The sequence below is a fragment of the Callospermophilus lateralis genome, unplaced genomic scaffold (genome assembly GCF_048772815.1).
Source record: "Callospermophilus lateralis isolate mCalLat2 unplaced genomic scaffold, mCalLat2.hap1 Scaffold_148, whole genome shotgun sequence".
NCBI lineage: Eukaryota > Metazoa > Chordata > Mammalia > Rodentia > Sciuridae > Callospermophilus > Callospermophilus lateralis.
This window is the reverse complement of record NW_027512614.1, coordinates 203,510-347,688: the sequence shown is the minus strand read 5'-3', so window position 1 is coordinate 347,688 and position 144,179 is coordinate 203,510. Positions and strand designations below refer to the sequence as shown.

The window sequence follows — 144,179 nt, the reverse complement described above, 5'->3', positions numbered from 1 at the left end:
AGTGTGTTGCAGCTGCTCTCAAACTCAAGCCAAGCTGCATTATGAACACTTCTGCCATCTATTCAGGAGCATTATGTAATCTATGATTCAGTTTCTCCCTTCTTAAATTATCCCCATATCACCCTTCTCCAGATTCTGGATTTCTGCTAAACTTCACAAGAGGATTACCAATATTCCTGATCCTAAATCCCCATTCGTATAACTTTGCAGAGTTCAATTGCATTGCTGCTTTCATGACTCAACCAAAACAGCTGCATCCATTACTAAACTGAAAAAGCTAGTCACCTTATTTTCTCTATCCTAGACATCATTTCTTGACTAAGACAACTAAACACAATCTGGCAGACATTTTTTTCTTAATACACACACACACACACACACACACACACACACATATATATATATATATATATATATATATATATATATATATATATATATATTGATTTTCATGTGCTACAGTCTGGTTTTCCTAGGGAAGAGACTGTCAGATGCAGATTAGCAGAAAAAAGATTAGTTTTATAAAATCCCCTTGGAATCAATGCCCAGGAGAGAAGGAGCACAACAAGGAAATGGAATAAAGTCAATAAAATGGGCAATCTTCAACCTACAGAGGTAGCTGGAGATGGGAAGACACTTCAGAATTTTTTTACAGCTCATTCCAAATTGGTGCAAAGGGCCTGGGCCTTATATCCCCACATCAGTCAGCCAGGATTCCCCACTTTACAGAGGTCAGTGTTTTTGAGATAAGGTCATCCTCGCAAGGAGCTGTTATCATAGCATCAAACAAACAGTGGAATTATATTCTCAAAATAGTTCTCTCATTTCTGTAAGCATGCTTCCAGATTATACATCACACTAGATCCACATTTCTACCCAAATTTTAAATGTTGGATTTTTTTTATAATTCCTTCTTTATCCTTATTCTTATATTCTTAAGACAATCACATCTACTCCCAGGTATTCTATTAAAATTACAAACTAATATAACCCAAATTTATATCTACATTAGCTATTTCTGCTAAATTCTTTTCATAATGTATTCTAATTTGTTATATAGGACAGCACAATGCAATTCGATTCATATTACACAAATAGAGCACGATTTTTCATGTCTCTGTTTGTATACAAAGTAGAGGCACACTATTCATGTTTTCATTAATGTACTTTGGGTAATGCTATCTGTCTCATTCTGCCATTTTTCTGATCCTCCTTCTCATCCCTTCCTCACCTCTCCTTTGCCCTATTTAAAGCTCGTCTATTTCTCCCATGCTTCCCCCATCCCCATTATGAATCAGCATCCTTATATCAGAGAAAACATTCAGCATTTGGTTTTGGGGGATTGGCTTATTTCACTTAGCATTATATTCTCCAACTTTCTTCATTTTCCTGCAAATGCCATGGTTTTATTTTCTTTTAATGTAGATATTTCATTGTGTATATATATCACAGATTCTTTATCCATTCATCTACTGAAGGGTATCTAGTTTGGTTCCAGTTTAGCTATTGCGAATTATGCTGCTATACACATTGATGTGGCTGTGTCCCTGTAGTATGTTGTTTATAAGTCTTTTGGGTATAAATCAAGTAGTGGTATAGCTGGGCCCAATGGTGGTTTCATTCTCAGTTTTCCAAGTAATCTCCCTACTGCTTTCCATATTGGCTGCACTAGTTTACACTCCCACCAGTAATGTATGAGTGTGCCTTTTCCCCACATCCTTGCCAACACTTATTGTTGTTTGTATTCTTAATAGTTGACATTCTGACTGGAGTGAGATGAAATCTTAGAGTAGTTTTGATTTGCATTTCTCTAATTGCTAAATATGTTGACCGTTTATTCATAAATTTGTTGATTAATTGGTTCTCCTCTGTGAGAAATGTCTGTTTAGTTCCTTAGACCATTTATTGATTGATTGATTTGGTTTTATGGTGTTCAGATTTTTGAGACAGAGATGTCCTCTTTCACCACTTCTATTTAATATAGTTCTTGAAACACTAGCCAGAAAAAATTAGACAGATGAAAGAAATTAAAGGGATATGGACAGGAAAAGAAGAACTCAAATTAGCACTATTTGTCAACAATATGATTCTATATCTAGAAAAGCCAAAAAATTACAACAGAAAACTTTTAGAACTAATAAATGAATTCAGCAAAGTCACAGAATATAAAATCAACACCTCTAAATCAAAGATATTTCTGTATATCAGGGACAAATCATCAAAGAGAAATGAGGAAAACTACCCCATTTACAATATCATCAAAAATAAAAAATAAAATACTTGGGAATCAATTTAATGAAAGAGGTGAAAGACATATACAATGAAAAGTACAGAATGCTAAAGAAAGAAATTAAAGAAGACCTTAGAATATAGAAAGATCTACTTTATTCTTGTATACGCAAAATAAATATTGTCAAAATGACCATACTACCAAACACTATACAGATTTAATGCAATTTCAATCAAAATCCCAATGACATTGTCATAGAAATAGAAAAAGCAGTCATGAAATTCATCTGGAAAAATAAGAGACCCAGAATAGCTAAAGTAATCCTTAGCAAGAAGAGTGAAACAGTTGGCATCACTATACCAGACCTTAAACTAATAACTACAGAGCAATAGTAATAAAAATGGCATGGTATTGGCACCAAAATAGACTTGTAGACCAATTGTACAGAGGACATAGAGACAAACCCACATAATTACAGTTATCCTATATTAGACATAGGCGCCAAAAAACTTATTGGAGAAAAGAGACTCTTCAACAAATGGTGCTGGGAAAAATGATAATCCATATGCAATAAAGTGAAATTAAGTCCCTATCTTTCCAATGCACAAAACTCAATTCAAAGTGGATCAAGGACCTAGGAATTAAACCAGAGATCCTGCACCTAATAGACGAAAAAGTAGGCCCAAATTTCCATTATGTCAGATTAGGCACTGACTCCCTTAATAAGACTCCTGTAGTGCAAGAATTAAAATCAAGAATCAACAAATGGGATGGATTCAAACTAAAAAGTTTCTTCTCAGCAAAAGAAACAATCAGACAAGTGAATAGAAAGCTTACAGAATGGGAGCAAATTTTTACCACAAGCACATTAGATAGCAGAAGTATATCCTAGAGATTAGTGCTCTAATTCTAGTCATTTATTAATGAAACCTATTTACAGAATTCTTTGGCTTTTCTTCCTGCACATCCTTCTCTTTCCCAAGCAACATCATTACCACATTTTATTTTTTCCTTGCTTCACACAGGAAAACTAGAATATCTTGTTTAATATTTAACAAGATTCAACTTACCCTTTTGTTGAAATCTTTCAGTGAGTTCCCAGCACCCTTCAGATAGGGAAAAATGTTATTTTGACTGACTCCCAAAGCTCTGCATATTATGATCCACAGTAGTTCCAAAAATTTATCTCTAATGTTCTTATTCAGGTTTCTTCCCTAACCCATTTCATGGGACTAATCTTTATTTTTAAATCTCAGCTTAAGGACATTTCCTAAGAAGTCTTCATTTGTCAAAAGTTTTTATTAAGAGTAGTCCAGGAATTTTGCTCAAGAATCTTATTCCATTTTGTGTTTATTTAAATGACAATTATTTACTTATTTAATATCTTTTTCTCCTTGACTGTAAGTTCCCATAGGGCAAAGAAAAAATGTATGTGTGTGTTTGTGTGTGTGTGTGAGTGTGTGTGTGTGTGTGTGTGTGTGTGTGTGTGTGAGAGAGAGAGAGAGAGAGAGAGAGAGAGAGAGAGAGAGAGAGATTTTTCTCTAAACAAAAAAGCAAGAATAAAGAATGTTCATATGGTGATTTGAAAATGTGTTTGCAATTTTAACTTAGCACTTCCTTCCTCAGAATTCAATACTGATATCATTGGAGAATAAGAATAATTTAGTCGGGAAATAAATTCTGATTTAGTCAATAGGCAAGATTTAGAATTAGGATTAGTTTCAAAGACCTATAGGGAGATCATGGGATGGATTAACCTATATTACCTGAGGGCAGGAGAAAATCTCAATGAAAAATAGAAGTCAGAAAAGTCAGAAAATAACACAAAAGGTTGTTAAATACTTTGTTTACTAAGACCCTCGGTCGTAGTAATTATATAATTATATTATCTTAGTAATTATATAAATTACTAAGCTCCAAAATAAGTATGGATAAATTTTTTATGGCAAAATATCTAAGTACTATCAAGCAAGGGGAAACAAGATTGACCTTGACCTTCTTGATAATCAGAAGTCTGAAGGGATAAATAATAGTGTGTAGATGTAAAAAGAAAATAAAAAACTTGCCCCAAAATCACTTGGCTAAAAAGTAATATGTTTAAAATTTAAACTTATTTCTTTCTGACCTCAAATGTACAATATTCTAATATGTGAATGTAATCCCAAATAAGTGTGGTTATCAACTGATTTACTTTTTTTTTTTCCAAGTAGCAATGCATTAAGCACTACCTATCCTGAATCTAGCTTTAGAAATTTAAGTGGAAGGAGAGAAAAACAAAAATATTTTCAAAGAAAGTTTTTCTTTGAAATTCTGTTCAGACAATACAATAATTCAAAGGTTTCAAAATGGGAAGCTAAATATGTAAAAGGGTGAAACAGATCAGCATTAAAAATGTGCCAACATGATGGTTTTAGAAATCACCTACAAGATGAGATGGAAATTTCTATCAAGACTGCTGCCTTCTGATGAGAGGGTGCCAATGGATAACATGCACAGGTCTCCAGATGCACATGGTAATTACACAACATATCAAGGTATAGCTATGCAAAATACTGTGCAGTATGACATAGAGATGATTCAATATCCCTTTATTTAATTGCTATTAACTAATGTGTGCTTTAGAAAGAAAAAAAACATCAAACACTACATAAACAGATTTCTTTAATAAAGTGAGGTAGGGAGTGTTTCTTGTTTCTTTTAAATAGTCTGCTGGTTCCCTTCAATGACATTAAAGAGAAAACCTACTATAGCACAGCACATCTTCAGAATAGAATTTATGCTTCAAGTCTCAAATTAAAAAACTATTATGTGAGTAATCTGTTATGAATATTATTGGGATAATCCATGCTGAGATAACACTTGTGTATTTGCCTTGGGACATTGTCTAGAATATTTGCTACTGAGAAGGCTAAATATCAAAGAGGATTTTAACACAGGTGCATGAATAAAAAATATAATTTTTTAAAATGAAAAATATGTCACACACAGTCCTAGGAAGAGAAGATACTTCAACTAGTTCAGTTCAGGAAGAAAACTAAATAATTAAATGCAATAATATAGTTTAGCTTCAAAAATAAAAGCATGTAGAAATCTAGGATTTTTTTTAAAGATTCATTTTCAAATAAAGGGGCATTATGAGAAAAGGAAGATATATGAGTCAATACCTTAGCTAGGGCTAGAAGAAACTATTATTAGGCAAGTTTTGTTTTGTTTGGAGGAGTGGGAGCAAAAGACGTCAGGGGACCAAAGAATGAAATTTTAACACAGAGAGTTGAAGTAGCAAAGTCTTACATGTTTGACCCACATTATTATTTGAGAAAAATCATAGGCAGTTTGGTTGGCTGGCACATAGCCTATGAAATGGACCATAACGAGTGATAGCTGAAAACAGGTCAGGTCTACAAATGTCACACCAAGAAATTTTCACTTTTTTTTTTTTAATGTCACAGAAAGAAATCAAAAGGAAATTGTTGCAAGTCAATGGCATATCACCAAAAAAAAAAAAATGGATTCAAGATAGTACACCAAAGGGGAAAAACAAAAGAAACAAAAACTGACCTGTATCAGATGAATTACAAACTAGACTTGCATGATTAAGCTGAAAAGTAAGTACTGTCCCCATTCTGAAAATTTCCAAGAAGCAGCACTGCTGCCAGTAATTCATTATTTAACACTGTTCCATAGAGAAACATACTTTTGCTATTGTTCTTTTGGTTTTGAGAGTACTTCTCTTCAAGAATCTATAATGTAATTTACACATCTTATCTCATAACATCAGTATAGGTGACTTGCTAATCTCAAAAGAACAGAACAAGATAATAAAGACAGAAGCAATTTAGTTCTCCAGAATAAACCAGGTAAGCTATTTGAGAAGGAGATTATATTGAAATTTCAAACCACTGTTTTAACTGACACTATAATCACAAACAAACAGGTATTTAATATTTTTTACCAGAAAATGATTTAGAGAACAACTTAAAGTTCATAATTATGCCTTATTCATAGCAAAATGTTATCAGGCACAGCCGTCCTCTTCAAAGGCCACTGAAAATCACTCATTGAAACACTTTGGTAGAGAGAGAAAAACACTCACCAATGAACATATTTATGCTGCTTTGTAAAGGGTGTGCCTCTCCCATCAAAAAGTATGGGGACAAGAAAGATAGTGGAAGGCAAAGGACATTGTCACCCCAGGTACATGTATGACTGCACATATAGTGCGATGTTACTTTGTGTACAATCAGAGAAATGAAATGTTGTGCTGTAATTATGTACAATGAATCAAAATGCATTCTTCTGTTCATAAGTACTTAATTAAAATAAATAAATATTTTTTAAAAAGTGAAGTCTTTTTCATTCTCTTTTGAATTTGGGCTGCCCACATGGTTATCTTTGACAAGTAGAATTTGGTAAACACATGTTTTTGGACTTCTGAGCTCAGGTTCCGTAGGTTCTATTTTCTCTCTTGGTACCTAGTTTCATATAAATAAATACAGGCTTTGCTGCTGGAGATGATGGACACACAGAGAAAGAGGAGAGATACAGATAAAAAGTTCACATGGGGGACCTGAATCCTATTTCCATAAATGAGGACAAAGAGATCCATCAGCTCCCATGAAAATTCTATTGGGCATAGTTGAGCAATCTGTGCTCACTCTTGCCCAAATTTAAGTCCCATGGAATGCTGAGCAATAAACAGTTATTACTGAGAGCTATTAAATCCTGGGATACCTTCTTACACAGTGAAATTCAAATAATATGCTCATTGCTACCTGTTCTGTGAAAAATCTCAGTGGCAGCACACACTGTCATGCAGGAAATATCTGGAGGCTCAATTAGCACAAAAATGTCAGACCACATAACAGAGGCAAGGACACATTATCAGACCTCACAGGATAAACAGAAAGTGAACATAGCAAGAGCAGCAGAAGATCCATAGACTTCTCAATATTTACATCAAGAAGTGAAAGCAGTAGCGCACATATCCTGGACAACAATGTGTGTATGGTACAGCTCAGTCAGACCAGATCAAGCAGCAATCATGGCATGAGAAAGATTTTAGAAAATTATTTGCGTATATCCTGATAAAATTGCTATTTTTCTTCCCTTAAGAGAACAAAGGAAAAACAAAACAATAAAAATTTCTCCCAATTATGCTGAAATAAACATTGATTGTGATTGTGTCCCTGTAGTATGCTGTTTTTAAGTCCTTTGGGTATAGATGTGTCCATCTACATCTAAAAACGGTGTGAATATACTTTGTATGCAAGTGGGATAGCTGGGTCAAAAGATGGTTTCATTCCCAGTTTTCCAAGGAATCTCCATATTGTTCTCCATATTGGCTTCACCATTTTGCAGTCCCACCAGCAATGTATGAGTGTGCCTTTTTCCCCACACCCTCGCCAACACTTATTGTTGTTTGTATTCTTAATAGCTGGCATTTTGACTGGAGTGAGATTAAATCTTAGAATAGTTTTTATTTGCATTTCTGTAATTGCTAGAGATGTTGAACATATTTTTCATATATTTTTTGATTGATTGTATATCACCTTCTGAGAAGTGTCTATTTATTGCAGCACAATTCACAATTGATAAACTGTGGAACCAACCTAGATGTCCTTCTGTAGATGAATGGATAAAGAATATGGAATATTACTCAGCAATAAACAAGATTAAAATCATGTCATTTGCAGGTAAATGGATGGAGTAGGAGAATATAATGTTAAATGAAATTAGCCAATCCCCAAAAATCAAATGTCTAATGTTTTCTCTGATTTAAGAAGGCTAATTCATACAGGGGTTGGAAGGGGGAGCATGGGAAGATTAGACAATCTCTAGATAGGGTAAAGGGGAGGGAAGAGAAGGGAGGGAGCAAGGGGGTAAAAAAAGAGATGTTGGAATGAGATGGACATTATTAAACTAAGTACATGTATGAAAAAGACACAATGGTGTGAATATACTTTGTTTACAAGCAGAGATATGAAAAATTGTGCTCTATATATGTAATAAAATTTTACTGCATTCTCTTGTCATATATAACAAATTAGAATTTTTTTTAATCTACAAAAAATAATCAAGATATCGTGTCCATCTACAACTAAAAATGTTTAAAAATTTTTCTCATAATAATTGTTATATTCCTTTTGTTATGTTCTGAAAGTACTATTTATTTCTATATTTAAAGCTAATCATAATGTATTTTGGTGTGTATTATCTTTTTAAAGTTTCAGTGCAAAAATCTGATAATTCATCATGCATTGTAATATTAAAAGAAAAGCCTATCTCCACCAACATAAACAATATCATCTTGTGTGACACCAAAACTCATTTCAATATATACACAATATGAGTTTTTCTATTGAAACATTGTGGTCCATTCGAAGATACCAATGCCTAATTATTTAAACCAGCATGTCATTGCATTTAAAATATTTATACATTGGAAATTGCAAACATGCTAATTTATAGATTTTCAAATATATGTGAGGCACCAATCAAATGTCATGTTTCTTCTGAGTATTTACTAAGCCCAGTTGACCAGAACAAATCAGAAAAAAAAATTTTTACTAATTTTCCATGATAACTTCCATTTTTATCTCAATTTTTTTCTGGCTTCAAACTATTTGGATATTTGTTTTTAATGAATAAAACTGATATATTAGTTCTTGCTAGCATTCTTTTCCTCTGAAGAAACCCTCTTCCACCACTTTTTGTGAAACTATCTTAAGAACAATCCATGTTCCTTTCCTACTCAGTTGCTTTATATTCGAGGGCTACATGCACAAACTGGATGATGAATTTCCACTGCTGACATCTAAATAAGAAATTTGATCTTTCGAAGGTCATAGCATTCATATTAGGAATGAGTTCCCAAAATATGAGCTGGGATGACACTGATATGATTAATTCCAAACACACCACCAGAATTAGACATTAAATTCAAAATATCCAAGACTTTCATGTTTAAATTTATATAATGAAAACAATTAAAAATTTTTTATCTAGCCAATTGCTTATCTTTTAAAAAGATTCTAAGATTTTGATATAGTGACCTTTGGTAAACAGGTTTTCTCCTCCTCCTCTTCTCTCCATTCCTCTGTGTTTTTGTCTTTTAAATAACCAAAGCTCCGAAGGTATTTCTGAAATTCACACCACTAAAAATTTGGAATTTTTACAATAATTAAACATTTTTGTCTGAATTTTAATGTATTGCATTTTCTTGAAGATTTCTTTAATGCATGTCCAAGTTCTTTGAAGATTTTCAAAGTCAGTTTAACAATGTTTCTTATTCATTAGCAACTTTTTTTTACAATCTACTAACAAGTCCCTTTTGACCCTGAAGTTCTTTCAATTGCAGTACTTTTTAATGTCTTCATTGCATCGTTGGGAATACTTCTGTTACTTTTTACCTCACTTAGAAGCTTAATGATTTTTCTTGCATATATGTCTGCTAAAAATGTTACATAACTCTTAAAATATATCTACATCTTTCATTGTAAGTGTTCTAGTCCCTTCACAGATTATCCAAACCTACCATTTTTCAGAGAGCAGACCTAGTTTACTTCCTGTGGAATTACTCTCCCTCAGATTTGCTGAATCGGTATATATTTGAATATAGTTTAATTCTATAGCATGTGATTTATCTCACACATGGTTTTCAATTCTGCAAATATGACATGAAATCATCACAGGTGCATTAAAATAGATTGGAAATCACAATCTAGAGTTTATAAATTTATTATCAATAATTATATCAACATTAATAATATTAATTGTTATTATCACTAATCATGTACTTATTACTTTATCAAAGAATAGGGCTTTCAAAATATAAGTATTTATTTCAGAGTTACTACATGTGGTCTGTTTGGAGTAATTCTATTTTAATCTAATAACTCTTAATTTCTGCCTTTAGCTTTTTCCAAAACTCTTGAGAATATTTTAAGAAAATCATTAGTTTCATCTTCAGGAGCAAAAACTCTTTGTCAGAGAAGGATGTGTTTCACTTTCTTTTGTTTCCTGTACTATGATAATTAGAAAGGAAATATCAGGAATGATCTCATGTAGTCACAAACAGTGTCTCTTCACTGGTTACCCCTTGGAAAGGTGTACCACAAGCTCTCCTTCTCACAGTGCAAACCCGCTCCTTGGCATTAACCTATTTATTCAAATTACAAACATTGCACATCTACTTTATGATAGCAATTATAAAGTCAAGGATTCCAAAAAGAACCAGAGAGGTCCTGTTTATTAGAAATTTTAAGGCCAGTAAATGGGGACATAAAGATATGAGAATATGCTATTTTCATTGATTTTTAGAATCTGTATCCTTTGAGCCACATTTACTTATGAATTGATGCTCTCATTATTAAAAACATTGAAGTCTATTACAGAATATATGGTGTACCTGCAAGTACTTCTTTGTAGTCAGTAAAGGGTAAATGTGTTCCTTGGAAGAAAAAATATGCTGACCAAATAAAAAATTAGTAGGAGTCTTAAAAATTATTTCTACAGAACCTTGAAATTCACTTAAACCTCCCTTCGAAGAGTTTTTTTGCATTGGAACTCCCACTGCTAGGCAGCCCTGGCTTAATCCTCAGATAGTTCCTATGTGAGAACAAGCCAGATAGCAAGGGAAATGTAATTTAGAGCTCTCTGGAAGGAGGTGAGCAAAATTTAACAGATGTTGATGACTTTCTGTCCTCACTGTACAAGCATAAATATCTTAAATATGACTGAAGGTATAATGATATCCTTGAGAAATTGTTTCTCATTGATTTTTTTATTTCCACATAAACTGCAGTATCATTGTTCTATAATTAAAAAGAAAGCATTTAAAAGTGAAAATAAATTTGTACCTTATTAACGCCTCCTTTTGTGGATGAGATCTGCAAAAGTCAACCTTTCTTTTAGAGACAAATTCAATTTAATTGGGTATATGGAGTGTGATAGTGTCCATATTTTACTCTACTTACATGGAAATATGCAATTTGCACTTCAATATCCTATTACAAATGAGTTGTCTCAAAAGCAGTTATTTGGAAGTGTTAAAATGACCTCATTAATGATCAAACAGGACTTTGACTCATTGTAATGAGATGTTCCTAAGAACCAAATTTTAAATATAAAGACAGATTTAGGCATCTTCAATTCTTGGGAAAATCAGCAGTTCTAATCAGAGTAATATTTGCAGAATGCTCTCTCAAGCATGTTTTCATTTACAATGTACTTTATCAGTTAACCGCTCAAATGTTTCTACCTAGCAGGAATAATTATTATAGTTATGTTCATTTATCTTGGGATAAATTAAACAGGTGAATTGAGAGAATTTAAGTGTCACAAGAATAAATGTTATGTTAGTAATTTCTTACCTGATGTTGTATTTGTGCACCATTTTTCACAATAAAGAAAAACATTAAGAACTAGTAAATGAATTCAGCAAAGTAGCAGGATATAAAATAAAATCAACACTGATAAATCAAAGGCATTTCTGTATATCAGTGACAAATCCTCAGAAACAGAAATAAGGGAAACTACCCTATTTACAATGACCTCAAAAAAATAAAATAAAATACTTGGGAATCAACCTAATGAAAAAGGTGAAAGATCTATACAATGAAATCTATAGAAACCTAAAGAAAAATATCAAAGAAGACCTTAGAAGATGGAAAGATCTACTTTACTCTGGGATAGGCAGAATTAATATTATTAAAAGGACCATATTTCCAAAAGCACTATAGAGATTTAATGCAATTCCAGTCAAATTCCCAATGGCATTCCTCAGAGAAATAGAAAAAGCAATTATGAAATTCATCTGGAAAAAAAAGAGAACCAGAAGAGCTAAAGCAATCGTTAGTAGGAAGAGTGAAGCAGGTGGCATCACTATACCAGATCTTACACTATACTACAGAGCAATAGTAACAAAAATGGCATGGTATTGGCACCAAAATAGACTTGTAGATGATTGGTACAGAATAAAGGATACAGAGACTAACCCACATAATTACAGCTATCTTATATTAGACAAAGGCATCAAAATGTACATTGGAGAAAAGATAGCCTCTTCAACAAATAGTGCTGGGAAAACTGGAAACCCTTATGCAATAAAATGAAATTAAAATCCTCTCTCACCATGTACAAATCTCAAGTCAAAGTAGATCAAGGACCTAGGAATAAAACCAGAGGCCCTGCATCTAATGGAAGAAAAAGTAGATCCTAATCTCCATTATGTTGGATTAGGCCCCAACTTCATTAATAAGACTCTTAGAGTACAAGAATTAAAATCAAGAATTAGTAAATGGGATGAATTCAAACTAAAAAGTTTCTCCTCAGCAAAAGAAACAATCTGTGAGGTGAATGGAAAGCCTACATCTTGGGAGCAAATTTTTACCCCTCACACATCAGATAGAGCACTAATCTCTAGAGGTATATGAAGGATTCAAAAACTAAACACCAAAAAAACAAATAACCCAATAAATGAATGGACTCTGACCTGAATAGACACTTTTAAGAAGATGATATAAAATCAATCAACAAATACATGATAAAATGTTCATCATATCTAGCAATTAGAGAAATGCAAATCAAAACTACTCTAAGATTTCATCTCACCCCAGTCAGAATGGCAGCTATTATGAATACAAACAACAACAAGTTTTAGTGAGGATGTGGGCGAAAAGGTACACTCATACATTGCTGGTGGGCCTGCAAATTGGTGTAACCAGTATGGAAAGCAATATGGAGATTCCTTGGAAAACTGGGAATGGAATCAACATTTTCCCAGCTATCCCTTTCCTCAGTTTATACTCAAAGGACTTAAAAACAGCATATTACATGGACACTGCCACATCAATGCAGCACAATTCCCAATGGTAAATTGTGGAACCAACCTAGATGCCATTAAGTAGATGAATGGATAAAAAAAATGTGGTACATATATACAATGGAATATGACTCAGCATTAAAAGAGAATAAAATCATGGCATTTGCAGGTAAATAGATGCAGTTGGAGAAGATAATGCTAAGTGGATTAGCCAATCCCCCAAAAAACAAATGCAGAATGTTGTTCTCTGATATAAGGAGGCTGATTCATAGTGGGAAAGGGAAGGGTAGCATGGGAGGAATAAATAAACTCTAGATAGGGCAAGGGGTGGGAGGGGCATGGAGGGTACATGAGGTTAGAAGTAATGGTGGAATATGATGAACATATTCATGTATGAAGACACAATGTATGAAGACACAAATTGGTGTGAATATACTTTGTATACAACCAGAGATATGAAGAATTGTGCTCTGTATGTAATAATTGTAATGCATTCTGCTGTCACATACAAATTTTAAAAATTAATAAAAAATAACGCAATAAAAAAGAAAAACATTAAGGGTTTTGATATCAAATGAAAAACATGCAAAAGGCATTATCTATAATAATATTTACATGTGTACACTAAGGCATGTATGAAACCTCTAAGTTTAAAAAGTATCTTAAAGGGAAAAAAGGAATAACAGATGATTGGGAAAGGGGTAACCAAGTAACAAAAGGATTGTCAGTACTACAATTTTTATTTAGCCATCAATATCTCATTCAAACCACCAGTAGTGTTATTAATTTTTCTCATAAAGTCTGATGAAATAGAGTTATATGGAATTTCATATGTATTTAAACCACATATTTACCAATTGTCACTTGAAGACAATTTGGAAGTTACTGCCTACAGTTTGAAATATTTGTTCTTATTCTGGAGACACTTCCCTTAGAAGAGTAGTTTGAGGCCTCATTGGAGACTTGACTATTTCAGATTTTATGTTCATTCCCTTGGAAATGACTCACAGTGGTGAAAGATCAGAAATTGTCCAACTCCCTTGGATTATCATAGATATATTATACAAAGCCATGCACATTTATCATTTTGGGTGATTATGTACCAAATTAACCCTTGTTCCTATTTCAAACTTTGGGATTACATCTGTCAGCTTGAAGAAATTTTCCAGAATAAGGGTTTGAATCATTTGGTGATAGAAACTTTCTGGTAATTTTAGATGATGTATTCTTCTACTATCTAAAGTCACTTCACAAAACTCTATTAAATGAAAATCATTAAGGTTATATGACCATTTTTCATGTTCATATACTATCACACAGAAAAAGAAATATTCATCGTGGATACCTGAAAGAAATACACAACATTTCTTAGCACATAATTCAAGTTTTAACACAATTATTAAATTACTGCTTCTCTTCTATTAAAAAAACACAGATCTTCAATCTGGGTGAACATTGATAAAGCATTCAGATAATTCTGTGAATAAAGAAATTTTGGCCCATCGTATTAAGTTTTTGTCTAAATAGTAGAAAATAACTGATAAGTTTTAAAATCCTATAAACTGGGGGAGAGTGGGTTATGGAATTTACACTTACACTGTATTTGAGGAATGCATTACTTGTTACTGGAGTAAGATAATAAACTACTGCCAGAATTTATTTCCATGAGAGTCTTAAAATATCGTTGATATAACAATTAAACAATTTATTCAGCCCCTGATATATTATATTAGTTATTAATAATAATAGTTATTATTGTCAGGCATCACAATTTTTAAACAGTATGTTCATCAAAAGATGCTCTCTCTAATTAGTAATAAAATTTCACTGATTCTGTGAAATCTTATTAACTTGAATAACAATAAATCAAAATTCCCTTGTTCTAAAAAATCTGATTCACTTTAACTGTATAAGCAAAATAAATTTTCTGTAAATTTTAGTCTCTGACAAGGGGAAACTAGTTCACAAATAAGTCATTTCCTAGACAGGGTTAAGAAAATGAAGGTTTTATTCAATATTATGGTTCTGAAATTAATTCCATATTAAAAACTTTGCAGGTGTTATTATTTGCATTGATTTTAACAATATTATTTGGGTTCTCAGCATTATTTTTTGTATATGTTTTAACTATTTTTTGGCTTCTCAGAATTATCTTTTACTACATTGCTATATTTGAAAGTGTTAGATTTTTAAAAGTATTCAGATTAGCTTGGTGTGTCAGTGATAGTTCGCCTTTTTGACAGTTTAATATTTTCTAGGAATTTTAAAATAAGTAATTATTGTCAAGAAGTTTAGTTGTTTTGTTTTGTTCTGATTTTTCAGTGATTGTAGGTTTTTACAGTGGAACTTCCTATCCAGAACCAGCCTTTTGTAATTCAATTCCATGGAAACCAATTCATATGCCACCTCCCAAAGAAGCTAAGGATCTATCAGGAAAGAAAAATACAAGACCTGTGATAGGTCAGCCACACAGGTAATCTCTGGTAATTCATAAAGCCAGAAGCAATCTCTGCCTGGGAACTCTGTGCAAAATGGAAAGATAGTATATGTGGAAAATACTATGCTTTTACCTAAAGCTACTTAATTTTGAAATCAAAAAGATTTTTTACCTCTCAATCAGCAAGTTAGTACTTGATGTGATTATTTTTGTATTTTATATAGAGTCTAAATGATTAATTGAGAAAGGTATTTTTTACATTTTGGTTTTTCTTCTAAGATTGATCTTGGCATATTGTTTTGCATGATAAATCTAACAATTTTGCTTATGTTTAGCTTATATTAAAACCACACTGTAATACCCATAAAACCAAAAATTTTTCCTATATTATTTCATACTCTATATTGTTTGCTGATGTTTATGTTCAAGAACATAACATTAAGATTAATTTGTCTAAATATGCATTTCTAAACTGCATGCTTTATTAAATGGGTTACAAACCAAGAATAATCAAAACAGTCTTTATTGATGTCTTTTAGTATACTTTTTCCATTTTTGATATTTTAAAAATAACTGAGTAAAAGTTTATTTTGTTACAGATATAAGAGTTGGGACTTCCAAAGGAAAATCTAAACACATTGTTTTATGCTCTGTGTCTTAGATTGATGTGTCATAATCTTGAGACCTTAGTAATATTGTGCTTTATTTTGTAAAAATAATTATACATTAATTGTACTTCTTTGTTAGCTTTGAAATTGGGATTGTCATTGCAATATTTTTTAATATTGAAAGGTTAATTGTCAAGTTTATGTTGCTGAGGTTAAAATCACAGATCTTATTCATAAACACATTTTAAGGATAAAAGTTGAAATGATTACTAAAATAGCACACAATTTTTATTAAATTTTATTAAATATGCTTTTTAGGAAAAGCCTGCTATCTTTTATAAGGCCTGAGAAAGAAATGAAAATTTATTCATTTGAAAGTGATTTCTATTTAGAATATATTCCATATTTTTGCCAGATTAGTCACCGGCCAAGTTTCTGGTGATCAGGTAATATGTTGAACAATGCAAGAACACAATTTTTTAAGCATATTCATGTAATCACAACTTTAGAAAAATGCAATTCTAAGCATAGAACAATTTGTTAGCAATCAGTAGTGTTTGTTTAGTCAAAATGTTGGTGAGATTTAGGTTTAGTTTGTTTGTTTGTTTTTATGCAGTACTAAAGATTGAACCTAGAGCCTCACACTCATAAACTATGCTGAGCTATGTTTTTGGCCCTTGTGACCCTTGACCATATTTCTTAGAACTCCTAAAATAGTGATACTTCCAGATAATCGTTCCATTTGTGTAAATTTGCCTTTATAGAAAAAATGTAGAATTTTTCAGGGTAGCAATATTTTTTTTCTGTTAAAAATATATGTGCATTTTCCCTATAAAAGCAATTTTGGCTTTATATAACTCTGTGTGTGTGTGTGTGTGTGTGTGTGTGTGTGTGTGTGTGTGTGAGAGAGAGAGAGAGAGAGAGAGAGAGAGAGAGAGAGAGAGAGATGTTTATCTGAAGTATCTGAATTTCTGAGGGTATCACATGTAGTTTTTATATCTAATAAACATTCTATTTCACAGCTGAGATTAACTGTTAACTATAACTATTGTAGCAAGACTTTTCATTCAGTCATTAATCATTTTAGTGTATATCCTGAGTTCAATAGATATAAGTAGTTTTAATTTAATTCTTTCTCTTTTTCTAGTAATGTGGATTGAACCTACAAGTGCTTTACTACTAAGACACATCCATAGCCCTTTTTATTTTTTTTTATTTTGAGACATTGTCTCACTAAGTTGGTTAGGGCCTCGTTAAATTGCAGAGGCTAGCCTCAAACTTGTGATGTCCTGCCTCAGCCTCCCTTGATGCTGAATTATAGCTGTCCACCACTGTGACTGGATTTAATTATAATTGCCTCTGAAGATTTTAAACAGGGAATTGATAAGGTGTGGTTTATTCTTTGAGATTACATTGGCTGCTCTGAAGAAAATTACTTAATTGGGAGGAGGGGAGAATGGGAGGAGGAAAATGTTTAGAAGATTTTTTATCATTTAGCAAAGAGATCATGATAACTTGGATTAAGATGGAAGCAGTAATAAGAAGTAGAGATGCATTTGAGGGGTTTTTTTCCAAGATGAAGCAAACAGGCCTGCTATTATTTGAATATCAGTTTGAGAAGAAGGAAGAATCAGATATGACTTCTAGTTATTTGGCCTGATAACTATGTACATAATGATAATTATGACAGATATAGAAAGATTAATAGAGCAGATTTATGGGCTAAGATGAAGAAAGAGGGAGGTCTTTAAGAATTCAGTTCTGGATTTGTTAGATTTTCAGTACCAACCTAATATCCTAGTGGAGATGGTAGTTAATTATATGTGTCTGATGCTCAGAAGAAAGCCAGGATTGGAGATATGAATTTGAGCAACATCAGCACATAGATGATATTTAAAAACATGAAACTTGATCAGAATACCTAGGAAGAGTTTAGATAGTAAGAAGGGTGGGCTGAATATTCTAATTTTTAGATGTTAAACAGACATCAAATCCTGAATCAGCAGCCAGTAGAGTAGAAGAAACCCAATAGAGTGTGATGTCACAGGATCCATGAATAGAAGTGAGTTGTGAACTCTATCTACTGCCTCTTAAGAACTAAGACAAAGAAGAGCCTTCATTATTGGATTTGGTAAGATGAAAAATGGTTCTTTGTTGAACATAATAGTGAACATGTATTGAATTATTTCTACAGTCCTGGTATTCTTCTGCTTTCATATGTGCTATTTAATCTTCACAATAATCTTATGAGATAGTTACTTTGATTATTTTCATTTTATACTTGAAGAAACCAAGATACAGAGAAGTTATATTGCATTTATTGATAGTAAATCACGGAACATTAATCAGAGCCCAAGAGGTTAAGGTTCAAGCTTAAAAATCAGATTTGTTTCCTTTCCTATATAATAAATATGAAGAAAAACTGGAATGAAACTATAATGAAATAGACTTCATAGAGAATCAGAGGTAACTTTTTGCAAAAGTTTTACAATGAAAGGAGAAGCTAAATGGGATATGAGCTGGAAGGAAACGTAAGGTCAAGGTCACTTTGTTTTGTATTAGATGAGTGATATTAAATGTGTTTCTGCTGATGGTAATGCTATAGTTGAAAGACGACTTGACGATTTAGGAGAGATTAGGGATGATTTGAGAAATGCCGTTCTTAAATAGCAAAAATGGTGGCCTATGTAGAAGTAAGGAAATTTCTTCTATTTTAATAGAAAGCACATTGTTGAGAGATTCAAATGTAGCTGGATTGAGAGTATTATAGGAAATTGATGTAGGTAATTCTTGTCATGTGGTTTCTTGTTTCTATAGAGAAATCAGAAGAGCTAATTGGCAATGGTACTTTCCATTTGATATTTTTGGTTATAGGGTAAAACCAATTAGCATTTTTCTATCATGTTTTTCTCCCTTTCTGGAGAAGAGTTTAGCTATGTGGATTTAGGCCCAGAGTAAGGTTTATTTGGGATTATACAAGTAGACAGTTGGATGGAGAGAAAGAGAAACAAAGCAGTTAAAGTGTTTTCAGGGAGTGATTATAGTTCTGGAACATGATGTTTCACAAAGGATGGGTAAAGAGGGGTTAAAAAGAAGAGGAGATCTTTAATAGAAAGTTGTTTGTTAAGATGTCACAAAGGCTGGGTGAACTGGAAGGAGACTGGAGAGGCAAGGGCTTGTGGTAGAGAGTAGCAGTGACTGTATCCAGAGTATAACCAGGGCAGTGGGTGGTCCAGATAGAAAAAAAAAAAAAAAAATATATATATATATATATATATATATATATATATATATATATATATATATATATATGAGAGAGAGAGAGAGAGAGAGTGTTGAGGAAATTAAGAATTTGAGAGGCCACAGTATGAGGAAGAGGATTATTATTTTTAAAGATGGGTACTAAAATTGCTGAGAATGTGACACAAGTAGTGGAAAAGAGGAAGACAGTAAGCCAAGTACTAGAATTTTAGTGAAATGAGGTCATGTCTTAGCCAAATGACAGTCAAGAGGAAAAGTATTGGCTACTGTGGTCAGATAAAATAATCTTCAGAATATCTGGCAGTTTTGAAGGAAGAGGGGGGTTGAAGTTGTTTTGAAATAATATTGGAAACAAGGTAGGTGGGAAAACACCTATCTACCAGTATCAAGCCTCAAAGTTTCAGAGGGAAAACAGTATTTTCAGGAGGTTACTACAGGCATGAGCAACTTTCAAAAGCATGCCTGTAGTAGGATGGTTTGGATGGGTAGAGACCAAAGGTAGAGCCACCAGTAATAAGACTGTGGAACTATTTCAGGGAGAGGTGAGGATCAGACAAAGCCAATAGGGTTGGAGAGAGATGTTTGAAAGATCCATCAGAAGCATAACTTTCAGGACTGTTTTAGAAAAAAATGGTAAGATAATTGGTAATAATATTGGCAGAGAAAGAGAACACAGAAATGAAGGACAGATTTCAGGGGAGGAAACTGAAGGTCTTTTTGGGGGAGGGTACTAGGAAAAGAACTCTCAGGAGTGCTCGGCCAATGAGGCACATCCCCAGCCCTATTTTGTATTTTATTTAGAGACAGGGTCTTGCTGAGTTGCTTAGAGCCTTGGTGTTGTTGAAGCTGGCTTTGAACTCTTGATTCTCCTGTCTGGGACCCCTCAGCTGCTGGCATTACAGGTGTGCACCACCGTGACCAGCTTTTTTTTTTTTAAGTCAAATAGTACTAAATTTTTTTTGTTAGGAAAGCAGCATTTTGTTTCACTTCTCACTATCTCTTAGTGCTTCTCTCAGGAGGATATTATATTTTTTTCTGTGGTAATTGTCTCCTATAATATTTTTTGTTCATTTCCCCCTTAGAATCCTGTTTGGCAGTTGTCGGCCTTTCTGACTTAATTCTGTATTTTAAATGTTGCTTTTCTTCTATCTTACTCCTACCACCATAAATCTCTACCTAGTGAGGAGACTATTTTCTGAGAGATTTCTTTAATATTATCTTCAAATTCTTAGATAACTTTTTATGGTACCTTATTTTTAAATTCCAAGCATTCTTTTGCTTATTCCATTTTCATAGCATCCTATAGTTATTTATGGATATAACATCTTCTCATTTCTAAAGACATTAATTACAATTTTTCTTCTATTTTCATTGGCTCTGTTTGCTCTGTATACCTTTTTCCCTTTCATTTTATCATATTCAGAAGTTTCCCTCAATTGTTTATTAATCTCTGTCTGACTTTATATTCACAATACAAATCCCTATATGTTGGTATTTAGCAACAGGTCATTAAAGAGCTGAATAGAAGCAGTGTGGGCATAGGTAGGGCTTGTCAGTGGTGGATATTTTTGTTGTTTGTGGTGCCTCCAAACTTTGAGAAGTCATTCCCCCTGCGGCTGTCAAGTTTCTTGGAGAAGCAGCTTCTAATTTTCTAGGGGGACATAGGCCTTGTTCCAGGGCCTGGTTCCAGGTTCCAGATAAACTGACAGTTAAACTGAACGAGTTCATTATACGTTATGTACTGTCAGTTTATCTGGGTTTCTGTCTTGCCAGTACATAAACTGTGCTCTCCTTGGTTCTGTAGGCCAAATTAGTTGTTGTTCTCCTCCTTCTCCTCCTCCTCCTCATCTTCCTTTCTTCTTTCCTTTAGTAATCAATGCTTAGAAAACTTTAGATGGTTAATGAGAAAAGCAAGGAAAAAAGCACCCTGTGGAAGCAACTAATTAAAAAGAAGAAAAAAAATCAACTATTGTAAAGTCCTTAAAGATGAGAAAAAAATACTGCATTCATACTGACTTCTAATTCAGACATTTCACTTATATCTGCTTTCTTACAAAAGTTTGTTGGAATTTTTAGTTAACCACTGTATTCTCTTCTGTACTCTTTGTCCTTGTAAATTTGTATATATTTCCTTCAGGATATTTCTTAGCTATCATTCTAAGGAATGGGACAGATTAATCTGTGTGTGTGATTAATCTGCTATTTTTAATTGGAAATCTTAAGTTTCATTTTGAACATATTGCTATAGATATGCTTGTGGAGATAGAGGTTTGTTGCCAGAGTTGAGAAATTTCACTTAGTGATAGATATTTAGACCTAATCAGATTAATATCATTATTGAAGCATATCCCAAGGAGTCTGAAGCATGACATTATTTCATTTATTCACTCAACATGTAACTATCAAGCGTCCACTGTGTGCTGGCAAGAAGATGACAGACTTGGATGGAACGTGAGGAAGGAGCTAGAGGTAAGGCAGAGGCAAAGAAGCCATTGAAGAGCACCAAAAGTGGTGGGAGGAGGACACGAAGAGAGATATCCTATAGTGAGAGTGGGCACATTCAGTAAGGGTGAGCAGCAGGTGTTCTGTAGCACCAAGTAAAGCTAAGGTTCAGGGAGAATGAGTGAGAACTTCTGCTATTTACTGCATCCCTAACATGGTGCTAGATTCTGGGTGAACAAGATTGTCCTAATCTGAAAACTGTAAGAGCTTAATACATGCCATCAGAGATAACAACAATTAATCTTATACTTACCCTATGAGGAGGTGGCCCTAAGAGTTATTAAACAGACTCAGGATGAGCCACCAATCTAAACAGAACTTTGAAGAATTAATAATAGACTCAGAACTCAGGTGTATTTCCACATGTAACCTTTTTTTTTTCTTTCAAAGAACAACCTCAGATGATATGTAAGCTGTTGAACAACAAAGGGATTTTCAGAGGGTTTGCACACATTGACACATTAATACAAAATTACAAAGGAAATTTGAAAATTATTAATCATTTGTAAAGAAAATTTTAAGTATTTCATGGAAAAATATACTTTGAGGCTTTTAATGTTAAAAATAGTATATTTTGTAAATTATAAATACTATATTTCTGTGACCTCAAAGACTGAGGTGACAAAAATGGGCTATTTATTTGAAAAACAAATTTCCAGTGAACTAATTGGCAATTCAGTGTTTACACTCTCATTGACTTGCTTACTATGATACCCATGGCCCAGGGGAATAACAAAAGTATGGAGTAGTTTACAACAATTAGACTTTAAAACTAAAAACTAAATTTTCTTTATTCAAACAGAAAACAATATTTGTGTTCTTACTATTGCCCATTAATATCCTAAATTAAATCAAATGTTGGCTTGAGAAAAACATGCTCCACCCCAAAGCTACTTTACCTACCTACTGTTAATAATGGCAGTATGCCTGAGAGAAAATATTTTTCAGAAAGGACAGCAGTGTCATGGATTTCCTCTTAAAATTGAGAATACATATAATTATCTGTCAACCAAAAGAAAGCTGTGCTGTATGTGCAGGGACAAAAGTTGGCAAGGAACCCTACCTTATTTTTTTCCTAGAAACTGCAGAGCCCTTCCACCCACCCTGTTTCCCTTTTCTCCTTCATGTTCTTGTAGCTGATAGAATCATCACAGAACTTAGAAAAAGGAGAAGCCTCTCCAGCCTAGCTTTTACGACCCTGTGAAACACCTGAGGGCCAGAGGGAGATGGAATCTCTCATTGTTCCTTTTTAGTGGCAACAAAGGGTGGTATGGGAGTGGAATGTTTTCTTAGTTTGATTAAATTTACCAAAACAACCACCTAACCCCTACCTGTCTACAGCTCCCACTTCCTCATCAAAAGGCTTTCCTCCCTTGGTGTAGGCTGAGATGCAAAGTGCTCACACAGATAAATCTAAAAGGTGAATCAGAGAAAGTGTCTCTCAGTAAAATGCTCACCAGTTTTATCTGTTCAATAAAGACCCTATCCTGGATGATCTCAAAACCTCTTTTGTATGCTAACACTTTATTATTCTGAGTGATTAATTTTTGTAATTTTAGGGTGCAGATGTTGGTTACTAATCTCTACTAAGGACAGAGAGAGCAGCAGCATTTCCTTTGTAGAAGGGTATGTGTGAAATAAAAACAGCTTCCTTCAGGGAGTCTTCCTATGGGCCATGCCCAGCTCCTGCTGGGAGGTAGCAGGACTCAGGAGAGCAGTAACGACTCACCAGAGTTTGAGTACATGTTTTGTGGGGACTCAGACAAGTCTTAACCCCCTTAAGCCTCAGTTAATTCTTCTAAAAAATGGGCCCAATAAAGCTTAGTCCATAGTTGGATGCAAAGATTAATTATGTAAAGTACCTAATACAATGTTTGGCACATGGAATTGCTTATTATGTCATTTGATTGTACTTATTAATAACGGAAGTAGTATATGCCCTTCTTAGTTTGAATAAATTTACCAAAACAACCACCTAACACCTACCTGTCCATAGCTCCCACTCCCTCAGCCAAAGGCTTTCCTCCTTTGGTATAGGATGAGATGCAAATGCCCACACAGCTAAATCTAAAAGGTGAATCAGAGAAAGTATCTCTCAGTAAAATGCTCACCAGACATACCCATGTACAATTTTCCCAATATTTCATGCAGTTACAGAGAATTCGCCATTTTTTCCTGATCCCAGAGTGGACCCAGCCTCAGTTTGCCATCACAAGTGCTTTTGAAATACTGTCAAGTATTTGACATTTTCTTCACTCAATTGTAGTGTCATTTTGCTGTTGTTTTGTAAAACATTGGGTCTTTGGAAGCTGCATGATCAGATATCTATCTGAAAATAGGTGATGCTTTAAGGATTGACTATCTTTTAATGATGTAGATAGAACATTTAGTATAACCAGTTTTTTTGTTTTTATTTTGTAGAACTCTTCCATTTGAATTTCATAAATTAATTCAGGAACATTTTGGTTTTCTCTGGCTGTTTTACCTCATTAAATTTGATGCTTGGTTAATATGTCTCTTGGAAACTTATGTAAGTTGTCTTTGGTGGAAATGATGGGAAATTATTCCTCACATTTCATAAGAATGAATTACAAAAAATTCTCAAAAGTTATCACTTTATTATGTCTGATTCGATACTCTAAGAAACAGACACTAAAATAATATTAATCATTCAAGAGGTTATTTGGGTCATCGCCTGGGGGTAAATGGGAATGAAGCCAATGAATCCCAAGAGATCATGATGCAAGTCTGGTCCCTGTGGAGGAGAGAAGAGAAGGATTACAGTTTGGTAGTAAGAGTCTTATTACAATGCAGTTCAAAGAAAAGTTCCACCAGTCTGATGAGTTTCCAACCAAAATTGCAGAGGTGTCCACTTGCAGTTATGGGCCTGCTTTAGAATCCCTTCTGTGCTGAACCACAAGCAAGAAGTAGGCCACTGGCAGGGTGGCCTCAGATAAAATCCTGCTTCTGCAGTAGATATGAGACTCCCATTTCCATGGCCACTACACTTTTATTGATTGCCATAGCCTATGTTACAGTCTTATGTTCTTTGTAATTAATATATTCTCAGCTATTGGTTCACAAAATTATTGAGATACTTGACAGTATTTCAAAAGCACTTGTGATTGCAAACTGAAGCTGGGTCCACTCTGGGATCAGGAAATAAAGAGACAATTTCTGTGTAAAGAATTTGAAAATAATAAAGCTGACTAAAATATTCTGGTCTTTTTTTATCACCATGTGCTGGCAATTCTAAGTGATGTCACTGATAAATACTTCAACCCATCAGGACAGACGACTCCATCCATCACACCCCCAAACTTTAATGTCACTGCCAGGCTTTCTTTTTCTCTTCTTTTTAATTCCAGCCATGAAAGTGTGCCAAAAAAAGTTGTACAGTTTTTCTCTCCAGATTCCTGATAGGAATGTACTTAAGAGCATCTTTGGGAATGCTAGATACTGAATGGCTTTAATGTTGCAGTACTATATGGGTTCAAAAAGTGAAGACATTACTTTATTTTATTTATTTATCTATTTATAGTTGTAGTTAGACACAATACCTTTATTTATTTATTTATTTATTTATTTATTTATTTATTTATTTTTATGTGGTGCTGAGAATCAAACCCAGCTAGATGAGGGCTTTCATTGCTGAGCCACAACCCCAACTCCAAAAGTTTCTTAAAGAGTGGCCAAGGAAGCCCTCAGGTGCCAGGCCTAGATTTTGAAAGATGGTAGATTTTGGCTTGGCAGAAAAAGGCACATTGTAGGCTTGTAGGGTATAGGTAGAGTATTCAGGGCTCAGAGGATAAGGAAGTATAAAATATATTTGGGAAACCATCAAAAAAATTGGTGTCATACTGGGTATGAATAGAAAGTAGGCCTACAAAAGTAAGTTAGAATCAGAATGTTAAGATGTTTGAATGCCAGTTTGAGTAGTATGTGCAGACAAGTTTAGAAACCACTGTCTTAATTTTTTTCAAATATGACTTTTCTCTCCATACCCACTACTATGACACTAGTCACAGGTCACTTGAATTACTTCCTTTTCAGTTATCCTCCCCAAGGGAAACCTGGTGATCTTCCAGCAATACAAATATGACCATGCCAAATGCTTCTGCCTTTATCTTTTCCAACATCTTCAATCCTTTTATACCTCCTTGCTCCACAACTTTTACCACTATAACACAGGCAGGTCCTTCGATGAGTATTCTACATGGTGATTTTCAGCCTATATATTCCCCTTGGAACAGTGTTTAGAATCTTGGGAAAGAAACTCTTTGTTCTCTCCACCATTTCTTTTTTCCCTGACCCCTTTTCTCCATTCTGAGACATATTCTTCTACCAAAGGGCTTGACCCTTAATATGGTATACAAAGCCACTTTATGAAGTATCCCTGTTTCTCTAATCTCGTCTTTCACCAAGCTCTATTTTGTTACTTTAACTTCTTATACTCCAAACTTCTGAAAATTTCCAGAAGAGACCAATTATTCCTAAATTGTGTGCCTATGCTTAGTTTTCTCCTGTCTTTTTAGAATGCCTCGCCATTTTACCTTCTCCAGTGCGCTCTCTCTCTCTCTCTCTCTCTCTCTCTCTCTTTCTCTCTCTCTCTCTCTCTCTCTCTCTCTCTCTCTCTCTGTTGTAAATGGACCTTTTATTTAATTTATATGTGGTGCTGAGAATTGAACCGAAGGTCTCACACATGCTAGGCCAGTGCTCTACCACTGAGCCACAACCCAGCCCACTCTAGTGCTCTCTCTTAAAAAAAAAACTTGAAGTTTTGAAAGCAATCAGCAAATCTCTCAATGTGGGGATTATCTCTTTGGAGATTACTCTGACTCCTTACTCTGCTGGGTTTGGACTCTTTTTTTATTATCAAGGTTGCTATGTATTTTTCTTACTAAGCTTGCTGTGTTATACTATAATTAATTGTTTTAATAGGTCTATAATTGTTACCTATGTCCTCTAGATTTTAAAATTTTATAATACTTTGATTTAATTTAGTTTTTTGACTTCAAGAAATTCAGAGAATTATTCTTAACAGAAGCTAAGATCAAAATACGTCAATATTGAAAAAAAATATATATTTTTAAAGAAACTTTAACTGCTACATAAAACCATATATATTTATGGGGTACCATGTGATGTTTTTGTACACACACACACACACATACACTCTTTGTGTCATGTTCAAATGGAGGTAAACATATCTATTTCTTCAAATATTTACTATTCCTTTATGGTGAAAACATTTAAATCTTCTAGCTTTTTAAAATGTATAGTACATTATTGTATAGTCACACTACTATACAGTAGCTCATGAGAATATCTTTCTCTTATCAAATGGCACTTAATATCCCCATCCTTTCTTCTCCCCTACTCTCCCTGGCCTCTGGTAACCTCAAACCTACTATGAATTTCTATGAGATTAGCTGTTTTGGGTTAGACAGACCTAAAACAAAAGTAATTTATTTTGTTTAATCACAAAAGTGTGTTTTATACTTGCTGAATTTGGGGAGGGTGCCATCTATCCAAATGGAAACATTGCAACATGTTTTAAAAATATGAAATTACACTACATGCTGGAAAACTTAATTAAAAAAAGGTAGGTGAAACTCCAAAAATAAAGTATATATAGGAAGAACAAAGGACTGAAGACCAATCATTAGGGCAACATCTGCCTTCAAAAAGCAGACATTCAGGAGTTAAGTAGACAAAAGATTTGTCGAAGGAGAGCCAGCATAATGTATAAAAACCAGAAAAAGGAGTGTTTTGAAAGCAGAGATGCGATGGAACTAGTATTCCAGGTGGCAAGGGGTCTTGTGAAGTTTCTCTCTGGTGACACCTACTCTGGGAAGCAGCATCCACAAAAAAGGAACCAACATCTCCAGGAATCAAACTGGATAAATTAATGGAGGCTCCAATCCCTTTAGCAATAATCTAAACCCAAGTAGTTCTTGGCCTTTTTGAGACACATAACTTTTTGAAAAATCTCATAAAATCTAATGACTATCTATCCTTAGGAAAATGCACCTGGGTACACATACATGTGCAACTTTACTTATAATTTCTCATGGTTCTCTCTACCACTACCCCTAAACCATCCCCACTCAAGCTTTTAAATGGACTTCCACATTACAAGTATGGTTCCACCATCAGATCACAAACAATGCTTGGTCTCTGAGGACAGGTGATATGCTTGAGGATTAAGAATTATTATCTCTCTTCAACTCTTAGTAGGTTTAAACTCATGGAGGCCTTAGGAGAAATCCTTTTTTTCCTTACCATTCTAAGGAGCAATGGACTCAGAAGAAGTATCCCTTGGTGCCTGATAGTCTTTCCAGCCTGCCAATTGAGCATTTTCTGGATTTCTACCTATTGACTAACCAAGTCACTAACTTAGGCTTCTAGCTACTGTGGTTCTACAAGCCTTGGCTTCCTAAGAGATCTCCTTTAGATTTTTAACCAGAAAATAATTTATTTCATCCATGTCTGGCTTTTGGCACCCCTTCTTTTAAAGGACTCACCTTCATTTATTCACTTTTTGAATATAAGAATTTAGGAAAGCAATGAAAACATTCTGGCTTCGAGAAAGAGTTGTTTAAATTTTTAAAGGAAAGGTGAACAGAGTGATAATCAACTTTTGTCAATATTAGCTCAAGGAAAGAGCAGTGAGAGATGTGAGAGATTCAGAGAACTGGACAATAAAAAATATTATCTTTGACTGTGATTTATATTATGAAGTTGCTTTGTATGTATTTTATGATTTTATTTTTTCTGAATTAGCATAAAAATATTTTTGCAATAACTGTTTCAAGAGAGAAATCAGATGTGTTGGGAAATTGTTTTGGGATTCTAAGTGTATTTATTTGATCTATATGTGTCATTAGTGATTAAGTCTTGATATCTCTTCAAGAGAGAATTTTAGAATTTGATAAATGGAGATTCCTTTAAGTAGAATATGATATTTTGTGGAAAAAAAAACTAAATGTAGTGAATGTGAAAGAATATTAGTCTAGAAATGATTATTATAGTCAATATTATATTTGATTTTTAAAGAGTAAAGTGTTTGCATAAAAATGCTGCCCCATTTTATAAGAAGTCTTGGGGGTGATGGGCTAGTCTGGTGCCATGCTGTTGAATTACATGACTCTGCATTTTTCAAAACACATAGAATGTATACCCCAAAAGTAATTTTTCTTGCATGCAAATTTTAAAAATTAACCAGTATGGAAAGCAGACTAACAAATGGATCGAAATATGTTACAAAAATAACCTCTCTGGAAGGGACATGGAAGAAAGGACTTAACCTAAATAACTTTGGGAAACAATGTTTCATCTAGATAGTACAAAGGATCCAGAAGTAAAGACTAAGAAACCATTGCAGATCAAAGGAGTCTTAGGAGGAAGATAAAAGCAGTATAGTAGCACAGGATAGTATAGGCCATCGATGGAAAGACTGCAGAAATTCAGATGAAGTCTGCAGTTAAGTTAACAGTGTTGTGCCATGTTAGTTTCTTAGTTTTGATAAATGTGCCTTGGTTATATAAATGTTTATACATGGTTATGTGTTAATGCACCATGGTTATAACTAAGAGGAATATGGGTGAAAGGTATAGGGAAACTCTCAATAATAGTATGTGCTCACCTGTTGTAAGACCAAATTTATTTTCATATAAAAAGTTTAAAAGTGCTGCCTCAAAATCCATAAATTTAAAAGTTAAGCTTTGTTGATTCTAGTAAATACTGGATATTTTGGTATTATTCTACTTTAATATGATAGGTTGTCATTTGGTAGAAGACCATTTAAACATAGATATAAATGGAATTTAATTAAAGAAATAACTTTATTTTTAGGTCTTAAATAGAAACTAAAACCAAACTGAATAATTTATCAAGACTAAAACAGGTTATGAATGTGCATGTGTGACTGTGTTTCATCCAGCATAATGCTTTTGCCAAACAGAACAAGTGTTTGAAATATTTCCAATAGAATATTATTCACAGAGAACAATGCATGATTTCACACTAAATGCATGAAAAGAAACTGTAATTTTATGGTGTCAGTGGGGGAAAACAGCCTATTTTTTATGTCATTGTATCTTCTATTTTAAAAACACAGGGCTGGTGATATAGTTCACTGGTAGAGTGCTGGCCTAATGTGCACAGTGCCAGAGATTCCATCCCCAGCCCCCTACACAAACACAGACACACAGTTCTTAACACTGCCTATTGCCTCCCATCCAGGCAGTGATAATTACTTTATCATCCTACCCCTCTAAGCTTATGCATTTACATTATCTGGTATGCCATTATGGTTTGGATGTGGAATGTACCCCAAAAGCTTTTGTGATAAAATCATGATCCCCCCATGCAGCAAGGTTTAGGGAAGGGTTTTAAAAGCAAAAAATAAAAAAGATTAAAAAACTGTATCTGGCCCTGGCCCCTTCCTCCTTCCCCACTCCTCCACTTCTGCCACCTTCTTGAGCTGAGCAGTTTTTCTCCAATATACTCTTCCACCTGATGTTTCTGCCTTGGAGCTGTGGACCATGGACTGAACCTCAGAAACCTTGAGCCAAAATCAATCTTTCCTCCTCCAAGTTGTTCTTTCCAGGTATTTTGATCTCGGGGATGAAAAGCTGACCAACACACCTACATAAATGGAATGGGAATAACTGTTTCCCTACAATTCCTGCAATTTTATTCAGTATAAATCTTAATAATTAAGTTTTTACTTAAATTTACTGTAACTATATTTTAACTCTACAATAGATTTGTTTTTTTTTCCTCCCTAGAAGTGGTAATTTTCTGATAAATACTGAGAACAGATGAGCTTTCTTTAAATTTTTGAATTTAAAAAGTTGTACAGTTTCAAATCTAAAACTAGAGATAGAACTTTGTCCCCTTTATACTAATCAGTGGCAGTCCAAAAGTATAATCACTCAAATACAAAATGACTCCTCCAGCTTTTTTGTAACCTGGTCTAAAGGTCTGCCATACCTCCCCCTCTCTGCCCCCATACTCCTAGTACCCCCTCTGATTTCTCATATTACTTACCATTTAATCATTTACTCTAAGTAACATGACTTAACTTCTGTATGGTTGTGTCTTACCTCCCTTTTTAGATTGTAAAGGCCTACTGAACAGATTCAACATTTTAAATTTTTTAAAAATGTTTTAGTGCAGAAAAATGGAATATGTGTAAATATTTGAATTAGTGACCCACAAAACCAAAATATTGCCCTTTACATTGTTCCTAATTTCCCTAAAGACCTAAAAAGAGCATACTACAGAGATACTGCTACATCGATGTTCATAGCAGCACAATTCACAATAGCTAGACTGTGGAACCTACATAGATGCCCTTCAATAGATGAATGGGTAAAAAAAAATGTGGCATTTATACACAATGGAGTATTACTCTGCATTTCACACTTTTAATCAAAGCTGACTCGATTGGTGTAGTGCTCAATAAAACAACAATCACCAGACTTCCCTTCCTCCTTGGTTTCTGCAATAACAAGCTCCAAGCTTGTAACACCTTGGGCACAATAAAGAACTGAATGGCAGCGAGTGGCTTCTCTCAGTTCCGCCTGTTAAAGAGCAAAGGAGGGTATTCTCGTTTATACTTCAGGGGGCTCCATCTGTAGTGACCACAGTGTCATCACAAGCATTTAGCTACATGAGGAGGTATTCAGAAGGCGGGAGAGGCCAGACTTTTTCCCTTATTGCAAAAGGTGAATTGAGAAAACTCAGGCTCACGTTTAAGCAAAAATGAGTTAAAAGCTTGATTCTTTTAAAAACTTGATTGGGGCGACGGTGGTCACATTCTGAGAATCTGAATATGGCAGAAATAATCACCCTTTCATTTCTGCACTCATATGAATGAAAAAAAGAAGGAAAGAAAGAAAAAGAGCCAGAAATAATGGTACATGCCGACAATACCAGTGGCTCAGGAGGCTGACGCAGGAGGATCACAAGTTCAAAGCCAGCTTCAACCAAAGTGAGGCCCTAAGCAACTCAGGGAGACCCTGTCTCTAAATAAAATACAAAACAGGGCTGGGGATGGGACTCAGTCGTCAAGGGTCCCTGAGTTCAATCCCTGGTACCTAAACCTCCCCCCCAAAAAAAACAAAACAACAACAACAAAAAAAAAAAACACTTGAACCCATGTCCCTCAATTTCACTGAAGTTAAAAGAATTCTAAGAAATCATTTGGTAGTGGAATTTGCTCTCTTAGCTTTAAAAGAATGAATCAAAAAGGATTATAGTACATTCTAATGCAAGGCGAATTTTTTTTCTTTCAGTGGAAAACAATATATTATAAGACATAATAAATTTTCATGTGGAATCTTTAATAAAAGGAGAAAAGAAATTACTTTGACATCAGAGTTTTCACTGTGATGCAAAACAACTAAATCCCTATTTTGGTTCTCAATTGCTTGTAACTGTTGTAGTTGAAAAAAAATATATATATCATATATATATGATATTTATGTGTATTTATAGAATGCATATGACATAATAATATGCATTATATGTACTTCTCAACTACAGCAGTATAATATATATTATATGTAATGTACAATATTATATATTATATTGCTATAGTTGAGCAATATGTAATATTTATATATGAACATGTATTCATATATAATAGCACTTATTATATAATATATTAAAATATATCATTAAATTTTGTATATATATTTATATAATGTATCATATTATCATATTATATGTAATACATATTTATATATTACATGTATAAATTATAATCATAATACATTTATACATCATATATAATCATATGTAATGTGTATATATCAAAATATAAATGTTCCCATATTTTATGTGTAGATACACAATATATTAAATATATATATATATATATAAATAAAAGTATATATTTAAATATATTTAGTATATTAAATATATTATATATGTAATATATTTATATAAAAATATCAATATACAAATATATTTATATATTTAATATATAATATATTTTAAATATTAGATAAATTTATCATTGATGGATTTTATATATTATATAATTATCATATATTGTATTTTTTATATATCATATAAATTCATAAAATATAGAAATACATTTATATAGAGATACAGAATATATAAAATATTATATATCAAATATATAGATATGTAATATGTAATACATTCTATATTAAATATATAGATATGTAATATGTAAACATATCTATAAATCATATATACTCATATATTTAATATAGAATGTATTTTATGTATTATCTATTTATATATTATAAACTATACGTATAAAAACTATATGTATAAAATACTGTTTTTATATTTATTTATGTATTTGTCAATTTATCTATTTATATATTTACATATTATAAACTATATGTATAAAAACTATATGTATAGATACCTTTGTATACACCACGTCCCATCATTTCAAAGTCATCATCATCTTTTTCTACAAGTGGGTTCAGTAAGGATGACTAATTCAATAGGGCAGTTGGGGTTAGCTCCTGATAAAGCCCTTTCTTGCAGGCCCAAGGTTCAAATCCCAGTCCTGCAAATACAAAACAAAAAAGAAAAAAAGAAAAACAAAATCTCCACCTTGGGTTCTGCAGAGTGGCCATTACCCCAGGCTGACTCGTTGCCAGCTCCCAGTATGATACTCGGGACGATGTGCAGTGAATTAAAGGGGGTGGACCCAGGCGCGTCTTTCTCCAAAGCTCCACTTCTTCACTGATGGAGGAAAAGATCCCAGATGGGATGGAGGCGATGCCTAGGGAACTGGGAGGGATTCTTCAGAAGCACAGGGTGCTCCTGGGCCATGCAACTACACAGTGCACTCTCCTGCGCTGCGAGGGCCAGGGGTGAGTGTGCAGGAAGATGGACACCGGACATCTGGCCGCTCGGGTGGCCCTTGGTGACACTCTTCCCAGGCACACCATCTTGCTATTCTGCAATTCCTCCTTTCCTGCCTCAGAAGGTTGCTCTCTGGACACAGAGCAGAGGGCGCCACCTACTGGTCAGCTCTGGTTGCTTCATGGAACCCGTGGCATGGAATTGGTGTTTGATTGATGGGTTTTGTTTTGTTTTGTTTTATTTCTTTGCTAAAAGATGTTTCTCATTGAAATATGGATGTATAGGCGTGAAAAAAAATAGAAACAGATAAATATGCATAGGATGTTGATATCACTTATGGATCTTATTGATATTCCTATCCTAAAATCTTATGAGGAATCAATGAAGAAGGTCAGTCAATTATCCAAAGTTAAGCAGCTGAGAACATGGAATTCAGGCAGGATCTAGACCACGCGCTCTCCTCGCTCCCAAAATATTGCCTCCAGATGTGGGGAGATGAGAATGAATGAGCAAATCATTGTCCCATGTTCTTATTGGGACAGCTATTTAAAGGACCTGCATAAAGTGATACAAAGTATCTTTAATGGCTTTCGAAAATACCCTCCAGACCCACAAGAGGTGAGACTCTGTTCCCTGATGTATACACCAATGGCTTCTGCTTTATACATTGGCTTTGGCTTATGGAAGGCAGAAAGAACATGTTTTTACCAGGAAATCCTTTTTTGTTATACTTAGTCTTAGACTGACCTTCCGTTTTGAATCATTGGAACAAATGGGGTTATCAATGATTATATGTGCACATATGTAATTATAGATATAATCATGCATGATTGTAAATCCATGCAATTTATCCTCGTGAGGCATACATGCTGTTTTCTTGTACTAGATCGTTTGCACACATGCATGTGGTCAGGTGTAGATATGGCTTATGGGCACCCTGAGCCATTAAAAGTCACCTCTGCCAGAGGAAGGAGAAGACCACCTTTGGTTTTCTTGTAGGAGGTGACATACATGTCAGTTGAGCTGGAACATGCAAGTGGTCCTTTATACTATGGTCTTCTTATATTAGCAAAAAAATGGGATTTATGTGACTGGGGCAATAATGAGAAGATGAGGAATTTGCTACACGTGTGTCAACTGATCTCTTTGTGGGTTGAATGATACCGTGTCCATGTCACTAGATGGATCCCAAAGATGCTAATGCAGAGAGACTCAGCACATGTTCTATGTGACTTTGTTTTCTGTGACAGTATAGCTTTGAATAATGTTGATATCAAGAATAACAACAAATAACCCAATAAGGAAAATGTACTATAGCTACAGAATGGAATTCTATTCAGCATTAAAAAAGACATTCTGGCCAGGCGTGGTGGTGCAGTCCTATAATCCTAGTGGCTCAGGAGGCTGAGGCAGGAGGATGGTGAGTTCAAAGCCAGCCTCAGCCAAAGCGAGGCCAAAAGCAACTCAGGGAGACCCTGTCTCTAAATAAAATGCAAAATAGGGCTGGGGATGGGGCTCAGTGGTCAAGTGCCCCTGAGCTCCATCCCTGGTACCCTCCTGCAAAAAAAAAATCTTACAAAAATGCCCTAATATGTATCTATGTCCTCCTTTCCTTCATCTCTCAGGGATACCTTCAGAGGATATTTAGCGGGGAGACGAGGAAATTGGGGTGAGGGAAGTATAGAAAGGAGAAAAAAGGAAGAAGGAATCTGATTCTTCCATCTGAACACCCCAAGTGAGTAACTGCATGATTCTCAGGAGAATCCATGTCTGCCCCAGTGTGACCTTGACGGTGCCTTGGAAATGGTTCAGGGATGTGGGTTCTGGGTGGAGTGAGCTTGCTTCCATGAAGTGCTTCGGTTTCTACCTCAGAAAGAAAGTGCATAAAAATAAATACCACAAAGAAAATATCTTCCTTGATTAAGTTGTTAATATTATAAAGAATTTTTGCATGATTATCACATATGATTAATATGATAACCTCATATGCAATTATATATGACTCTATATCTTAATACTGAATATTTTATTGTTTTATGGCAGATAATTGTGTTTTAATATTATGTAATTGTATTATTAATATTGTATTTAATCATATTAATACAATATATAATTGCATTGTTAAGATGATCTATGATATTTTTAATGTATGTGATGGTACTAATATTACACTTTATTATTTATGTAAAAGTCTATTAAGATAACCCCTAATTACATTATTAATGTATGAAATTGCATTAATATATCAATTTATTCTTTACATATACAATTACACCATTAAGATAATATATATAGCCAGATGCGTTGGAGCACGCCTGTAATCCCAGCATCTTGGGAGCCTGAGGCAGGAGGATCGGGAACTCAAAGCCAGCCCCAACATCTTGGTGAGGTGCTAAGCAACTCAATGAGAGCTTATCTCCAAATGCAATAAATACAGAAAAGGGCCTAGGGTATGTCTAGGTGGTTAAGCACCCCTGGATTAACTCCCCAGTGCCAAAAACATCAAATGCAATATCTAATCTCTTGGGTGACCTGAACCTTTGTTCTTCAGATATGAGGGACCCCTTGATCCATGCCATATCGCCTGGTGCCAATGGAACTGGGGACCAGGGTTCGACCACAGGCATATTTTAAATCATTTCCGTTCCTGAGAGGGAGACAGACAGGCCATGTGTGTTTTTCCCCTAGCCCCCACGCTGGCTAAAAAGGTTAGTGTCCTTCCCCCTCCATTGGTTCAGCCTGCAGGTTGCTTAGCAAGGAGGCTTCAAAGATTGGAAGACGTCAATCTTCCCAGGACACAGACAGAGAAGCTCCTCTTGCAGTAGCTCTTCATGGGAGGGTCTCTGCTCCTCGATATTCCTTCCAAATGTGTACCCCTGAGAGGTCCCCTGCACCCACTGTCCCCCAAACAGACGAGCAGGTAGGCAAGTTGGCAGCCTGTGACTCTCTGTGATTGCATGTACTGTTTGGAGTGGCCAGGAGACTTCTCCCCACCGGAGGAATCCGGTGAAGATATTGGACTTGGGTGCTCACCCTGTCTCTAAATAAAATACAAAATAGGGCTGGGGATGTGGGTCAGTGGTCAAGTGCCCCTGAGTTCAATCCCTGGCCTGAGTTCAATCCCGATACCCACCCACCACCACCAAAGAAAAGAAAAAAAAAACAGTACAAGACAGTGGAAGAAAAATACTTGAGTTAACAGCTCAGAATATGTAACTATAAAATTTGAAGCTACTTTTGGGGGGTACAAAAATGAATGCCAAAAAAATGGTCAGAAGCAAAGGTTCCTATTTATTTCCCCTGTTGCATATGTGTGAAATATTTTATGTGTGTGTTTGTGTTTCCCTATCTTTAGGGAATAATACTTTCCAATACGGTATCCAGACTGCCATAGGGTAATGTCTTACATGCAAACAAACAAACAAACAAAAATCAATAAAAATTAAAAAAAATAATGGGACCCCCTTGGTTATACTTGCCATAATTCCTGACAGACTGCAGAGGAAAATTCAAACTATTTAATGAGAAAGGCAAAAGGCAAAGCTCTTGATTATTATCTGACTCAGCCAATTTGTCAGGCTTCACCACTTTCAGTGTTCTGCCTCTTGCCTAGTAAACCGCCAGCTATGAATGCTTCCATGATCTCCGTTGTCCTCCACTACAGTAAAATTTTTCTCTAAGAACCTACCCTATGTCAATAAAAGCTGGTCACCAGCTCCAGTACTTCTTTACACACCAGGCCCTCCTCCATTCATTCCAAGTCCATCAAGAAGTTCCCAGGCTTCATACTCTTGCCACATCTTCACATCTCATTCTTTATGAAAGTGAATCATATGCATATCAAATTCTAAATTGTGGATGAAATGATATATCATATGATGTATATATACTGAAAAAATAGGAATATAACAATTTTGAATAAAAATTTAAATCAAAATACACATCATGTCCCATATGAATATACTTTCATTGATGTTAAACTGGGTCACTGACAGTAGAAATATGAGGGTTAGTACTCAATATTCACTGAAGTTCATTTTGAGTATTCCGAAATAAATATGTATGTCAAGAAAATGAATATTTCTGAAAAATATCTCGTGAAAAGTTGATTATAAATCCACGCAGATGGACATGAAAGAATCAAGGTAGTATAAGTATATGACACATATATTTCATGTTTGCAAAACACATATGTACCCAAAATATTCATTTTCCTCTACATTGTTTCATGTCTAAACTTGTTGAAGTATACAGCTCACCACAGATTGAATTTTCAGTTACCTCAGTGTATTGGGGGGCAATGGTCTCTTCATTAAATTCATATTTTCCAAAGTGAGAGAACTCTCAAGAATATACCTGTGATGGCAGTAGGATTATATATACGTATCCAAAAATATACATTGTGACCCAGGTGACAGAGACAGAGAGTCAGGAAGTTACATATTTGTTAATTTTGAAAATTCATGGAAAGTAAAATGAGAAAAATATGTCACAGGTTTTATAATATGTATCTCTGATGAAGCAAAAGGCAAGTCCAAGTATACACCATGCCTCCTATCAAATGCCCCTACTTCTATTCTTTTAGGATTATTTTTATAGATGTTAGCATACGTAGTCAAAGCCTAGAAGGTTAGTGTCAGAGATTCAATATTTCAAATGGCAAAATGGAAAATGAGTCTAATATATATGTTAACACGTGGCACATAAAAATCTTCCACTGTCATCCACCACAATGCCTGGACATTACTATCACCCCAAAGAAGACATAATGAGAGAAGAAGAGGAAAAAATGTCTATGAATACATATCTGGAATTGGAAATTCTGAGGAGCTCACAAACATGGGTGTGGCAGAAGAGATCCAAAAAGTAGAGGACAGGGCAAAATTTCCACAAACATGGAACTTTGCTGGCCTAATGACTTCTTGACTATCTGCCTCTGACATTTGTGCACTAGAAATATAGCTTTGTGCTTTAGCTTCCGTTGTAGTGAGACCATGAAAGCTTGGTCTGACTCTATGTGAACAGAAGGACATGGGTTTATATTTTCCAATAGGAACAGGAGCCAGCAGAGCTGAATCCTCTCTTTGCAGGTAACTGTGGCCGTTGAGGTATGAATGTCTCCCTGGGTGGATTGTGAAGCCTTTGGCTCACCGTCCAGTTTTAATGGCATTTCTTGCAGCTTCCCTGGAAAATTGGTGTTTGTTTTTGAAATACAAAAAGGTCAACCAGGACACAGTGATGCAGGGAGCTCTGTCACGTGGGGTGAGTCAGGGTCTGAAGGAAAAAACACAAACTGGGCTGCAATCCCATATATCTTTCCCACTGAAGCCAAGCAACTTGATACTGAGCATCGCACCCAATCCTCTCCCCACAACAACATGCCTTTACATTTTAGGGTCTGCTGGCTGCACCTTGTCAGTCACATGTCATTTGGAAGCCAATGACAGAACCACAGGGCCCCACCACAGATGTTGGATCACACACCTGCACTCCATTGCTCCAGGCCCAGTTCCCTGCTGGATCCTACTCACTGGCATCTCTGTTCTTCACCATGGTCATGAATTCCACTCAGTCAAAAACAGCACTTGCTGATTCAGTCATGATGAACAACAGAAGATCTAAAGGTTCTCCAGGGAATTCTGGTCATGGGATTCTCAAAAACTTCAAGGTATTGGCCTAGCCATATTTCAAGAATGAAGAAGTTGGCACTGTGGGTTTTGATTCATTCAGGAGCCATTAAGTGTTGAGGAATCTCCTTTCAGTAAAAGCTCTGGAGATCCCATGCAGGCAAGGCTTTTCAAGGAGTGGCAAAAGGTCCCAGGAATCCAGGCCCATTGGGGACTAAAATGTGAGGTTCATGTGAGTTTTGGCTCTCAACTCTAGCTGAAAAGGTTTTAACTGTAAAATCATGTAAACTCCTGGCTGAGATTCCCAGTGCTCTGGAGAAAGCTACCCTTGGCCTAGATCTCAGTTTCCAAAGGCTCCTCAAATGCCTGACCTTGTAAAATCCCAACTCAATTCATGGCAATAGTCTCTGAGATCAGTTCCAGAACTCAGTCTCTAATGGCATCACACCAGAGTTCAAGCTGAGCTGGACCCAGTCATCTTTTCCAAACACCACACAAAAGACCACTATTCTAAGAAAAACACTCTCACATGGCCCTCATCTTCTTCCATACAGACACTCATCATAACATTCTGGCTGGGGGTTTCCATAGTGGGAGAAGTCTAAGATGGTGTGCAAAGTAAGCTCTCATGCCCATCATATGCCAAATGTCATGGTGGCCTGGACACCCTTCCTGAGAAACAGGATAGCTAAAATGGTTCTGTAGTTAATACTACTCTGTTTCTCCAATTAGAGGCCTCCTGCCTGCCAGGGGTAGATTCTTTATGTGAACTGGACTCATGAAAAAACCCAAACACCTGTGTGCTAGTTAGTTACTGGAGGGCTTGCAACAACTCATTTGACCCAGAGGATCCCTGTTCTTACTTCATAGGGGGCAGGAGCCTGACCAGAGGAAGGCAAGAGACTTCATCCAATATTACACTTCTTTTTCACACTTTTAGATTTGGATGGACACATGGGATTTTTCTTGAGTTTCCTGGGGTGCTGAGAATGTGATTCACAGCCACATCCAGGGCCAAGAGTCTGATTCAGACACAGCTTTTACAAAGCACTTTACCTAAAAAGGCACAGATTAGGCCTCTTCATTTCCATTGGAAACTGTTTTCTTGAGGATTCCCACAGGAGTGCGCCAAAGCAAACACCTCCCTGACATTCAGGGGAACATAACAATAGGTAAGAAAGAAGCCTGGAGAAAAACTTTTCTTTAATTGAACACTGTGGCACTGACAGCTCCTAATCATGCAACTTGGGTTGCTATCTATCCAAGCAGGGATTCTCCAGAGAGATCCTTACCAGTCATGCTAATTTTTGAGTTTTCTGAGATGCTTGGCATTCCATTCAACAATGCAGTCCATGGCCATGTCACAGAGTTTGAAGGTGGTACACATCTTGGACACAAAGCCAGGAACCCCTTCAGAGAGTGGCCAAAATTCAGGAAGAATACAGGAACTAAGGATCTTGGTAGGTGTTGCCCATCTGCAAGGCAAGCAGCAGTCCATTCATAAATTGGCCATGAGGAGTCCTGCAAAGATTTCCACTAGACAGGACACATTCATGGCTGCATTCTTCTCTCTACTCTCGTTAACCACAAACCTAGTGGGATCCACTGACATAGAAAGACTCACTAGTTAACAGTCCATTTCAAACCAACAACAACAACAACAACAACAATAACGATTTGCCTTCATGTTCTCAGAACATGAGACAAAATGACAAATTGAAACACACACCCACTAAGACACACAAACCACCCCTGTATTTGGTCTGCATCTATCCACTCTGTCCTCTGCCTGGTGGGTGAAAATATGTTCCCTAGCAGTGGCCTGTCCTGTCTCCCCTCTGGTCTCCTTGGCCATCTCTGTGTAGTTGTCAGGAGCCAGCAATGAGCCAACTCTTTTTTCTCAGGAAAGGCCCCTGTTCAGACCATTCAAGGCATTTGGCTATCCACACATCACTAGGTGTCATGAAAGAATGACTCTGGCCTTGGTACAGACAAACAAGTGAGCCCACTGGGACTGCAACTGCCTCTGGGTGCCTCACCTCCTGGATTCCAAGTTCAGAGAGTTCCATCACCAAGGAAGTGAGGTGAGGTCACTTCCTTCAGGGAAGTGAATGAGGTTACTGTCTTGGCAACCACTTTGTCCTAACAGTTGTTTCCAAGGGTCCCATGAGATTGAGGCTGCCCCACCTTCCTGGGACATTTTCACAAGACATAAAGGTCTATACACCCTAGGAGCCCGGGATCAGCAATCCACACAGGCCTGACTGAGTCCATCTTCCCTGCATTGAGAAGAGAGATGCTGATTCAGCTTCATTCCTTCATCCTGACTGGGTTGTTGGCCATGGAAGATGACTTTAGACTCCACAGGTCCTACCTAGCTGCCTACATTTGCTCCAGGGATCATTTCTGCATCTACCTTTGAGCTTCTCAGAGCTGTAGGATTCCCACATACCTGTATGGAAAGATCAACTCAGGACATGCTGTTATGTGAAAATAGATAGAGGGAACAGAGTATGGTTAAGGGACATATCATGTTTGATTTGGATTAGGAGTCATTCTGCTGAATGAATACAGGAATTTTGCAACTGGGATATTTATAAGAATGTAAGGTGAAATGTAAGTAGGAAAATAACTAGGTAAAAAAACTAGGTAAGATCTGAAGCACACAAAAGTGTTGGGCCCTTGGTTTGGATACATAGTTTTGAATTATGTTCTGCAGAGATGAATCCTCTAAATCCATAGACAATGGCATAAGATCATGTACCGGGGACTACTGAATGTAAAAGAGAACTGCCAGTGAAATAGAGATAGTAGGCACGATACCAGTGTAGGCTAAAGAAGAAGAGTGAGTTTAGGATTCGGACCAGGGGCCCTTTTTGCCATCCAATAAATTTCTATTAGAGTGTAAATGGGAATGTCAGCACAAATGAAGAGTCAGTCACAACAAGGCACTTGGGGAAATATCAATACCGATGTTAGTTGATCTGGCAAAGTACAAAATGAGTGATAAGATCAGGGATATTTTCAAAAGGGGGTGGTTGAATACACTATAATAGGAAGAAAAATGTGTATTATCACCATGGGATTGAAATTTGAAAACAATTGGCAACGCAGATGTAGATGATTTTAGTAATCCATGCTCTCATTAAAATTAGTCTTTGGTAGAAGAATAAGATAACTGTGAGTTTTGCATTTTGTGTCCAGAAGATGATGTGATGAAAGGAATACATGGAGCAGGTGACATGCGTATTTCTTCCATCATTTCTGGGAGCATGTTTTGAAACAGTATCATTTAGAGTTTGGGGATAAAAATAGGTGTACCCTGGGTCTACGTATATAGAGATGATGCAGGAAGAGACCATACGGTGAATACAAAATATAACAGGTTACTATTTTAGATAATAGATTGAATTGATATTTTAAAAAATACATGAAATCTGGTCTTCACATACAAACACTCTATCCAAGGAGTTATGCATCTAGTGGTAATATTAGGATTACTAATTATAACAAACTGTGTTTGAGTTTTTATTCAAAAATGATGATGGAATTCAAAAGCAATGTGTTATAAAAGAAATCTCTTGAAAAAGCAAGTAAAGCAACATGGAGAAATACATGGATTCTGATACAGGGAGTGAATGAAAGTGAATCATATGCATATCAATTTGTGAATTGTGGATGAAATGATACATCCTATGATGTATATATACAGAATAAAAAGAAATATAACAATTTTGAATAAAAATTTACTTCAAAATACACATCATATTCCATATGAATATACTTTCATTGATGTTAAACTGGGTCACTTACTGTAAAAATATTAGGGTTAGTACTCAATATTCCCTGAAGTTCATTTTGAGTATTCAGAAATGAATATGTATGTCAAGAAAATGAATATTTCTGAGAAATATCTTGTGAAAAGTTGATTATAAATCCACACAGAAGAACATGAAAGAATCAAGGTAGTATAAGTATATGACACATATATTTCATGTTGGCAAATCCATACTATATATATATATAGTATGATATTGAATACATTAAAATGTAATAGGACGTATGCCAATCGAAATTCATAAAGGGATATATATCCTTCACACATGTACCCAAAATATTCGTTTTCCTATACATTGTTTCATGTATAAACTCTTTGAAGTATAAAGCTCACCACAGCTTGAATATTCAGTTACCTCAGTGTATTGGGGGGCAGTATTTTCCAAAGTGAGAGTACTCCCAACATTATACCTGTGATGGCAGTAGGATTATACACATGTACATAAAAATATACATTGAGACCAGGCAACAGAGACAGGGAGTAAGGAAGTTACATATTTGTTAAATTTGAAAATTCATGGATAAGTAAAATGAGAAAAATGTGTGACATGTTTTATAATATGTATCTCTGATGAAGCAAAAGGGAAGTCCAAGTACACACCATGCCTCCTATCAAATGCCTCTACTTCTATTCCTTTAGGATTATTTTTATCGATGTTAGGATAAGTAGTAGAGTCTATTAGGTTATGGGTTAGTGTCAGAGATTCAATATTTCAAATGGCAAAAAGGAAAATGAGTCTAATATATATGCGAGCATGTGGCAAATAAAAATCTTCCACTGTCATCCACCACAATGCCTGGACTTTACTACCACCCCAAATAAGACACAATGAGAGGAGAAGAGGAAAAAATGTGTGAATACATATCTGGAATTGGAAATTCTGAGCAGCTCACAAACTTGGGTGTGGCACAAGAGATCCCAAAAGTAGGGGACAGGGTAAACATTCCACAAACATGGGAGCTTTGCTGGCCTTATGACTTCTTGACTATCTGCCTCTGACATTTGTGCACTCGAAATATAGCTTTGTGCTTTAGCTTCCTTTGTAGTGAGTCCATCAAAGCTTGGTCTGAGTCCATGTGAACAGGAGGACATAGGTTCATATTTTCCAATACAAACAGGAGGCAGCAGAGCTGAATCCTCTCTTTGTAGGTAACTGTGGCCATTGGGGTATGAATGTCTCCCTGGGTGATTGTGAAGCCCTTGGGTCACCCTCAAGTTTTAATGGCATTTCTTGCAGCTTCCCTGGAAAATTGGTGTTTGTTTTTGAAATACAAAAAGTCTACTGGGACACAGTGCTGGAGGGAGCTCTGTCACGTGGGGTGAGTCAGGGTCTGAAGGAAAAAACACAAACTGGGCTGCTATCCTATATATCTTTCCCACTGGAGCCAAGCAACTTGATACTGAGCATCGCACCCAATCCTCTCCCCACAACAACATGCCTTTACATTTTAGGGTCTGCTGGCTGCACCCTGTCAGTCACATGTCATTTGGAAGCCAATGACAGAGCCACAGGGGCCCACCATAGATGTTGGATCACACACCTGCACTCCATTGCTCCAGGCCCAGTTCCCTGCTGGATCCTACTCACTGGCATCTCTGTTCTTCACAATGGTCATGAATTCCACTCAGTCAAAAATGGCACTCGCTGGTTCAGTCATGATGAGCAACAGGAGATCTAAAGGTTCTCCAGGGAATTCTGGTCATGGGATTCTCAAAAACTTCAAGGTATTGGCCTAGCCATATTTCAAGAATGAAGAAGCTGGCACTGTGGGTTTTGATTCATTCAGGAGCCATTAAGTGTTGAGGAATCTCCTTTCAGTAAAAGCTCTGGAGATCCCATGCAGGCAAGGCTTTTCAAGGAGTGGCAAAAGATCCCAGGATTACAGGCCCATTGGGGACTAAAATGTGAGGTTCATGTGAGTTTTGGCTCTCAACTCTAGCTGAAAAGGTTTTAACTGTAAAATCATGTAAACTCCTGGCTGAGATTCCCAGTGCTCTGGAGAAAGCTACCCTTGGCCTAGATCTCAGTTTCCAAAGGCTCCTCAAATGCCTGACCTTGTAAAATCCCAACTCAATTCATGGCAATAGTCTCTGAGATCAGTTCCAGAACTCAGTCTCTAATGGCATCACACCAGAGTTCAAGCTGAGCTGGACCCAGTCATCTTTTCCAAACACCACACAAAAGACCACTATTCTAAGAAAAACACTCCCACATGGCCCTCATCTTCTCCCATACAGACACTCATCATAACATTCTGGCTGGGGGTTTCCATAGTGGGAGAAGTCTAAGATGGTGTGCAAAGTAAGCTCTCATGCCCATCATATGCCAAATGTCATGGTGGCCTGGACACCCTTCCTGAGAAACAGGATAGCTAAAATGGTTCTGTAGTTAATACTACTCTGCTTCTCAAATTAGAGGCCTCCTGCCTGCCAGGGGTAGATTCTTTATGTGAACTGGACTCATGAAAAAACCCAAACACCTGTGTGCTAGTTACTGGAGGGCTTGCAACAACTCATTTGACCCAGAGGATCCCTGTTCTTACTTCATAGGGGTCAGGAGCCTGACCAGAGGAAGGCAAGAGACTTCATCCAATATTACACTTCTTTTTCACACTTTTAGATTTGGATGGACACATGGGATTTTTCTTGAGTTTCCTGGGGTGCTGAGAATGTGATTCACAGCCACACCCAGGGCCAAGAGTCTGATTCAGACACAGCTTTTACAAAGCACTTTACCTAAAAAGGCACAAGTTAGGCCTCTTAATTTTCATTGAAACTGTTTTCTTGAGGATTCCCACAGGAGTGCGCCAAAGCAAACACCTCCCTGACATTCAGGGGAACAGAGCAATAGGTAAGAAAGAAGCCTGGAGAAAAACTTTTCTTTAATTGAACACTGTGGCACTGACAGCTCCTAATCATGCAACTTGGGTTGCTATCTATCCAAGCAGGGATTCTCCAGAGAGATCCTTACCAGTCATGCTAATTTTTGAGTAGTCTGAGATGCTTGGCATTCCCTTCAACAATGCAGTCCATGGACATGTCACAGAGTTTGAAGGTGGTACACATCTTGGACACAAAACCAGGAACCCCTTCAGAGAGTGGCCAAAATTCAGGAAGAATACAGGAACTAAGGATCTTGGTAGGTGTTGCCCATCTGCAAGGCAAGCAGCAGTCCATTCATAAATTGGCCATGAGGAGTCCTGCAAAGATTTCCACTAGACAGGACACATTCACGGCTGCATTCTTCTCTCTACTCTCGTTAACCACAAACCCAGTGGGATCCACTGACAGAGAAAGATTTCACTAGTTAACAGTCCATTTCAAACCAACAACAAAAACAACAACAACAAAAAAAACGATTTGCCTTCATGTTCTCAGAACATGAGACAAAATGACAAATTGAAACACACACCCACTAAGACACACAAACCACCCCAGTATTTGGTCTGCATCTATCCACTCTGTCCTCTGCCTGGTGGGTGAAAATATGTTCCCCAGCAGTGGCCTGTCCTGTCTCAGCTCTGGTCTCCTTAGCCATCTATGTGTAGTTGTCAGGAGCCAGCAATGAGCCAACACTTCTTTCTCAGGAAAGGCCCCTGTTCAGACCATTCAAGGCATTTGGCTATCCACACATCACTAGGTGTCATGAAAGAATGACTCTGGCCTTGGTACAGACAAACAAGTGAGCCCACTGGGACTGCAACTGCCTCTGGGTGCCTCACCTCCTGGATTCCAAGTTCAGAGAGTTCCATCACCAAGGAAGTGAGGTGAGGTCACTTCCTTCAGGGAAGTGAATGAGGTCACTGCCTTGGCAACCACTTTGTCCTAACAGTTGTTTCCAAGGGTCCCATGAGATTGAGGCTGCCCCACCTTCCTGGGACATTTTCACAAGACAGAAAGGTTTATATACCCTAGGAGCCCGGGATCAGCAATCCACACAGGCCTGATTGGGTCCATCTTCCCTGCATTGAGAAGAGAGAGGCTGATTCAGCCACATCCCTTCATCCTGACTGGGTTTTTGGCCATGGAAGATGACTTTAGACCCCACAGGTCCTACCTAGCTGCCTACATTTGCTCCAGGGATCATTTCTGCATCTATCTTTGAGCTTCTCAGCAGCTGTAGGATTCCCAGATACCTGTATGGAAAGATCAACTCAGGACATGCTGTTATGTGAAAATAGATAGAGGGAACAGAGTATGGTTAAGGGACATATCATGTTTGATTTGGATTAGGAGTCATTCTGCTGAATGAATACAGGAATTTTGCAACTGGGATATTAATAAGAATGTAAGGTGAAATGTACGTATGAAAATAGAAATCTAGGTAAGATCTGAAGCACACAAAAGTGTTGGGCCCTTGGTTTTGATACATAGTTTTGAATTATGTTCTGCAGAGATGAATCCTCTAAATCCATAGACAATGGCATAAGATCATGTACCTGGGACTACTGAATGTAAAAGAGAACTTCCAGTGAAATAGAGATAGTAGGCAGGATTCCAGTGTATGGTTTATATACTTATAAGTATGCTAATAATCTTTTTTTTTTAAAAAAAAAAAGTAGAAACAGATGTCATTCTTCATCTGAAGCACATAGATTGCCACAGTGCCTTATCATTGAAATGTCAAGTGGTCACAGGCACGTGTGCACACACACACACACAGGATGGGAGAATCTGCCTTCTCCTCAGAACCACAGCTCAGGTCTCCCACAGGTCTCGGATCTAGAACAATTAACTTGGATCTGGAAACAACATATTTTGCCCTTTCTTTATGCCATTCTTTCACTTCACTCAATGGAGAAGTATTTACTGAGTCCCACAAATCAGAGTGAAAGGAAATTCTTGTTCTTACATGTTCTGGCTGTAGGAGACAGACAGAAATCAACCAAATAAATATGATAAATAGTGATACGTGTCATGGAGAAAAACAGAACAGGGATGAGACATTGAAAGTTTGAGGGTAGAAGGACATCAGCAAAGGCTTTCCTGACACGGGACACTTGAGCAGGGATGAAAAAGAGGAGAGAGGGCAAGACCTGGACCTTCCTCTAGAGGAAGAGAAAGTACAAACGTCAAAAAGAGGAGGCCAGAAGAGAGGCAGACCAGTTAGGAGGCTACTGTGACAAAAGGTCAATAAAGGATGATGAGTGGCTTGGGACAGGGTGATAGCAGTGAGGTGAGGACTGGTATGATCCTGGGTATATCTTGAAGGTATGACCAACAGTGTTGGTGGATGAATTGGATATAAAGTGTGATAAAAGGTGTCAAAGAACTACCCTAAACTGGGAGAATGGCATTGCCATTTATTCACAAGGAGTAAGTTTGGGGATAAGATTAGGAGTTCAGTTTTGATAATACTAGTGGAGATACTGGGAAGTCTCTTGGATATGCAAGTCTGGAATCAGAGGAGGTAGAGCTAGAGATAGAACTATGTTTCGATGATGATATTTAAATCTTGAGATTGGATAAGATCATCAGGGCTCCAAGAAGTGCATGCAGATAAAACAACCTGAAGATTAAGCCTCAGGACACTGGAACAATGAGAGGTCTAGCAGAAGAGAAACCAGCAAAGGAGTATGAACAAGAGAGTTTAAGAGGCAAAAGGAAAATCATGAGAAAATCCTGCCTGGAAGCCAAGGGAGGGCAGTGCCATGAGGAGGAGGTGGCCAACCATGTTAAATTCTGCTGATCAAGATGAAGGCTGGGGGGCTGGGATTGTGGCTCAGTATTAAAGTGCCTGCATAGCATGCATGAAGCACTGAGTCTGATGCTCAGTACCACATAAAAGAAATCTAAATAAAAGGTATTGTGTTCATCTACAAATATATATATAAAATGATGAAGCCTGGGAAAAGATACCAGAAGCTTTGAAAAAAGAAGCTCAGGCGTTGTGGACTTAAGGGCCTGGTTGCAAAGGACTCAGGACAGAACAGAAGTTTGTCCTAGAGGATGTAGATATATTTGAAATGGGTGTGCTTTTTTTATTTTTGAAATAATGGCACAGAGTCACATAGTGGCATCTTGTTGTTTTAGGATAATATATAAGATGATGCAGGAAAAACTACAGATCTGGAAAGGTCCATCTGTAAATGAGAAATGTGAAGTCCATGGAGTCTGAGGCACCTGTCCAAGGTGGCCCTACTTGGTAACATTGGCGCTGAAGCGAGAAGCCAGGTGGTCTGATTCCCAGCTCAGTTTTCTTTAGACTGTACCAATTTGTTGGCCTTCTTTTACTGAATTTGAGTTTTGTGAATTAGCAAATGAATGTAATAAAATCAAGGACTCTGTGCTATGAAGTGTATTTTGTTCATTTACTTTGACAAGGGTAGTTCAGCCTCAATTATTTATGTAACTTGATAGTATACACAGGAGAATGCCCTGTGGTGTATTTGGGAAAAGTAATGAATTTCTTCTAAATCAGCCCTCCATTTACTTTCCTGCAATTAAATCTTTGTGAAGAAGTGGGGCAAGGCTGTTGGGGTTTTAGGACAGAGGGAGAATGATAGGGTGCCAGTGGAATGAGCCAGTTTGAACTGCCAGACCCCAGGTAACTATATCATTTATTCTTGCTTGATGCATTTATAATTCCACCAATACATTACTTCTAAATTTTGATGTTATGCAACTGCAATGAATGCTCAGTTTTAATGTGCTTCAGCATCCATTTTGAACATAAGCTGAATTTTCTCATATGTAAAGCAGGGCTCAGTTGCCCTGACACAATTTCCAGTTCTTACACATCCCCCACTGTAGTTCCTCAATCTGGTCCATCTAGGCACCTGCCCTATATAGCTGCTCCCTGATGACTACTTCCCTATGGGACATCCAGGCATGGCCTGCTGGACTGGCCCCATGACTCTCCCACCCTGCATGGACTGTGGGGACATATGTAGTAGCCACCACCAGTTACAATAAGACAAAAGGAATTCTTGTCTGTTTGCTTTAAATCTGCCAATTAAAACTCCCCAAGGAAAATCTGTTTGGAAGAAAACCCTGGACTACCCAAAGGTATTGACTTCAGTGTCCCCTCCTCTTGGTGACTGTGCTCCCTGACTTCTGTACTACAGGCATGCAGTGCACCCCTCAGGACCTATAAGTACTAGAACTTGTATAATTTCACATTGTGTTTGTATAACTGCAGCCATTTCTGAGATTTGTCTCCTGAGGGTAAAGCCTCTGTGAAATGACCCATGCAGGTGGACCTCTGTGAGTACTCTACTGCCTGGGCCTCTAAGTTGATAAAGAAACCTGAAAGTTCCATTCACATCAGTAACTTGATGAGTTTTTAGGAATAGTCAAATATCAAAGATATTACATTATTGTTTTCTTCCAAAGCAAATAAGAATCTAGCATAAGCATAACACTTTATTTTTTTATACAATTCTATGAAACAGCTGCCGTTCCCTGCAGTACCTATTCTACAATAACCCAGATGCTCTTCTCAAGGGTCTGACAGATCAGAGCACACCAAGAAGGCCAAGGGGCACTAATATTTTTGTTCCCCACCTTCTTTTTAAAATTATCATGATTATTATGATTATTATATTACTATGATAGTGGGGATTAAACCCAAGGGCACTTAACCACTGAACTACATCTCTAGTCCTTCATATTTTGACACAGGGTCTCATACTCTGTTTGTTTAGAACCTTGCTAATTTGCTGAGAGTGGCCTCAAACTTTGGATTGTCCTGCCCCAGCCTCCTGAGTGGCTGGGATTACAGGCATGTGTCACCATGCCTATAGTCTTTTATTTTAACCTGGTTGTACTACTTGTTGGAATAAGTTTTTCTTTTTAGGGCTATAAGCCACCTTAGAGAATGAGAATGCTATGGACCGATTTGAGTCCCATTCCCAATCCAGGTATTGATGCCCTAAACCTCAACGTGATGTTATTTGGAGATGGGGCCTACAGAGGTGGTTAGGATTAAAGGAGGTCAGAAGGGTGGGTCACTAGTGATGGGATTAGTAGCTTTGTCAGAAGAGGAAGAGCGAAGTGTTCTATCTACTCTGTGAGGACACAGCAAGCAGGCCCTCTGCCAGACAGAAGGAGAGACCTCAGCAGGAATCATTCTGTGGGCACCTTCATGTTGAACTTCCCATCCCCAGAGCTGTGAGTAATAAGTGCCTATTGTTTAAGATACCCACTCTGTCGTATTTTGTCATAGCAGTCTGAGCTGATGAAGACTGCGAGATTCCTGGAATTGGTGAGTCTGAACAATGACTTGGTTGCTAAGACAATCCATTTATTGATTCTGCAACACTTCTTCCTCCCATGTGGACCTTCTTCCAACTCCCCTTGGAAGAGAAGTACTTGAGGGCTTTCAGCTGCTGCTACTGTGGCTGCCATGGAGTCAGATGGAGAACTTTCATAAGACTACAGTAACACGAAACTTAATTTTAAGAATTTCTAAACGTAGTCTGCATAATATTAACCCAGACAAGAGAGTCACCAAAACCAGTCACTTCACTTAAAGAAATAATGCTCAAAGTCTATGAACCGGGGAATTCTTTGTTTTGTAAACATGTTTACAAGTACAGCCGCGTTGTTCTAAATGGAAATGACTATAGTATTTAACACTGGGATTGTCCTTGCTTGCGACTGGATTTATGCTTCATAATGATTATCTTCTAGACACAGAAATAGCATTTCTGTAACTCAAAATTGTTACTGGAGGCATTTAGTAGAATCTTGCCTTAAAAATATATTGATTTTTCATCTTTATTCTCCCCCGTTCAAAAGGTTTCACTGCTCCTGATGTTTAACGTTATGCAAAGACGTGTTTCTGCCAATGAATATCGTCTTATGGTTATGCTTCTGCAAATATCCTGCTGTGAGCTGATAAAGGGATTAATGCAGCCAAAATTCTTAATCTGTGAAATTACAAATTAAATTCTCATATTAAAAATACCACCCTGAGGTATTTTTTGTGGTTTTAATTCCCCTCTTGTGTTCTGCATACATTGTGCTTGTTAATGATGGGGACAAGGCTGTCTCCACTGGCAGTCTGCTGTGGAGTGATAATGTGTAGGCATTTACTCACTGATAGAAACTGGATTTAACCACTGGCTGATAAATGTGTAGGCATTTACTCACTGATAGAAACTGGATTTAACCACTGGCTGATAAACTAAGTGGCAAGTGGGTAATAAGTCCATATTAGCAGAAAAATATTACTACAGAATTCAGAATTCCTAGACCATCAAAATCCTGGCTTAAACTCAATCATCAAGTCAGATGGGATTGAGATGTCACAAAGGAGGAGTGATATCAAGTTACAAGTTCCACAAAAGAGGGAAAACAAGCCATATGCTTGAGTGTGGTGAGCAGTAAATGAATGAGCCTATATACATCTTTTTTTTTCCTCAGTATAGTAAGATGTGTCACAAAATCATTACTTTCCATAGAAATTTCATGTTTTCTTTTTTTATTTGGGGGAATGACTGTTATAATGATGGGCAGTGGGTTGATTTTTAGAAAGGAAGTAGAGTAGAATATAGAGTAAATATGGTCAGGGACATTATGAAATGTTAATGAGAATTTGCTAGACACAAGGAGAGTAGTAGATTAATATATCTATAGTCACTTTCAGGTAAAAAAAAGTTGTTGGAAGTAAGTGTGGGATAGCAAAAAGATTTAGGGTAGGAATACTCAACAGGAGTTGTTACTTGGGGTTTAGTTATAAAGTAAAGGGCTACTGTAAAGGAGAAACCAGTGCTGCAAAGAGGAGGGGAAAAAACTAAAATTTAAGAGACAAAGGAAATTAGCTTTGTGTCTACTGTAAATGTTGTATACACAAGGATTAATATACATATCACAAATATTTGTGCACAGAGGCAGTATGTTATTTTAAGGCAATCAGAAGAGTATGAGAAAAAATATAATGGGCATTTAAAAAAATGCATCACCATTGAACAAAAATATTCCTACTGCAACAGTGTTCTGCATAATTTCACAAGAATTCTGTTTCACACTTGGGAAGAAAGCTGAGATCCTCCCAGCCATAAATCCTCTCCCAAATATTTTAAATGTAATTGAAAAAGCCTGTGTAAAAAAGAATACTTTTGTAAAAACAAAACACAAACCCACCCAGGAATGTGTTTTGTTTTAAAAGATCTAGAGAAGAGCTGTCTGTACAAATAGCAAGAGCATGTGCAGTTAAAATGAACTACATGTCTTCAGTCTTTACATGTCAATTCAGTGCATTAGCCAATTGCCAACTCTGTTCCTCAGCTCACTGAGTAGCAGTCCTTTTTAAGGTCATTGTTACAACCAATATGGTTTCTGAGAATTAAACAGAAATGAATCATTTCTCCGCTGTGTACTGCAGCCAGTTAAAATAGTACTGTATGCATAAAGCACTAAATATGTAAATCATATTTTCCTTTTTTCCTTTATGACTGCTCAGATCATTTTTTGGACAGACACATAATCAAATACAAAGATGCACAGCTGCAGACTGCAGAGCAGAGATAGCAAAGAAGGAATCCATTTTCTTCCTGTGTCTGGTAAGCTAGAAATTGAATAGCAGGATTCCACTAAATATATATATATATATATATATATATATATATATATATATATATATATATGTGTGTGTGTGTGTGTGTGTGTGTGTGTGTGTGTGTCCCCCACCCCTGCTCTTGTGCACTCACGTGCTTGTTCTCTCTCTCTCCCTCCCCCCACCTACCCACCCCCACACACAAAATGCAAACACATATATACATGATCTTGTGTTTGTGCAAACATAAGCAAATGAATCTCTCCTCATGTATGTTCTCTATAGATAGTAAAGTACTTTGATTGGATATGCAGATGTGTCATACTCACTATCAGTTCCCATAGCCATGGGGGAAGGTCACTATAATACTCATGGCTCAAGGCAGCCTGTGCTGATAGTCTGTTCTATGGGGAACACTGTAGGAGCTTAGAGGCCAGATCTTCTGCATGATTCACATAGCTGAGCCTGAAAATACAAACCAAAAAAGAAATCAGACCAAAGAAGAAAATCTACCAAATAAGACATAAGGATAATGTAATTTTTCTGTATTTCAATTTGTGCCTGGCCAGGAAGACAACTTAAATTACCTGCTGAATTCACACTGATTCTCAGAGTATCTTTTACTCAAACTGACATTTACTCTAGTATCAGTGACATTAGGTATCATAGTACCAATGATTTAAAATGTTTCTACTGTAAGCAAAGGGTTGCTACTTTCAGAATGAATAAAACTAAGTCCAGAGAAAGAAAATTTCAGAGACAATTTACCAAATGGTTGCCAGCATTTTGTTCATAGGCTCTATATACTGCATAGACATCTGGATATAGTTATAAGAAATTAATACAAAATAACTAGGAGAATTAAAATAGCACTGCTATTAAAATCTCTAGTTACTAAAAATTACCTATCCTTCAAGAGTTTATATTTTCTTGCATTGAATATAAAAGTATGAAAACAAGTGCCCCTGACAAATATCAGCCATCATGATATTACAGGTTAACAAAGGGGATATGCTGAAATGATATGGGGCAGAATCAATTCAAGAGGACCGTTGAAACAACAGTAGATAGAAAATACGTGTCTCAAGATTATCGAAAAAAAAAAAGAAAGAAAGAAAGGACAGAAGTGAAGTCTTTTATAAGCTTTCAAACCAGAGGCAGCAAAACTCAGCCCAGTCCTGCCTTGGTTTCCAGGGAGTCTCTATTTTTCTGCTGGAAGCAATCAAATACTTATGATTAACATAATACTGATAAGAAGAGTATTCCTAATAACAGCTACTCAGGAACTTTTCCAGGCATTTTTCAGAATCTCATGTTTATTATGGTCCACAAGGTAACTGTCCCCATTTTCTAGGAGTACAAAGTAAGGAGGAGTCAGAGATGGTAATGGATTGCTCAGTTACAATCCAGCATCTCTAAGGGCATTCAGCCAAGGACCCTGAGTTTGTGCAACACAGTGCAGTATGTGCTTTGATCCTCAGAGACAGTTAGGAGCGGGTGAGAGAAAGTTGCTTCTGTTGAGAGGGCTTTTTTTTTTTCTTTTTGGAAAGCCTCCAAGCTATTAGCACACAATTAGTAAAGAAACATCTTTTCTCAATGACCAACACAATTCTCCTCATGCAACTCATTAGTATTGATTTGAAATTATTACGGGGGGAGGTGGTCAGGATTGAAAAAAAGGAAAGGAGGTAATGAATATAGGTTTCAAAACGGAGAAAAGCAAAGAAAGACAGTACCTCACAGATCCAGTCTAAGAAACTGCTCTGAATCTTCATGTATCGAAGATTCAAATGGGTTCAATGGTTACTGTGATGACTGTTTATTTATTTACAAATAGATCAACAGATTGATTTATTTTATTTGTGTTTGTTTTTGTGGTCCTGGGGATTGAACCCAGAGCCTGCTGCATCCTAGGAAAGTTTGCTGTCACTAAACTAAATCTCCAGCTCCAATAGTTTGGTTTAAAATGTTTCTTCCTGGCAAAGAGAAATTTGTTCACCAGAAAAGGACATTATAAAATGACAAACTATATAAGGACATTGTAAGAACCACTTGCTAAATCCACATAAGTAGTGTGGGTTGACACTTTTGGGAATCTACATTTTATCCTAATTAGAAGTTTTATCTGAAACCCTAATTGTGGCTTATCAGATTGCTAGAATGATTACTGTTCTCATTATCCTATTGTGATGTACATTTTTTTCAATCTTTCCTTGTTAGACTATCAATTTTTGTTTTATATATTGCAAATCTGTGTAATTAAAGGCCTAACAGTTTAACAATGTTATACCTTCCTGGTAAATTAAACCTTTAATCCTTACATTGTAATTTTTTTTCTTTAACAAAACTGTCTAAAGTTTGGGGGTTTTGTTTGTTTGTTTGGGTGCTGGGGATTGTACCCAGGGCCTTGGGCATTCAAGACAAGCACTCTACCAATTGAGCTATATTCTCAGCTCAAAGTTTGGGGTTTTATTTCCTATTAATGTAATGACCTCTGCTTTCTTTTGCTTAATATTTGCCTGGCATACCTTATGTCAACTACCTACTTTTATTGTCTCATATCCTTAAATTTAAGGTGTTTCTTTTGTAAATATTGTGTAGTTGGTCTTAATTTTTATCTAATCCCTGTCTTCTTAAGAAGAAAGTTTAGTCCTTTTACATTTTGTGATTCCTGATATTTTTGGAATTACTGCTTCCCACTTAATTTTGTATTATATTTTATCCTCCTTTACCTTTTTTCTTTTCCCCATCTTTTTTTTTTCAAATCAAGTTTTAAAATTCAATATCTTCCATCTTGTATTTTAGAAGTTCTACATTATATTTCCATATACTTAGTAGTGATCCTTAACTCTTTTTTTCCTATTTCATTATTTCCTGAGGAGCGTAAACTCTTGTAGTAAGTTTTTACAAGTTGGAGGACACTGAGAAATTATTTCATCCACAGGACTACAATCACAAATAAACACTTTCCAAGTAGTACATGTATACAGATGAACTGACATCGATATAAATCATCATTTTATGGGTTATACAGCAAAACACACTATTAAACATGCAGCTATTATATCACATAGCTCAACAGCATATAAAGTATTAGATATCTGCTGAATTAAACAGTAGAAATTCACTTCTATCTTTGCAAGAGAGTTTGGGAAGAGAAGGGAAAAAGTTACACTTCTAACAAAAATAGTTGGCAAACAACTTTCAATAGATCTGGAAAAAATTACAGGATTTTAAAAAAAATTATGATTAAGTATTATTTTGGTTACAGCCACAAATCATCTCTACTTTAAAAGAATATTTACAAAATTAAAGGGCATATGTACTGCAGAAGGCAAACACATTTTGCTAAAAATATTTAATGGTTCAATGGTTCACTCCAACTTTTTCTTTAGTACCTCTTTCAAGTTGTGCCCAAAAGTGCAAATATGAAATTAAACTTTAAGACTTTTCTTTTGTCTGGAGACACTAAAGATATGTGCTTCTGTACAATGTGGACTTTACATGAACTTTTCAACTAGAGGTTTGTGATTTTCTCAATGGAAGTTTCATAGCAGAACAAAACAGAATTTATAGAAAGACATTAAGAAATCATCATAAGACTTGGACAAAGACCAACAAAATCAACGGTTACACAAACCTGATGTGTACTGTTTTAAATGTGGGAGATATAAACATAAAGTAGCAGGCAAACAGCCACACAGGCCTTACTAGCAACATGTGAACTGACTGAGGGGATAGACCACAGAAGGTCTAGGCTGTTGTTCATGACTTGTGGGATTTTAATTCTCTATGTGATGCTCAGTATTTTGTTACCTAGTCTCTCTTTATTTCTTACACATTGAAAAGGTTTGGGTGTGGGCATAGATGTGAAGAAGACATAAATCAGGCAGGTCAGTTGATAGAAAGGGCAAGCACATTTTAAAGATTGGACAGCAAGGCATTTTCTGCTAAGTTGATCATAATTTGAAGACAGAAGTTGCAATTCTGCCAAGCTTGAGGCCTGGTATAACTGATATGCCTACGGAAGCTTCATTAGACTTATCACTCAGTAAGCCTGCATTTGGCTAATACATACCATAAACCTGGTCCTACCTTAAATTCCATCTCCAAGCTAATAGCATAACACAGTTCAGTTTATTGACTGTAACAGTTGCTTCTATGACTACTGCTGTGTATGAAGTGCAGCTGTATTTTAGGGCAATACTTCTCATAATAGAAAAGTTCTATTTCACTTTTGTCTTCTGAACTTCATATGTTGTTCCACCTTCAAATAATGCAAGGGCACCAAGCACTAGTGCTCTCGTAGGGCCTTCAGCCTAGTGACAGCAACATCACAACGAGGTTCTTCAGGAAACTTTGTTTTATAAGACACTTCCAACCTTCCAGTCTGGTTGGATGGCAGCATACCATCATCAGATGGCCATTCCAGAACCTTCCTTAATAGAAAAGCAGTGTTGGGAATTGCTTCACTTATGCTCACCACTGTGGTATTGCCATACTTCTGAAAGTTTTCTGCAACTTCATTTAAGGTCACATGGGTTGGATTACCCTGTGTGTGACTTCACAAGAGGTGGCTGATTCATTTGAGTCATTAGGATTATTGAAAATTAGAAGAATTTGAATATAGAACACAGAACAGATGTAAAGACACTGAAGTCTGCTTTGGTACACCACATTTGGACTTCTCAGTGCTTTGAGTATTGAGCTGGAGCCACAGGAAGGGAGACAAACCTCCTCAGGAGCAACAGCAATTCTTTCATCCAGTACTGAGGTGAGAGAAAGGACATTCCTCCAGGTTTACCCATGTAGGTCAGAACACTTGCAAAATGCTTTCCTGGTTTTAAGTCAACCCTCTGGTGTCCTAGTTAGCCCCTCTGTGGGGTTTCTTGGTGGGAGAGAAGAGAAAGTTCACTGACTGCACTCAAGTCATGCAGTGTGCCTCACAAGAACCCCACTGCCCTTCAGATTCTTCACAAACCCACACCAGGAACACCACAGAGTACCTGACTTATGGCTAGCGTGGCCTCTCTTGCAACAGGGTGACTTCATGCCTTTTTTTTTTAACCATCAGGGATATTTGAAGAACCTTCACACTTTATGCTTTTACTTCCAAGTCAATGATTCTTTAACTTTTATTTATTTATTTATTGTGTACTGGGAATTAAACCCAGAGGCTCTCTGCCACTGAGCTATATCCACAGACCCCATTTTTTTTATTTTGAGACATGGTCTTTCTAAGTTGCTTAGGGCCTCACTAAGCTGCTGAGGCTTTTCTTGAAATTGTGATCTCCTGTCTCAGCCTCCCAACATTTAACTCTGGATATCTAACTAAAAGTTTACAGTTAAATTTTAATTTTACTCACCTGGAAAACAATTCATAAACATTACAATGCTTTAAATCTTATAAAACTTGTACCATCTCTTATTAGGGTGTAGAATTATATTTTTATTGTCTATGTTTATAAAGACACATATTAGACACTATTATTTTATTTTACTTATCTATATTTAGTAATTTATCAAATCATCTTCCTTCTCATGCTTCATCCCTTGAGTTTTGTTTGTTTCCATTTGAAATACAAACTGTATAAGTTCTTTCTAAGAGGATAATTTGTTGGTAAATTCTCCATTTTGTTTTCATTTCAGATAATAATTTGGCAGAGTATATTTTTCCATTTTTCCTTCACCTTTTGAAAATATTATCCTATAGACTTTCTTCAGTTGTTGCTGTCTCCCTCCCCTTATGAGTTCAACCATAACAATGAAAGATGTTCTTTTTATTTAACCTGTTTTGTATTCATTATGTTTCTTGAATTTGAAGTTTCATATCCTTCATCAATTTCAGAAAAAATATCCTAGCCATTATCTTGTGAATACTTTCTTTCCCCAGTTTTCTCTTTTCTATCATTTCCTAACTCTAATGTAATGACATATCATTAAATTTTTGTTGTTACACACTCATATTGTCTGCTAGTCCCTCTGTTTTCCTGTCTGGATAGTTATTCCAGAGTCATCTTTCATTTCAATTAATTCTCTAATCAGTTGCATATAATATACTGTTTTCCCTGTTCAGGTTTTTTCATTTCAATTTTTTCATTTCAATTAATTCTCTAATCAGTTGCATATAATATACTGTTTTCCCTGTCCAGGTTTTTTCATGTTCAAGTTTTTAATTTGATTTTTAAATTGTTTAAATTTAGGTATAAAACATATCTGATAATTCTCAACATCTGAAGTTCTGGGTGAAGGGAGAGTTCATTTTTATTTCTTTTGCTACTGACCATTTCCCCCAGTGAGGTTTTCTAACATACTTTATAATTTTTGATTGTGAGCTCATTCTCAGTTAAGGTTGTTCTGTGGGAATCCTCAGGAACCTTTGTTGAGAATGTACTTCTCCATAGGGATTTTTTTTGTTTCTGCCAGGAGTTCTGGGGCTCTCTAAAGACCTATGCACTCCAAGTTCTTGCTGCTGGTTTCTGAAACCCTGCCAAGTTGTGTAAATTTAAGTCAAACCTGTAGGAAGTCTCAGGGGAAACTTTTTTATCTTCATCTAGAAATAAGGCTGGCACAAACCAATTGTTCTTGCAGGCTCTCTTTGTTGAAAGTAGATTTTTTTCCTTTTACCCTAGCCCATTACAGAAGTTGAATTGTATTATAGAAGTGCTTCTCTGTGTGGAGAATCCCAATTCCTATGTTCTTTCGCAGGTCTAAACCTTTGTTTTTATGTTCTTATTAAAAAAAAAAAACTCTAGGGCAACTGAAACTTTAGCACTTGCTTAACACTCTATTCTTCTTTCTTCACCCTACTGAAGAATTCACTTATTTTCTTCTTGGTTCAGCTGTGCATTTGAAAGGATGTGCTTGCTGTATTTGATCTAGTATGGCAGGTGGTTTTTAGTAGTACTGGAGATTCTTTTTCCTCTATTCGATTACATGTGTGATTTCCACAATTTGATTAGTTTTTATAAGCTCATCTACATTTATAAATTTTGGATCTTTCTCCCTCGAATAATCATTAAGTTGGTGTTATTTTCTTACCTCCCTCTTTATACAAATTATAGGTCCCCTCTATTGAACCTCAAAACTAGTCATCAGAAGTTGAGTCAGGCTACTATTTATTTGCCATACTAATTTTAGATGAATCTCAAATGTATTATCCTAAGTATAAAAACTGAATAAAATCATTCATTTATAAAACATTTTGGAAAAGCCAAAATTATAGAAACAGAAAACTGATCAGTGGTTTCCAGATCATATACTGGAGAGTATATGAGAGGAGTTACCAAAAGGTAAGCTGGAGAATCTTTTTGGATGGCTGTACATCTTAATCTAGAAGGATGGACATAGGGCCATGTGAGAGGATAGGGTTGGAGTACATTCAAGGAAATTCAGAAAAGGGAACAGTTTAGAGCAATGAAACATTACAGATATCTTGCATGGAAACTTCAGGTATTAAGAATGGAGAGCTGTTCTCAAAGTGGCTGAAATTGGGACTTCCCGTGTCTTAGAATGATTCCCAGTGATATATCAAGGGATATTCTGGTACATGGGGAGATGCTGCTGTGAGTGGTGAGGCCCTCTTTGATTTCAGTGCTCCATTCAAGCCACTGGGTGGGGGATCTGCCTCAGGCTAATGGAAATGTGTCTAGGTTGGTGAGGGTGTACTCAGTAAGCCTCTATGTTCATAAAGGGTCAGATAAATATAGCAGATATGAGGGACAAGAGAGTGTTATGTTCATTCCACATTCATTTTTTTATAAAGAAAAAATATAGTTGGTTGTTTATAGAAACTTTTGGGGCAAGTCCTAAGGAATTTTAAAATTATAAATCTAGATGACAAGACATAAATAATCCTTACTGAATTCAGAGTGTGTATGGGAAGAGAATTTTATACGAAGAGCCCCTTTCAAACAAATGCTTTTAGGAGAACTGAAAATAATGGTATGCTGCTATTTAAATCATGACAAATTTTACACATTTCTCTAGTTCTTACCCATGTGCACGCATGTGTGCACACACACACACACTCACATACACTTTACCTGTGTTCTATTTGAAAAGGCATTAGAGAAGATAATTAAGTAGTGAAAAGCAGTCTTGGACCATGAATATCAAGCAAGATATTCTCTCTGTTCTTTGGTTAAGACACTATTTGCATATCAGAAATAAGGAACATGAAACAAATAGACTTTTTGGCTTTGTTCCAGCTTTAACATTACATGTGTCCAATCTAAGAAGAACTTGATGGTGAACTAGAGGCAAGAAGGGTTAGAACAGCTGCACTGGCCTGCCAGGGCTGACCTACAGAGTTTTTCCCCTGTTACCAATGAAAAGACGAAATGGTGCCTTTTATTTCTCTCCACTTAACCTGCAACTAACTCTGCTTCAAAAGCTCACCTAAATTTCTCAGCCTTCCTGAAGACGGACAAAAAGTAGATCCAGAGTTCTTTGTCAGACTACAGGAGACTGCCCAAGTTGAAAACAGAAGGGAGAGTGGAGGAGAAAATGATGATGAAAAAAGGAAGAGGAGGTTTACAGTGGTTCTGGCCACTTTCTGTAAGGCAGAAAGTGACAATGTGGGACACAACATTTGTTCAGGACTGATTATAACAATGTGTGTTATACCTATACAGGTTCTGTTTAACTTGAATAGGGTACACAAACAACCATTTTTGAGTCAAAACATGTTATGTTCAAGTCCTGGGTCATTAAAGAAACACACACACACACACACACACACACACACACAAACACACCTGGGAAACAACTGTTAGGACAAAGTGGTTGCCAAGGCAGTGACCTCATTCACTTCCCTGAAGGAAGTGACCTCACCTCACTTCCTTGGTGATGGAACTCTCTGAACTTGGGATCCAGGAGGCGAGGCATCCAGAGGCAGTTCCACTCCTAGTGGGCTCACTTGATTGTCTCTACCAAGGCCAGAGTCATTCTTTGTTGGTACCTAGTGATGTGTGCATAGTCAAAAGCCTTGAATGGTCTGAACAGGGGCCTTTCCTGAGAAAGAAGTGTTGGCTCATTGCTGGCTCCTGACAACTACACAGAGATGGCCAAGGAGACCAGAGCTGAGACAGGACAGGCCACTGCTGGGGAACATATTTTCACCCACCAGTGAGAGGACAGAGTGGATAGATGCAGACCAAATACAGGGGTGGTTTGTGTGTCTCAGTGGGTGTGTGTTTCAATTTGTCGTTTTGTCTCATGTTCTGAGAACATGAAGGAAAAACGCTTTTTTTTTCTTTTTTTTTTTTTTTGTTGTTGGTTTGAAATGGACTGTTAACTAGTGATCCTTTTTATGTCAGTGGATCCCACTGGGTTTGTGGTTAAAGAGAGTAGAGAGAAGAATGCAGCCGTGAATGTTTCCTGTCTAGTGGAAAACTTTGCAGGACTCCTCATGGCCAATTTATGAATGGACTGCTACTTGCCTTGCAGATGGGCTACACCTACCAAGATCCTAAGTTCCTGTATTCTTCCTGAATTTTGGCCACTCTCTGAAGGGGTTCATGGTTTTGTGTCCAAGATGTGTACCACATTCAAGCTCTGTGACATGGCCATGGACTGGATTGCTGAAGGGCATGCCGAGCATCTTAGAAAACTCAAAAATTAGCATGACTGGTCAGGATCTCTCTGGAGAATCCCTGCGTGGACAGATAGTAACCCAAGTTGCATGATTAGGAGCTGTCCAGTGCCACAGTGTTCAATTAAAGAAAAGTTTTTCTCCAGGCTTCTTTCTTCCCTATTGTTCTGTTCCCCTGAATGTCAGGGAGGTGTTTGCCTTAGGGCACTCCTTTGTAACTCCTCAAGAAAACAGATTCAAATGGAAATGAAGAGGCCTAATCTGTGCCTTTTAATAAAGTGCTTTGTAAAAGCTGTGTCTGAATCAGACTCTTGGCCCTGGGTGTGGCTGTGAATTACATTCTCAGCACCCCAGGAAACTCAAGAAAAATCCCATATGTCCATCCCAATCTAAAAGTGTGAAAAAGAAGTGTACTATTGGATGAAGTCTCTTGCCTTCCTCTGGTCAGGCTGCTGACCCCTATGAAGTCAGAACAGGGATCCTCTGGGTCAAATGAGTTGTTGTACGCCCTCCAGTAACTAGCACACAGGTGTTTGGGTTTTTTCATGAGTCCAGTACACATAAAGAATCTACCCCTGGTAGGCAGGAGGCCTCTAATTTGAGAAGCAGAGCAGTATTAACTACAGGACCATTTAATCTATCCTGTTTCTCAGGAAGGGTGTCCAGGCCACCATGACATTTGGCATATGATGGGCATGAGAGCTTATTTTGCACACCATCTAAGACTGCTCACCCTATAGAAACCCCAGCCAGAATGTTATGATGAGTGTCTGTATGGAAGAAGATGAGGTCCATGTGGGAGTGTTTTTGTTGGAAGAGCGGTCTTTTGTGTGGTGGTTGGAAGATGACTGGGTCCACCTCAGCTTGAAATATGGTGTGATGCCATTAGAGACTGAGTCCTGGAATTGATATCAGAGACCTATTGCTATGAATTGTTTTGGGATTTTAGAAGGCCAGGCATTAGATGAGCCTTTGGAAACGGAGATCTAGGCCGAGGGTGGCTTTCTCCACAACACTGGGAATCTCAGCCAGGATTTCACATGATTTTGCTGTGAAAGCCTTTTCAGCTATAGTTGAGAGCCAAAACTCACAGGAACCTCATATTTTAGACCCCAATATGCCTGGATTCCTGTGACCTTTCGCCACTCCTTGGGAACCTTGCCTGCATGCGATCTCCAGAGCTTTTACTGAAAGGAGATTCCTCAACACTTAATGGCTCCTGAATGAATCAAAACCCACAGTGTCAACTTCTTCATTCTTGAAATATGGCTAGGCCAATACCATGAAGTTTTTGAGAATCCCATGACCAGAAATCCCTGGAGAACCTTTAGATCTCCTGTTGCTCATCATGATTCAACAAGCCAGTGCCATTTTTGACTGAGTGGAATTCATGACCATGGTGAAGAACAGAGATGCCAGTGAGTAGGAGCCAGCAAGGAACTGGGCCTGGAGCAATGGAGTGCAGGTGTGTGATCCAACATCTGTGGTGGGCCCCTGTGGTTCTGTCATTGGCTTCCAAATGACATGTAACTGACAAGGTGCAGCCAGGAGAGCCGAAAATATAAAGGCATGTTGTTGTGGGGAGAGGATTTTGTGCGATGCTCAAAAATATCTTGCTATGCTCAAGTGGGAAAGATATATGGGGTAGCGGCCCAGTTTTTGTTTTTGCCTTCAGACCCTGACTCACCCCACATGGCAGAGCTCCCTCCAGCATTGTGTCCTGGTTGGCCTTTTTGTATTTCAAAAACAAACACCAATTTTCCAGGGAAGCTGTAAGAAATTAAAACTGGGCGGTGAGCCAAAGGCTTCACAATGCACCCAGGGAGCCATTCATACCCCAACGGCCACAGTTACCTGCATAGAGAGGATTCAGTTCTGCTGCCTCCTGTTCCATTGGAAAATATGAACCCATGTCCTCCTGTTCACATAGACTCAGACCAAGCTTTCATGATCTCACTTCAAAGAAAGCTAAAACACAAAGCTATATTTCTAGTGGACGAATGTCAGAGGCAGATAGTCAAGAAGTCATTAGGCCAGCAAAGTTCCATGTTTGTGGAATGTTTACCCTGTCCTCTACTTTTGGGATCTCTTCTGCCACATCCAAGTTTGTGAGCTCCTCAGAATTTCCAATTCCAGATATGCATTCACAGATTTTTTTTTCCTCTTCTCCTCTCATTGTGTCTTCTTTGGGGTGATAGTAATGTCCAGGCATTGTGGTGGATGACAGTGGAAGCTTTTTATGTGCCACGTGTTCCGATATGTATTATGCTCATTTTCCATTTTGCCATTTGAAATATTGAATCTCTGACACTAACCCATAACCTTGTAGGCTCTGACTACTTATCCTAACATCGATAAAAATAATCCTAAAAATAGAAGTAGAGGCATTTGATAAGAGGCATGATGTATGCTTGGAATTGCCTTTTGCTTCATCAGAGATACATATAATAAAACCTGTGACATATTTTCTCATTTTACTTCTCCAAGAATTTTCAAAATTAACAAATATGTAACTTCCTGACTCCCGGTCTCTGTCGCCTGGGTCACAATGTATATTTTTATACACATATACATAATCCTACTGCCATCACAGGTATATTTTTGAGAGTACTCTCACTTTGGTAAATACGAATTCCTGAAGAGATCACTGCCCCCCAATTCACTGAGGTAACCAAAAATTCAAGCTGTGGTGAGCTTTATACTTCAACTAGTTTAGACCTGAAACAATGTAGATTAAAATGAATATTTTGGGTACATATGTGAAGGATATATATATCCCCTTATGAATTTCGATTGGCATACATACTATTACATTTTAATGTGTTATATATATATATATATATATATATATATATATATATATTATGAATTTGCAAACATGAACTATATGTGTCATATACTTATACTACCTTGATTCTTTCATGTCCATCTGCGTGAATTTATAATCAATTTTTCAGGAGATATTTTTCAGAAACATTCATTTTCTTGACATACATATTCATTTCGGAATACTCAAAATGAACTTCAGTGAATATTGAGTACTAACCCTAATATTTCTACAGCAAGTGACCCAGTTTAACATCAATGAAAGTATATTCATATGGGACATGATGTGTATTTTGAATTAAATTTTTATTCAAATTTGTTCTATTCCTATTTCTTCAGTATATATACATCATAGGATGTATCATTTCATCCACAATTCACAAATTGATATGCATATGATTCACTTTCATTCACTCCCTGTATCAGATCCCATGTATTTCTCCATGTAACTTTACTTGCATTTTCATGAGATTTCTTTTATATTACATAACTTTTGAATTCCATCATCATTTTCGAAGCAAAACTCAAACAGAGTTGGTTATAATTAGTAACCCTAATATTACCACTACATGTATAACTACTTGGATTGAATGTTTGTATGTGAATACCAGATTTCTTGTATTTTTGAAAATATCAATTCAATCCATTATTTAAAATAGTAACCTGTTATCTTCTTTATTCACCCTATGGTCTATTCATGCATCATCTGTATATACATAAACCCAGGGTACACCTATTTTTATCCCCAAACTCTAAATGATAGGGTTTCAAAACATGCTCCCAGAAATGGTGGAAGAAATACGCATGTCACCTGCTCCATATATTCCTTTCATCATATCATGTTCTGGACACAAAATGAAAAACTCACACTTATCTTATTCTTCTCCCAAAGCCTCATTTTAAAGAGAGCATGGATTACTGAAATCATCTACATCTGCATTGCTGATTGTTTTCAAATTTCAATCCTATGGTGAGTATACACTTGATTCTTTCAAGGATAGAGTGTTCAACTACCCCCTTGTTGAAATTATCCCTGATCTTATCACTCATTTTGTACTTTGTCTGATCTGCTAACATCCTTATTGATATCTATTTCCCCAAGTGCCTTGTTGCGACTGACTCTTCATGTGTGCTGACATTCCCATTTACACTTCTCTGCATGGTCAGACAGATTTGCAGGGAATTGTTGGGCGGTGTGCTAGGTAGGACTTTTGGGTGCAGGTGGATGTGGGGAAGCTGTTTTCCTGTGGACAGTGACTGCTTCATCCACAAAAGCAGCCGTTTGTTCCCCACCAGAGCTGTCCAGAGTGATGACATTTTAATTTTATTATCAGGACCATGAGGCTTCTAGCTGGGATCACACCTCCCTAAGCGGTTGTAAGGAAACTCTGTGAATAGAAATCTATACAGTGGTGGAAAGATCTCAGACTAGCCATCCCTTGGGAGGTGGAAGTTAAAGGTTAGTTTCACTCAATTGGCAGAAAAGTTTTGAGGGTAAAGTTCATTTTCATAACGTTTCTTTTAGCTGGAGATAGAATAAATGGGGCAAAGATGAATGTGATTTGTACATTGGGTAATTGGGTTAGATTGATGAACGTGGTTACATATCCAGGGCACAATATGAGCTACTTTTGTATGTACAGATTCTTTTACTTCCCACTATAATCTCAGAGGGTAGACATCATCACTCCCTAGTTCTTACAGATGGGGAACTGAGATGTGGATAAATTGAGGAGCCGCCCAGATCTCCCAGATGGTAAATGGCAGAGCTAAGATTTGAATTGCAGTCTTGTGACACAGTCTCTGGTTGTGGCCAGTATACTGCATTACCTGGACATGCAGGGAGGGTCTAGATAGTATGGCTGGATATGTTCCTGAGCTCTATGGCATTCTGTGAAGCAGTGTCCCATTGGGTGTAAGTCATCAATTGCATTTTGTCACTTCCAGTAGCCTCCTGGAGGGAAGGGTTCTATTCTGAGTCCTGGCACCCTGCTTGATGCCTGCCATTTAGGACCTGTATCCATTTGCAGATCTCTATGTCAGCAACCTGGGTCAGAGTGGAACAGGAAGGCAGAGGGCTTCAAGTGGTCTCCATGACTCTTGTCAGCTCTTATCAGGATGAACAGAGGTAATGTCTTGGATCATTGTTTAGGGTTCACTGAAATCAAAGCTAAAAGATGATCTTAAAAAAGAAAAGCACTCATTTTTGATGTGTTTGGTTGCTCTCCCTCTTTATCATTAATGTTTTTTTTTTCTGGAACCATGTACAGGCAGTCAACCTCCCCTGTTCCTCTGTAAAAGTTAATCCAGCAAGGTGTTTGGTTATCATTGCCAAATAAATTAATTGAGAACAACTATTATCATCTTAAAGCTTAATTCTTTCCCTTTGTACTTTCTGGATGCTTATAGGACATTGATTCCTCTCCAATCTACTGGGCTTCTTCAGGAGTTCCAGATTTTTCTCCCCACTGTGAGAGTTTTGTGCGTTGAGTGCAAAGCTTCAGTTACCAAGTGCTTAGTTTAGCTGTGGTTTGTCCACCCAGGGTTCCTGTGTTGGAAGCTTGCTCCTGAATGTGGTGATATGGGGGATGGTGTAACCTTGAAGAGGTGGAGCTAGTGGTAGGTCACTGAGGACACTGCCCTCAGAAATGGAGACATGAAGATGCTGCCCTTAGAAGAGACTCTGGTTAGTTCTTGCATCTTGAGAGTCATTTTGAAAGAGTAAGACTTCTCCACAGTCTCTGGCTTCCTAGCTCATCATGTGCTCTCTCCTTTTTGCTTGTATTCCTGCAACAATGCGATCTGCCATGATGTTATATAGCCAAAGAAGGAACCCTCATCAGAGGCTGAATTAATAAGAACATCTGATTTTGATTTTTTCAGCTTCCCAAACTGTAATATATAAACCTCTTTTCTTTATAAAGTACATAGCCCACAACCTCAAATATACGGGTCACTGGAGGAACCCAGAAACACCATGGAGGAACCCAGCAACACCATCAGGGTAGTGCCCAGGACACATTATCCATCAGATCTCTCATCAGACGAACCAGAGGGAGCACAGGGTTGGACATCTGCACCTCCACCAGCACAGTACTAACACCAGAGATGGGAGTTCAAATCATTCCCACAGGAGTAAAAGGACCTCTTCCCCAAGGAACAGTAGGCTTATTATTGGGACACAGTTCTTCTCCTACAAAAGGACTTATGATAAGTCCTGGGGTAATTGATCCCAATTATGAAGGTGAAATAAAAATTATAGCTAGTTCTCCAAAGGGTATATCAGTAACTTCATCAGGAGACAGAATAGCACAGTTATTAATAATACCCAGCCTACATGATAAATTTTCCAGTAGTACAATAGAAAGAGGTTCCAGGGGATTAGGCTCCACAGTTGTAGATTGGTCTCTGCTGTCTTTAAATTTAGATTCTCGCCCAATGCTAAAACTAAATATTCAAGGATATGAATTTAATGGGCTACTGGTCACATGCAGACCTTAGCATCATATCTCATAAAGAATGGTCCAAACATTGACCATTACAACAAGGCAGTCAAACACTTTGAGGCCTAGGAGTGGCAACTAATCCCCATAGAAATGCAATGGTGTTAGATTGGAAGAATCCTGAAGGATGTGAAGGAACTATACAGCCATATTTATTGGATCATCTTCCTATAAATTTATGGGGACGAGATGTCCTAGATCAATTAGGTTTGCAATTAACAAATAATAGCAATGCAAATGTGCCCACTATTAGGGCTAGACAAGATTTTAGGAAAGAAAAAAGATTAGGAGAACAAGAACAAGGTATAGCAGTACCAATTCAAATAGATCAAGGAATAAATAGACATAGATTGGGTTTTCAGAAGGGGTCACTGAGACAATAAAAATTACTTGGAAATCAGAAAGACCAGTATGGGTTTCTCAGTGGCCCCTGATTAAAGAAAAGATACAAGCAGACCATGACCTGGTCAAACAACAATTAACGGGGGGACATATACAACCTTCCATATCTCCCTATAATACTCCGATTTTTGTCATTAAAAAGAAATCTGGTAAATGGAGATTATTGCAAGATTTAAGAGCCATTAATAATGAGATGCTTATTATGGGACCTGCTCAATCAGGGATTCCCCAATAGTCTGCTTTGCCAAAAACCTGGTATGTTTTAGCTATAGATATTAAAGATTGTTTTTTTTTTCAATTCCAATTCATCCTGAGGATAGTCCAGGTTTTGCATTTACTATCCCTGCACTAAATCATGAAGTTCCTTATCAGAGATATGAATGGAAAGTACTCCCTCAAGGGATGGCTAACAGCCCAACTATGTGTCAAATTTTTGTTAACAAAGCTATCCAGCCACTTAGAAATCAAAATCCTGAACTACAAATATTTCACTATATGGATTATTTATTATTAGCACATAAACTTAAAAACACATTGCTACAATATTATGCCACACTTACAAATTTAGTAAAAAATTATAACCTAGAGATAGCAATAGATAAAGTACAATTAAATTTTCCAATTAATTATTTAGGAGTTCTATTATCTTCAACCATGGTGCATTCACCAAAAATTCAAATACAAGTAGATCAACTCAAATCACTGAACGACTTTAAAAAATTATTAGAAGACATAAATTGAATAAGACCTTATCTAGGCATACCAATGGGAGAGTTGGGACCTTTATTTGCTATCCTAATAGGTCCATCAGATCCAAATTCACCCTGCATGTTAACGCCTGAAGCAATAAAGGCATTAAAAATCATTGAAACATATATGGAAAATATGCATTTGGATAGAATTGATATAAGTTTGCCTTTATTATTTATTGTAACACCAACAAAAAAATATTCCTACAGGAGTATTTTGGCAAGAAGGTCCATTATTGTGGATACATTTATCTTATTCTCCTAACACTATTCTTATTAGGTATCCTGAGGCTGTAGGACAATTAATACTCAAAGGAATAAAAAGCAGCAAAGGGAGTGTTTGGAATTTCTCCCAATAAAATTATTACTCCATATGCTATGGATCAAATTGTTGAGTTAGATAATGAGTGAAATACTTGGGCAGTAATCATTTGTAAATCTAATATTTCATTTGATAACCACTTACCATCTAATCCTTTATTGTCTTTTTGGTCTTCGCATCCTATAGTTTTTCCAAAAATGACAAGAAAAACACCTATCATGAATGCTCCAAATATATTCACTAATGGGTCAAAAAATGGTACAGCAGTAGTAGTTACTGCTGATCAAACTTTTACATTTTCAGTACCCAAACAATCAGCTCAAAAGGAAGAGCTTAATGCAGTATTACAAGATTTTGTGATGTTTAAAGATTCTGTATTTAATTTATTTTCTGATAGTCAGTATATAGTTAATGCTTTGGTATCCCTTGAAGATGTTGGTAGGATTTCCCCTTCCTCTACTGTTTTCTCTTTGTTTTTCACTATACAAAGTCTAATCTGGGACAGAAAAGATCCATTCTTTATAGGACATATCAGGGCACATACAGGATTGCACACACATAGTCTTCGTTTTCTCCCAAATTTAATTTGCCCAGTTACACCTCAGTGTTGTAGCAGTGCTGTGTACCTGACATAGTGCTAAGATCTTATCATACCATTGTAGTGACCTGGAAGAGATTCAAGAGTCCTTTCTCTTTTTGAGTTTGAATCATAGCTTTGATGTGGTCCTTCTTGTTTTATGTTCTTGTTCCTAATGTAAAAGTGTTTAACGTTTTTTGGTTGTTTGGGTAGTAGGGGGATAAGGTTTTAACTGGTTATTCTTGAATTGCTTTTACAATAAACCAATTTTATAATCTTTAAATACATCAACTTTATATATACGTATGTATATATATATTTTTTAATTTAGGGCTTCTTAACTCTACTTATGATTGATGGAACACATTGATTTGGAATTTCAGATCTTCCAAAGCACTATTTGTTGTAATATTATTTTTTAAATATAGTGCCTTTTAAAAATAACATAAGGAAGTGACTGTAATACAAATAATGTTGATGTTTTAAGTTCTACTCATTTTAGGTAGATGCATTCTATATAGAAAATGGCAGAAAGATGAAAAACAACAGTAATTGTGTATTCAGAATTCATATCAATCAGTGGTGAAACAGTGCAAAAGCAGGAGGCAATATCCATTGATTGATTTTATAGCTTTTGTATATATGAGAAATTAGTGTTCAGATGAATTTTATCTTTTCAAGCATGTTTTTGTAAGAATTGTGGGTGTGCCTATCTTAACATTTATTCTCTGTATTTTAAAATCAAGTATTCTTCACGTTTTAAATGTTTTATATTAGAGACTTCTCTAATGCACACTTGTACCAATATTGTACCTTTTGTTTTTAGATGTTAAGCACATGCTCATGTTAGGTACTTACAAAAATTGTTACATTATGTTTTCTTATGTAATTTTTTTTGGTTTGTTTATGTGATCCAAATATATTCTTTCCTTAAAAAAAATCATGCTAAAATAAGTAGAGCACATCTAAATTTATATTTAAATACAAATGGAATTCTAATTTAGTGACCTGAAAAAATATGGACCTGTCCTTAAAATAGCCCCCTTTCCAAAATTAGTTATCTCTCTGCCTAAATTGTGCTTAACAATGTTTTTTAAACTTAAATATTCTGAATTAATTTGCATATTAGATTACTTAAGAATTACAATAACATTTTATTTATTGACATAAAATTGCTTGAACGACTAGTGGTTTTTTTTTTTTTTTGCCATCCTAGATATGTTACTGTAGTTTAATAAATATTAGCCAAATTGGAGTGGAAGTTAACTTATATATGAGTGTTGTTTTAAGAATGTTGCTTTACATTTCATGCAAAACCATTGATGATTTTGCCATTTTTAAGTAGAAACTTAGGACTTTACTACAGCAATTTAAAGTTACCTCAGTATAAAATACAAATAGTCTTATCTGTTACTTCTTGTTTACTCAGTATGGTATTGCTAAATTCAGTGATGTTTTGAAGTTTAAAAATTATTATTCCTGAATCTATGTAAGTGCACCTGAACCGGTATTTAAAATAACCCCCATGGGAACACACTTTAAGAAATACTGTATTCCATGGAGTGTGGTGGTGCACCCATGTAATCCCAGCTACTGTGAGCCTGACTCACAGGTCATGTCAAGGTCAAAAGGGTAGAATTTAAACCCTGCTGAAGCAGGGTTTTGAATTTGAGGCCAGCCTCGGCAACTTAATGGGACTTGGTTTTAAAATAAATAGTTAAGAAAGGGTCTACAGGGGTAGCTCAGTGGTGGAACAACCATGGATTCAATCCCCAGTATTGTAAAAAACACAAACACATTCCATAAACATTTGTCTTCATATTTTTCTAAATATGCAACTGTTGTAACCACAGGGCAGGCATGTTTAGAACAGTATTTTCTGCTAGATGAACAAGGGATTTCTGAGTTGTGAAGCTTCCTAAGCTGCTTGTTTTAAGAATGTATAGCTCGGGTCCGGGATTGTGGCTCAGTGAGCAGAGCGCTTGCCTAGAATGCATGAAGCACTGAGTTCAATCCCCAGCACCATATAATAATACACAAATGAAATAAATGTATTGTGTCCATCTATAATAAAAAAAAAAGAAAGAATGTAGACCTCTTCATGAGTCTTGCTGGATAGGCCTCCTGCATTTTGTGCCATGGTTCAGTGGTTCTGAAGCCTATCTGTGCATTAGAATCACAGTGGGACCTTAAAAAAAATCTAGGTACATTTCAATAGATCCTGATTTACAGGGTATGGGGTAAGGAATGAGAATTGTTAGTTTTTAAACTGTTACCCAGGTGGTTTTAATGTGCATCCATGGGTAAACTATCATCAGCCTTGGAGGAGAATGTTAGCAAACAGACTCAATGTCTTTTGAGTTATAACACTCAGCTCACTTCTTCCCAGACCCCAGCGGCAGACATAGGCGAAGCTTCCAGGCTCTGAGTCCTACACCTTGGCCCAAGGTTACCTCCAAGAGATGGCAGTACAGGGAATTTCATCTAAACTTATTTGTGTTTTCTTTAATAGCAGGTAATTTATGGAGGTACTGAGCTATATACTTGCTGTCAGAATCATGTTTAATTCTCCCCAAAACCCTACAAAGTAGTTAGAATTATAATTTTATAAGGAGAAAACAAAAGGGCAGAATGAACAAGGAAAGAAATATGTCCAAGCTTACACAACTAGTAGATGGTAGAATTTAAACCAAAGCAAGTCTGACTGCAGCATTTACATGATTCACCTTCACACCAAGGGAACCCAATAAGTATATTCTTGATATAAGACAGGGAGCAGAAATGAAGGTTGGACTTTAGGGAGTAGTGGGGTCTGGGGAATGCAGAGACTCATTGCCACTCAGCTCTGGCCAGTTGTTACCAGGCCTGGACATGATCCCCAGTATAGATGAGACATCTTATTTCCTAGGAAACAGTATAAAGAGTTTGAAATTTCAAGCATGAATATTTTACAACTTTAAAACAAGCCATTCAACCTTTATTACAGACTACATTCTCTATACTATATTGAAGAAGATCTTGCTTACTTCCAAGTATTAGAAATCATAAACAAAGCTGCTGAAATCATCCATGTGCATGTTTTTGTGTGGACCTCAGTTTTAAATTCATCTGGGCAAATATCAAAGTACACAACTGCTGGATCTTATGATCTGAGTATGTTTAGTTTTGCAAGAAACTGCCAACTATTTTCCACCATGGTTGTACCAATTTCTGTCCCCCTTTGTAATGGAGGAGAGCTTCAACTGTTCCACACCCTTGCCAGCATTTTGTTTCGTCAGTGTTCTGGATTTCAGCCACTCTACTGGGTGCAACGTGCATTTTCTTATTGTTTCAGAGATGAGATTCCCTCTGCTGTCTTCATAGATAATAATAGCTATGAACAGTATTATGGTGCAGAGAAGAATGGTATTGCCTTACTAGTTGTGTTTCAGTTTCAACCAAGTCATCCAAACTGTGTTGCTACACACAGAAATTTATATTTGTGGCCTTTATCCTTAGAATCAGTGAAGTGGATTAACAGAATGACATCTCTGTCTATGCTCCTGTGGGTAAATTGTGGAGGGCCATGAAAGCAGAAAGCACTCAGGAAATCTTGAAGGATGATGGTAGACGTGATTACATCACTGGGCTAAATAAAGAGATGATAAAATTGTGTTGGCAAGTGCAAACAATGATGTAAATGTAAATGTCAGGGTGATATGGTGGTGATTCACATTTGTACAGTGGGATGTAAAGGGAAATCCACAAGGAGCCATGCCAGTTAGTATCAAGAACCTGAGAACTTTCAAACCTAATGGGAGAGATAAAATAATTTAAAACATGCTTTAAATATTATTTATTACCACATTGCTCCAAAATATATTTTAGTTGGGATGCTTATAAATTTTTCCTTAGCTACACATAACCTTGCAAAATGGGATCACAAGACTTAAAGCTTGATGGCCAAAGCAAAAGACACATTTTCTGATGTTTCTTTGCTCACAGTGGATGTTTATGGCTATTGACTTTTCTTTTTGTTAGCATTTGATTATTAATTTTGAATGGTTATTTTTAGTTATTTACAACATTAGGATTTATTTTGTCATAATCCCAAAACACATGGCTCACTTCAAAGGCGAAAGCCTTTCCCTATTCTGACAGTGTCCACCTTCAAAAAATCTCTCTTAGTATCTCTGCCATTATTTAGAGAATGACTATTGTAAAAGCTTCAGCCTCATTTAGTCAACATAAGAGATTCTGATTAGTTTTAAGGAAATAACCCCTTTTGATGATGCTTGCACATGGGAATCATGCTCGACCATTGCTCATCAAAGCCACATTCTTGCTTTGTTTTGCTCATGGAATATGCAGAAGACATAGCACATGTAATGAGCAGATCTAATCTTAAAAAGTGTGCTCACAGCCTTGCATGCTAACAATAAGATTTATCTCCAAGCTGACAGCTTCCAGGTAGTGTTTTATTTTCCCAAGACAAATTTGAAAATTAGCAAGTTAAATCACAACGTTTACACGGTAGAGAAGTACCTAGTTTGAGGTGTTGTTCTTTTTCTCTTTATGCATGAGAATATTTTTCATAGCTAGAAGAGGACCAACCCCTGCTATTTCCCTGCTCCTGGCAGCTGGCCAGCTCTTCCATCTAAAGTGATCAAAGACTGTAAACACGATGTGATAGAGCGAGAGATCTTTTTTTTTTTTTTAAGTAGTAGGGCTTTATTGTTGTTTTATGAAGCAGTAAAACTCTGCAGGCATCATAGGTGAAATTTTGGGAGTCCAGGGGTCATTTTTATCTTTTAGGCTCTAAATGACAGGATCAAAAGGGAGTTACTTCATAAAAATTCCAATTCCCCATCCCTGAGCAAACTCGTATCTTGGGAGGATTTAGCAAACCTGATGGGGAGACTCACCACGAACACTTTGTACTCATCATCCTGCATGAGAAAGGTCCTCGTTATGACAAAATCTGGCCTTGGGGAGATTAAAGTAACATGTTCTTTATTGCCAAAAGAGATAACTTATGTGAGCCTGACAGGAGGTTATCGTGTTGTGAATGATCTCTAATAAAGGGGGACAGATGCAAACCATGAACATTATATATATATACACACTTCTCACATTGTATTTATAGAACTCAAAATGTTTTCACTGGCTCCTCTTACTGTACATAAATTAGCTCAACTTAAATAAATTGTGAGCATTTCTATATCTTTTAAGAATATTTTAAATGCCTTAATTTAAGCTTAGAGAGGTTCTTACTATACTCAGAAAGTATCTTTAGGGTGTTAAAAGATTACTTTATGATGAGAATAGGAATTAAAAAAATGATAGTAAGAAACTTCGGTGGATTTGCCATTCATAATTCGATGGTTCTCCCAGTCAGTTAATTTGATATTCAGATTCATGATTTACCTTAGGTCTTAATGGACATTATTTGTGCCAATAGATTGAAATACATGCAACACATTGTCTTTGTCAGTTTGGATACTATCAACAAATATACTGTAAACTGTGTGGTTTAATTTTCAAGCATTTATTTCTCACAGTCTGGAGATTGAAAAATTCAGAATCAAGATGCAGGCAGATCCTGTGACTGGTGAGGGCCCCCATCTTGGTTTTCCTCATATCCTCACAATGCAGTGTCAGAGGAAGCAAGCTCTCTTATGGGTCTTCCTTATAAGCACAAATCTCATTCTCGGGGTCTCCACCCTCACAACCTAACGACATCCTGAAGGTAACACCTCCAATTGTTAACACACCAGGGAAAAGGCTTCACATATAAATTTTGAGGGAACCCAAGCATTAGTACATATCATATCCTATCAATATATTTTAAATACTTATCCTTCTGGAAATAACTACATTAATAAATTGGCTTATAGTTGTAATAATCCCCCAAACTCAGAAGAGTTGTAGGAAATGAGTGTTGTTTTAAGTTAAATTTTCCCACTTTGTGATTCCAAATCCCTTCTTGTGGAGCAAGTGCCTATGATCTAAGATACTCTCCATGTTCATGTCCCCCCTTTTCTGCACCTTGCATGCAGTTAGTATATTGACTACTTCCCTCTTGTCAAGTCTCCCTACTGGCCCCATTCAATGTGTCTTTAGTACCTCACATTTGTTCACAATTGAACATTTTAAAGACATTCCTAATTACTTTCTCTACCTCCTTGTTTAGTTACTTCTCGTTTTCCTGAAGCTCCTCAAAATGTGAGAGAATTCTTCCCATTGCTTCTTGGCACCAGAAAATATGTTAGCTTGTTGATTGGATTTCTCATTAGTATCTGCCTTCTCCATATCCTTGTTTCATACACTTTGTTAAAAATAACAAAACATAACAAAACTCACATGGTCATAATTCTGACCACATATCACCTTGGACTGCCTAAGTTTCAGAACATTCTCTGTCTAGAATTTGTACTCTCTGTGTTCACTTCTTTACTTCCACCTGGCCTTCTTTCACCACTCTAATTCTGCAGTAAGGGAAATGAATTACCCATTTTCTCATGGTCTTATACCTCATAGTGAAAATAAAATATTTTTAATATAGTTTAAATTAACTCACCTAGAATCACTAGTGCTGATCTTCAGCCAACTTAAATGTCTTATTTTCCATTCAGTATACACTCATTGCTCAAGACTTTCTATAGTTCTTCTTCACTTTTTTCAACCTTCACCCCTATCCCTTGCACTACTTATTTTTAGCAGGTTTTTTTTAAACTTGCTTTTCCTCAATTTTCTTCTTTCTCTGCTTTTTTGACTTCTGAATCTTGAAATCATTCTTTTCTAATTTTTTCTTAAACTTGAGAAAGAAGTTACCTATCCCTTCTGAAGCTAAACACTTAATTGATGTTCTTATCAATGAGTTCCTTTATTTATTAAAGCTTCAGTTGTAAAACTGTAGACATGGACATCTCTCATTCTCTGTGAATATACTTTAAAAGTGTTTTATTTAAATAAATTTGTTTTCTGTATTCCTGTTTCCATTAGGATATCTTCATCTTATTTCTACATCACTTCTAAACACCTAGTTACACTATCTCAGAAAAGTATTGCTTCTTTAAAAAAAAAAAAACAGGAGTTAAATCCAGGAGCACTTAACCACTGAGCCACATCTCCAGTTCTTTTTATTTTTTATTTAGAAACAGGGTCTCGCTATATTGCTTAGGGCCTCACTAAGATTCTGAGACTGGCTCTGACTTGCAATCCTTCTGCCTTATCCTCCCAAGCTGCTGGCATTTCAGGTATGCAGCACTATGCCCAGCTCTGCTTCTTTTTTACACCATCAAGTTTACATACCCACGTACTCATATACTTTGTCTTTTTTCCACATTAAAAAAAGGAGAAGCCTATGCTCCTATCTCACATGGCTGCTTCTACATTTGCTCTGGATTTTATACTGTCTTACCTAAGATGATTAATATTATCTCCTCTTTGTGGCAATATTTTTCCTCTCTACTGGATTCTACTCCAAAGCATTAAATTATGAAAATATAGCCCATAGTAAGTATGCAATGACCTTCCCTTTCCCACTTACCTGTCCAGCTTTCATTCAATATCTTCACTCATCTACCCAGTAAAATTAGGAATCGTTGCCTAATTTTGTGTCAGAATTTGCTTACCACCTACTATTTCCTCAACTTACTTTAATCAGACTGTGTCCTTATTACCAATGCTGGTCTTCTGGGGCTACCGTAATGAAATGTCATAAATTTGAAATAGCAGACACTTTATGCTCTCACAGTTCTGCAGTGGAGGTCAGAAGTTCATGATCCAGGGGTCAGCTAATTTGGTTTCTAGTGAGAATTTTCTTCCTGGCTTATAGTTTGTGGCCTTCTTGCTGTTTTCTTACATGGTCTTTTCTCTGAGTGTGCAAAAGGAGAAAGAAAGATGTATATCTTTGGTGTCTCTTTCTCTTTTTGTAAGGACACCAGCTCTACCAGATAGAGTCTCAGCCTATGACCTCATTTAGTGGTAACTGTCTCCATCAAAAACTTGTCTCCAAATAAGTCACAGTGGGAGTTGGAATTTCAATGTATGAGTTTGGAGTGGGGTCTGCCCCTTGTCCACAGCACATATTTAATGAAATGGCTCTTCTAACCATCATTCATACCTTCCATTTTCATATTCTAGTGTTGGTCTCTCTCTGCCTCCTTCTACCTGTTCACATCATTAAACATAGTTGAGTACACTGTCCTTCCTCAAGCACTTGATTATCTTCCATTTTATTAACATGACTAGTTCTTAAGATCTCACCTGTGCCCCTAACATTAGAGCAAATCAAATTGAATCAAAGTCATCTATTAATTACTTGACAAAATTTTGCATCATTTTCGTGCTTGATCAATTGATTTCTTGGCAACATTTGCCACTCTAGAGCAAAAGTGGATAAAGTACCCATGCGACCTACATGGTGATCAACATGATCTATGGGTGTGAGGAAAATACATATAACTTTTGTTTTACTTTAATTTTAAAAAGAAATTAAGCACTAAAACATAAAGTAGCACATGCTGTAATCAATCCCAGCAGCTCAGGAGGCTGAGGCAGGAGGATTGCGTGCTCAAAGCTAACCCCAGCTATGGCACTAAGCCACTCACAGAGATCCTGTCTCTAAATAAAATACAAAATAGGGCTGGGGATGTGGCTCAGTGATTGAGTGTCCCTGAATTTAATCCCTGGTATTCCCCACAAATACATATATAAAGTATATGGACTCACCAGAGCCCACAGAAGTTTCATGTTTTCTAAGATCCAGGAGTGTCCTAAGGGAAGAAGGATTCCCCCATGCAGATGGATGTCAGCCCTGGTGACCCAGCTTACTTAGCTCTTTTCAGCATATTGAGAAGAAGGTTTATTTAAGCATGGCCACCTAAGTGGATTTAAGCAATATAGAAATTTTAGGTGTTAGAACTCTGGCATACTTTACAATGAGATAAGAAATATTTTTGCAGCATACAGAGGTTGAGTGTTTGTTCATGGTAAAGAGCTTCAAATTATTTAGTTTTACAAATTATTAAGTGCAAAAATATTTAAAAATCATGTTACCCAACAGCTATTGACACACATATGTGTGCATGCATGCACACGCACACACATGTTAAGTCCATCAAAGGAAAGTGAGTGTTGATGAGGAGGGAGTGATATTAATTTTCAAACTAGTTCTAGAGAATATAATCAGCAATGTGTGAAAAAAATTGAAAATAAACCCATGAAAATGATTTTTAACTCTCACATTTTATTCTACCAAGATTTTAGTCCATTTGTTATCCATTTATTCATTTTTTTATTAATCACAAAATTTTTGTTGAGCCCCTACTTTTCTACTTTTGAGCTACTTTTCTAGGCACCCCTGGGGTACATTCATTAACAAAATAAGGAAGATCTTTTTCCTCATACAAAAAGCATTTCAGTAAAGGAAAGACAGAGATTAAACAGCAATCACAATGAATGAGCTAATTGTGTGTATTTTAGATGATGATAGGTGCATATAGACATAGAAAAGCAGGGATAATAGAGGGTATAGGTTGCAAATTTAAATGGCGGATTCAGATGAAGAACAGTTTGGGTAGAAGCCGCAACAGGTGTAAAGGTAAGACAACATACTGGAGGAATAGCAAGAGCAGGCTGCTGGGGTGGGTATGCAAGGAGTGAACCTAAATAAGTCTAAGGGATGCCCAGGATGCCCGGGGAGACCATCCAGTCTGTGCTGGACAAGGACACATTACACATGCATTCCTGTGTCCCTGTTCTATATTATTGAGTACACTTTTATTTTGTTTTTGCCCTTTCAGAACTTTGGATAAGGAAATCAATCATGTCACAGGGTGCTTTTATTACATATAAGTGAAAACCTTAATTTTACAGCTGTCAATGACTAAGGTGAAGTTCAAGTAAAATAGAGCACCCACCACTCCCTGGTGTCAGGACCAGAGCATAAGAACAGATTGCTGAGTTCAAATTAGACCTTCGAGTCTCTTTTCTCTGATCTTGGATCAGGCTTTTTTTTTTCCTTAGGTTGATGTTAAATCCCAGTGTTATACTTTCTCTAGTTAAACTCATGTTTCTTTACCCAAGAAACTGATGAAAACTCTGAACTTAAACCACTGTTTTGTTTTCTAAAATTTCCCACAAGTTATTGTGAAGTCCACCCTATGCCTGTTCTGAAAAACAAATGCATAGCAACTGGGTAATTTACACTAAAAACCTTGAGACATAATTTCTTAAGTTCTTAAATTCAAAATTTCAAACCTCATAAACTCTAAGTCTTGAGAATAAAAAGCTGCTGTTCTGGCCTTGAATTTTCATTCTAATTAAATGCTGCTTTCTGAGAGTGAGCAACTCCTCTAGATCTTAGAATTTGTTTATTTTATTTTTTTTCAATTTTATCCTTTAACAAAAATACATGATGATTTCTCCCTCATGAATAACTGATCATCAGAGAAAGTCTCAAATGCATTCCTTGATTAGCATCTCCAAGTGAAACAGAGATTTTAAATCCTGGCTAGGTATTCCCTCTGATTATTTCTGAGAGAAGGAAAATACAAAACACCCAGAGGAGAGACTTTAAGCTTATTTCTCTTTTTGTACTTCATACAATAATGACTTTCTTTCCAAACCAAATCAGAAGCTCATTGGCCAGAACCCAATGCTCACTCACAGGAAATTCAAGCCTGAAATGGTCAGAGGGAAGCTGTATTTTCATTTTTTCCTTTTGTTTTGTACAATATCTTAGGAAAAATAAAACAAATTGCATCATCATGAATCATGTGTCACCTCATCACTGTTGTGTACTCCTCAACATCTCCACCATTTAATGGTCAGCAAGACCTCTGAGCACTGGCAACTTACCATGTCCTACCTTGTGATTAGCATCAGTCACTCCAGAAACCTGCCAAGAAATCTCAAACAACTTTTTTTTTTCTCCTGAAAATAGAATAAGAAAACATTCTGTTTGAGCTGACATATTCTGGGTCCTCTTTCTGTGCCAGACTCCATGCTAGATGTTTTTGAGGCCAAATATTGCAGAAGAAGGCAAAGCTGCCCAGACTGTGCTCAGTGCAGGATGAATTTTCCCCAGAGGGATAAAAAAAAATATAATTAGAAATCAAGACCTTCAATATATTGCATGTACTTAGGCTGACAAAACATTCAAAGAGCCAGCGGGATCATTTCCTGTAATGGAAGAAGAAGAAAAAGAAAGCTTAATAAAATCCATTTCAAATATCTGATTAACCTAAAACATGAGTTGATGTTGATTGTTTTATTTGGCACCTAGGTATGTGATTTTTTTCCTTCTTTGTCAATTAGAGGCAGTGGCAGGACCGTGCAGAGCATCTGGCATGGCTGGGTTTTAGCACAAACCTATTTTTTTTTCCAGATTGAGTTTTTTTATTTTTTTATTAGTTGCTCAAAACATTACAATGATCTTGACATATCATACATTTGATTCAAGTGGGGTATGAATTCTTTTTTTTTCCATGTGTACAGATTGCAGATTGAGTTCTGACTGGTATAAAGTATAAGAAAGAGTTAGAGCAGTGGGGGTTCTGAATAGCATCCCAGATACCAGCAGAGTAATGAAGCTTTGGCTAACAACATTTAAGTAAAGGGAGTCTACGGCAGGCATCTTAAGTGGGTACAACGTTTTCCCCAGAGCTTAGCAGAAGTCTTTAATTATATTCTTTTCCCCCTTTTATCTTGTTATCTATGGCTGTCCTAGAGGATCTAGCCATCAAACTTGTCATGCTGAATGGAGAGCATAAAGCCTAGGGCTCTGAGAATAGTAACAGGTGGACACAGTAAAATATTTGGGAACAGAAGGACCTGAATTTTATATCCCTCCAATCTTTCGGCTTACTCTACATGTGCCCTGCATGCTGCACTTCACTTTGCAAGTGTCCAGAATTTGTATGTGGAATCATGGAATAAACACTATGGATGCCCCACCAAAAACACCCCAGAAATTCCCAGTGGCCATTAGAATAATGTCTAAATCTTTAACAATGTGTGCTTGTTCACTCTCAGTCCTGTTCAGTGGAGCCATTCTAACCCCAATGAAATTGTCTTCAACTTTTCTCTTTCCTTTCACCCCATGCTACTTTCACTCTTCTATTGCCTCACACAAGAAAAGGCCAAGCAGGGATAAAGAAAGGCTAACTCCCCCTGGTTTAATGCTCACTTCACAGTCCTTCCCCATCCCTGCCCCACTGCCAACCCTCCCCTTAGCTCTTCTATCACAGCTCATTGAGCTAATGGCCTTTCCTGTTCTTTGTTTTTCACTTTGGCTTAGTGCCTGGCCCAGTGCCTGGTGAAATGAACTCCCTAATTCACCATAGATTTGTTTAATTTAATTGAACTGTTAGGGAAACAGGAGACCTTGGTGCTAGTATCAACTCTGGTGTTATAGCTTGAATTAACTTTTCTAAGCTTCAATATCATAATCTATAAATGAGAAAATTGATTATGATCCTTGTAGTAGGATACTTTGGTTTCTAGAAATATTTTTTCCCCAAATGATGTACAACCCACAGAATTTTGGACATTTCCTTATTACCAATATCCAGAAATTACAGACTGATGAGCAGATTAGAGCATTATGACAGAATTGGCAGAATGTATGAATTGATATCTTAGGGAAGTGTCATATAATTTTGACTCTTGATTTTTGGAAAATGCCCCCATTATTATAATAATGATTAAATTCTCATTTTTAGGATGCCTCTATTCACAGTTCATGGCCATGCTCCATAACTTAATCAATCTTTGTAGAACATAAAATTTATTGGGTGCCTGAATTAACTGTGGGAAGACTGTCTTTTTCTCAATTTGAAAGTTGATTTGGTAAATCCTCCCTATATGACTTCTGAGCAAAACTTGTGGGAAGAAAAATGAGAAGAAGAAAAAGTAGACATTTTTATTGTTAAAAGAGAGAATAAATCTATCCTGGATAGAGGTGCTATTAATATTCTGTACCACATGGTCAAACCAAGTTATGCTTCCTGTACAGGCTAAGAAACTGTAGGGTAATAAACAAGACTTTCCATGGCTTCATTTTTCCAGCTGTTTGTAGAAACACTTGACATTTAGCAACACGCACTCGGCTGTTCGACAGAAAGTGGAATTATTACATCTTTCCAGCAACTGTCCACAAGGCAAATCTCACCCCACACTGATGCTAGATGTCTTCTCGAGCCTCGAGTGGAATTCCCTGCAGAGGAAATTTCAAATGCAGTGAAAATAAAGGGTGGGGGACATTTAAAATGATGGCAAGAAATAGTGCTTAAGTGCATCAATTTTCTAGGTTCTGTCTTATTTTTCTGATGAGAATGAAAAAGAAAATATAAAAAGATAAATGTGTATTCTGACACCTCAATCATCTCTCCTACCCACAGTCTCACAAAACGAGCCAGCTTTAGTAAGTAAAGATTTTACTGAGTAATCGTCATCTTTACAAAGCTCCTGCATTCTCTTCATAAGTAGGGAGGGTAGAAATGTATCATTCTATTGCAAAAGGTACAAAAATGAGATGTTGGGAGTGTACTTAGTAATGTTAGTAATTAAAACCCCCACCCTGGAAATTTTTCCTTTGCTGAAATCCTAAGACTCCTGAACAATGCCATTGCTAGGCAACAGATCAGACATGTCCTTTCAAGGCGCAGGTGAATAGGAAAGTATAATGTGTGCTCAATCAGAACCCTCGTGGCTGAATCAGCCCTCTGCATATCAGGGTATGGATATGGAGGACTCTTCCCTTGTCCTCTGCACTCTTCGTGGTGATATGTGAGAGGTACATTTAAGTCACAAGAGCTCAGGTTCTGACCCCAAAGGTGGCATTAGGAATGTTAATTTGTCAAAACCATAGAAAGTCTCTGCACCTCAGTTTTCCAACATGTGAAAGAAGGCATTTGGGCTAGATTAGTACTTCTCAAATATCACCCGCATCAGAACAATCTGAAGAAGTATGCCCATAATTTCTTGTTCAGTAGATTTTAGAGATTACCCAGGCATCTTTAATTTGAAACAATCTTCCCTAGTGATTCTCATAGAAACTAAAGATGGGGATTGTTTACTAAACACTTTCTAAGAATCTTTTCTGTTCTGACTTTCCATAGGTTTAAAATTTTGAATTCAATGAGTTTGAAATGGTTTGTAGGTTACAAATCTAGTGGACAACTCCTCAGGAAGAACTTGTCATCCCTAAACCAGAAAAGCTTTGAATATTTTGTAAGCCCCATTTAACATTCCTTTCTAATCTGTAGAAGCAACATTCCTGAGCTACTATCATTCCTCTTTTCTTTGCTTTGTGCAATTGATGGCTTATACTTACATTATCCAAATTTTATGCTAGGATTTCTTCTAAGTCTTTTATATTTATTAGTAAATTGAACCTTTACATAATTCTATCAAAAAATGTAACAATTAGCCCCATTATACATATGAGAAAAATTAAGCAACAAAAACTTTAAGTAATCTATTCAAGGTACAACAGATAATAGTAGACTAGGCTGTAAGTCAAATCACTATGCTGTTCTGAATACAACTTATTGGTACAGTTTTGCTATTTACATAATTTGTGGTATCCTCCTGACTTATTCTTGTCTTTTAATTCCTTTACCAAATCCCTAATTTAAGTTGATGTCAATTTATCTTTGTAAAACTTGGGAACTTACTGAACATTTTAAAACGCGAGAATTGTGCTACCATATGTAGAGGTAAATATTTCTGTTTTCAATTGCATAGTCTTTTCGATGACGTACAGGTTGTTCTGTAGTTCTGTTCAAAAATCATTTCTACAAGTGGTTTTGACCATAACTTTGCTTACTTCAAGAGCACAAATTTGCTATCAACATCCAGATGGTTGACATTATATGTTAAATTGCAGAATTTAAAACTCTTTACCCTCTATTTGTGTTATATATAAAGGTACTCATTGTGGATCACCTCCAGGCTGAGCTTTCATACAAAGCAGTCAAGATACTACAGATAAATGTTACCTGTTCATAAATCTAAATCAGCCTTTCCGCAAATCTTTGAAAATCCTATTAGAATTCACATTTACTAGGAAATCCTAATTCAAACTAAACAGAATTGAATTTCAAAGCATTTCTAACTCCCAGAAGGATATTTTGCAAGTGTGATTGTAAAGTGTTTGAATACATTTGTGGAACTTGTCTCAGACATAGATACAATTCAGAATTTTATATAAAAAGTTTCTTTTAATTCTGATCTTAGCTAGTTGAATCTGATATCATAAATGCAATCATGTGTCCAATGCAGTTCTCAATATATTAAAAACATAATTCTTATATAGTGATAATTTGTCGGATTTTTATTTAATTCATTAATGAGGGAACCAGCAATTTGAGAAAACTAATTCAAAACTATGTAAAAGAAATATATAAAAGAATTGTGTACATGCATTGAATATATCACATTGTAGTCCATTAACATGCAACTTTTATGTTTTTATATATTAGTTTAAAATAAATTAATTTCAAATGTTAAAAGAAAAAAGATAGGATTTTATATAATCAATGAAGTAGGAATACTAATGTAAAATTCTTACATTAAATTTAAAATAAACTGCTTTGTATCTTAGACTGCAATGAAATCATAGACTTTAAAATTATCTTTCCTGGTTAAAAAAATAAAGTCATCTTGTTTTATTGTTATTCTAAAAGTTAACCTATAGCTTTATGAATTGTAAAATAAATGAGGAATAATCAATAGTAAATAATATGTTGAGCATATTTACAATCTCCAAGGGAGTTGGCCCTTGCATAAAATGATGAAAAATTCTCCAGCATAGTATTAAACTTTTACATAGTCTATATTTTGCTTTATTTTTAATTTTTAGATAATTTGAATACATTATTTCATAAAGCCATCAAGCATTCAGAAATTCAGTTCATTTTGGTGGATTATAGTTATTTTAAGTGTTCAGGTTAGTATTATGGGATAGATTTTTTCCACCACAGGAAAATGTATTATGGATTAGGAGAGATTGTATTAGTACAGGTGAGAACAAAGTGGATGAAACCATGAAGAAAGGTACTGCAATAGTCCAGGCAATAAATGCTGGACGTGGGGATGCCAAATGCTTGTCCAGAATTTATTGCCTGGACCAGAATAAATGGGAGTCCATAATTATTTAGGCCATGAGAAATGCATAAGTAGGGAAATGTAGTGACTGGTACATAGAAGTTGATGCATAAATATTAATAAATAAATATGTCTGATTTTAAACAACTGACTCCAAAATCTGGTCTAAATGTTGGTGTCCCCTTAAAATCCATATGTTGAAACCTAATTACCAAGGTGACAATATTAGTGGTCAGGAGTTTTTGGGAGATGCTTAGGTAATGAGGTCAGAATGCTCATGAATGAGGTTAGTGCCCCTATAAAAAGGCCCCATTACCAGCCTCCTTTTATGAATATAAAAACACTGTTAGATAAGAAGAAAAAAAACTTTGACCTTCTACAGCACAGTAGAGTGACTGGAGTTGATAGCAGGTTCTCACATTTTATAAGCAACCAGAAGAAAGGTGTCTGCAGGCTTCCCTGTTCAGACAAAGAAATGACAAATGATGAAGAAATGAAAATGCTAATTACCCTGATTTTATCATTCAGTATTTTATACATGTATCAAATTTTGATTCTGTACCCCATAAATATGTATAATTATTATTTGTCAATTAAAAACTTTAAAAAGAGGCCCCATAGAGCTGTCTTACTTCTTCCACCATCTGAGGATAGGGAGAAGTCATCCCTACCAAATCTGCTGCCACCTTGACCTTGAACTTCCCAGCCTCCAGAACTGTTAGAAATGAATTTTTGCTTTTTATGAGCACCCACTTTTTGTTCCTTTTTGTTATAGCAGCCCAAATGGACTGAGACATTACTCATTGGCTAAAGTGAATGAAAACATGAATAAAAGATTGAGTACATGGCCATTTCTTTTTAAAATATTCTGAGGTTTGAGATTCTGTTTCTAACTTGTTTTATGTGTCTGTCATTACCACATCTACTCTTTGGCTAGTAACTTTGGTTAGTGCACTTATAATTTCTTTGCCAAATATCTTCTGTGATCACACATCCTGTCTCTTCTGTGTGGAAGGTTTTTCCCTCAGAGATTTCCATGTTTCTCTCCTTTCCTTCATGTCTCCGCTCATATAGCATACATTCCCTTGCAGGTACCTTCTGAACCACATCTGAAACAGCAATCTCACCCTAGGTTCTCTTTGTCCCGCTTTTCTTTTCTTCATAGATACAAGTATTAACAGTAGTATTTCTCATTTTTTAAAAACAAACTTTAGTTTTAGAGGACTTAGGTGGTTCACAACAGAACTGTTTGGTCTTGTCAGCTCTCTGCTCTTCCACTATCGACATCCTCCACCAAAGGTGGTATTTGTTAAAAATAAAGGAGCCTGCATTGACCCCTCCTCATTATCACTCAAATTCCATAGTTTTTACATTAGAGTTCACTCTGGATGTTGTACCATGGGCTTTAACAAATGTACTATGATGACTATTATCCTAGTATTCAGAACAGTATATACAGAATAGCTTAATTGCATTAAAAATCCTTTGTGCTCCACCTAACACTTCTCCCTTCAACCTAAGCCCTGTAACCCACTGGTCTTTTTAATATCATGTGAATCAAAAGCAGCTTGCAACATTCTTAAATTAACTCTCTCAAACAATAGTAAAATACTTAGAGTATAGGAATCATCTTCCATGCATGTCTTATAACACCTAAAAAATTCACGTTATTATAGAATCATAGACTTGCTGACTGATCAATTGATTGATTGACTTTGGGAAGTGGGGGGCGGGAAAGGATCTGACACACAGTTGTTGTAAATAGCATAGAAAAGGGCATCTAATTTCTACCAAGCAACTGCATTATTATTGTAAAATGTTTTGTTTAATTCACCCATCTATTGTTTTTTATAGAAATGAGACTAGATCCAGAGGATGATTGACAGCTGTATTTTCAAAGCATTCATATTAGAATCTTCTTTAATATCAGAAAATGGCTTAAAAGTCCAATCTATATGATCTGTATGCACCTGCAGAGTCGAGCGTGTCTGAGTTGCTTCTGCTAATGTTTCCAGGAAACTAACCTCCATGCCAAGTACATGACTTGTTGCCTGGCAACCTCAGGAGCCAAGCTTTCACTTCCTTCAGCAAGCACATCTTCTATGTGAGTCCATAGTTATTTTGGGAACTCACCTCAGAACACTTTGACCTGGTGTTCTTAGTCACAGCAAAGTCAAAAGAGATTATTTCCAGAAAAAAAAAATCATAAAACAATTCTGCTCTAAATATCTCACACCATTAAATTTCTAAGTAGAAATCCTCATATTTTGATGCATTTTTATCATAGTGAAGCCTAGGCTACTTCATAGGTGCACAGAATTCACTTCTTTTCAGTATGACCTAGAGTGTTAATTTTTAAATTTTGGTTCAGAGACAGTAGCAATGGTAAGAATGAGAAACTTGCCTATTTCAATAGCTGGGCACGCTTGACTCTTAACTGCTTGGGAAATGTAATTGTAGATAACAATTTGCAATGCTTAGGTGAATAGGCAGTAAGTTAAGCTTTTCACATAGAATGACTTGTTCAGTCACCACAGACACTAGATGGGGTAGGTGCTATTATTTCATTTCACAAGTGAGAAATCTGAACCACAGAGAGATTAAGTAATTATAAGAAAATTTGCAAGTCACAATTGACTGTTAAAGTAGTATTTAGATTTATGCAGTTTAACTCTTTTTTTTTGCATTACTAGAAATTGAACACAGGGGTGCTCTCCCACAAAGTTACATCTTCCACAGCATATTATTATTATTATTATTATTATTATTATTATTATTATTATCATCATCATCATCATCATTTATTTTGAGATAGTATCTCACTAAACTTCTGAGTTTGGCCTTGCACTTGCAATCCTCCTGCCTAAGCTTCCCAATACACTAGATTACAGACATATACTACCCTGGCTGGCTCTAGTTTTTCTTTCCTTAAGACACTGGAATCAATTCTGATCTCAAGAAGTTTTAAGAAATTATTTTTTTTGTGACATATATACACAATGGAATATTATTCAGCAGTAAAAGAGAATAAAATCATGGCATTTGCAGATAAATGGATGGAGTTAGAGAAGATAATGCTAAGTAAAGTTAGCCAATCCCAAAAAAACAAATGCTGAATGTTTTCTTTGATATGGGGAGGTTGATTCACTGTGGAATAGGGAGAGGGAGCTTGGGAGGAAAAGAAATTTAAGAAATTCTAAGCCACACCAGTGGCATCAAGGAATTAATTTGTTTTCTAGCCAGCCTCTATCTGTAAGGCCTAACTCTTATAACTGGGATCTGCATTGTTTCCCAGAGGGAATTCCCCTCCTCCTAAAAACACTTTATTTATCTCATCTTCACTCTTCCCAATCAGAAGGATATACTTCTACACAGCAACTTCACAAGTTAGGAAAGAAAGATTGGGTTTGTAGGTTGGTTCTCTCATTGGCACATTCACTTATTCATCAACTATTATTTAACAAGGATACACTTTGTGCTGAAACTACAGAGAACAATTCCAAAAGGCATCATTTTCAATAACAAAGAAAACATGATCTTTGGTGGCTTGTGACTTAACCCAATCTTGTGACTTAATCTTGTGACTTAACTCAATTTTTTTCTTTGATAAAATCATAACGCTAACAGAGTTGCTGGCTAATTGGCTTCTTGTGATGATTAGATAAGGTAATTCAGGCAGAGTGCATAATGCTTAGCAGAGCATTTAGTAGAGATTATTCAGTAGAGATACATATGGTTTCAGCTTTCTGTAACACAAAGCAATAGGCATAGAGAATATCATACCCTAATACATTAAAGTGATGATAAAGAGAGACACAAATATTAATAGAAATAGTTTGAGGACATCTAACTATATCTTACTCCTAGGAAGGTGGAAACCATATTTGAATTTCTTTTTAAACATGAATGAGGAAGTAGCCAGTTAGAGGAAATAAAGACAGTAAGGAATACGGAAAGAATCCCAGGTAGAATGGATATTACAAGCAATAGCAGAAAGACTAACAAATATTTAAAGAGTGCCTTTTATATGTTGGGCATTTTTGTAGGCATAGGGCATTAGGGTCAATGACCAAAACAAAGTTCCTGCTTTAATGGAACTTATACTCTAGTAAGAAGAACTAATAGAAAGATATGCCATAACAAAACAGACATGCTGTATTAATATTAGAAAAACATTACGAAGCCAACTAAATAAGGGTAAGGAGAGTAACAATAATGAAAGGTTGACAAGATAATATGAAAAGGTCAGGAAGGACTCCCTAGCTGAACGCAAAATAGAAGGCCAGAGAGAGCAGGCTGAGCAGACAGCAGAGGAGTGGGCATAGTTCAGAAGGGAAGAACAACTGCCCAGACCCTGACATGTGATCATGCAACAAGGAAGCTGATATGCCCAAAGAGAGGGAGTGAGCAGGAGAGACATAGGAGATGAAGCTAGAAAGATGTCTGGGTATGGATTGCACAGGACTTTGAATGACTCCTAAGGACTTAGATGAGGTTATATTAAGAACAGAGTACACATATTGTTGACCTAGTAAAGTTATTCATTAATGTCCATAAATCAGGTATTTGAGCATTATGAGTCTCATATTCTCATAGAGTCACAGAGTATTAAATATGGACATTCACTGTGTCTGATATGGCTATAAATCTTATACTTGATTATATAATACAATGTCAAAATAATTATAACAACAGTATTGACTACTAAGTGAAAAGTGAGCATTCATATGTAACAATTGTGCAAAAGACTGAACTTTTTTTTTTCATTTCAGCTTAAAAAATATGATAAAGCAAATGCCTATCATCCCAGCAACTCAGGAGGCTGAAGCTAAAAGAACCACAAGCCAGCCTCAGCAACTTAGTGAGGCCCTAAGCAATTTACCAAGATCCTGTCTCAAAATAAATCTAAAAAAGGGATGAGGATGTGACTTAGTGGTTAAGCATCCTTGGGTTCAATCCCCACTATCAAAAAATAAAAATAAAAAAAAAAGTCTCAGAGTTAAAGTGCTATCATTGCCAAAGACCAGTCAGTCCTGAAAGGAAAGTGACTACAACACTCAGAGTGACCAAGAGATCTTTTTTGTGGCAGTGTCTGATTGACAGGAGAAAGAAGAAAGAGGGGGGGGGGAGAGGAAAGAGAGAGGGAGGAAAAAGAGAGAGAGGAAAGAGAGAAGAAAGAGAGGGAGAGAGAGAATGAAAGGGAGAGAATAAAGAGGAAGCCCGGCAAGAGAGAGTGTTTATAACCAAAATCTAATGGAGTCTCTGGGTCTGCAAGCTGCCTTGTTGGTGTACAGTGATTAGATCATACTAAGGGTGTCATCTTCTCCCTTCAGGCAAACCAGGCAGGGGCCAGATGTGGATTTCCCTTGCACCAGACATGGAGTGGAGGTGGAGTGCTCAGCCTTGAGTGGGGTTGAGTGTTCAGCCTTGAGGCAAACAAGCAATAAGGAACCAGATGGATGGGGGTCCAGTGTCCAGGCTATCCTGCAGCTAAACATTCGTTCAGCCTGCTCTGCAACTAACAAGTTCTCCTTGCATAATGCCAGGGAAGGGAAGCTTACCATGTTAGAACACAGCTGACAATGGGATGTGCTTTGTGATGAGATGGGTTATTATGTCTCTGTCCTCTGCACCCTGGTCTCCCCCTTGTTTATGAAGATTAAATGTGTGTGCTTGTTCATGTATGTTTGTGTGTCTTCATCCCTAAATAGGTCTGACTGACATGTCAATTAGGCTAGTTTGAATAGGAAAGATGACTGTGCCACAATGAAGTTTGGGAGACTGGCAGTGTCTTAAGAGCCCTCATAGGGCCAGTTTTAAATTTTCCAAGGTCAAGTGTAAATTACTTAGCCTTATAAGCTCAGAAACCTTAGGACACACATTGTTCAATCAAATGAAGATTCACATTAACTGAGGTCATGGACACTGAAGTATAACATCAAAAACTTCATTTATTATTGTGCAATAAGAATTACAAATGCGAAGTGCACTGAAATCTTGAGTTCTTCATCCAATGCATTATTTTCCAGACAGCATGCAACACACAGCTGAGTAGGAGATTTCACAGAACCAGAAAAAAAAATAGGTAGATAATTTAAATTCCTACTGATATCAAGTTAAGTTTTTGTTTCTGTTTCCGTTTTTGGTTTTGGTGCTCGGGGTGGGATCTGGGGCCTCATGAATGCAAGGCAAATGCTACCACTAAGCTATACTCCCAGCCCAAGCTAAGATTCTTAATATCAATAATTCAGATGAGTTGAATCTTTAGGCCTACTAGTCTACCAGACAGTGCTCAGATGAGCACTGCAAATGTTTTCCAGAGTATCTCTCTATTGTCCATGGTTTTATGATTGAACTTCTTTTCTTTTTTTTATGTAATGCAACAATAAACAGGGGTTCCCATATGGCCCATTTCTTACATGGTAACACTTTAAAGATACCATAGTCTAGCAAGAGTAATTAAGAAACTTTTCCTGCGTTTACTTTTAGCTTTCAATGAACATTAATGAGGATCCAATTCTTAACCCACAGCAGAAATCCCACCAAAAGAATTCCTTTTCTATTTCTCTCCAATTCTCTAACAAACTGCAGGTGCCTTGAGACTCCCATTAGGCAATTACTTTCAGCTGTCTCCCTGAAACACCCTGGGTCGTCCACCCTGTTTGGAATCTTGGCTTTCTACTTTCCCTAGGGTCCCTCTGCAGCTCTATTCCTTAAAAGCAGCTGTTCATATTTATAGTCCTGTTTCCCAGCTGTGCCAAGTTGGTCTCCTAGGGCTGAAGGAACCAGCAGCCTTCCTGCCTCAGTCTCCCCCAATCTGTAATAATCAAGACTCTCAGAGTGCCCCGGGAATTGCATTTCTTCTAACACTCAGCCTGGTTGTCTCAGGAGAAATTAAAATAGAGAATTCTCAAGGATGAATTCTGGTAAATAAAATTTTTCACTTTGTTATATCTCTATATAGAGTAACTTATTCAAGAAGTTAGCTAAAGATCAGGTCGGTTTCTTAAAGTGACCCTGTTTATCTCTACTCTGGAATATTATTGGCAGATAATATAATACAAATACCTAAGAAAAAATACAATTTTTTTTTCACTGTAGCCCCTGGGACCTTGGGACTCCAAAGGGACTGTTAATATTTTCACGACACTTATGAACCTCCCCCATGGTTCCATTTTAGTTATGTCTCCATTAAAACAGCAAAGAGAGCAAACAAAGATAACTGCCTGAAATCTTTCTTGAAAGAACTAAGATAGCTTGTAAATTTGTTATGTAATCTTTTATTTTATTTGGCTGCCAGACCCAATCTAATCATATATCAACATACTTCTGGCAAAAAAAAAAAAACAGGGGAATCCCAAATTTTATCATACAACTGTATATTCAGAGACCACAACCTTGCAGGCAATAATTCTGGAGTGCTGATTTCTTCCTGGCCAGTAGCCAAGTAAAATAGGGTAACATGAAAATAGGAAGTTTATCTACATTGAGCTCTTTTGTAGAGTTTCTTTTGCTGACAGTCCTAAAATCAGCCATGGTGAAGATTTCTGGAGAAGCCCAGTTAAGACTTTTTTATGGAGGAGGGGTGCCACTATAATACAATCATTAAGTTATGGAAGTTTATTTAAATGATTAAAACATTATGCATATCATAATATTATTTTTGCATTTTGTTTGAATTGGTATGCTAAAATTTTATTAAGAACTTGTTTGTATGTTAATGATAGCCATTTTTTACAAATTGAAATCTAAATTCTTTGTTGGCCTCATACATGTATTAATGTTCTTTCCTCTTCAATTTTGTAAAAAATGTTTATAATAAAATTTCTGTTATTTCATTATTATATATATGGTATAATAAAATTTCTGTTATTTTCTTGTTTCACATTTGGTAGACTTCACTAGTGAAGCCTTCTGAGATGGAGATTTTAATTATGGGAAGGTTTTGACTGCCAATTCTGTTTCTTTAATCAATGTGGATTTTTTTTGGTTATCCAGTTGTTCTTAAGTAAAATATGTCTGAAGTGGATATTGTACATTTTATTTAGATTGTCAAATGCATTGAAATAAAATTGTTAAAAATATCCCTATATGGTATTGTCTTTATAAGTTCTACCTAATGCCCAGGGATGATACATGTCCACAATATTGGCAATTTTTGCCTGTTCTCTATCTTTTCTTTTTAATTTCCTAATTAGTTAAACTAATGGTTTATAAATTTACTTCATCTTCTTAAACAAGCATCTTCTAGTTTTATTGATTTGTTCTATTGATTCATTTTTTATTGCACTTATTTCCACCTATACAGTTATTTCTTTTTCTATCATTTACTTTTTTGGGTAATAAATATTTATTATTAAATATGTGTTTAATGCTATACATTTCCCTCTAATCACTAATTTAACTACATTAAAAATTTTTGATATGGCTAATTTTATTTTCCTTCAGTTCAATGTATTTTCTAACTTTCCTTATAATTCATCTTTCATGCATAAATTATATGAAAGTACTTTGTATAATTTCCAAATATTTGTAGATTTTCCACATATCTTGTTTATTAATTTTTAACTAAACTGTATTTTGTACTTAGAATGTTAACTTTGTATAATTTCAGCCATTTAAAATTTATAGAGATATATCATGTATCTTCATATTTGGTTCATTTTGATAAATGTTCCAATTTCACTTGCAAAAAAAATATGTATTCTGCTATTGTTGGGTTAAGTATTCTACAGATATCAATTAGGTAAAATTGGCTTATATTGCTCTATTAATCATTGAGAATGAGGTGGTGCATCTTTATTTCACCTTCAAATTCCTTCAGATTTTTGCATTGCATATTTCTGCCTTTTAATTGGCATACGTAGTTAATTTAGTTTTAAGCTATTCATTGTCATGGAGGGTTTAAAAATTTCACATTGCTGTTTGTTTTCTTTTAGTCTTATATGTTCTTGTTTCTTGTACCTTTCTCTTTTTCTTTCAAATTGATAGATTTGATTTTTTTCATTTTATCATTATTATAGATTTATTACTTATACTGTATTTTTTCATAGTGTCTGTTCTAATGGTTAAAGTATACAGTTTCATTTTATTACAGTCTGTCTTCAAATATTGTTATAATGTTACCCCTTTGATATGAAAACCTAAAATAGTAAATTTTCATTTTCTCAATTACTATGCTATTATTTTCATACATAAAACTTACATATATATTACCATATAATGCTCTTATTTTTGCCCCAGTCATATATTTCTTTTAAAAGATTCAAAAATTAAGGAACTGTTTTTAATATAAACACATATTTTTCTGAATTCATTTTTGTTCTCTGTGTGTGTATACACACACACACCCACATAAATTTCACTTATTATTTTTGGTAGTTATTTTCTATAGAGTCCCATTCAACACTAAATTAGCAAATAATGAGCTATTGCTCCAGCAATATGCATGGGTAGTTTCCTGCAAGCCCTCTAGTCACAACATTTTCATCAACTGATCAACACATGGTTTTATTTTATATGTGTTTCTGTATGAAGACACCCTACTAGTATATATATTTGACCCATTGTGACCAACAGGACTGTATCTCATGTGTGAAAAAAAAAAAGCTTTTCTAACACATATTTTCTTTGTAAAGCACATCACAGCCTCCTCATCAAGACTGAACAGGAATTGAATACTCTTCTGGCAAAACCCTAGCCAATTAATTTATTCTCAGTCTATACTGAAAGCAGGTGAAAATTTGGAAAAACAAAATGAAACAAAACAAAAGCATTTATATGTACTATTGATATATAGTCAATAAAAATTAAGAAAATCTTGAGTGCCCCTTGGCAATTAAAAGCCTTTTTAAAATTGATTCATCCTCTAAATCTCATAATGAAACAATTATCATCTCTTTGTAAAATTCTAAAAATAACTCTCTTAAGTGCTCACAATGACTATTGTTTTACTGATAAAACAGAAGAACCCAGAAGAGAACTTTTATGTATACCTAGTAAGTAATCTGCCAAAATATATGCTTCTGTGCCCCTCAATTTTTTTTCTTTATATCACTATGAATAAATTATTTTTGTTCTTATCTATGGATACTTTCTTTCTCATCAGTAAATCTACTATCACTTATTTAAGGCCCTTTTACTGAAATTATTTTCATTCTTTTGTTTATCAAAAACTTTCTTAATTCCCTCTGTAAAGGCTAATTTTTCTCAGTTACACTTCAATGTAACTGAACCCCTCTCACTGACCCATTTCACTAATGCCTTTCACAGCAAAAATGCTCAAAGGCATTGTTTGCACTGGCTAAGTCTAATCCATTTCTGAAATTATGACTTGACACCCTCCAATCAGGTTTTAGACCCCCATTTTTTGCACCAAAATTTCCCTTCATAAAGTTGTCAATTATCTATACATTGGAAATTTATACTTTTTCAGTTCATATCTTATCGCAGTGTCTTTTGATATCATGGTTCAGTTAATCCTTCCTGCATAACATACACAACTTTGCTTCTACAACAACACGCCATCTTGCCTCCATAATTTCATGGAAGGTTTATTCTTAACCTTATATGATAAAGTTCGTCTTCATCACAAGAGAGGGATAGAATATCAAAAGTTTTCTGGGTACAAAAATAAACTCAAGTCTCCATAACACACACACACACACACACACACACACACACACACACACACACACACATGCACACACATACACACACCTCTTCTTCATGTGTTTCCATCACAATAAATGTTATATTTATTCCCTCAGATGCTGAGAACACAAGCCTCTGAATGACTAATTTCTGACAGCCCCCAACACACGAATTTCCCTGTATGAGAAGAAGTTTTTAGTCATTTTACCCATATTTCCAAGTGCTTTTCTGTTCTTCAGTCTTCTCCATATCAAGTCAATTCTGAAGATATTTTAGATCAGTCCTTGTAAGCCATCAACTATCTTTGGAATTCATTGTGTTACCTGGAGAAAAAAAAGCAAAACAAGACCCTCTGATCACTAAATAATCTTTCAAGATCTTACACTATCTCACCCCAATATGCTTCGTGGAGTTTCTTTCCTGCTACTACATTTTATAAACCCACTATTCCTATCAACTATTGATGTAGTATACATGTTTTGAGTGCTTTTGATATTCTCTTCCTTTAATTTTCTTTTCTCCCTTATAATGTCATATTTCAATATCTCTTTGTGAATATACTTTATAATTGTTCTTTAAAGATACACTTTTAAAATCTAAGTTACTACTATGTATTCTCTATTAAAATTCATTGTGTTTTCTAATTTTCAAAAATAATAATTTCTTTACTATAAATTGCTGTAAAACTCATTCTATGTAATATTCACAAAGAAGTTAATGTCCTTTAACTATTATAAACATATCCAGGTTCCACAATTTAAAATTTCCTAAATACTCACAGGTGAATTTATGCCTAATAACTTTCTGAATTCCTTGTAGTGCCAGAAGTAATATATATATATATATATATATATATATATATATATATATATATATATATATCTGTTAGATACCAAATAAATATTTTGAAAGAATGAATTAGTCTTACACATCAATTTAATCTCTAAATGAAAAGATTTACTTCCACAAAGAGGGCAATTATTCTATGGTTGAGGATAACAAAGAGCACTAGATGGAGTGTAATTAGAAGGAAAAAAAAAAACACACCAGTTATTTTAGGAGAGATCTTTTAAAATAATGAATCGTGTTCAAGGTTTCAAAAAACTGAAATTGCAGAAAGAACCAATGAGATATCACACAATTAACAACTACTGGAAGTTAGTACGATCCTTCATACTGAAGACAACGGGGCAAAATTGCAGTTATTAAAACTTGGAAAACTGGCAAAGGATTCCTGAAACTGAACACAGACCTTAAGGAGGATGCACTGCTCCACGAGGGTGTTTCCAAGCTCAGAGAGGGAACTGGAGCTAGCCTGTGGACAGTGGAGGGGTGTCAGTTGGCTGGGACTGATGGCATTGAGAGCGCACAATGAAATGAGCCCTACAGGTACTTTTACAAAACAAACTGGAACTAAGTGCTGCTACTGAACAAATTTTACCTGCCAGGATGACACTAGAAAAAAAAAATGGAAACCTGAAAAGGAAGAAAAGGTAGTGAATGAAAAGAAGGGTGACTTCCTTCCTTCTGTGTTTTCTGTCTCTTCCTAATGTCCTCATTGGCAGAATCTAAAGGGAAACAGCTGGAAAAAGGGAAGTATGGTTGGCAGACTCCTAACCCCAGCCTTACAAAGTAGAATATGGAAGACTGAGTTTGAAACAGGAAAAATAGTTTAATTGCTAGCAACACAGACACCCATTCAGCTCCAAATGCTGACTGCTCACTTATAAATACACAAAGGAAGGTATAATGAGCCAAGAAAAAATCCTTAAAATATGTGGACATATTGAGGTATTCAGTAATATTTGTAAGTGTCTCTGTTATTTTGCAATACCAACACCCATGTATTAGGAAGGACAAATGATGAAAACGTTGATTTTCCTAGAAAGTTCTTTTCGATTAAAAAGAGTTTAACAGAAAAAAATTTTAGATGCATTTCATGGAATGATCTTTGGCTTGCCAACTGGAAAATTCGGTGGGGTTTATAATTTTTCTCTTAGTTTTTCTGTGTTTTTTTTTTTTTGTCTTTGCTTTTATGTCTTGAGAAATTCTTGCTTATTTGATAGCATTCTATCAACCTTGCTGCTAGTATATTCTTAGCTGTTTACTGCAGCTATCCTTTGGAATATTTTCTTGAAGAACTGATCTACCCAAGAGGAACAAGTGTATTACAGCAAACCCCTCAGAGGCTTGCTCAAAATCCTCTGGTTCAAAGGAAAATATATGCACTAGACAGTATTTCTTCTGAACTGAATTCCTAAGACTTGTCAGCAGGGTTTGGAGAATTGCATTTGGGTGCCACTGCTAAGTCAGGAAGATTTGTAAACCAAGGAACAAAGGAAAGGGATCCTATTAGTTATATATATATATATCTTGTGGCTTTTATGTTCTCTGCAACAGTTCAAGTTATTATAAGGGAAATGTCATGTTATAGTAGAATTAAAACTGTTCAAACTGAATTTATACATTATTTTTCTTTCAAAAAGAGATGGAAAGGAATACAAAAAAACATAAATATTAAAATTTTATTAAATTATATTGTTTCTCTTGAATGGTTTGAAAAAAAAAACTTTATTTTACAGGAAATCGTTTTGTATTTTCCAAATCTTTTGCTACCATGTTAGAGAATCCCAAATGTAAAGGGTTTTGCACAGTAGCATGAGTCTATAATTGCTAAACACTGATCAAATTTTCAGTGTTTAGCAAGAATATGTGATATAAGAAATTATTCAGTAGATTATAAAATATTTACTGAATTCTGACTATTTATAAATCACTACATCAGGCAATTTAGGGCCTGTTCCCTCTATTCCAAAATGGAAAAAAGCTTACTTATTTCTCTTTTGACTTACTTTTGCCCTTTTTGTAAAGAACTGCATTCAGAAAGAAAAATAAGAATTTCAGTTAAAAAGATCAATCCCATGTAAGCAATTAACTGGGATTTGTTCTGAGGTCAACAAAATCTACTCTTGAGTTCTCTAATTGTTAACAACACAGGATAAAGCATTATTTTATGGCTCATACTGGATAGAACATTGCCTATTCTTGCCTCACTTGCAACCATAGGTGATCATTTCTAAGTGAGATAGATATAAGCAAAATGCTTATTGGTAATCTTTAAGGAAACACATTTGTCTGAAAGAGTGGTTTGGTTTTGAGATTTTACATGTTCTTTTTCTTCCAGTCAGAAATCCAGAACTCCACCAACTATCTTAGACTTTGAACATGAACTTGAAGAAGAAACACAGTGCTGAAAGCTTGAAATAAATGATTGCTGAGCCACCCTAGTAATCTTGCAGTGACTGCACCTTGGTCTACCATGACAAAAATTTAATTACACTTTTTGAAAATCACTAGTGTTTGAATTTTTTTCCTTATGTGCAATGATACTAGTACTAATTGAAAAATAACAACAAAAATTATCTTTACTTTGTTCCACAGCATAGTAGTGTGATTATAGTTCACAATACCCTACTACTTATTTTATGAAGAACCATAAAAGAGCTCAAAGAAATGATAAGAAGATGGTTGAATAAGGAGATGGAGGGATAATTACCTTAATTAATCAGTTCATGTTGTATACATGTATATCACACTGTACCCCATAAATATGAATAATTTTTTTAAAAAAAATTTAAAAGAGAGAGAGAGAGAGAGAGAGAGAGAGAGAGAGAGAGAGAGAATTTTTAATATTTATTTTTTTTAGTTTTTCTGCGGACACAACATCTTTGTTTGTATGTGGTACCGAGGATTGAACCCAGGCACACGCATGCCAGGCAAACGCTACCGCTTGAGCCACATCCCAAGCCCATGTCAATAAAATTTTTAAAATTATTTAGAATTTCTATTTTCCTTTTAAATGTGATAAGCATATAATCCTACTTTATCCATTGCACAAAAGCTCCATTCATCTTTCCAGTGTCATCAGAGATGGTTCTACCCTTTTTTAAAAAAAATTTAGTTGTAGATGGACTCAATACCTTTATTTTATTTATTTTATATTGATGTAATGAGGAGGATCGAACCCATTGCCTCCCATAGGCTAGGCGAGCGCTCTGACACTGAGCTACAGCCCCAGCACCTGGTTCTACCATTTTTATGGTAAACACATAAATTTGTTTTAAATTCACATTTAACAAAAATTATATTTGTCCAAATACATATTGTTTTCTGTGTCCAGTGCTCTGTCTTGAATGCCTTAACTTCCTTCCATGTTGTAATTTTCTTTTGTAATGCTTTTCTCATTACTGATCTATCTGGATAAAAAATCATGTTGTCTAAAAAAATTTATGTCACAATATCTTGAAAGAGTTCAGTTCACTAAAAATGGTAGGGTCATAATAATTTCTCTTGTAATTTGAAAGCATCACTTCATTGTCTGCTGGATTCTATTGTTGCTGAGAAGACATCTCCTACTCCATGGCTAATGAGTGAGCCTCTATCTTTCTCTATGATGTCTTTCTTTCTCTTGATGTTCTCCATTTCACAGGAAGAAATCTAAGGATGATTTTCTTTATACTAGTCCATCTTGATTCTTGGAAGTTCTTTTGTTTTTGTATTTTTTCAATTGTGAGTGATCACATCTTTAACTTGAATAGTTCTCAATTTATTATCTCTTTGCTGGTACTTCTTCAGTTTGCATTTTAGATACATGCTAGAGTGGAGTGAATTGTTTTGTATGGTATAATTGACAATTCAAAGTTTAGTGACTTGCATATGATTGTTCAATTGTTACAGCACCAGCCTTAAAGACTGCTCTTTCTACACTGAGGGTTTGCCTTTGGACTTTCCTCAGAAATCAGCTGTTTATATAAGTGAGTCTAATTCTGGATTCTCCATTCTGTTCACTCTTTTTTTCCATCACTGTACCAGAGCATTACTTTTTATTATAATAGCTTCATAATAATTATTGAAACACATCATTAACCCACCAACTTTACTCTTTTCCCACATAATTTTAATTGACACATAGTAGTTAGACAGATTTATGTGCATCATATCATATTTTGATATATATGTAATGTGTAATGATCAAATTCAAGCATATAATCATCTCAAATATTTTACCACTTCTTTATGGTGAGAACATTCAAATTCTCTCATCATTTTTGAAATACACAAGGTACTGTTATTAACTATAGCTATCCTACTCTGAAATAGAACACTAGAACTGCTTTCTGCTACCTATAGTTTTATACTTATGTATTCGATCCTACCTCATCTCCTCCTTCCTGCCACTTTTCCCAGTCTCTAGTTATCATCATTCTATTTTCTACTTTCATAAAATCAAATTTTAGATTCTACAAATGAATGAATTCACATTGTGTTACTTGTATTTCTGTGCCTGGATTGTATTATCTAATAAAATGAGTATGTATCAAAAGGAAATGAAAACAGTATATTGAGAAAAAAAAACTGTGCTCCATGTTTACTGAAACATTATTCACAATGGCTAAGTATGGGATAAACCCAATGTCCATCACTGATGGGCAGATTAAGAAAATATAGTATATATACACGATGGGATACTATTCAGTCATATAAAGGAGGAAATCTTTTCACTCACAGAACATAGATAAGCTGAGAGAAAAAGATTTTTAAATTTTATTTTGGTTATTCTCAGTCCTTTATATAAATATATATATTAGAACAATTACTAATTTAAGCAAAAATTCTACTAAGGTTTAAATTAAGATTGCACTGAATTTATAGAACTATTTGGAAAGAATAGATATAATAATATCTTTTTTGTTTTGGACTATGAGGACCAAGTATAAGATTGAATTTCTGTTGCACTTCTTAAGTTATTTTAATCAACATTTCAAAATGAGTTTGGTACAAAATTTTTACACATTTTGTCATACTTATTTCCAAGCATTTTGTATATGTGAAGCTAGTGCATATGGTATTTTAAATTTCAATTTCTAATTGCTTATCGTATATATATAGTGATATAATTGATTTTTGTACATGTATCTTGTATCTTACAAATTTGTTATACTTGTGATCTTATGGGAAAAGTACTCTCTTTTATCTTTAAGTATAATGCTTCCTGTAAGTTTTCTATAGATCTACTTTATCAGATCAAAACTCCTTTCTAGTCATAGTTGGCTAAGAGGATTTTTGTATGTTGTTTTGTTCTTAATCAGCAATAAACGTGAGCTTTGTCTCATGCATTCTCTACATCTACTAAGATGATCATATGGTTTAATTTTTCAGTTTGTTAATATGAAACATTAAATTGGATGATTCTAAAACTTTATATTGTTCAATTCTGATATAAACCTCACTTGATTTTTGTATTAGTTTTCTATTGATGCTGTAACAAATTATAAAATAACTCAGGGACACAAATACAATGTTGTGTGGTTGTAGGTCAGAAGTTCTAGAATCAACATGCAGACATGACTGTGTGGCTTCTTGAGGATCCAAGGAAGTCAAGTTTCTTTTCTTTTCACATTTCTAGAGACTCGCCTACATGTCTTGGCTCATACTACTTCCTCTGTCTTCAAATGACAATCTCCCCACCCTCCACCCAGGTTTCTTTTTAAGATATTGGAATAGTAACTGTAATAACTTTTGCATTAACCACATAGTTACCATATCCTGTGTGTATAATTCCTATGTAACTCCACGTTGCTATATTCTTCACCTTCTAATAAAGGATTTCTTGTAGTGCCCATCTGGTGACTGATTTTTAAAAATCTTTTGTATATTTCAAAGTCTTCCTTTTGACTTAATTTTCCCAAGAAATTTTTTTGTAAGTATAGAATTAATTATAAGTTAAGGAGGTCTTATTTGTTTCTTTTTGTTTTCAATACTTTAAAAATACTTCTTTACTGTCTTATGACTTTTTACGTGATGAGAAATCTTCAGTCATCTTTGTCTTTGATCATATGTCACTGTGTGTTAGAGTCTGTAAACAAGTCTGGATGGCGCCTGGCAAAATGCCAGAGGGAGTGGTTTGTAAAGTAACAAAAGCGAGCCATTAAGTGTGGAGATTCCTGATTGGTTGACTGCTGTATCTAGTTTATGCTAATTAAGATAAGCAGTGCAAAATGTATAAATATCACTCAGATTCTACAATAAACAGCTCTCTCTCCTGCTGTATCAAGGTACACAAGTTATTCGTCACCCCCCCCCCCCGTTATTTTGCTGCAGCTGGACTGCGGCAACTGTGTTCTTTTATCTCAAGGAATTTCTGACATTTTTTCTGTTTGTCATTGTTCTTGTGTAATATTTGACATGCACTGGTTGAGATTTTGTCATGTTTCTTCTGCTAGGGGATCACTGAATCTGTTGATTTATAGTTTTAATAAAATATTTTTCGAAGTCATTATTTCTCTAATATTTGTGTATTTTGATCTTGGACCCCCCACAATGATTCCGTTCACATATGTATAGGATATTTGAAGTTGTTCCAGATGCGATTGATAACCTTTTCATTTTCTAAAGTTCCTTTCTTACTCTTTTCATTTTGGACAGTTTATATTGCTATGTCTTCAAGTACATTAATCTTTAAAGACAAATTCCACACTATCTAATCAGCCATTAATTCCATTCAGTGCATTTTTTATATATAGAGAGAGAGAATTTTAATATTTATTTTTTAGTTTTCGGCGGGCACAACATCTTTGCTTGTATGTGGTGCTGAGGATCGAACCCGGGCCGCACGCATTCCAGGCGAGCGCGCCACTGACCGAGCCACATCCCCAGCCCTTCAGGGCATTTTTTACCTTATACATTTTAGTTTTCATTCTTAAAATTCAGACTGACTCTTCCATATCTTCTGTGCCATTACTTATTTTTAAAATAGATCAGAGTTAGGATAATTGTTTTAATGTGTTTTTTCCTTGCTATTTCTAGTATTAGCTTGAGTTTGGGGGGTCTATAAGCTATAGTTTCCTTTCTATTTATTTTTAATTGATACCATACTTTTGGCATTTTATCACCTGGGTACTAGACTTTTATGTTCTTTTAACTACTATTGAATTTTTTTTCTAAAATTATTTCGAAAAAGTATGATTTATTCCTGTCTGATTGACTAGTTATCACTCCTGTCCTTATTTTTCCTCACTATAAAAGAATTCATTGCTTTCTTTTGTGAAGGAAGGGATGTAGGCCCAGAATAATTGATTCCTCTCTTGCTATTTATGTGGTTACAAAAGCATGTTCCAATATTTTACCTTGTTCTTTATGGAATATGCTTAGTAGAATTGTCCCTAACTATTCTGTTGTATTTCCAGGAAATATTTATTAAGAAATTTACACTCTGAGTTACCTTGTAAATATGTTTTGCTCTTCCCATATTTGCTTCATGAATAAAGCATCAAATTATGAACTATAGAATAAAAATACTTTGTGCTTTTTTTTCTTCCCCCTCACACCATCATATATGTAATTTTGTATAACAATGAGGGTCTCCTTACATCTTCTGTGCAATTCCCCTTCTCCCTCTCATTCTCTCCCACCTCTCATCCCTATTTAGTGGTAATCTTCTTCTAAGAAAAAAAAAAGAGAGAGAGAGATATGTGTCATAGTAGATTGGGTAGAGAGAGGTAATGGGAGGTGAGGGGAGGGGAGGGGGACTAGGAAGGGCAGCAGAATACAACAGACACTAGTATTGCTGTATGTATAAATGTGGCTGTATAACCAATGTGATCCTGCAATCTGCACATGTGGAAAAATAAGAATGCATACCCCATTTGAATCAAATGTATGACATGTAAAGATCATTGTATTGTCTTGAGCAACCAATAAAAAAAAAACTTTGTGCTTTAGCATCTTTTTACATATAATAAAACTGACAGTGTATATATGTCCCATTAAAAAAAATCAAAATCTGTTTCCAGTTTTATGATATGATACTAATCTGCAAGGTCATACTGATCATTTATATAAATGTCTTCCAAACTTTTACCCCATTATATTTTCTTTTTAAAATTGATATAATTTTATATTTTATATATATATATATATATATATATATATATATATATATATATATATATATATATATGTTATACAGTACAATTTGACACTGCAATACCTATAAACACTGTATACTGATTCAAACATTATAGTTAGCATTTCCATATTACTTCATGCATTCATCATTTCTTTATAGGAAAAAAATGTTCAAACTCCTCTTTTCTAGCTATTTTGAAATAAAAATACCTCATTGCTAACCAAATTCTAACCTTACTGTAGGTTAGAATATATAAGGATTTGCTGTTGTAGTTAAAAATAAAAACTGGATTCCAACTTCCAAAACTGGACATTCAATCTTGTAAACTCTGATCCAAAACAAACAGCAGGAGGACAATGCAAAAACATCAACCCTCACTTCTTTTCTTGACCTCCAGAAATTCTGAATCTTAAGGAGATAGAGATGAGTCATTAGTCTATAGAGGCCTATATTGCAGGGTTTCTTTCCAGCTCTTTCAACCTGGTTTCAAATTTAAAAAAAAAAAAAAAAAAAAAACTCTAGAAAATTGAGATCCAGAAAAGTCCTAATTTTCATCCTCTAAAGGAAAAAAAAATTAGTTTAAATGAAATTTTCTGAATCAAAGAGGAAAAACATGCTTTAATACAGAACTCTAATAAACCCCAAAGCACAGAAAAGCATACCAGCATCACAGCTCCACTACAGTTCTAGGAAATTAACATTTTCATGAAGATTCTGAGGCACTGTACAATTTCTGAAGGTCAGGTACCACCTGGAATGTGTAAACAGAGAAGTGCAAACTTTAGCTTCATCAGTTCTTCATTGATCTTTATTTCAAGTCCCCAAAGAAAATGTATTTTTTAATAATTGTAATATTACTGACCTTTTCCAACAGGCTGTTGATTGATTATATAACCTTTCAGTCCACTATAGCCTGTGTCCTGGCTGCCAATTTAACTCCATGGGAGTAAGGCATAGAGTTGACCTATGGAATAATAACTCTAAAACATTTGGGCTCTTGGGAATGCCTGCATTCCAGAAAAGACAAAAAAAAAGAATTTTAAATGGTAATTAACTCTTAATCAAGAATAAAAATCGAGACCATGTAGGTTTTACATTCCCTGTGGAATACTAGTTTGTCTAGGTAATCATACCCAGATTTTGGATTGTAGATTCCCAGATCTGAGTTTTAAAAAGAGAATGGCTTAAAAAGAAAGAAAGAAAGAATAAGAAACACATTATTTGAATGTAATATGATGTGATGTGATATGTGTGTGTGTGTGTGTGTGTGTGTGTGTGTGTGTAAAGAAATCATCAAACATGAATTATTTGAAAAGCCAGAAAAGATTTTATGTACAAAACTCATAATAACTGAATAAAATAAAATGTATCCTGGAATGGTAATTATTGTGAGAGAAAGGACAGATTTTTAAAAAAATAACTTCTTGAAAACATTGGGGATTTAAATCCAGAGCCACACACATGATACGAAAATGATCTATCTTAAACTAAACTACATCCCCAGCCTTAAAACCATTTTTAAAAATAATGTCACAAAAAGTTAGAATAACTGTTTTAATCAAGACATTTAGAGTCTGGTGTCCTCTAATATTAAAGAGGAAAAAAGCAGAAAAAAAAGAAAAGGATAATGTCAGTAATATCTAAATATCTATTATATTCCTTTAAAAATTAAAAATTTACTCTAGGTTCTATTCCTGTTGCACTTTCCATGTTTTACAAAAGTCAATTATCACATTGAGTACCCCTGTCCTATCAGAAATTAATTTTGTATAGAGAATGATATCAAATACACACACTGTTTTATCATTAGGATGGAGGAGCTATCCATCATGAATAAGCTTTCCTGTTGAGTCTCCATTACCCTAAATAGCCATCTCTGCCCCTCAGAGATAGCCATTAGGAAATGTAGGAAGAGGTTATTAGAGAAGAGGAAGGGAGAGCAACTACTAGATTGTTTCATAAATTTATTATGTCAAAAGTCAGTTGATGTTTCAGAATCAAGATTTTTATTTGTTATAAGGTATTTAAAGGATTTGGGAGAAATTCGAGTTATCTATATGAGGATCCCCTTCTCAGCATTTCTTGGGAAATTTATATATTTTTCCTAATCCTAATTTTGAGAGAAACCAATTGAGAAATCAGAAATGAGAAGATAATTCTCCAGTGAGAATTAAAGCTAACTCATCCCTGTAGAAATATAAAAATTTTGAATAATCCATTTATGTCAAAATGCAAGCAAGAGAAAAAAACATGCCATCAGATGAAGCAGAAGACTATGGGTAATATTTGTAGAAATTATGTTTTCCTAGTGTGTCTACAAATCCTATTTTCTGTTGCTACAAACTGGGTCTGAGATCCTGGCTTGGCTACTCAGAGTTGTCTGGAATTTCCTGATCTTGAGTTAGAGGTACAGTTTTTCTTTCTTTTCTATTGCATTATTGTAGGTAAGTTCAGAGTTCTAGCATACATGGTGATTTGTTATATAAAAAAGCTGAAGGATATGTCAACACAATGACAGAAACTGTGACAAGAAACTGAGAAACTGAAAGAGAAAATCAAGGCAGATCCAAATGGGTGATGCTGTTAGATATTGGAGATTCAGCTGAAAATGAGCCCAACTGCACCCATTATTTGAAAGTTACTACCATGTATGCCTCTTGCCTATTCTTTTGCTGTTTAATTAAAGTTTGTTTGAGTTGGTCTTTTATCATTTGCAAGTAAAAGGAACTGCTATGGCATGGATAAGTGTCCCATCAAAGTCCAAACATAAAGGCTTTGTCCTTAAGGTACAGTATTATGTGGTGCTATGGACCTGTAAGAGTGAAGTCTAGTGGGAGGATTAGGTCATCAGTTTGCCCTCAAAGAGGACTGTGGGAGACTCCTGGCTCTCAGTGTCTCTATGCTTCCCATCACATGGTGTGAGCACCTTCTTGGACATGAAGTCTTGCAATGACATGCCACATTCACCAGAGGCTGCAACCTCTAGGGCCATTCATCTTAGACTTGAACCCTCAAACCTATGAGGAGAAATAAACTGTCATTTTCCTCATAAGTAACCTGTCTCAGGTGTTACATCATGGTGACACAAAGCTGACTAAGACAGGAACCTTAACAAATATTAACTATTTCTCTTTTACAAAGGCAGCATTTTTCCTATTCCAAAACTGAGGGAGTTTATGAGCAACCCATTTCTAAATTAAATACATTTGGCAATATATTAGTAAATAATTTCTCTGTTTTGTTTCATGAATTATTACTAATCCTGTGTGGACTTTCCTAGTATTCTTTAAAATATAAGTGATATAGAAAAAGCTTACATTTATCACAAGTTATCTTCATATTTATTTGAACAAAACCAATATTGATTTATTTTCTGAATTCAAAAGAAAACAATAGGCATATCCTCTTCCATTATACATTTTTTTTATGCTTGTTCATTAATGTAGACCCCAACTTTTTGCTGATGATGACAACACAATCTATTGCATTTTCTATGTTTCTCCTTCCTTTTGATTTTACAGGTAACATTATAATCCCACTCATCATCTCCCTAGTTTCCAGAAAGCACAATCTCCTTTTATTCACACCCCACTGTCCACATTCCCCACACCTTCTTGCCTCCCCAGAAGTCATTTTAACATGTTTCTTATGTACCTCTTTTCTTCTGTGTGTCAATTATACATTCCCTCATAGTTTCTTCTTTCTAGAACTTTGTTCTCCTTCAGTCATTTTTGCAGCTCGTGTATTCTGTGAACATTCATATGCATCTTCCACCTGGGGCTCCTGCCACTCCACAATATGCCACACACACACCACAAAACATGGACTCTGCCTTCAACAAGCAGCAAGTTCCCTTCCCTAACTTTAAAGATAAGCAGAAAATTTTAACCAAAGGAAACAGAAAATATGAGGGACCTCCAAATAAATTTTGATCTCTATTTCAATTTCCTGTTAATTCTTTCAAAGTATTTATATATGTTTTTCATAGAGTCTGTTCAGAAACGTCTCACATGGCCAAGCACATGAACCAGGCACACAGAGCACAAGCTGTACCTTCTTGTAGTTCACCATAAAGCAGTGGTCAGGTGAGAAATGAATCACTCTCTTCTAGCATCCCATCTTTCTCTGACTTGCTTCTATTTTTCTGGGACTGCAACTTCCAATTAAAAAAATTGTATTTAGAATTCACTTCACACTAATTTTGAAAGATTCTTCAGAGTGAGTAAACATGCATTGTCGCAAACTGTGAATTGTTATTTTGTGTACCTAGAAATTTTGTTGTTATGATATTATGTTTCTTTTTATCACTGAACATTTGATTTTTAAGATGCATTCATGAACCCATATATTCAAGTATTCTATTGCTTCTAATTGGTGCATAGTACTCTCATTGCATTTCACATATCTGTTTGATGATAGATTTCCTCCAAAATGCTTACTACCACTAGTAACTCCTTGATAAATATTCTCAAATTTGTCGGGGCCTATATTGTTGAGACAAGTTTTGTAAGATTTATATTTAAAAGTAGATTGGCTGAATTTCTGTTTATATTTAATTCTACAGTGCTTGCTCACTCTGTTAGTTTTTGGTCACTGTGACCAAAAACAACTAATGAGGAAAAGTTTATTTTGGCTGATGGTTTCAGAGAATTCAATCCATGGTTGCAGGCTCCAGCTCTCTAGACCTGCAATGAGGCAGAACATCATATTGGAAGGGGATGGCAGAGGAAATTTCAATTCAAGACAGCCAGGAAGCAGAGAGGAAGGGAGAAAGGGACCAGGGACAAGATTAATCCTCCCAAGACAAGCTTTAAGTTACCCACTTCCTCCAACTATGTCTGATCTCCCAATTATCCCATTCAATTTATTAATCTAGTCAATGGATTAAGCCACTGATGAGGTCAGAGCCCTCATGATTCAATCATTTCCTAAAAGCCTCACCTCTGAACATTACTGTATTGGAGACCAAATCTTTGAGTGCATGAGCCTTTGCAGGACATTCCAGATCCAAACCATAATGTCTGATGCATGCATAGGTCTACATCTCCCCTGGTACCTTAGGACAGTTCAGTAGTCACACATCACTGCAGCTCCAGGGAACATTGAGCTCTCTAATATAAAATGATATTTCATTGTTGGTTTAATTTACATTTTATTTTATTTTTTTTAGAGAGAACTTTTTTTAATATCTATTTTTTAGTATTTGGCGGACACAACATTTTTGTTTGTACGTGGTGCTGAGGATCGAACCCGGGCCGCACGCATGCCAGGCAAGTGCGCTGCCGCTTGAGCCACATCCCCAGCCCTACATTTTCTTATTGTTAATATTTGAATACTTTGCTGACAAGGTAACCATTTAATTTTCTTTTTCTATAAATGGCTTCTTCAAATATATTTCATATGTTTTCCCATTTTATTGTTGTTCCTTTTTTGCCTCTGTTTTGCAGAATTTCATTTCTGGCAATTTTCTCTACAAGAAGCACCATCATCTGTCCATTAATTTAACTGAACAGACATCCTTTCTTTTTGATATTAAAAAAAATATTCATGCTTCTGTCTCTTCACATATTTTACCTCTCCCTGCTTCCATCTTTTTCTCTATTTCCCCTCCTTTCTATGTCCCTTTATTTCTCTGTTTCTTTCTGTCTCTGTCTCTGGTCTTTATCTCTCCTTTCCTTACTCTCCCTCTCTCTCCCTTCCTTTCTCCCTCCCTTTCTATAGTTTGTGTTTTTTGGGGTCTCATTTAAAAATATCTATTTGACTATCCAGGAAAAATGTTCTTCTACATTTTTTTCTTAAAAAGCAATGACAACAACAACAACAACCTAATTTAATTAAAAGTTTCTATTATTTGTATATATTTTATTTTATATATGTATGTCCTTATTGTGTCTAGTGTATACGTGGTGTTAAGTGGAGAGCCAGGCATTGAAAAATATCTACTATACCATCCATCCCTCCATAGTGAATGGAGGAAACCATTTGTCAAAACACAAAATATTATGTAATAAATAATATTATCTTTGTTTTTGAGATTTTCATTTTCTTAGCTTGATCATATTGTCCCTTTATCTTTCATTATTATAATGTTTCATTCCTAAGGCATTTTAATAAATTGTAATATTTTATGGTAGTTTACTTACCCTTCCTTAATATTCTTTTTCAGGGATGATTTTGTTGATTAAAAATCCATCTCTTCAATGTTTATTTTATATTTTCCATGTTCTGCAAATAATGTTGCATAAGTATTTTAATTTGTTAACATTTATATTCTTAGATTAATTTGAGAAATATTCAAATTTTCTTAAAATTTTTCTTCTAATATAAGAATATGTAAATTATCTAGATCATCATCTATGTCTTTAATCAATACATTAAAATTGGGTATATGAGAATATTTTTTAAAGTTAGATCTTTTGTTGGCTTTTCTGAAGTTATAAGTGTTATCTTTTTGCAGTAGAATTCTGTAAGTTGATCTGATTTTTCATGACTACTCTTATTGTTGATTTTTGTCATTTTGGATGATTACTCTTATTGTCCTATTTTTCTATACTTTCCCATTTTTGATGCTTACTCTTATTGTTCTAAATTTTTCTGTACTTTCTCTTCCCTTACAAAATATACACTTTTTATTTGTCTTTACTTGATTATTATGTATGTCACTCTATGTTTTAGGATCAAGCTTTCCATTTGAGATGAACATGTTAGAACCAGCAGAATTATGTTGAACATATGTGAATGTCCAGAACACGTACATTTTTCCCCTCTTAAAAGAAATGCACCAAGATTTTCTCTAATCATATTGATTGCTATAAATTTTGGAATGTGGCCTTATTGAGATGAGGTCATTATTCTTTCCTTCTTCTTTACTAAAAGTTATTAAAAAAACTTTTAGGTATACGACTGTGTCATGTATTTGTCTTCATCAAATGTGAAAATTAAACATTTTAATATGGTGAACTATGATAATGGGTTTTCTGGTCTATCCTCATGTTTTTGCATAATTTAGTAAAAACCTTTACATAATGACTTTTTAAAATATACTTTTAATTCAGTAGATATTTTATACAACAATTTTGTATCCATTTTCAAAGTGAAATCAGCTATCAATATTTTAAAGTTTTATTTTCTCATTCCCCCCAAGGCCCCTACCCTTGGGAGATGCCTGGTTGTGACAACTCCTGACACTACCCCATAGGATCACCACCTCCTCAAACAGCCATAGTCCTCCCATGCCCCACCCACACCACCACCAAAGTCATCCCAATCAAATCTCTGCCTGGTCCTAAAAGTCATGCCAATGTGCAAGATCTGAATCTAGCTGACCCACCCACTCCCTTGGCACCCCAGATGTACCCGCTCTTTACCACTGATCTCCAGCTGTATCTCGCGGTCCCTCAGCTTCCACCAGTGGCTATAGTACCTGGTGAGTGGGGTCCCCTCTCCTCGGGCCTGCTTCTCCCAAGCATCCTAGGAGTGGGGCAGTTCAGAATCATGTCCCACTATGGGCAAACCTCAAACCCAGCCATTCCCTGATGAGTGCCCTCAAGCAGCACCACCCCCACTCCAGATACCAGTTCCCTACTGACCACTGCAAGCTGGTCAGAGACACCAAAAGAGACCCTCTGGCGGTGATTGTGGATGTGCTCTGCATTCTCCTGCACCTTTTCCAACAACTGGCGCATCTGCCGCCAGTAGTTGTCCACCTTGCACTCCCGGAGGAAGGACTTGAGCTGCAGAAGTGGCGGGGGGGGGGCAATCAACCCAGCAGGCAGACAGGATACCCTGCACCCCAAAGGAAGTCCAGGGCCCATCAAAACATCATGGCGACTCCAGGGAGGTCCAGAGCCCAACTGCACACAAGTGGACAGTGGGCCACAGATGAAATCAGGCTGCTCTCCAGCCTGCCCATCTCTGTAAATAAAGCTCTTCTGGCAACAGCTGCACTCATTCCCTCACATGCAATGGGCTTTCTGTGGCTGCTTTTGTACTGTGGCCAAAGGCCAGTAGCCAGACTGAGAAACCATGCAACCATAAATCCAAGAACACTTATTGAAAATATCTGTTTACCCCTACTCTAGTCCCCTATCCCTGAGACCTTTGAATCCAGCAGCAGAAGCTTCCTGACTGCCAGGCACTCCTATCTGGGACCCAGGCCACAGCCAAGTGCCAAACGACAGCAAGTGACTATGCATGTGCAGCCTTGCACACACACACACACACACACACACACACACACACACACAACCTGTCTGGATGGGCCTCAGATGCAGCTCAGTTGTGAGCAGCAGCACTGACCCTCCCCCATGAGAGGTGCAGGCCTGAGTCAGGGAACAGCAGGCAGAGAGCCATACTCTCATGGGAGAAGCAGAGAGAAACCCCCACCCCAGCCCCAGGACCACACAGGAAATCAGTCAGGGACCAGCCCACCCCAGTGTAAAGACTTCTGCAGGCAGCTGGTCTGGTCCCTGGAAGGCTTAGACAGTGTTTCAGTGGACCAACATGTTGCTAGGATCCTTGGTGAGCCATCCAGACCTGTCCCAACCTCCTGAGTGACTGATAATCTCCTACACCCCCATGACCAGTACCACACATTATGGTCCAAGGGGTCCAGCTGCAAGGCGGTGCCTGTGTGGAGACCATAAAGGATCAGGCTCTGCTACTAGCCCTGTGAAGCTGGGACAAAGACACCTCTTTTCAGTCCCTGTGTACAAAGGGCACTGTGTCCATTAAAAGATAATCAAAGTCCATCATAAAGCAGGCCCCCAGGGGATTTGGGGAGGGAGCCAACCATTGGGTACACACCTGTAAGACAGCAGGCAGTGCCAATTCAGGGAAGGCAATACTGTGGGCCTGGCCCTGCAGGTACTCCAGCATGAGGTCATACAGCTGCTCCACTAGGGCATCCTGAGGTGGCAGGGAAGGACCAAGCTCATCAGGGGATGGGGCTCAGATGCTCAGAGTCCTCCAACTCAGGCTGATGAGTCTGCTCCAGGTCCAGGGTGGGGGCCACAAGGAAGTGTCCACAGCCTCCCAGCCACACTCAGGCTCATGGAGGATAAAACTATGAATCCATTGGTCTCCAACCCAGGGAACCAGGAAGGTCCAGATGCCCTGCTCACTTCAGCCTCTGTGATCTGCCTTCTCAACCTACATCTGGGCATGGGAGGCCCCACAAGGTGCAGCTACAATAAACCAAGGCAGGGTCAGTGTTCGAGCACTGTCCAGGATGAAGGAGAAAAAGAAACCATGCCACAGCAGTGGAAGAGACTGGGGAGGCACCTAGAGCCAGTTGTCAGGGTAGGAGGCCCTCAGTGGGGTGCCAAGGTAGAGAGGTCACAGCAGGGGAAGTTAGGAATCACACCTGGCTGTCACAGGGAAACAGATGTGGCTTCCACAACAGCTTCACAAAGCACAAACAGCAACCTGCCTCAGTGGAAGGGAATGGGAACAGGCATGGGTTCCCTTTTCTTGTGACCTGGAGACAGCAAGTGTTTGAACATCCTGTGGGCTAAGGCCTAACCTGACACTAACCTGCCTCCCTCAGAGCAGCACTGGTGCTCAAGTGCACATAGTGGTCTAGGCAGGGCCTTGAAAGCTCTGAAACCACAAACCTGGGTTTGAAGCCCAGCTCTCCTGCCCGCTGAAGTCCTGAGCAAATATCTCTGTGGCCAGAGTCTGTTCCCTGACTGCAAACCCAGGGTCCTCAGGCTCAACCCTCAGAGCCTAAGTGACTGACACTCACAACCAGCTTAGGAGGTAAAGTGCTGAGCAGAGTAATGTGCTCCTTGAACCCATGCAAAGCTCAGGGAAGTGATGTGGACCTCACAGCAGACTCAGGGGCAGGCAGGAGAACTGAAGCACCCTGAACCAAGATTGCAGAACCCACTCACCTCAAGGATAAAAGGCAGCACTGGGATGAAGGTGCCAGTGCTCTCTGACAGCAGTGTTAAGGCACGCACACAGTGCATGCGCAGGGGGTAGAAGCGGGCAGTAGGGACCAGCCTGGGAGGGGCAAGGCGGGAAGGGGCAGAGGCTGGTTAAGTCATCACTCAACACCAGTTTTGGCTACCCACTGCCTCTGAACCCCCAGGAGGGCCTTCCTGTCACTCCAGCCAGGTGAGGAGTCACAATGCCCACAGAAAGTAGCATCACACTCCCCCAAACAGAACAGGGTACCTACCACAAAACACTTTGAACTTGGTACTGGTCTAAGCATCTGCTTCCTTGCTCAGCGATGGGATCAGAGGAACACCCATGCAGCTTTCATATTCACTACACTTTAACACGGGTGGGGGCTGTTCATTCCTGGCTCCCTTTCTTCCCCATTCCCTGCTTTCAGGGCTCCCTCCCCTGGACCTCCACCTTCCCTCCTAGTCTAATCGCCAAAGCTCAGGAGGATGCTTTTCAGGACAAAGATGCCCCCTCCTGGTCAGACTGGCACAAAGCACCTCACAAGAAACCAAAAAGGCCTTCACACTGTTGCCCTCAGAGCACAGAGTACTCTGCAGCGAACTTGACTGCAAGCCCAACAGGGATTGCCAAGACCCAAAGACCCTGGACACAACATTACTGGCCAAAAGCTTGCCCGATGAACTCACTTGATGCAGCCAATGACCACCTGCGAGAGGGGATAGAGCAGAGGCTGAAGGGCTCCGCTGGAGCCAAGGGTACTCAAGACACGGCACCACAAGTAGAGGCAGTGGACATACTGCCAGTTGTACACTGACTGGTACGTGTCCTGGTCAGAGCAGAGTTTGCCTGAGTGTCAGCACCCAGGACAGTAGACAAGTGTGCCCCCTCCCCAGTGTGCCCACCCATCACATCCACCAAGGTGCTAGGCCTGGATTCAAGGAGGCCCCCAGGCCCTCTGCTGATCAGACTCCCAAGTCTGGAGGCATGGCTGTGTGCAACTTTTTGCCCATAGTCATGGCACTGCGCAGGTGGATGGTGAGCTGGCGGATATAGAGGAAGGCGTACTGGTAGGAGATGCTGGGATCCAGGGCAAGCAGCTCAGTCAATGTCCGTTGCATGAAGTTGATGAGGGGCAGAGTGCCTGGAGAGGTGAACTTGCAGTTCCTCACATACGTGATATACATTTGCTGCCAGAGAGACTCCAGTCAGAAGCACCCGAAAACCCACTACCTGGCTCCAAGCCATCTGCCAACACGTAGACATTTCTCCTGGAACTGCTGCCTCAAGCAGGAACTACAGCCAAGCCAATGGCTGCAGACCCCCTTGCACAGACCTCCAACTCCTCAGGATTCTGATGCTGCTCAGCCCCATGCATATGCCCAAGCATATGCTTGCCAGACTTACACAGACTAAGGTATGCAGAGGGACCCTGCAGGGAAGGTATGTGGTGAGGGGTAGGGAGTGAGTTAAGTCCTGCTGCACGCTGGGCCAGTATGAGGGTTTCAGAGGGTCCCTGCACACAGATGGGCCCCCCTAGGTCTGGAGTTGGACAGCAGGGTTTGGATGCTGGCTGTGACCTCAGACCTATTCTATTCTTCCTGTAGGAAGTTCTCAACCACTAACAAGATGTTCCCCCTTGGGGACGGTTATCTGAAGCAAAGTCGAGGTAGAGGCCAGAAGGCTGAGGGTTCCTGTGTCTGTCAGCACTCCTACATTCTTGGTGAGGAATGGGATCTAGGGACCTTAGTCTGCCCTGAGCTATGATGCCAGGGCCCAGCTAAGGGCACTGACCAAAAAGGCAGCCTGTTAGGCCCTCAGGCTGATTCCCAAGACAGATTCAGGGCCCACACTATCTTCAGGACAGGGCTCAAGAAGATGTCCTTCTTGTGCTGGCAGATTCTAATGAGGACCAGGAAAGCCAGCACCCGCAAAGACTCCTCACCCGTGCTCCATAGGACCACCATTTTCTGAAAAGGGAATATGTCACTGTCTGCCCCAGCCTTCTCACCCAGGAACCCCTAGACCCAGCACATGCCTCCCCTCCCTAAGCCAAGCCACAGGCTCCTGTGTTACTGCTTGAAGACAGCCCTTCCCAAAACACATCAGGAGAAGCTGGTAGCAAAATAGTAAGAGGCACCAAAACACAGAACACAGTATGTCATGCCCTGTAGAGGCAAGACCGTGACAACTTGCCTTTACCATTAGGTGTGCATGAGAATGTATAATGAATCCAGCTCTCAAAACTTGTTAGGACACAGATGCCTGAGTGCAACCTGTTCTCACATCACCGAGTTATGCTGGCCTGCCTGGGTCAGGGGATGCCCTAGATGAGGTACTCAGGTGGAGGAGGGCTGGAAAGGAGCTGGCCAGAAGCCAGTGTAGGTGCAGGTGACACTTCTGCCCTGAACAGGAATGGGATGTATTTGTGGGGTGGCTGTGTGCACCACCAGCCACACCAACAGAGCGTGATGAGCCTGTTCACCTTGAGCAACATGCAACACTGCTTGGGGAAGGTTAGGTAGTAAGGCACAAGGCTGCTGATGTGCTGCAGGACAGCCGCTGACACAGTAGCTTCTGCCAGAGAGGTCACCAGCTAGGGAAGCAGAAGGGGGCTGTGAGACACTATCTTACTGAGTCTGAGGCACAAAAAACACTGGACCACCCAATATGGCAAGGGCCCCGACTGTGATCTGGGCTTCCATGCTCCTTCCCCTCAGGAACAGCATCTGCATGACTGCACTTAGGTATGCCTTGATGTCCACACAGAGTCTCCCCCAGAGTGCACTGCTGGACGGCTGCAGCATCCTGCAGAAACCAAACACATCCCCATTCCTGCAGCTTAGACTCAAGGCTGCCTCAGTGAGTCTCAGACCATACCTTGCCCTGAGAAGACTTCCCACCTCTCTCCACAAAATGCTGAGGAGCTTTGTGCAGCTGACAGACACAGCTGCCCACCCCCCAGTAAAGCAGCACCAGCCCTTCCCAAAGACCACCCACCCAGCCAAAGCAGAGCAACTGCCCTCTGATATACTGAGTCCTATTCTTCCCAGAAGGGCCCAGCCCCAGTTGCATCCCTCATACACCAGCCTCCTCTGGGTTCCCTTGGCCCCGTCACACCACAACCCTCAGCAGCACTCAGGACCTTTGGACCTAACCAGGCACCACTCACTGGTGCAGACTGGTGGCTCTGGCCCCTACGCACTGGGAAGAAGACCCAACCATGCACATTCACAAACATTTTTCCCTAAAACTCTGGACCCTTAAATCTTCTGGACTGAACATCTGACAACAAAAGCCGGGTTCCTGTAAGTTTCTTGATGTTCACAGAAATTGGCTAAACACACCAAGGACCAAAGGCAGGGCCCTGAGAGTTTTCCATTCAGCTCCCTTTTGGCATTTCAGTCAGCATCAGCTGTGGATCCCCTATTGCTGCTCCCCAAGGTCCAGTTGCATGGACCACTTGTCTTGTTGCCTACTCATCTCACTGCTTTGTCCTCCACCCTCCTCGCCTGACCCCTTCAGTCTACACTGCCTACACACACATGAACACTCTCATGCTCTAGTGAAGGTATTCCTACAACCCCTCATGATGCTGACAGCCCAGTGGAGCCTTTCTGCTTTCTTTCAAAGCTGTCCTGACAGAAGTTGGATTTCCAAACCCTGGGAAAATTTAAGATTAAAACCAAGCACACGCTGGGCACAGTGGTGCATGCCTGTAATCCCAGCGTCTCAGAAGGTGAAGGCAGGAGGATCATAAGTTCAAAGCCAACCTGAGAAATAGTAAGGCGTTAGGCCACTCAGTGAGACCCTGTCTCTAAATATAAAAATAAGGCTGGGGATGTGGCTCAGTGGTTAAGCACCCGAGTTCAACACCCAATACCAAAAAAAAAAAAAAAAAAAAAAAAAACAAGCACACACCATGCTCTCAAGAAATTCTCAGCATAGAATTTCTTTTCTGGAAGAAAAAGGCAAGGAGTGGGGCCACCCCCACTGGCAAGAGTACATCCCCCAAAGGCCTCTTTTGCTCTTCCTTCTCAGGAGCCCCCAAAGTCTGCCATGCCTCTGTCCTAGGTGGGCCAAGGCCCTGGGGACAGTGTCCTCTCTTGCAGAGCAGAGCTCTGATCACCCTATTTCTCTCACCTGCTGGTATCCTTTGGGGCCTTTCCAAATAGCAGCTTAGGTAGGTATCCAAAGAGATCTCTGATGCAGAAGGTGACAAGAGCGTTGAACACTGTGAGGAAGGGACACAGATGTCACTCACAGGAGAGCACGTAAGCCAGCCTGACCCGCCCTGTAGACCCTGCTCACCAGTGCTGTCTGTAACCTGAAACCTGCAGGCCTCAACACCTTCCTGGTCTCCTTGGATGGTAGCAACAGCTGCTCTGAATGCCTGCACCACTTCATGAAACAGCTTGGGAGTGAGGTGCTGAAGGAGCAAGAGATCAATAACTCTGGGGGAGCAGGAGGTTACACAAGGCAGAGCAAGAGATAACTGACTCCAAGAACCTGCTCCTGAGAGAAAAGAGATCCTTCCCCACAACCTCAGAAATAGGGCAGAGGTAGGGGCGGCACCACTAAGCCGTGTTCTGGCAACTAAAATAGAGACAAGTCTATAATCCTCCTGGAAAGGGAATGAGCCCAGCTCAGGAGCCCCAGGGGAAAAGGCTGAAAGTCCTGAGTTGGAGGAGCAAGCTTGCTATCTCACCAGCCATGTGATGATGCTGCACCATGCTGTTGTACTTCCCACCTCCAGAACTGTGAGCCAAGTAAACACCTTTTCTTTCTTTTCTTTCCTTTCTTCCTCTCTCCCTCCCTCCTTCCCTTCCCTCCCCTTGCTCTTTCTTTCTTATTTTCCTAGTGCTGGGGGATTGAGCCCAGAGTCCATACATGCTAGGCAGGCACTCTATTACTGAGCTACATTCCTAGGACTAAATATCTTTTCTTTACGAACTATCTGTTGGCATCCCACTATAAAGCAAGAGAAACTACACCAAGACACACCTAACAGATACACCCACAATGGCTTTACTTCAGGGAGCAGAGCCCCTGAGAGAAAAGCTGAACTATGACTGAAGAATCCCAACCAGGGCTTCCTAGCACTCTACACATGTGGACTGGACATTGTGTGCTGTTCAGAGAAGGGCTCTTCCCACCTGTACAGCCATGAGCACCTCAATGAGACAAGGGAGAGACTCCGGCCTGTGGTGGGGTCCAGCTGCTCAGACCACACTCCTTCTTCTCACCTTTGCAGACTGCTTCCATTTCTCCACCATGGCTAGGGTCACAGGAACAGACTCATTCTTCTTCTGCTGAGGTCCTCCAGGGACTCTGTCCCCATCCTCTCCTCCGTCTTCTTCTTCGCTTGCTTCCTACACCAGATACAGAAGAGTCATGCTGGGGGAGGGTGTAGAAGCCACAGGTGCCCTGCTGGACAGGTCTGTGCTATCCTCACCTCCAGTGCACCTGGCAAGGAGTGAAACTGCTCCTCTTCCTCCTCAGAGATGTCTGAGTCACTAAAGTTTAGCAGGCTCTGGTCATTGTCTTGCAAGAACTTGTAGAATTCTGGATCTTTTTCCTTCAGCCGAGAGAGCTGGTCCTTGTGCTCAGAGGCACTGCCTTTATGCCTACTGAGAAGGCAGGAGTCAGTAAGCCAGTGAAAAACCAGCAGGGGGTTGGCTTCTTGTCCACATAGCCACTTGTGGGCCTCCTCAGAGAGACCACAGGGTTATTCTGCTCCCTGCACAGCAGCCATCAACAACAAGCAGGAGGTTTCCCACAATGTTAAGTTTTCAGAAAACATAACTCTCTTCTGAACTCCTGTAACCAGAAGCCTCTCCCTGTTGCTTTATCTCTAGCACACAGACACTCAACCTGGGCTCTCCCCAGACTTGCTGTGCTGGCACCATGCTCTATTGCAGTCCCCACAAAAGACCTGTCCCTAGAACTCATCAACAACATCTTCAAAACCACCAAAGTCACCTTGCAAACCACCACATCTCTCAACTCTCAATCACCATAATGGCCTCTCCATTCCCACCCTCCTCACCTATGATCCGTTTTGGCACAGAAACCGGAGTGACCTTTTCCCTCTTTTAAAAAATGTCACAGGATGTTGCTTCACAGCTCTCGCTCTGAGGAAACTTCCCATTTTACTGGGTAATCTAACCTGATTCTTCATCACCCACCCTCTGGGTGCATCTTCAACTACTTTCCCACTTCTCCTACCAGTCACCCCTTCCTCATGGGTTCCCACTTCAAGACCTTCTCCGTTCCTGCTGTACTGTCCACACAGCCTACCCCTTCGGGCTGTCACTCAAAACTCAGGCTGTCGCCCTCCCAAGTTTGGCCACTTGGCATCCGCTTTGTTACTGTAGTTAGCCATAAGGAAGATGGCCTGGCTTCATGTCTTCGGACAATGCTGCCACAACCCTGGGTGCTTCTTCCAGAACCACCCACTAGTATGGCTGAGAGGCAGCCCTTGGCTCCTCCATCACTCCAAGACAGCTTTGGCTCTTGCCACCACAACCACAGCCTGCCCAGGCAGGCCAACACAGGCTGTGGACACTCAGGTGTTTGGTCAGGAACTCCAACCTGCACCAGGCAACGGAGCAGACCACTGTGAGCCCCTTCAGGGGCTGAGCGTATGGTGGGTGGTGGGCGTATGGCGGTGGGAGCCATGATCAAAGGCTCCCAGGAGCCTTGTTGTGCTCAACTGCCCATCAGGGGAGTCTTGTCCCCTTCCCTACCCAGTGCATCCTCAAGTGCCACAGGTTTAGGTCCCTCCCACTCCAGCCAGAGAGAATTCCTCTCCATGCCACCAACCCCTTGATTTGGTTTAGGCCAGGCCAAGGCAGGGTTAGTGGGAAGATTCCATGCAGTCATCATAACGTTCAGTTTGTTGTCACTCAAATTCTAAAGCTGACTAAACTGTTCAAACAACTTTTATGGCCTATATTGGTCTTTGTGTCCCTTGCCTTTTGTTTGAGTGACTCAGTCCTTTCCCTGCCCTTGTGCTCTCCCTATTTCCTACCTTCCTTGCTTCCTTCCTCCCTTCCTGGTTTTTCTCCTTTTCTTCTTCCTTCTTTTCTACCTCCCTCCATCCCTCCAACTTTGCCTTCCTCCCTTCCAACTTTCTCTCTCCCTTCCCTCCCTTTTCTTTTCTTGCAAGTGTTTGGGGTGAAAGTCCATGGCAGGCCAGCCCCAAGCTAGGCAAGGTCACTGCCACTGAGCTACAACATCCCCAGACCTGCTGCCACTTCCTATGCAAGTAATTTGAATTATCTCTAAAGAGAAACTCTCACATTAGTCTACTTTCAAAGTAATTTCAGAAGAGTTGCTAACGTGGGCATAAATCAGTTATGACAAGTCATTTTTGAAAAGCACGGCACAGCTAATGTTCCTCAATAGAAGGAGTTGAAAACTTTAGTTGGTTTTAAGGTCAGCATTTCTAGACTAGTACAAACCCTCCTAATCCTGATCTCTCCTTAGTCCTATGATTTCTTTAAGTGTCCCCTTTGCTCCTGTTCATGGAGTCATGTGTACAGAAATTATACCTGGTTCTATTGAACTCTACTTAATTCTTTCTCACCTCTGTGCTCCTTTTGCCAAGTCACTCCTCAACACTTACTGTAACCCTTTCAATTTTTGGTCCATTTTCATTTAAAAAACTCTTTCAAAAATTGAACCATTTCGCATGCAGATACAGTCTTCTTGATCTGCTATTAATCCCACACTACTGACATTGTAAGTTATTGAAATGTACACTTCCAGACCGTTTTCAGATTTTTGATTTATGTATATCTATCTGTCTATCTATTTAGAAACATAACATGGTATTCTGAAAGTATCATTCTGCTTTTGGAGCTCCTCATTGTGTTTTTCAGAAGCAGGCCTATTACACAGAGATGAATCCATGTTACCTAGATTGAGTTCAGGAATGAAACACAAAACGTCTATAGATCTGTACTGTGCAGAGCATTTATTAATTGTAAGACAATGCAGAAAACGTGTTCTTTGTCATTGAAGAGTTTAAAGACTCTTAGAGGAGTCAAGAAAAGTGCAAGTGAAATGACAGAATTACCACATGACAACATTCCAGAACTGCAAACTAAAATGACATGGAAGAAAGAGAGGAGTAACATATGATTAATCCAAAAGGACAAGAGGTGGGTAGCTCTTCCCTAAAATAAATTAGATTGCCAGGTGTGTGATACAAATAGAGATGTGCTGAAAAGATACTGGAGGAGACAGATGTGTCCCTTACCAGTCCTCTAAGATGACTTAAACCTTCACCATTAATCTAACCATGAACTATTTGTTTAGGTAGAAAATATTTGTCACCAAATTACATGGGTGACAATATAAGCATCTTCCTTTCTAAGTTTTTTTCATTTGTTTTTTGGCCATTTGAAATATGATTGTTTCCTGGAAGAGGTAACTGAGAAAACCATTATCTAATGCTAACATGGAGTTATAATCCACTCCTTCCTCTCCTCTCTCATGTCTCATTTCACTACAAAATTACAAAAGCTGGGAAGAAAAATAAGAGTTCATATTTTTGATAGAGTATGATTGAACAATAGACAAATACAGATTTTGAAACTTAAGATGGACATTTAGCCATGGGTCAATATGAAGTTGATTCATATTGTAAGATTGGGCAAACTTCTGAAGAAGATCAATGTTAAGAGAAAGGAGAAAGGAACAAGAAATTAATTCCTGGAAAATCCTGAAGGGTGGTGTAAAAAAAGAAACCAGAGAAAGAGTATTAGAGGGAGAAATAATAAAAGACATGAACACTATGAAATTTGTATTAGAAATTTTTTTAAAGTTCTATTTGTGGTCAAAGGGTCTGTGTATGCGATGATGTAACTCAAATGAAGTGTTCTGCTAAATTCCTCTTGATTCTTTTGTGGGTCAGGTAGGTTTTGATATTAAGCAGGCTAAATGGTTCCAATTTTTCTTTTCTGGGAATTAAATAAACCAGAGCTGCTTTTTTGACTGTTTATAAGAAGAAAATGAGCTGCCAAGACACAGTTAATAATATTGTATATGTTTGAATTTGCCATGGTGAAACTTTTAACAAGCCCTTGCGTGACATCTTGTTTTTCATACCCTGAGCCAAATAACTTCCCAAATTTCTTATTCTTAAAATGGTTCATAAGAATAAGCTGATAGCCAAGTTATAGCATTAGCCGAGAAACATTGCTATCCAGTCACTAGAACAAACTGAAGTTGCTTTAAGTGATTTTTGCCTCCTTACTCATTAAAATGAACCACACTAACCCAATCTTTTTATTTATGTGGAAGTAGCTAAAGGCTAAAGGTGTTTAAATTTATCAACATGAGTTTATATAGAACTTGCCTTGAAGAAAAACATCATTTTGGGATGCTGTCCAAGAACACAGAGCCTATATGAAGAGACAGAAATCAAGGAATTAAGAAGCAGCAGAAGAAAGTTTATACAGTCCTGCAACTCTTAAATTCCCATTATCTAAGTGTTTCAGAGGTCAATACACTAAAGGATGACATGTACTGCTATTCCCTTTTATCCCTTGCCAACTGCCAACTGTTATGAACATCCTTTCTCTTGAATAAGGATGAGCCATTATAGGAACCTAAGTATCCACTACCAATTGATCCCAGTTACCATGTTATTTGAAAATGTCTTTCCAAACCCAACACATTTAAATTTGTTCAAAAAATGAATTCAAATGAGACTATTGTTATTTCAGAATAGTAGATAACCATAGTTCTATAAGTCCATAATTATGAAGAATGACACACTATGACCTATTGGTATCTACCATCTATATCTACCAATTGATCTATCTATTCAACTGTTCCCTCATTCATTGTTTTTTGTTAAATTTTTCCTTAGTACAGGCTCTTAGGAGATGTTGCTTTAGAAAGGGCTTTAAATTGTCATTTTGGATTTCACTCAAATTATTAATCATAATGAGTAAACTCTATAAAGGATACCTAATTACGCCTGTGATGACAGTATATCACCTCTCTTGCAGTCATTTGCCAATTTGTCCTTTAATCCATCTAACCTGTAGCTTTGTCTAAGGCTGGCTCCTCTGACTCCTGAAAGGGAAAGCAGAACAGAGCGGTCATGTGGTCCGCAAGCATGTGAAAGGATGTAGGAAGATGATTAGCAAGTAACTTAAAAGTATGGCATTTGCTGGTAAGTGGATGAAACTGAAGAATATCATGCTAAGCAAAATAAGCCAATCCCCCCAAAAAACAAAGGCCAAATGTTTTTTCTGATATGTATATGCTAATTCACAATGGGGGTGAGGGTTAGAGAAGAATAGAGGTACTTTAAGTAGAGGGGAATTAAAAGAGGGGAGTGGTAAGAAGGATAGTAGCATGAACCAAACATTATTACCCTATGTACACATATAACTATACAACTGGTGGGTCTCCATTATATGTGATGTATCAAAGTGCAATCTACTGTCATGTATAACTGATTAAAATAAATTTAAAAAAATTTTTTTTAAAAAGTATGCAGTGAAAGCAAAGTTCAGAAAGCACCAATTTTTTTAGGGGACCAAGCCTTCATGGAAGAGATGTTTTCTAGAGGAATAAGACTGAAGGTTCTTCAGCTAAGGAGAAAAAAAAAGGGGGGGGTAGTATTTTCCCACAGTATTTAAAAGGCCCATGGGATGAGGAGGTGGTTAATGAAGTCAAGGTTTTATGTAAGACCAGATGTGAAATGACTTTGGAAGCCAAAATAAGTGTTTGAGTTTTTATATATAGGTAAAAATGAGTCAGTAGAGGTTTCAGAAGCCAGGTATTGGATACATGATCAGATTTGGAGTGGGGTGAGTGTAAACTTACTCTCTTTGTCAATTTTACTTTTTCTTACTTTTTCTTTGATTATCAGAAATTATTTATTTATCTTTGAATGATACTATATAGATAAATGATAAGGAAAATAAAAATCATCTGCAGTTTTGTCTTCTGAGGGATAAACACATTTTGATGGCTAACAAAAGGTACTTTTTTCAAGAATTGGAATAAGTATAAATATATCCATTATGTGTGTATTGCATTTGTAACTATGCTTTTCAAGTAATCACATTATTCATGTTGTAATCTGACAATATACTACAAATGTCTTCCCAGTAAATTCAGAACATTTTTAATTTTTTTTAGTATCATTTTTACATATTTACATATTTAGGATGAATTCACAGAAATAGAATCAATGGATTTTGGAGTTTCCATATTTTTAACTAAAATGATCCCATTTTCTATTTCTTAATGCTTCATCCTTTTGCATCCTTATTAACATTTATGGGCATGTATATTCCTCCAATGTCTGTGGTATTTGGTGTTATTATCATTAAATCCTTAACTATTTCAAGATCTCATTGTAATTTTATTTTGTACATTTTGATTACTCCTGAGGCTAAAGGTTTTTATATTTCTCAGTCATTTGTTTTAAATCTTTGAGGAGTTTATTTATCACTTCCTTTTTATTTCAGTATTTCCTTTTCTAGCTGCAAGAATGTTTTTAAAATTAGGGGAGTAAACTTTCAGAGGCAATATATATTTCAAGTGTTCTTCCAAGTTTCATTCTTCTTTATGATGTTAAGTACAACATTTAATTTTTAGGTAGTAAAATCCATCAGAGTGTTTTTAACTTAGTGATTCTGTTTATAATGACGAAAATTTTGATGAGTGATATGACAAAGCACTTTGAGCAATCGTCCTCACATCATTTCTTGGAAATCAGTCTTTCCTTATGAAAAAAGGAAAGTGACCTTTATCACATTTTAAATGACTAAAGTCAGTATACCAGAATGGGTAAATCCACTGGATTTAGTATCTAAGAAAATCAGTTTTCACCACTTTGACCTGTTCAGTTCTTAGCTTTACTTAAGGGAAAAGATGAAAACAGTGCTAGATTATTGTCTTAAATAAGATAATGCAATTAAAGTATTTGCTCAATGTTTGGTTCACAATAATCAATAGATGACAGCATTGCTATTTTTATGTGAGGGCGTGGCTCTGGGTTGTTTATTACTTTCATAAAGTAGTATAATCCATTTTTGCACGCATGTCATAGTTTTTGTTGTTGCTGCTGGGTTTTTTTTTGTTTGTTTTTTTGTTTTTTGTTTTTTCCTCAGCTGTTGTTTATTAACATACACGTACACTATGGCAACAGGGCAGGAGGTGGGTTTAACAGTGAATAAAATGGAAGGTGGATGGTGGAGTCTGTTTTGAGTGATGTTTGAGTGCAGTGCCAGAGCAGGAGAACACAGGTGGGAATGCAAGAGACTGAGGGGCTGGAGAAGTAAGCAAGGGTCAAGGCCAGAGTTAAGTGAACTGGAATTGATTAAACTGAAACTACTTACCCATGCCCTCAGTCCTTTACTGTAGTTGGCAATGTCCTGACCCAGGCCCGTGTTGGGAGTTCTCTGAGTATACATTTTCTGCAGGAATTGAACAGAGCACACAAAGGAAAGAAAGCTATCATGCTCTCACAGAAAGTTCTAGGAGCCTTAACTCCTATATTCCTCCACTGGCCCTTGCCTGGATGGAGCCACATGATGAGTATGTTAGTGAGCTTCTCATCACTATGACCAAAATACCCAAAAAGAAAGACTTAGAGGAGGGAAAGTTTACTTTGGCTCACAATTTCAGAGGTCTCAGTCCATGGTCAGCTAACTCCATTGTTCTGGGTCCCAGATGAGACGGAGTGATGTGACAGAAGGGCATGGTGGAACAATGGGGCTCTGCTCATGATGCTGGGAAGGAGTGGTTGGGGGTAGGGAAGATGAACCTTTCCAGGGCATGGCCCCAGTGACCCACCTGCCTCTCCACCATATTGCCCAAGAGTTACACAGTAGTCCTTTCAAACTAGGATAGACGGGTTACGTGATAGCTCTCACAATCCAGTTTTTTTAACTATGAATGTTCTTACATGACACAGGAGCCTTTGGGGGACACCTTATATCCAAATCATAACAATGAGCTCCCTAAAGTCTGGGCTGAACTATATGCTATAATTTGAATATGACTTGTTCCCTCTAAAACTCACTTGAAATGTAATTCCCATTATGAGACATTAAGTGGAGAGACCAGGTGGGACCTTTAAGAGGTGATCAGAGTTCTGTGCTCATGAAGAGACTCATTAATTCACATAATTAATAGGTTAGTAGGTTGATGGATTATGGATTATTAATGGATTACTAAAAATTAGGTTCATTAGGGCACTTGTTTATTCTCCCTTGTTTCTTATGTGATACCTTCTGCTACTTGGGGACCCCACCAACCAAAAAAGCCATCACTGGATCTGGCTACTCCACCCTAGCCCAGAACCATGAGCCAAATAAACCATCTCTTCATTATAACTTACTCAGTCTGTGGTATTTTATTACTAACAACAGAAAGTGGACCAATACCTTATGAAGAAGAGCTAAAACTGACATGAGTCACAGTAGTGTTAATCTTCTTTGGTGTCTTAACCCACCGCAGATATTGCTGGCCTAGTGGATGACTGGAGTGAGGATATGGGACAGAAGCTAGACGAGGGCTCAGGTCTGTCACAGCACAGGCACTGCACAAAAGGTGTTGGTGAAGGCAAATCCAGGGCATCTCCCCATCAGCACAACATCCACATCTTGCTTCTTGAAAAAGCCCCTGGCCTTACCAAAATTCAAGATAGCATTCACCCAGAGGGCCACACCTGCATCCCAGGTCTCCTGGAATTGGTCCTTACACATCACAGGGAAGGTGCTGTGGTACAAGTAGGCCTGGTGAGCTGACTGGTGATTCCATATCACAGCAATGATGGGCGCATATGGGTGGTATTTGACTACCTAGTAAGTGAACCTGCCAAACTTGATGAGGATGATCAGAACCCCACTGCATCACTTGAAGGAAGTCTCCGTGGTGGTATCATCTGTGGGACTGCTAGTAATGGGCACCACAAGGTAGAGCTTCTCAATCAAAAGTGGGGGCCTCTATATCCTTCCCTACCCCACATCTGTATCCTGCCCTATCCCAAAATTCAGATCCTGGATAATCTTTTCTAAGCATGTTAAAACAAATTTAGACACAACAAGAAATAACAGGGCTTTATTAAAACTGTTTCAGATCCTAGCCCAAATAAAAGATCAGTCCTACGGCCCATTCCCTAAGCCACTAGCAGCATGACCAAATAGCACTTGGAAAAAATCTTCAATGGATCTTAGAAGTGAGTATAATATAATAAAACCTTGAGGAAAAGAAAGCATAAACTACTTACACTGAACCTACATTGGCCGTGGATGTGAAGGCAGGACAACGTGAAGTGGGCACAGTGTGGGGATAGGAGGATAACCTACCAGGAGAAGTGCTTGCTGCTTGTTGGTTGGTTAGTTTTGCAAACAGAGCACAGTGAGTCTTGATGGCTAGTTTTCAACATGCATAAAAGGAAGGTGGAACAGGGATTTCTGGTTTGTTTGTTTCTTTGTTGGTTTAGCCTGAAACTATCAGTTAAAATAAACCCCTCTTATCTTTTCTCTCTCCTCCATCCTCTGCTCCATTTCTAAATTCAGGAAGTCTCAGTATTCTTCACAGCAGGCAGAAATATAGGACACCTGGGAAGGCTCACACCCTTCTTACTGCCCAAGAAGCCACCATTCTCCACCTTGTCACCAGGAAGACAGCACTTTTCTCCATCTTACTAGAAATAGGTCCCTCATCCAAATAGACCTTGCTGTCCACTTCTTGTCTAGACACAGAATGTTCTGGTCATACTTCCCATGTAGGCATTATCCAGAGTGATCTTGAGAGCAGCTCTCTTCAGATCCATTTTCATGATGTCACTGCCCTTAATGAGCTCAGTTGGGATTTCAGGTCCTTTAATGTCCAAAGCCACAGCAATTGGTTGATGGAGAATGGGGTCAAAAAACAAAGCTCTCTGTGGATGAGCACACATTCGTGATCATCTCTGCATGGCACTCATAAGTCCAAGGGACTAGTCAGACAACCCACATTCATTCCAGACTTAATCATTTCCTTTCATCTCCACTGTTAGGGAAGCTGGGATGATGGTACAATGATGCCAATGTTCTGGACCGTGAGTCAACATCCAGGCAGCACATGTGCTCCGTGAGCATGTGAGCTGTAACCATGTGCAGCCGCTGGGTCTGAATGGAGGCAGCCCAGCTTCATTATGAGTCTTCTGAGGTTTTCTGGCATGGTCCAGCTCTGCCTTCACTGCAAATACAGCTAGGAATCTCCGGAGCCCTCACTCCTATACCGATAGTTTTAATTGTCTTGTAGTTTTAAGTTCTTTAAAATATCTAATAGAAGATTTTTATTCAATCACTTGAAAATATTTGTTGGGTGCCTTCTACATGCCTGAAATGGCTAGTATCTACAGGTATGTGATTGAGCAACTCAGTACCTAATCAATTAAGCCTACAATCATCTTAACATTTATCAAGAACATTTAAAAACATCATTAGCTTTTCACTTGGTTTTGAAGACACTTTGCTCTAATAGCAACATATGTTTAGCATCTTTCATTGAGTCTAGTTTACATTTACTGATGGCTAGTTTCATTCATTGTTAATGTTTAGTTTATTAATTTCAGTCTCAAGAGGGAATTTTTCCATATACTTTGGATAATATTCTTGAGTATACCTTATAAGATTGGAATCCTGTCCTTTGGTTGGATATATAAGATAGTAATTTAAAAACACTTGAGTTATATCACTTTATGTATAATACAAAGCAAATGTGTTTGCTGATAGATTTCTGAAAAGAGGAAATTATTTCCCATCTGATTCAAATGTATAATATGTCAAGGTCATTGTGCTGTCATGTGTAACTAATTAAAACAAATAAAAAATTTTAAAAAAACTCATTTTATGTATTATAATCCCTTTACTCTCTAAAATCTCCAAAATCTGTCATAATTGCCCTCCTAGGTGCTGATACCAGGAACATCAATGGGAGTAAGGAAGTGTGCCGCAGTCTCTGGCTGGGCACAAATCACGAGTCTCCACACAGCTTGTAGATTCAAACAGCAATTCTTTATTCCCGAACTCACACCGGCCGTCTACAAACACGTTCTGGGGAAATCCACGTTCTCTGCCCAAATCCACATTCTGCCCAAATCCACACTCTGCCCAAATCCACTACTGGGCTTCTGTCTCCCAAAATATACTGTCTGACCCTAAGAACTCAAGAGGAACTCAGCAGCAGGATACGCCCTATTCTAAAGGGGGAACACCCTAATCTCCTATTATGCTAAACCGCCCTATTCTAAAGGGGGAACACCCTAAACACGGATCCGCCCTGGTCCTTGAGCAAGGTCACCTTACATGCAATGTCCTGCAAAATGTCCTATTTCCATGAGTCCTTCCACTAAAGAAACATGGGGGTACACTGGCAAGGAAATTGTCATACCTACTTGGCTGATGGCTCCCAGCAGAAGTGCCCTAACCAAAGGACATGAATAAATTACTTCCATGATAATTAGTTTATTTCCCTTTTTAATTTTTATAATTCTTTATAAAGAATTGATTACCCATCTGCTATTATGTTCTGTCCTACAGTCACTTATTAGCTCTTTCATTGCCTTTATCCTTATGGTTTCTTTAAAAAAAATTTTATATTGTATATAGTACTTGATTTTCCTTAAGAAATAAAGCTTAGGGACATATGTGGATTCCTGTGAGGATGGCATTCTAGGCAGAAAAAAATGGGAAGTGACTGATTGAAGTGGATAAGGAGAAGAAAGGAGGAGAAAAGACAGGAGAAAGATCACTGAGGACCTTAAAGTGCATTAATCAGACATTTTTTAGTGTGTATTTTTATAACACTATATAAAACCTAGAAAATATGGGGAAAAAAAAGGTCTGGATTCTCCCTCCTGTTGTGCAGTCTTATCTGTCTCCAATCTGTCTTTGCTTAATGTCAGACACCAGAAAAACAACATGTTGCTTTGAAAGAAGTTTTTCTTGAATCATAAAGCTATGGAAATGTATTTAAATTTTTTTAAAAAATTATGTGTTAGTAGGTTTTATTCACTTTCATAGGACAATAAACCCAATACAAAGAGTTTAAGGAGGAAAGGTATGTAATTGTCTTTTCTAACTCTAAAATCCAGATTTTGGCTTCTACTACAGTTTAATTGGGAACTAAATGATTTCACTTGGACCTTCTCTTTCTGTTCATCCATCATGCTGCTCTACTATTAGATTTTATGCCTTCCCTCTGTGGAGATGGCTGCCCTTACTACAGACTTAGATTGCCTCTCAATCAAATCCAACGGGAGAAGACCAAGGGACTCTGGGAAGTCTCAGCCTCTTACTAATTTTAATCATGTCACAAAGAAATTTATGGGATTATTTATAAATGACAATAGCTAAAAATGTAATATACTTATTTCCAGCATGAATTATATGCCTCCATCCAGTGTAGGTTACTGAAGGACTCTCCAAGTGGTACTGGAAGTAGAATAAATTGATAACAGAGAATAAACAACTCAGGAAATATCCATTCATTTGGCTACCCCATCTTCCCACCCATATACCTTTCAAAAGTGTCTCTGTCTACATTATATACATGTGTCATGTTCCACAGATTCATGCCTTTTCTCCTCTCTCAAAGAAATAGCATTCAAGGTCTTACTCATTTTCTATACCCAAGAAAAGGGTTGTATGTAGCTCAGTGGTTGAACACTTGCCCAGCATGTACAACGCCTTGGGTTCAATCCCCAACACAAAACAAAAACATGAACCTTTTTTATTCACAACTCTAAATCAAAGATATCTGTTAAATGTACAGTCCTCTCAATCAGACTTATGTCTAATTCCTCTGGGCCCACAGAACAAATACTACATAGCACAATTAATCAATCCCCAAATCTCATTCAATGCATATTTTTTTCCTAAGCTGTCATTTGGGGAAGACAAGATAAAATTGTTGCTAGTACAAAAACAACTGCCATATTTTATATGACAGGTAGAAAAAAAACTTGACTTAGAAGTAAAATATATTTCAGAGAATATTTCTTTTTTTATTGATAAGAAAATGGTTAAAGGCAGATTAGTAGACCACTTTTTCCTTGGTGGGGATAAGAGAGGGCATGAATGACTTCTGGCAGATCTCCTTGTATACAGAGATTCTGTACCTGCAAAGTGCTATAGTGGAATATTTTGGATCAATTGTTCTTGTTGTAAGGAAACTTTAAAATCTGGACTTTGCCTGTACCAGTTCTTTGTTTCTATCCTTTGAATTATTAGTCAAGGTTGATGTCAGGTAATATCTATGGTTTAGGTGGCACTGCTTCGACCCTTCAGTCTATTAAGTTAACACAGTTGTTTTTCATGATCATATCTGTTATACATCCTATAATGTTTATCAGTGTACTTCTTTTAACTCCAGGTTCTGGAGTTTGAGAAGTATTTCAAGATTTGAGCTATCTTAACATCTTTTTTTGTAAGATTTTGGATTTCTCTAGCAGCATGATTTATTCAAATTCTCAACATAGTTTTTATCTATTTCCATTTACTTTATCTATACAGAAGGGATATAATTGAGAATCCGAGTATTTATACCTAGAAATCATTCTTAGATTTTTGTCTTCTAGAAATTGGTCATATAGTGCCATAAAGCCTGCATAGCTTTCTCAGATAGAGCCAGATCATGAAGAATAGAATAATTTAACTTCAAATGCACATACATTGATGCACTACTTCAAGGATTGAGATCAGGGGAAGAAGATACCACCAACTGGATAAAAAGTGCCACTGACTGATACCAAAGAAAGAAAAATGAAAGAGCTGCCTAATGAAAATTTAAATATAACTTTTAAGGAAGCAAAGCAATCTTCAAGAAATGACAGAGAACAAATACAATGAATTGAGAAAAACAGTAGTTGACCAGAAAGAGAAATTGAATAGAGTCAAATGATAATGATGATAAATTAGAAAAAAATTGGAGTTGAAAAATATATTCAATGAAATAAAAGACTCAATAGAGAGTGTCAACAGCAGGACTGGTCAAGCAGAAAAAAAGAATTTATGATCTTGAAGACTGAGGGGGAAAAAGAATGAAAAGAAATTATGAAAATTTACAAGACTTATGGAACAGTATGAAAAGAGCAAATGTGTGAGTCATAAAAGTTTAAAAAGAAGAGAAAGAAATAGTAGCAGAAAATCTTCCAAGCCTGGAGAAATGTTAAATATGCAAATACAGGAAGGTCAGATCAAAAGTTTCTAATCAGATTTAATCCAGTTAAGACTATACCTAAAGACTATATCACCAGATATATTATAATCAAGAGGAACCAACTACTCTTTCAACACTTTTAGAATTTTCCTCAGCTAAATATTTAATTTGGTCACTAGTAAGTTCTAGTAAGTTGTTCCTATTCAAAAAACACTAGAACATTAGGATACTAATATAATTCAGTCTTTTTTTTTGCCACAGTGTAACAAGCCATCTTTTATCCATTGTCAAATAACATGTTCCTAATTTCTAAGACCTTACCAGAATGGTCTTTACTCTCCATATTTCTACCAAAATTCTGCACTTAGGATGTAGGCTTTCTCTCCAGCTCTCCACTGTTCTTCCTAAAAACCCTCTCCAAAATCACCCTTAGCATCCATTTTTCTTTCTACCTTACACTTCAGAACTCTTCCAGCCCCTACTTATTACTTATTTCCCAAGTTGCTTCTACGTTTTTAGGTATTTGCACTAACAGTATTCCACTTTTTGATCTCAATTTCTATCTTAGTCAGCTCAGGTTAATAAAGCAAAATACTACAGATTGGGTGTCTTAAGCAACAGACTTTTATTGCTCACAGTTCTGGTACAGTTCTGGTGACAGGAAAGTCCATGATCAAGATGCTGGCAGATTTAGTTTCTGGTAAAGGCCTTCTTGTAGTTTACTGATGGTTGCTCTCTAACTTTGGCCTTATACTAGAGAAAAAGGGGATGCTCTGGTCTCACTGTTTTTAAAAATATCACTATTTCCATCATGAGGGTTCCACCCTTGAGATTTCATATAAACCTAGTTTTTTCCCAAAGACTCTACCATCAAATGCCACCACACTTAGGTTGAGGGTTTCAATATATAAATTTGGGGGAGGGAAAACAAATATTGGGTCCATAACAGATGGTAAGAAAGACAAAAAAAAATAATCATCCCATTATATAAAACTGCAGAAAATGTAAATGAATGTAAAATGTAGTTAATGCCCACAGAAAAAGAAAGTAGATCAGTGATTTGAGGAAGAGTGTGGTCAGATGGAGGGATTCTAAAGAGCAAGAGGAGTTCTTTTGGGGGATGGATAATAGATACATTTGATGCAAAATTTTCAACAATTGTTTTATAGATTTAGGTATGTTATGATTTAATATTTTAAACAAAATCAGGTCATTTTATTCAAATGATATCTCAAGGTATTTTAAAAATTAATATTTTGTTGTACATTATTTTAAGTCTATATTATTTGCTACTTATTTATTTACTAAAAATCTAAGATAGAATTCTTTTATTGTGTTTTTTTCATTTCCTTAAGAATACATTTTATAATTGTTAAAACAATTTGAAGTTTTCATATACCCAGAAAAAAAGCACATATCTTGAATGAATTTCCAAAACCAATAAATTTACTTTTCAAACATTATCTAGATCAAGAAATGAAACAATACCAGAACACTGACTGCCCCCACGTCATTCCTTTTCCCAATAAATATCCCACCCATTTCTATTCCTAAGGTAATAATTATCTTGACTTATCTTTTGTTAGATGTATTCCTTGGTATTTGGTTTTATTTTAAATGGCATTTAAACTTCATTTTCTAGTATTTCATTGCTAATATACAATTTTTTTTGTATTTTTATTAGTCTACTTTTTTGATGCTCTCTGTCTATAGGATTTTATAATCTAAACAAAGCTAAAATGAGAGATTTTACTCTATCATTTTAGCCAAGTCCACCAATCTCCCATGTCATTGCAGAACTTGGCATGTATCTAATTGAAGCAGCAGCCCTGTGTTTGGTTTCTTCTAGTTTTCTTTTTTGTTTGTTTTAATTTTTATTTTTTGGTATTAGGGATTTGTTGTTGTTATTTTAGTACTGGGGATTGAATGCAGGGGCATTTAACCACAAAAACACATCCCAGCCCTTTTTTATTTTGAGACAGGATCTCACTAAGTTGCTGAGGATCACAACTGATCCTCCTGTCTCAGCCTCCCAAGTTGCTGGGATTATAGGCGTGCTCCATGGTGCCGGCTTGTTCTAGTTTTCAACACACAATTCTATTCCCATGTGATTAGATGGTTTTGAGTTTCTCTTTCCCAGAGTTGATTCCCTATGTAATGAGTTAGTGAAGATTTCATTCTAATCCAGAATTTACAAATGCTCCAAGGGAAGAAAGTACTTGGATATACCTCTTCTAGAAAGGACTCTTCCGTCAGTTGGCTTTTAATTTTTGTGATTCTTATTATCATTACTTTCATTCACAGCTCTCCAAGATATTGTAAATATGCCTTTAAACTTATCTTTTTAAATTTTTTGTTCCTGTTTTAAAATAGTCATTGCACTGGTCACAGCAGTGAGTATGTTGGCCTGCCAGCACCTACTACATCCCACTTTGAAGTACAAGTCTTGATCCATTCTTTTTGACTTCTAATGTTGATGCTTATGGTCAAAGAAATTAGTACTCCTATGAATTTGCTAAAGTTTTCTTTGTGACTGATACATAGTTTATTTCTGTAAATATTCCATATGTATTAGGAAAGAATACATCTTTTGTGTCAAATGTGGAATTCTGTACATTTATGGTTCAAATGTATTTAATAATGATTTAACTATGTTTTAGTCTTTAGTATATCAGCTTGTGGCTTTTTTTTCTCCTCTTCTTGATCCATTAATTTGGTTAAAATATCTAAACATTTTCTGGTTTATCTATTTCCTTGTAGTATTATTTATCATTGTTTTATTTTTAGGTTGTATTAGTAGATGGCATGCATGTTTAGATGGGCATAATTTTGTTGTTCTATTATTCCACCAATACACATCATTTTTTCATTTATCCCTTAAATTTCATTCTTCATATATTAAAATTGCTGCCCTAGCTTGCTTTAGGTTTATATTTTTCTGGTATACTTTGTGGTCACATTTTTTATTAACTTCTGTATACTTTTCAAGTGTATTTTATACATATTGTTGGACCTTGCATTTATAATTATATTAATCATAGTTTAAATATAATGTAAATATAATCATTTCCAAGAAGTTTTAACTCACTTAGGTTCTTTGTGATTGCTGCTGTATTAGCAATTGTCTAACATCTACTGTAGTATTGTTTTGCCTTTCTCCCTACTAGTGAGGCCACCAAATAGTTTTCCTCTAATGGTTTAAAAGCTATATTCTTTGATTTTTTTGGTAGTATTTTTCAACCTAAGCCACATAATCATGTTTATTTACTCCAATGATGTGTTTAACTTAGTTTGTTTTGAGTGGATACATTATTAGCAAGCTTTCTGATCCCTTTGGTCTTTCTCTCCCTTAATCCCCCTTTCTGCTTTATGTTGTATATATTTTCTGTTTCTTTCCTTCTTTCTTAGACTTGTTCACTGGCTGTGGGTCTGGAAGAGGAAGGAGGGAATAGATAACTGTGGATGTGATCAGTAGACCATTGGATTCATGGTTTTAGGGCTTGGAGAAAATTGGGGCTAAATATTTGGAATATATATAGCTGCCCCTATTATTCTGTGAAGAAAAAGAAGGTGGGGGGGGAGGAAAATGGTGAGAGAAAACATTAGTGGTAGGCAGGAAAAAGAAGCCAGCCTATAAAAACTTTAGGTTCACAGACAGATGGTCATAAAGAGATCACATATTATATATGTACATGCCAGGAATTTACAGATATCTGTATTGGATATAATAAATACATATTACTATATATAATGACTCTGCTGATGGTCGAGTTACTTTGATTCCACTCTCAAAGATAAGTTACCAGGCCTATCAGGGTCCATTCAAAACAAGACTGGTCAGAAGTGGTCTTGTTACAGTTAGAAAACTTTTTGAGCCTGATTCTTTGCTTAGAAATAAAGAATGGCAGAGAAACTCCCTATCATTAAAATAGTTCCCACTCTCCAGCCTGCAACTGTTCAAAATAAAGTTTACTTGAAATAGTCTATAAAATGGCAAATAAGATCTAACTATCACTCACACTTCAGCATGGATTCATTTAACATGTCTACTTTCTCGTTCTGAGACTAAAGCCACAAAGAGGGCAGGAATAAATACATTCTGATTAATAAAATCTTTTAGAAAGGGCAAACTAGGATCATTTTTGAAGGCTAGTTTACTCTAAGCAGAATGATGCAAGATTCTTTTACAACGTAAATGCTATTTATGGGAAATGTTTTGCTTTGACAGCCTGATAAATGCTATTGATGAAAAAAGTTAGGTTCCAAAGAATGTGAATTTGTCTGAAATCCAAACGTAGTTTTCTTGAATATTCTCTTATGTACCCTGATGGCAGTGAAGAGCAGAAGAGCAAGGTAGCAACATTTCAAGTATCTTAGTTCTCATTTATTCACTTAAACTTAATCCCACATTTATTTTAGGCTATGTATGTACAAGCAATAGATCTTTAAATCTCTTTTTGGGATCATGACCATCCCTGGTATCTTGGTGTTTTTGATATTTCCTTTTAGCACTGATCAATTCAAAAATTATCAAATGTGAACATTTATGCCATGTGTTCATACTAGTAATTAGGTACCAGGAGCTGTTCTAAGTTTCCTGAATATATTAATTTATAAATTATATAAATCCCTTTACTAACTTTATAAGGGAAGTGTTTTTCCAAACTTGCAGATGAGGAAGTTGAGTGTATACATGTTAAACAACTTCCCCCAAATTGTGATAGCAGAATTTGAACCCATGCAGACACAGAACTTAAACTTGTACAAAATTCCAAGTTTAACTGTTTCATTTTCTTGATTGCTTTCTGTCCCCTTTGAATGAGAATTAACTATGGAAGAAACTAATTTCATGTGGTTTTCTCATATCATTGGTAGTAAATTAATATCAACTCTACTTTCTTCATCAGGGCAAAAACCTCTATACACAATATTCTATTTTTTTTTCAAAACTGAAATGCAAGTCAGATTAAGGTTTTAAAAAGTACCAATTTAATACTTATATTTAGAAATAAGGTACACAGAGACACAATAGTAATACAAAATACATACAATTTTAAACTGCATTCATTTGAACCCTTAGCATGGATGGCTGACAGCTTCCCAGACATATAACTTTGGACCATGTTATCAGATTTTTGGGGGGTGTGTGTTTATTTAAAATACATATATTCATGCAATTAGATTTTTTAAAAAAATAAATATGACAATATATGGATTTCTGAAGTATAAATTGACATACAAATCTATATATTTTCTTAATATTTTCATTAAAGAAGCATTCTATAACATGAAACAGTTCAATTTAGATGTAATGAAAAGGCATGAGGTTTTATTAGAATTGTGTAACTCACATACTTACAGAACAGTAAACACAAAATTGTAAAACAAAATTACATCATTCTTTTTCTCCACATCATCAACTTCAGAAAACTACTTCACTGGAATCATTACAAAATTCCCAATTCCAAATGTTAATAAGGAAACTCATAGAAGAGCAATTTGGGAAACTGAATTTTATCTTCTGAAAATTAGTGGAGTAACACAGTATTGCTTCTGGGGATTGTCAAAGCTTTGCTAGAACTCCTGGGGTGTAGATTATTTTATAAAATAGTAGAACTAAAACTCCATCCACTTACCAGCACACCAGCTTGTGATAAGCTTTCCCTTCCAAACAAATGTCCACAACTCTGAATCACAGGTTAGTGAACTGGTCTTAAATGTCCCCACCCTCAACTCTTCAAAAAGAAAGCTCTAGAGGAAGAAGAATCCATTATGTTTTCTCACCTGAACAGTTTGAATTTTTATTTTGAATTTATATGTAAGAAATAATAATCTTACACATAAGCAAGTATGATAAAACTTAAGATTTAATTTTCAAAGAAAACAAATTATTTATCAGAACATATTCCTTAGTGTTAACTAAATTAAAAAGTTAACACAGGAGAGGCAAAAAGATTTTCCAGAACTAATTAAGAACAGTAGTCCTTAACTCTAATTACAAATTAGAACCAAATGGAGTTTTGAAAAAACTGAAGCATGACTCCGTCACAAGGGGTGGGGTCCATATTGAAACCAGATTTGGAATAATTGATAATTATTAATTACTCAGGATGGATTTTGTTTAAATAATTTAAAATTCAAATACATGAGTATTTCCTGTGTGACAGACATTTGCTCTGAATGCTAATATAATTGTTTTGTTGTCACAAAAGATTTCCTTTTATTTTCCTGAAATGTCCTCCACTTAAAATTATCATTGAAGAGATCACCTCAGAAACATTCTCAAGATATAATGGACAGAATGTAATAACTTAATTTCATTTTTCAAATCATACTACATGAGGTATTCTCTACCTTCTATTTGAAGTCACAAAATCATAATCTATAAACTGAAATAAGATATCGCTTTAATGTTTAATAGAATCTCCTGGGTCAAGAATTAATACCCACTGGCATCCATGCTTGCTTTAAATTGCCTAGAAAAATCTATGCCAGATCCTCTGGGAACCTAATAAGACTGGGTCTTTAATGCAGATTATGTTTCTTGTGACCTATTTATAAAACATTTCTTAAAAACATTACAGGAATATGATTTTTGAGACATATATAATTAGAAATTAGTTTTCTCAAAGGAACTAAAAAATAGTTTTTGAAATACTACATAATTAGAAATTAGTTACTATCCCAGAATGACAGCTTTCTTGAGCTTTAACATTTCAAATTATAACTTACTTTATAAAACTCATTTAAAATGTATTTTAACTAAAAAAAGATTAGATTTCAATTAATATATTTAACTTTTAATTTGTACCTTTTAATGTAACACATTTTTCAGGTTTAAATTTGCTAAAACCAAGGTGATAAATTTATTAATTATTTAGTAGGATAATTTTGTAATTGACAACTGGCCCAAATGATGCAATTTTAGTTAAACCATAATAAATGCTCATATATGCAAATACACTAGAAAACAAATTGCTTTGTTTTGAAAACAATTTGTTTTCCATATTTGATAGAATTAAGACAGCTTAAAACATTTTTATGAAACTCAGTAGTTAAAATAAATATTTAATAATATATATACCACAAGATATCAAGAATTTAGTGCTTAAAAATAAACTTTGTCACATTGTTTTCAGTTAAAAGGAACTGAATTTAGTGGCTTAAAGTAAGAATAATCAAGGTGTAACTTTGAAAACAGAAAATTAAATTCAATAAAACTAGAGAGCTAACAATAAGATGAAAGAGAAGTCTACTATTACTCAGAAGTCTAAAGTTAAGAATTATCGGAGCTTCTCAATATGATTAATGATTAATGTTAAGAAACATAACAGTTTGGGGATTAAAAGCTGCAGAATAGTCATGATTTAGTGGCTCAATGTGGAAAAAAATACAGTATATGTGAGCACCATCAGGGGAGAGAGAGAGAGAGAGAGAGAGAGAGAGAGAGAGAGAGAGAGAGAGAGAGAGAGAGAGTGTGTAACTTCAGCTGCTTCAAAACTGCATTGTATAATGAAGAACAAGTATGAAATTAAGAAAAACTATTCTTAAACTAACATGTCATAATTCATCTAAAATGTTTTACCCAGCATTCTTTCTAAAAGTCAACCAAATAATACAACATAAAGACCCAGTGTTCTTTCGTAGTGCAAAAATCTCTTGATTTAAAAGAATTATTGAAGAAAAAAAAAT

The 144,179-nt window shown here is 36.8% G+C and overlaps 1 protein-coding gene and 1 pseudogene across 1 annotated transcript; both read right to left on the bottom strand.

The window, feature by feature from the left end:
- Positions 1 to 51,317: 51,317 nt before the first annotated feature.
- LOC143387693 (nucleolar complex protein 2 homolog) lies at positions 51,318 to 129,745 on the bottom strand. Its single transcript, XM_077108126.1, is given in 16 exon segments — positions 51,318 to 51,566; positions 114,741 to 114,854; positions 114,974 to 115,117; positions 116,190 to 116,291; positions 117,278 to 117,389; positions 117,986 to 118,125; positions 118,289 to 118,486; positions 119,150 to 119,266; positions 119,782 to 119,911; positions 120,021 to 120,104; positions 121,440 to 121,530; positions 121,608 to 121,725; positions 121,806 to 121,808; positions 122,543 to 122,668; positions 122,752 to 123,003; positions 129,671 to 129,745. Coding segments are annotated over 16 exon segments (2,055 nt in total).
- Positions 129,746 to 131,853: 2,108 nt separating this feature from the next.
- Positions 131,854 to 136,830, bottom strand: LOC143387692 (pyruvate kinase PKM pseudogene; annotated as a pseudogene).
- Between the last annotated feature and the right edge of the window lie 7,349 nt (positions 136,831 to 144,179).